Source organism: Cinclus cinclus, chromosome 8, assembly GCF_963662255.1.
Source record: "Cinclus cinclus chromosome 8, bCinCin1.1, whole genome shotgun sequence".
Taxonomy (NCBI): Eukaryota; Metazoa; Chordata; class Aves; order Passeriformes; family Cinclidae; genus Cinclus; species Cinclus cinclus.
Window position 1 is genome coordinate 16,118,718 of NC_085053.1, and position 125,053 is coordinate 16,243,770.

Consider the following 125,053-nt stretch of genomic DNA (forward strand, 5'->3'; position numbering starts at 1 on the left):
CGATGGCTGCAGCTTTGAGTTCATTAATTCAGTCAGGAGAAGGCACTGAAGATCCAAAGCCAATAATTAAACCAGAGATAGCCATCATAGCTGTTAATTTAAGCAATTACTGCAATATATTGTGGTTTCTATTTCTGTCTGTACTTTGCTGTGTTCTTTACAGACAGCATTCACATATATAAATACACCCCTCCTTCCATATGGACTGCTTTGCATGATGTTTGCTCGTATTTACACCCATTGTTACACACTGCAGTGAGGCACTCTTGACAAAGCCAGCCCGTTAAGTGCACAAGTCTCTAGCATTCCTTCTCCTCTTGCCAATTCTCCAAGTCATACAACATTTTTAAAGTTATTAAATTCTAAATAAAGGAGACTAAGGATTCCAAATTCTATTCTGCGCTAAAAACAGCAATCAATAATTGTCAAGACTATAATAGTGCCTTTAGGCCCTCTAGGCCATTATTCTCTATACTAGCTTTTCTCTTTTTTTGGTAAAGAGTTTATAATATTTTCCAGTAACTGCTGCATCAAACTCAGAGTGCTGGTAGAGTTAGAACATTCAAATTATCATACCAAATTAGGTATGTTTCTCTTTCAAAACAAAACAAGATTTTTTGTTATTAATACTGAAACTATGTTTGAAGTAACACATGCATGTTTACAACACAGTAGTGAATAATTTCTTAAAACATCAGAGGAATGCAATACCTGTATACTTGAACTATAACCACAATTCCCTTGAATCACCATTTTAATCTATTTTGTTCCCAGACTTTATTTTTTTTTTCAATAGGAAGATTACTCTCTGTGCAATTATTTTGACAGTCATATTTATTACAAAAGGTTAATGTCTGTGTGTAGCAAATGTGAGAATGGATTCAGGATCAGCCTTGTTAAGTGTGCAGAAAATGGGCAGAGAATGTTTATCACAGTATTTTCCATTTTTATGAGGATGCAGTTGGTTATTATGGCAAGGTGAAAGGTCTCAAAGCCTTCATTTTTAGGCCACAGGTGTTCTTTGTAGAGGTTTTTTTTAATAAAGAGTATTATTAGTCCTTTAAATTAGCTCTTATTGAAAGTTACCACATCTGTGTTATGTGGTAATGAAGCTGGGGGAGGAGGTCATAGCAGGGGACTTGTGCTTGAAGAAAACATCTGGGTATTGCTTTGACATTCACTAGCAACTTCTTTTATTTTATTAAAAAGTAAGGAAATTATACTGAAATCAATTTCAAGATGCAAACAATAAATAAAATGAAAATACAGGATCTGAAAAAAAAAATTGGTTGGAACAAAAACCACCTCTCCCTTCTCTTTCTCCCCTCTCATGAATTCCAGCTGCTGAGATTAATTACATGGGCAAATGGCAGCATTGGTTAAAAAAACTGTTTGACCAATACCCACCACACACACTACAGCTGTTAATTTCAGAGGAGGAGCTACTGTCATTTTAAATAAAGCTTTTTGTTGCATTCCAACATTTTTTGGCTGTCATTCTATTTACTACATCATTTCAGAGACAGGTACAGTGACCTTATGAAGTCTTCTATATAGGTTTTTTTTCCTTCACTTCCCCAGCTGATAAAAGCAGACAGATTTTGTTTCCTGAGCACAATTACACCTATCACTTCCATTCACAGAAGCATGGAAAAGTCTATTTTCAATAAAAGGGGGATTTAAAAGCCATCAAAATCCTTAGGTTGAAGTTGCTGAATAATTACATAATGGATCTTAATTGTTAAGGCTGATAACTACATATGTAGGAACTACTGCATTAAGAAACTTGGCAGGGTCCGGTGATGTTCAGCTCCATAGCACACGCAGCCAGGGATGTTTATAGGGCAGTGGTTATAGTGTGCCTCAGAAACCCTAAAAAACAGCATACCAATGCTAACTGTTCTTTTTTCTTGTTCTAAGTCTTTACTTACAAATGCAAATGACATTTCTAGTCTACTCAAGTTCTTACACCACTCTCAGCACTGCAGTAACTGAGGGTGTTCTGTACCACAGCAATTGCTTCCTCATTTGTTTCCTCAGGCAGGGAAGCACAAAGGTATCAATCCACTGTTTTAATGTCAGTTTTCTGTTCTTACAAACCTTGGCTTTAATATTAAGAATTTTCCATTGACACCGTCAGCACAGTGTATATCCCCTGCAAACTTAAAAACATATCTGGTCACAAAGCCCATGCAAGTTATAAGTGCATCTAAATATATTTGGTTATAGCTGTATGAAATTATTACAGACGAGCAATACCCCAGCTTGTCTCTCCCCTCCAAAACCACAATAGCTGCCAACAAAGTTCATAATAATGTATAACAACATGCTCCAGAAAAAAAGCATTCCATGAGAATGTGACATGCAAATATTAAGACAGGACACCAGGCTTCTTTTCTTTCCCGTTCCCAATGGGTGTTTTATTTTATAGCATTTGCATTAGGTAATCAACTGAAACACTTAAACAACAGAAAGCTGGCAGCACAGTGAGGGAAAATGGAGATACTTTCTCAAACAGCTGTGACAGAATTGTTTCAAGTTGGAATAGTATTGCACAAATGAATCAATTTACGGAGGGTGAGTGGGAGCAAGCATCTTCAACATGGATTGTGAGGAAAAAAGGCACTATTTAGCTGTGTGTGTGTTTAAAAAGAAAAAGGTGATGAAGCACAATCCATGTTTTTCAAAATTACATTCAGTACTGCTTTAGAAATGCTCACAAACCTGTCTGTTTTGCAGAAGCTACGGATGTAAGTATCAGACAGTACAAGTGTACGAACATTTATAATTATGCTCCAGGAAAGTCTCAGGAAGAGGCTCTTTCTATAAATACTGCTGCAAAGGTTACACAGTTGCATAGGCTTACAATAAAGGAAGCATCCATCCAACTAAGCAGCCTTAAGATTTCCTTAAGTTTAATCTCTAGTAGTCATATAATATGCTCTAATTTTGAAGAGCTAGATTGGCAGTGCACTTGAGTCAGGCTTTTCCATTGACTGCTTAAGCAGCACAATTCAGACAGTATCATCTACACACCTTTTTGTCACATACACCTTTAAGCATACACATACATGTTAAGCCAGGTAAGCTTAATGGAAAAAAATATCAGAATTGTAAAGAAAAATAACTGATTTTTTCCCAATATAAGATAGATTTACTCTGAGATCATCAATAAGCAAAAGTTTATTCCTGTAATGCAAAAATAGCTAGGGTATATTCAGAAAAACTAAATACCCAGAAAAGGCATTTCAAATGACCAGGATGGGCTGGTTCTCCACTCCTACATTGTATAGCTATAAATTTTAATGTGTGTTTGAAAATGAAGCCATGATCAGCATACCAATAAAAGAAAGACTGCTAGAAAATGCACCCAGAACAAGCAGGAATGTGCACAAAGGACATTCTGCACCCTAGCCTTGGGTCTGCTTATAGATGCACTAAAAAAATAAAAGTGAAATTCTTGTTGTGTGGCTACAGAATTATTAAGGGAAGGAGGTAAAACCACTGCTGCTCTCCCACCAGCACTGCCCAGAGAATCACAAGTGCCCTGGGCATGCTGTGGGTATGGCTGTGGAGTCACCAGCACAGCAGGACCTCGTGCCTTGTGCTGACATCAAGCGTTTCAACAGGGCTAGAGTTTTGCACAAAATCTGGGCATACTTTAATACAGAACAGTGTAACAAAATCCATTCTCAACTATATGTAGATACACGAGCATTTCAGCACCTTTCAAATGAACTTAGCCCTGCAAAAAGCCAATCTCACTTCTCTACAGAGAGTACAATGACTTCAGTTAAAAGATCTGTGCTCAGGAGGCTGCATAGTAGCTTACTGATCCTACAACCTGCAAAAACAAAAATTCATATATTGCTGCTTCCCTCTATGAGTTTTTAAGGGAAAATAAATGAGATAAATCATATATATATATACCATAAAATATTTTTAATGGCAACAACTTGGATTGTTTCTGTTTACAAAGAGAAGATGAATAGAACAGATTAATAAAAATCTGTAAAGCTCCTTTTCCTAAACTGTCTTTTAGGAAATCCAAGTTGATAGTTCTAAATTCAAATTATTCTAAGTTCACAGTTGACATTAATGGATGCACTACATATAAAAGTAGACATTTCCTTTTGTGTTTTACAGCTGATCACATTTTCTGAGTACATCTGGAATGAGTACCCCTTCAATTGCTGCTAGCATTTCTAAAAAAATATTCCTAAAATTCTTGTTTGTCTCAACCTTGACAGTTCACAGCAAAGAACAGGAAGTGATATCTGATTAAATAAAATGTGTTATCTTTCATGAACTATGAAAAATATATTGCTCTTTTAATAGTAAAAAAAATTGCATTGTTCTATTGGCTTTGTTATTGGAGACTCTTAATTAAGAAATCCTAAATCCTGGAAGGAAAAAAAAGAAACATAACTTTCAGAACTGCTTAAAGAATAGAAGAAGTTTCTGTAGACCCTACTGAAATCAGTAGAAGTTTTGTCTATTGTTTTCTTGTCAATAGAGAAGCATTTGTCTACATACCTATTTCATTACTTAGATGAATATTTTGCATTTTCACTTAGCAAGCTCTTCAGCTCTTAGAGGTGCTCTGCTGAAAATTCTGAAGGAGATTGAAAAAGGTAAATGAAATTATTATGAAGGAGAACAACATAGTAAAAAAAATCTAACAAAACTATCACTGAGTAGAAATATTTCCCAGGATTAAAATATTTATTTTTTTTAAAAAAAGCATCTGCTTTTCAGTGAAAACTTTCAGATCTCCATTAACTACTTTTTGTGTATGACTCCTCAGTTCCTTTTTAGCTAGGAAACATGTCTTCATGTGTGACCTCATACATCCTATATCCAAACATGTTGGTATTATTATTGATGTCAACAGATGACAACTATAACAGGAAGTCTTATGCATGGTTCATGCTATATAAATGGCAACTTATGAGAAGGAACTTCCCTGATTATTTGGGAAGAACAAATAGAGATCTATTTTTAAAATCAGAAGGGAAAAATCTAAGAAAACAAAGAAACTGCAAGATGTACTTGATACTTGTCTCTCGTTATCCTCTCTTGTAATTGAGCTGTTGCTTTTGGCTGCAGACATCCAGTTCACAGACCATTTTCCATTTCCTTTGTTTTCATTACAAGAACAAGCTGGTTAAAAAAACTCCACTCAGTAATTTTAAACTAAACCTTCAGCATCATACCTTAAGAATTTAAAACCTTTCCCACCATTCTTTTCTTTGTCTCCTCGGTGCCTTCCCAATCAAATCCTGTGAAAAGCACTTTTAAGAAAAGGCAGGTGGAAGTTGGGTAAATACATGTATCTTCAAGAAAATTCAATATCAAAAATTCTTGCAGTGCTCCATGGCCATTTGCTATAATGCAGTGGCCCCAAACATCTGTTCTTAAATTTCAATTTACTTCATCTGCCAGGTGTTTCACATTGTTAATAATGGCAACTCACAAATTTATAACAGTCACATAAGGCAGTTACATAAATATAATTATGTCAATGAAGTTCACTGCATCTTTCCCAACCAGACTGCAAATGACATTTTTTTCTTGTTCTTTTACCCTAATAAAAGGATGAAGACTACATTTCTGTAAGGAGAATCCCTGGAAAACATTCTGGTATTGAAGTGAGAGAGGTCACTGAAGTGCATTTCAGCAATGTCCAACAGTTAACTCAACCAGGAAGTAGATGTGATGTTTTTCACTTCACACATAACAGAACCGGTGCAAAAAAACCCCACTTTAAACTAGTTACTTTAAACCTTTTGGTCCAAATACATAAAATAAGCAGTATTTACAGCATTTTACTCCTTTTTTAAATGCAATGCTTTAAAACACGTTATAAAGCACCTCAGTAAAAATATTCTACAGATAAAAGAATTGAAGTAGTAGGAAAACCCTAGCCATACCACAGCTCACTAGTAGAGTCATAATATGGATTCACCAATACCTCAGTTTACAATTATTACAAAGAATCCATGGAGAAACTTACTTAAGAATTTACAGTTTTTATACCACTGTGTAAGGATCAACTAGAACTCTAGACAATACCAAATTTCTTTGTAGTTTTCCCAACCTCAGTCAGTGGTGGTGGTGATTAAAAAAAATTAAAATAAAAACCCCACTGCTCTGTTTCTTTAACTTTTTACAATATTAATGTGAAAATGACATTTTAACACTAATGAGTAGTTGTAATTTTTTAATAAAACCACATATATAAATATGGGCAATTCCAGCAGCAGCAGCATTTCTCAGCAGAACATGATTAACCATCCCAATTAATATCATGTGACATGATTCACAAAAACAAAGCACAGATGTCAACCAGTTATTAGGACTATTCATATCGTACACAACCAAAATTTCCACGTTGAAAGCTGGGGGAAATGATTTCCTCTTCACAGAAGTATAAATGAAAATAAATTACTCTGAAAATTAAAAAGAGCATCAACAGAAGTGGTTTTTTTATTATTGTTTATATTTTCAAATAGAACTGCCGTGGATTAATTGCTCTGAATTACAGTGTAGATTTCTTCAGGTTAAGGATATTGACTCCCACTGAAAGTGTTAGATAAAAGAAATGAAGCCTTTGCTTCTGGATTACCGACAAAGCTATATCCAAAGCCCTGGAGGTGATCCACAACCCACTTTCCTCATATAAAGAAACGTCTTGGAGGTCTACAAGCAATCTAGTTTCCATGGCTGAGGACTAAGATGATGATGTGACCCAAGATTTAGGTCCATAAATCTAACGGTATAGCATTCTTAGTTTGATTTAGGGTAAATCTTTTCATAGAAAAAGTTTTGAGCCAGAATATACAATTCTCCATCTTTTTCCCGAACTGCATGTGCTCTGACAAACTGAAATTGCTCCAGTGCAAATTCATAGAACTCATTCTCCATTTTCCAGATTTCAGACTGCTGTAGCTTGGCAATGGTTTCTTTTGTGGGAAGTTTTTTCTCAGTTGTTTTCCTAAGATGAGACTTCTTTCCTAAATGCAAAATGAAAACAATAACTTCACTTTCAAGTTCATGCACTCAAAAAATGTTTACAGTCCTTTGTTATTTACAGAATTTTTACACTCTCAGTGTGCTGATAAACTGCATTAGAAGGAGCAGGCTTTAATCCAAAATTTATTAACATAACATGCAGAGTTAGAAAACTACAGCCTTTCTAACTAAATGCTTATGAATTTTGCAGCCATTCTTTCAATTCTTCCTGTTTGCTCTAATAAAACCAGGGAATGAACATTCATTTAAGAAATAAGATTACTCCACATAATCTACCTGGGCCAAAATTGGTCTTTCCAAATTAATTATTTAGATGTTAATCTGGTATCAAAGTTAAGAATTTTAGAAATTGCAGAGAGATTTCTTTCATAGAATCAAAGAAACATTTAGGTTGGAAAAGACATTTAAGGTCATCTACTCCAACCATAAACCTAACCCTGCCAAGTGCCAGTTAGCCATGTCCCTGAGTGCCACACTTACATGTTTTTTAAATACCTCCACCACTTCTACACATCTTTTAAATACCTCCAGGGAGGGTTATATTCAACCCAGACTACCAAACCCCCCCCCACCCCATTCTGGTGTAGATCTCTGTTTCTCTCCATAAAAGAGAAAAAAACCCCTTGTTTTCGTGTGATTTCAACTATCTATTTCTAATAAAAATATAATCTCTACTAATAGCATTTAAACCATTATTCTCCCATCTAAATAGGATACCATAGTCTTATCATAAATTATACATAAGACACATCCCTGTTGCTCAGAGTTTCTAAGACAAAGATGACCAAAATGATGACTGGATTTTCCCCAAGGAGTGCTGTTGCTTTGTAATTAACTTGTTAATACTACATATCTAGGCTCAGTATATCAGATCATTTTCTCCTCTATTTGCAGATAGAAGCCCAGCTAAGTTAAATCTTTTCTTCATCATAAATTGCATGGCCAGCTCCTAGAAACTGAGATACTTGTTGTAGCTAGAAGCACAGGAAGATAAACATCTACTTGGGTCTCTGCATCCCTCAGGCTTTACTGCTCAGCCAACCCGGGTGCATTGAGCACAGTTAATTCCAGCAGGCCTTCTGAGGAAATGGAAATACGCCACATCAGCCACTTTACAAAACTGAAGCCACTGCAAAACCTTACAAAAATATTCTGTTACAAACACATAACAATGTTACATGCAATATACCTACACACCTGCCTTTAGCCCAGCCTTAAATATTTACAAGTTGTGTAAGACAGGAGGATACTTGGACTACCTACCCCTGAAAGGAGAGAGAGAGAGAGAGAACGAGAGAGAGAGAGAGAACGAGAGAGAGAGAGAGAACGAGAGAGAGAGAGAGAACGAGAGAGAGAGAGAGAACGAGAGAGAGAGAGAGAACGAGAGAGAGAGAGAGAACGAGAGAGAGAGAGAGAACGAGAGAGAGAGAGAGAACGAGAGAGAGAGAGAACGAGAGAGAGAGAGAGAACGAGAGAGAGAGAGAACGAGAGAGAGAGAGAGAACGAGAGAGAGAGAGAACGAGAGAGAGAGAGAGAACGAGAGAGAGAGAGAGAACGAGAGAGAGAGAGAACGAGAGAGAGAGAGAGAACGAGAGAGAGAGAGAGAACGAGAGAGAGAGAGAGAACGAGAGAGAGAGAGAGAACGAGAGACAGAGAGAGAACGAGAGACAGAGAGAACGAGAGACAGAGAGAACGAGAGACAGAGAGAACGAGAGACAGAGAGAACGAGAGACAGAGAGAACGAGAGACAGAGAGAACGAGAGACAGAGAGAACGAGACAGAGAAAAAGAGACAGAGAAAAAGAGACAGAGAAAAAGAGACAGAGAAAAAGAGAAAAAGAGACAGAGAAAAAGAGACAGAGAAAGAGAAAGAACTACAAATCAAAAAGGAATTTGTTTCTTCTATAGGAGCATCATTCATCTGAGAAACAAACCTGGCAGACTCAAAACTGTTCATCTAGGTCTAAAGAATTCACACTAAAAAAAGCAGTAAGTGGATGAAAAAAGTCCATGGAAATCAAGTATTTAAATACCTGTCCGGTACAGTTCTGTGGCACCCCTGAAGAACCGGGGCAAAGCTGCCTCCAATAACATGATGAAGTCTTCAAGCTCTTCAGTAACTCCCACTAGGAAGTATTCATTAATCAGATTGTATTTGGCTTGTTCCAAAGCCCATCTGCTTCCCACATTCCTAAAATGACAGAGAACAATTACAGCAAGTTCTGATGTCAGCCAACAACCCTTGGTTCCTAGATGGTGATTACTTCACAACAGGACGTTTGTACAGAAAAGGCAAGACTTATTCCAAGTTATAACTGTTCCTAACTTCACCTCCCTTTGCCATTTCTCTCATCTGTGTCCTTACCTAAAGATGTGACTCCTCTACTTATAAGAGTCTCAACAAAAATACCTGGTGTGTGTATATGCTTAATGCCTCAATTCAAGCAATTTTTTGAAGATTGACATTGTCTCAATATTAAAACTCTGTCTCCACTTTCACATTAGATACCAGAAATCTGGCAAGAACACACCTTCCCTTTTCCACCTTCTTTCTTTCTCTGCTTCTCCACATGGCCAGAGAGAAGATAGGTCTGAACAACATGCACTGAAAGAGGAGCTCCCAAGTATTTGCTTGTGTTTGAATGAACAATACCTTTGACAAATAATTGCCCTTGATATCACTCAATCTTTCAAATAATCTGTGGGGTTTTCTGGGTTTTTTTCGGCTAAAGAGTTTTTAAAAGTCTTCGCCGTTATTTTAAAATATGTTGCATAGACAGATGGACAGTTTTTGCTTTTGTTTCAGTTTCTGCTAAGTAGCATTGACTACTGGATATCTGGTAAAGGTTTAAAAAGATAAATTTATCCTGATGTCAATTATTGTGTACTCCCAGGAACTTTAGGAGCTTGAACTAAAATATCTCCATTCCAAAAGAAGGATACCATAGTCTGACATAAGAGAAAAATGTCAAGACTCTAAATCTGCAAAAACTATTTTTTTAAATTGAAAACACATGTTCTCCCTCACAGCACTGCTGATACAGTATTGTAACATACTGTTAGTTTAAAGAACTGCAAAACTATTTCAGCAAATCCATCTTCAACAGAAAACACATTACTCAATAATCCACTTCTTCACTCTGCCCAGTCCCTCACACTCTTATCAACTGGGCTACATAATGAAATTTGTTCAAGTTTAGATTTCAGCACTGATGCATTTGATGAACTAGCTACATTTAACTTCCTACCAGCATTCTGAGCTGTGGCCACAGAAGAATGGAATTTGAAGCCAAAGTTTCTCTGGAGCACAGTCGGAACCCCCAGCTGCCACACATTCATCAAAGGTCTGGAACAAAGACAAAATTGAGCTGAGCTTTAAAATCTCATATATGTATCAAACATTTCAAACTGGTTACTTGCTAAATGTAGTGGGGACAGAAGAACACATATATGATGTTCTAGGGAAAAAAAAAAAAATCAAGCCTTGCTTTCACAGTATTATTAGGATGATCTATTGTCTCAACTAAATAGTACTTGCACAGCCTTTTATGGTTACAACTAATGAACAACTGAGCTTACCTAATATACTGATATACCTCTGATATAACTTGAACAAAGGCTATTTGTCAAAACCAGCAAAAATAGTCAATAAGTGTTGGCATAATTGCTTTCTACTATAAAAAAGTCACTAAAGATACAGCATCAAATGCCATCAGGAGTTGTGTGATCCTGCAACAGCTGGATTCTTGTAACACAGTACATTTTGTGGTTTTGATTAAACAAGGTTCTGTTACATTTTAATTATGACAAATAACTGCCATTTCAGAGGCTAATATTATTTTGACAATCAGAAGAAATGAAAAGTTGTTCAGGGCCTAACAGAATATTCCATACAATATTGCTCTCTATGAGCATACACGGCTGTAGCAACAGAGTTTCAACTGCAGTAACAGAGCCACAATAGGAAACTCCATTAGCACTGGAAAGAATCTGTAAATGCTTCTCTGTGTCACCATAAAGGAAGTATTTACGATATTTCTAATCAAGATATAAGGCCTGTATCTAGGATATATTAAAAAAATAATAGATCACAGGCAATTTTTAGATTGCTTCTTCAGTATAATTACAAGTTTCCATTCAAAGCAACTATGTAAAAACACTTTTGGTATAATTATTTGGGGTTAAGAACAAGGACAACATAATTTGCTTCTATTTTGAGGTGAAGTTTATGAGATAATCTAAAAAAATTATTGACACTATGCCAAAGCAGGGAGTGAACTGTGGTGCCTCGGTTCATGTTGAATTCTGAGTTTAGAATAGCTTGTACATGTCACACATCATAGATAAAATGCAGTTTAAGTAGGAAAACAAGACATTGGTATGCTTTCCCTAGCATATTTCCCTAGGGAAATTCTGCACTGATCTATTGTTAAATACATCTCTTAATTATGAATGTTTATACTAAAAATGAACTGGCATCTGTGCAAAGAAAGATTTCTTTGCTTATACCTGCAGGTTATTTTACAGTTAATAACCAAAAGGAAGCAAGCCGTTTTCTAAGTAAGCTGAAATAGGACAGACTTCCTTCCACACTTCCTCTTATGCACCTACCTTGGCTGCTCCATCCAGAGATTTTATTATAAGAAAACCCTGCCCCTACAGACTCTGCATTTGGAGCCAAGCTATGACTGGAAGCACAGGGATACAGAAAACAGCCTAGTTAAGAATTCTTCTATATAATTGCCATGGTATGGACTAGGAGGGGACAAGAGTATAAAGTACACTGAGATTCGTTTCCACTAATAAAGGAACAATTGGTTCCACTAGAAGTAATTTCTGACCTTCCTTACTTTTCATTTGAAGAGCTTTTCATGAATCTACTATAACACATACTAGAATAAAGACACTGCAATTGGCTCAGCCCGTTTCTGAGCTTACTGAATTTTCTAACTAATGTATGCAAAACTTGCATCATTTATACATGGACATTTCCCCAGGGACACTTTGGAAAAGTAGTACTACCTGATTTAAATGAAAGAAGCCAGAAGCTTGATACAGTAAATCAATTTCACTTCAAATGAACTTGAAATGCTTACAGAACATGTTAAATCTGTATAACAACTAAGTCTCTCAGACCTAAAGAAAGTGGTATCATAGTGACAAAATGCAAAAAGCACCTTCAACACAAAAACTTAAAATTGATAATGCAATGCAATGTACTGCAAGCATTATAAACAGGAATGCATTCAACCTTTTTCCCAGCAAATCAAAGCTTACACTGCAATCCTACCAAGCAGCAACAGTAAGGATTTTTGGCATGTTTCCCAGTGACTATGTAACCAGGCTGTTTGGATTATAATTCAAAATTAAAATAAATACTGTTAAATTTCACTCTTCTTCCTAAGTTTTATGTCCTAAAAACAGCTCAGACTTGGTGGCATGCTCAGCTTTCCAAGTGACTGATCTCCAACAGGAAAGAGGATGGCTACAGGCTACAAAAATGAGATCCTCTCTCTCTTTCATATCACCTGTTCATCTGTTTAGCCAGTTCTATAAAGACAATTTTTAAGCTTAATTTCAACTTATTCTTGAAGCTCTCCTCTTCCTATGCTGCTGTGCTGCAGGATACATGGACAAACTGAAATGCAGTAGCTGAAGATGGCGCTAAACCCTAAATAACAGAGGAGCAGATAGTTCCCAACTAGAAAGAAAAAAGGAATGGTTTGCTCTCAATATTTAAAAAGCTATTTGGATTGAGACAGCACACAAAATGATTACTCATATTTATTAGTTGTTATGGTGTTTATAGACTAAGCTGTATTTAGTGTGACTTCTGGTTATTTTTTCAATGTCTCTTGGTACACACACAACACTACACTAAATTGTCAATGTTACAGAAAAACATCATCAGCTTAAGAAAATATCAGCACTGAAACTGTATAAAGTGTTTGGCTCTGTAAAATACAAAAAATTCATTACATTTTATAGGATTCCACAGTTCTAGCTACAGTTTTGCAAACCCTACTCATATTTAATACCCTGCTTTTCTTCCCAATATAAGAAAAATCCAAACCAACATGCCTGAAAAAATGTCATACTACAAACCATGACAGTGGATGTATAGATTATTTCTGGAACAAATCCATTATGGAGCCTGAACGATGCTGCCATCCTGAAACTCTCTTAGTAGTCAGTGTTAGAATGTACTAACCTGAACTTGTCTACAGCCACCTAAGATACAAGTACAGAAATTTATGTACTGTGCTCCACAGTTTCCAAAGATATTGCAATTTTTAAAAAATATTTTTGCATTTTAAAATATAGAATAATATATTAATTATATGAAAATAAATAATAAAGCCAAAGCATCACCGGTTCTGAAAAACAGTTTTTACTGAAAAAATGTGTTTCAGTCCTCAAGAAAAAGAGATATAGCCTTCTTACAAGGAGGATAAGCCTCATCTTATAATTCTGGATACCTAATAACAATTTAAAAAATATTTTACTTAATTTTTTTAACAAATTGCAACATGCATTGGATTTATAAGGGTACAAAGAACCTACTAATGTCATGCTCCACTCCAGTATGGACAGGAAATGGAGAATATAACTTACAAATCCACCATTATCACCAAGGCTGATAAAAGAATGATTTAGCATTCATCAGGGCATTTAAAAATTGGTTTCACATTAATTTTAGTAAGTCCAGCATATACTACTGGGAGTACTTTACCTTTTTATCCCCCTGTTTTCGCCTCCGTAGCCCTGGTCTGTAATCATCTCCAAAGCGCAGAAAGTAATAATAAGAAACTAGGCGTTCTATAGGATCTCTTATGACATTTATGTAAATTGGTTTCTTTTTAACACCAAATCTGAAGTAAAAGAGGAAAAAAACATCTCTCAAAGGATAAATCAAAGCTTCGCAACTAATATGCAAAAGCTGCCTTTATTGCTACAACTGAAATCTATACACAGAATACATGATACTGAGACGAAGCATAATGATCAATTCTTTTCATCCTCATATCCAGAGCATTACATGGATGTGAAAGTAAGTTCAATTTCAGTTTGCCTAAGATTATCATTTAAAGTTTTTATTATTAAAGAAACAAATAAAACAGATGTATTGTCACACAAATAGATAATAAAAATGTTTACACAACCATCCTGACTCTAGAAATGCCTTGACTAGTTTAGCAGCCACATACATGTTTATAGTAAGTACAAGGAAGTTTGATACTGAGTTCCTGCCCTTGTGAACAGGGCTTTGCAATGCTATGAATGATTTTCCTGGCAGGTCTCCAGTTGTCAGAGACATTAACATCAGGAAGACAGAGCTCAGAGCCCTTCCATTGCCTGGGTTGAATGCATACAGCTATGCTTACTAAATATAAGCCTAAGATAGTATCTGTAACCATATTAACTTCTCTATCTAAATATATTAAATTTTGCCTTAGATATTTACCCTAAGCAATTTTTGATGTACTCCAGTACAAAAAGAATACTGATGAAATGAGGTGGTAAGCTCATACAACACAGGAGAAAAATTTAAACCACCAAACTGTTTTGTGCAAATGCTACATCTCAGTGATCTATGCTCAAGTCATCTTTTACAATACATTTCTCAGCTTTTTCTTTTCCATTTGAGACATGCTGTGGCAAATAATTGTGGTATCCAAATATTAAGGAGTTTTTATCACAATGGAAATTGCAAGTGTGTGAAGTACCCTGAATTAAAGCTAGAAACTGGGAAAAAAAAGTTCTCTTCTGTTCTTATGCGAACTGGGAAAGCGTTCTGCATCGAAAAAGGGCCATTCATGCCTCCTAGCTTGGCTAAAACAGAGCACTCATAGTTTTAAGTTGCAGTACTATGATTTTTAAAGGGGCAAATTTTACTAGCAGATACTGTGCATATGAGGAACATTAAGTTGAAAAGCTGAAGAACAGAAATGTAGCAAAAGCAACAGAAAGGAAGAAGTTATAAAAAACCACAATTAACAGACATTGCCTTTTGCCAAAAAACAAGCACTACAGACAGAGAAATTGTTAACGACTACAGAAAGAGCAATTGATTGTCCAATGCTGCCAGTGGAGTACCAATGAGTGAGACTGGAGCACTCAAAGGCAGAATTGCTGACATGTGTCTTTGTGCCAGCTCTGACTTCCCAAAGTCTGCTAAGTAGAGGGTATGAGTGTTTCCACCATCCTGATGCAAAGTCCAGGCTTTGAACTGCACCCTCTTTAAGGTCCACTGAAGTGCATGAGACATGCACATGTGCCCTTCCACAGACTACTGCAAATGCTGAGGAAGCTGTAACAAACCATTTCCACACAGCAGCAGACTCAATTGATGAACAGCACAGATCAGTGGATTAAATGAACACGTCCAAGTCCTTAGTGCTGGATTGTACAATTGCCTGTATTTAACACACGAGCTTGCAGAACTAGTTTCAGTTACAGCAACATAAACCTATGAGTAACATAAGTTACTACTGCAAGTTCAATAATAATAATGAATTGGCAATTGCATTGGCAAAGAACTTTTTTTACCCCCTAACTAGTTGCCAGAGAAAATAGGGAAAAAGAGTGGATAAAAAACTTCAAAAGACAAAAAGAGTAGGGAAAAATTTTTAACTTCTTACCATAATTTCTACATGGATGGATTACAATAACCTGTCCTCAATACAGTGAGTTACTGATGGAATCCAGTACTTTAGTTTTCAGCATATTTTAAGAGGTACTTCTGATATTTGACAGTGGACCTAAGTCTGATGTCCATGTATAAGGAAGCATTGACTCTTCTGAAATATTTTACACTTCTTAACTACAAGAATGTTCATTACGAGAACATACCTCACAGCCTTAAACGTGTGGGCCTTGCCAAGCACAACCAGCGTATTCAAGATATTATTTTAATAATGAAAACCCAAAGTATGAGAAAGTAAGCTGTTGTGGGGGGGGGAAAAAAAAAAAAAAAAATCACTCAGGTGAAAAGATAGACAACAAAGACAAGGATAACACAGTCCTGGAGGGAAGATGCAGATGAAAGAAACCTGTAAAATTGCTTAGATGCTTTCTAGATGTAAAATATTTTAGTTTTAGGAGTTCCAGTATCTGAAAATGTTTTCAGTTTATGAACTGATGTATAAAATAACATTCAGCTTTGCTGCTCTAGAAAGTGGTTATTCAGTTCAAGCGTTTATTACTGTTGAAGCATTTAAATTTAATTGGCAGAAAGGAAAGAAATTAATTTCTATATATTTTATTTGATTGACTGATTTGCTTAACTTCTTTTGCATGTTACTTTTCGTAAACTTGGTGCCACTGGTCATTTTTAACTACTCCTGTAGCTTTCAGCATTTTCTGATAATGGACTGTATTGGGAATCTGCATAGGTCTCACTTCCCTGTCTCATTCTTTGTAAGAAAAGTTCAAATTAAAAATCAGTGTACATGACAGAATGAGTAATTAAAAGGAATGACTAAACAAAAGGAATTACTACATATAAAAAAGGATTTAAATAAATACTTTAATGCACAGAAACATAAAAACACTGAGAAGTGACCATCAGCAAGAGGTAAAAGTAGCAGATTTTGTGGACTGCACTCTAATTTGTGCAGTCAAATGTAGTGAGTTCTGAAAACTCCATTTTCAATTTTAAATAATTTTCCACATGCTCCAAGTGCAATATGAAGCACTGCCTAGTAAGCATCTTAAGCAAAACTGACTTGTCAGTTCAAGGAGAGGTTTCATAAGACTGAGCTACTGAGGATCACAGCTTTAGATCCAGAAGCAAAAATAAGACAAGAAAAGAAACATATGAAAGTGGGAATAAAGATATGATCCTGAACCTTTGAAATCAGTGGGAGGATTTTTATGATATTTTTATTTAGTTTAATTTTCAAAGAAACAGCATTTAACTCCACAAGAATGATTTCAATGCTTTTTCTCCACAAGAATGATTTCAGTGCTTTTTCTAGTAAGTTAAACTATAATAGACCAACAAACTACTTCAAAATATAACTTTTCATATTCCAATGAAGTGTAAGGGGATACTAAGGAAGAGAAGAATTACACAGCTTAAGAGCAGGTGGTGTTACTCTTTGTATGAAGCGTTTTTGAGAACAGGTATGTTCAACTTCCCCAGATAGGAAGCCAATCCTAAAACAGAACTGCCAGTATTTCAGGGAAAAGCCATGATTTTCAGCAAAACAAAGCTTGGCATTAAGACAAGGAATACTAATCCTAGTACACAGACGTTGGGTTTTTTTTTTAATTAATGAGACTTGGCTACATTTTCTCATGCAAGAGGAGAAATCGGCGGAGCTCGTCCCCAAATCCCGGCCATCTGGGAACGCCAGCGAGCGGCATCTCCGCGAGCTGCAGTTCCCGGGCCCGAGCGCTAGAGGGCGCTGCAGCCCGGCCGGAGCCCCCGCGCTCCGCAGGCACCGCACCGGAACGTACTTGGCGAAGTCCAGGTACGAGATATGGCCATGGTAAAACCCCGGCTTCATCTCCTTCCAGGAGGTCACATTCTTCACAAATCGGACCTGCGAAAGTGGGCAATGAAAAGTATTTCTGTACGTTACATTTCCCCATACCCGGTGTTTCCCGGCTTTTAATCTCGCAATGCATTAGATAAAAAAAGTCTATTTTGAGTATTATTGAAAAATTTGTGGCACCTAAAATAGACTTTTCTGCAGCATACACATGGACTGATTTTAAATGATCGGAAACTACACAAAAGCAGAATACAGCAATCAGAAGGACAGTTCAATGAAAGCTACCGCAAAAAAATATTAGCAAGACATATATTTACATGTTTGTCAGTGCATTTTATTTGTAATTGGAAAGGAATGCAGAATTCTTTCAGTAGAAATGCAAGTATATATTTGACAGAATTGTCTGATCTGCATTCAGTCCCTCAAATAAAAGTGTACCAGATTTACAGCATGTTCTTAGACCTATTTTAGTGGGACATAAGAAACTAATCTGATGGTTTATTTGCTCCACCATCCCAAAATGCAATGCACAAGTAATCCAGAAATATTATAAATGCATGCAATGTAAATCAGATCTACAGTTTGCTATTTTGAATAGTCATCTTAAGCCTAACATTTCAGTGAAACTTTCATGCTACAGCATGAAGTAGCCCTTAAATGAGGGCTGATACTGGCAGACTCCACAAAAATAGGAATAGCTTTACATTTCAAAGAACAAAATAAGACACATGCCCCAAACCAGAGTGTGTGATCAAATTAAGTGGGACATGCAAATTCTGATAGAGCTTGGCTTTACTATATGAACAGAATATTTTAACATCAAAGCTTGTAACTGGAAGTTATTCCAAAACTAGTGAATTGGATAATAAAGAGAAGATGATAAATTTGTACTGCCTGAGTGGTCTGACAAAGATAGGCCATTTCTGAGGCTGTGAATTAAAAGACTGTTCTCTGCACATCTGCAGTATCTTTTCTGTTATACAGAGACACAGATAACCACAAAGATTCCAAGGTGAGACAAAAGAGACAAAAAAAGAAGAAAGTTTGAGAGCTCAAGACAACTCACTAACATTCTGTAAGGCCAAGTGGATTGAGAGTGTCCTGAAGCATAGTATTTACTATTTATTATAACCTACCAGCAGAAGATTTTAAGAGGCGAGACTGGCCTGCTGCTGTTTCTTCAATTGTGCAAAACTCACGGCCTACGATTTAAGAGGTTGGTAGCCTATACTTATTTCTTTAAGGACTGGCTCTTGGACTCTCAGATAACAGAAGTTTATATTAATGTTGCCTGTTACTAGAAAGTAAGTTTTTCAGCATACAAATTTCAGTCTGTGGTATTACAAAATTTAAAGCATATATTGCACATGAAAATGGTGGCAAACCTAGCTGAAAAGCACTGCACAATGTAACACAATCGTGTTTCATAAACTGCTTTCTGTCTGGTTTTGTCCATAGCACAAACTGTTAATATGGGACTTTGAATCCAGTAGAACTACCTTTACTGCTACTGAAATAAACCACACTTTCACTGACTGTATCTTTCCAAGATCAATGACAAGTTATTTTCGGTGGAGAACCTCAGCTATAAATATTTCTTTACCTGGCAAAGATACTTCCTAAATACAAAATATATATCACCTTTCCTTCCTTTACCCACAAACCCCAAAATGTCATGGTTGGTTGATATAACTCCACAAATAAACTGGTTATGCTATTTAGGCTGTGCAGTGTAGCCCACATATTAAAGTACACATTTATGTTTCCATGAATGAGCTTTTTGAAATCTTACATCATCTAGATTTCAGTTTCTAATACACTAGGACAAGACATAAGGCAATGTTAAGTACAAAATCACAAGTTTTTTTGTTTTAGAACCCCATGACAGCATCTGGCATCAAACTGTAGATGTTTCAGTAACAGTTACAAAAAATCCTGTATTACCTTTGTCTTACAGTGTCATTGTCTGCCATGAAAATAATTTTTATGAACGCAAGGTGTATAGTCTAGCCTCTAACACCATCCAAGCTAAGAGAAGGCTAGAAAGGTTTTAAGACAGATGTAAATGTCACAGGTGTGCTACAAGATGGACCTGCAACATGCTGAGCCCCTGAGAACTATAGTTTTTAACACCTATAACTAGCCTGCAGGCAAGAGTTTTTTTTTTTTCCTCCCACAGTTTGCAGCATTCCAAAAGCCAGAGTTGTTCCAGGTCACAGAAAGCCTAATGAGTCTGGATTCACACATTTTAGGTCAGAGATGAATATCGCTCACTGCTTCATACTGTTAAATATGATCAATTTTACCTTTCTTTTCAGGGTTTAGCAGATACTGGGGCTTTCAAGAGACAGAGTAAGCTTTTATATCTGAGCCCAATTGAATAAAATTTGAGGTGACTTTAAAAGTTCAGATAGACGTGCATGGAATTCCTGTGAAGTTGTTTCATGGTGCTTTTATATAATCACCTACAAAGTTGCTTCACAGCCTTTAGTAAGTGGGAAATCAGCTGAGGTTCATTGAATTAAAAAGCCCGATCAAACACACTCTAGGGGCATAAGATGTCCTGAAATGTAAGTTAAATACATTCAGTTTTTAGGACAGTAGGAATTTAAAACAAGTCCCAGTGAGCCAAAAGGAGGAAAAACCCAGTCAGAATACCTGGTGTGAGAAAAAGCCATGTGTGCAAACTAAAGTGATGCTGTAAGTTCTTATCTCTGTCCATTAACTGCAACCATCAGTCCCTTTTCTCTACAGTGTGACCACACACTCTCATGAACTCATGCACACTCAGACACACACGAGAGGGTGTCTGAGAGGGTGTGCATGTGACTGTGCTTGTGCCTCTGAGTGTGCCTGAGTGTGTGCAAGAACATGTCTGAGTAAGCTCTGAATCAGAGCATCAGGAATGCTGGAAACAGGCAAGCAGCATGCCTTTGGCTGCATGCCATGGACAACCACAAGCAAGCTCAAGGCAAGGACAGTTGAGAAAAGCAATTTTGTGAGATGGTGGAAAGAGTTCACCAGTTCAACCACAATACAGCCAGGATACCTGCCTTGCACTGATAGTTCTTTCTCAGGGATAAAGATACAACTGGCACACATGCAGCACTTGTACTCAGTAGACCATCTAACTCCAAAAGAAAAATTCTTAAATGTTCATAAAGTGGAAGTACTGTCACGTGCTTAACGGAGTTGCTGCAGCCTTTTCACTTGTTCCACTTCTGACAGCCTCTGAAACCTGCACTAGCAGAGGAAATAAGTACCACTAAAGCCACTATAACTGCTCTGTCCTGAGAGACCAACTGCTTTAGAATCCACTTGGAAGCAAGATAATATATTTTCATGCTTCTCTTTTGAGAAAAATTGAGAGAGAAACTGAAGGAGAAAAAAACCTTAGAAAAAGAAAACAGCAAGCTGAGAGATTGAAAGGCTGGATATCTGCAGCATTCGTAACAGTATAGAGAATGCTATTCTGTTCACAGCCACTTTAAAATAATGTATCAAGAACACATACTATAATGCAGAACAGTCATTTAATTTTAGATGTTTTAGATTACACCTTCACCATGTAACAAAACCAATAAAGTTTGTGTGGCTGATATGCCATCCTGATAGCCTTAACAGGCATTCCTGTATGGACAGTGTGTCACTGCTGAAACATGCAAGCAGCAAATAAAACTCAACCAAACAACTACTCAGACTTCATTAAGAAAAGCAAGTGTTTCTACTACAGACCACACAGGTCAGAAATGCAATACTGGCAACATGACACCCAGCTTACTGCAAAGAAAAGGCCCAACCTGGGGAAAAAGGGGCAGCTCCCAGGATCCTGCTGCCAGAGATCCTGCAAAGGAAAGGAGGACTGCTGGGACAAGTTACACCTGAAACTAAAATGGTTGTTAGGAACACTTACCAGATTATCTCAAATCAGATACGGACTAGGAGTGGATTTTAAATATCATTCCTTTCATACTGCATTCAAGAAGTAAAGGTTTCACATATGGGCAGAGAACTTAAAATCTGTTACAGAATTACAGTAGTTTGGAAAAAATACAGCAGAAAAACTGCACAAAAGAACACTCACTGATTTACAAATTTACAAGCCCAAAGCAATCTTCATCTTACTTAGGGAGATTAGCTTTAACAAACAGTATCGATAACAGAACTACTTTGTCTCTATATGTTTATAGATTTTACTACTGTAACATACACACCTAATGCACCCAAATGAGCTACACTGGTGAAGGTGGCATATGAATATGTCATGCTAATGCAAGCCCACACAGAGGAAACGACAGCTATCACTCAGCACCCTGCCACCTCTAGAATCATGCACTATTACTTATAATGGCAAGCTGTTATCTCCACATATTAAAGACTAAAAATTATTTCTGCATCTTTGAACAACTGTGCAATATATGAAGTTCTTCACTATCATCATCTCCTAGTTAACAGCCACCAAAGAAGAGTATCAAGTGTCTAATTAAATGACATCATTTACCACCTTGGACAAGAGCATAGTATCAAATGAAGGTAGGACTGACAGGATTGTGTACATGCTCAGCACAGACAGATTTTAATTTTTCAATAGCTTATTACTAGAGGGAAGATGAAGAGTTTCTCTTCTATAAAACTAAGCCAACAAAGAACAAATTTTATTTGAACTAAGTTCAAACAGAAGTAGAAATTTAAGGTAGCCTGTGTTTAATTTACACCTATTCAATTACTAGCTCTCCTATCCTTCAAGACAGACCTCCATTTCAAGAGACACCTTAACAGAGAATTTAGTGGGAAGTGTAGCACTAGGTATGACTGACTTGAGCATGATTTTTAATTAACAAATACATGTTTATTAAATCTTTTGAAGTATCACTCCACTCTTAGTGCACAGGTCTTTAGTACTTGTTCTATGCAGTGGACAGGACCATAGTGATGGCTACCAGACTTTACAATAGCAGTAATCATGTATGACAGCATCACCTTCATATGTAGGAAACAATTTTAGAAGAGGAAATACCCAACAGTAACACAATCCCATTATCACAAAACAGATTCTGGTATCACCCAAGTCCATTATTGCCTTGCACAGAGATCCCTACCTCAACCTTTCTCCCACATAGAGGACTGGAAGTGGAGGGCCTTGAGCATCTGCTTCCCCCAGCCCCAGTGCAGCTGGCTGAGCTGCTTGGGCCCGAAGACAGGCACTTAGAGGAGCTGGAAGGCTCAGTGCTGACATGCTGCAATGCAGAGCAGCTCCTGCCTCTGCTGCATATCAACTTAAGTGATCAGCATACAACGGGCAGTAGAGAGTCTGGAAACACTCGTTTTACAGGCAGGCATGCATGATGACAGTGATGGTTCAGATCTCTAACCTGGATTCTCTGCAAATTCACTCATGACAGCCAAGGAAATATTAAAGAAAGTAAACCAATAAACCTAATTCCTCACCCCAGCCTAACAAAATCACAGCACTGAACCCTCATCATATTTTTAAAATACCCTTTTTTAAATACAGTAGACATGATAATTTCTAGTCTGGTACTACAGTGATTTTAGCAAGAACTTTTAAAGGAAGCAAAGTGACTCATCCTTTACAGTGCAAGCTATTTACAAGCACTTTTCTGTATGTTTTTTATCACCTGTGAGACCTGACCAGCCCCAGCACCAAAGACACAAGTCTAGCCCTGACAGCATGGCACAGTGCCTGCACTACTCAGAGCAAATTGCCTAAGACTGCATTCACTGCAGATGGAGATGACAGGCAAGTTGTATTACACAGCCAAAACAGTTACAGCAACAAAAGTCATTTCTACCCCAGTCATGCCCCCTTTTAGCTTTGTTTTTGTCCAATAAACAGACACTTACCACCTCTAGTAGCCAAGCAAAAACCTAAACCTATTAAGAAATAATATTAATTCTCTACAAAGAAAATATGAAAACATTAGATTTCATTTCTATTGGAAAATGTGACAGAAAAGCCAAATACATCAGATCACCCAAATCTGCAATAGCACACTTTTTTCCTGCGCTTTTCCCTTGTTTCATAAAGGCATCCCAAATTCAGCAGCTTACCTGATCTTGCAGAGACATAACAGGATTATTTTTGGTTGTATTGATATGTAGAACATGGTATTTGTTCTTTGCACAGAGATCATAGGCAATATTTGTGAAGGATGTGCTGGCAGTCTTGGGTACTCTGTTGTAAATAATCACCACATCATCTTCTTCATCCAGTGTCACATCTTGTCGGGGACCATCTACTGTATGACGCTGCTCTATTTCTCTGACTTCATGCCTTGCAATAGCCCTTTCTGTTATGGAAGAAAAATATAAAATTTCAATCTAAGTGTCACCCATTCTGAAGTTCAAAGCTTCAAACACAATTTGGTGAAAAGCAGTAACTCCTTAGTAATAAATAAAACACTTGCTGTACTATGTATTTGATATACCTGAACAAAATTTCATCAATAAAAATGATTGGAAGACAGTCCAACACAGAACACAAAGCCTAGAAAACAATATACTTAGGGAACATAGACCATACTCTGTGACTCACACGGATGTCACTGCTTAGAGTCATTATTTCTAAAGGAAAATCTATAATGCACTATGAAAATGGTGACATCCTTGAAATATCCCACAATTTCAACAATACCCCTAATTAAAATTACAATGGAAGAAATAAACAATTTGAAGAATATGAGTCTTCCAGAAACAGCAGATAATACTAACACCAGAGACCACAGACTATGCAGAAACACTGTCATTCAGATGAAACCACTGGGTTTTTATTTCAATTGATACAAGCCCCAAGAGTAAAGCATTACAATAAATGGGGTTGCAAAAATTCAATTAGCTTTATTAATTTGAAGTTTGACAAGAAGAGAAGCAAGAGGTGCTTACAAAACATGTAACATTAAGGTGAGTGATCTCTGAAAACTGAAATCCATCAAATCCATCAAAAAGAAAGAAACATGGAAAGGCAAGCTATGAACAACACATTTTAGCAGAGTACTTAGCAAATAATCCAAAATTCTTTCCTTTTGTACAAAGGGCAATACTCAGAGTAATCGAACATTGCTTCAAGTGCTAAAAGCTTATTTGGAAAATAAGACTCACAGTACTACAGCTTTTGCTTTTTTATGCTGTGGAAGATCAATACCCTGTGCTGATTGAGACTGTTGTTTTTCTGTTCCAGGTAAGTACGTACTTATACAATATGTAATACAGATGTCATTTTCCTCATTCATTTATGGTGATACTGCCTTTAATAAATGTATTCTATGAAATCTGCATTTGTCAACAGTGTAAGATGAAGTGATCACAACAATGACCTGTAATTCTCTGTATTATGTTCTTTTACAGGGTATAGCTCTTTATGAATTACTTGCTTTAAACAGCAGCAGCAGCTCTTGACCTTTACTTCCCTTGATTCTTTAGCCCAACTCCTTCTATTCTCTTTCACCAAATCTCTTTAATTATAACATAAAATCACTTTCAAAGCAGAATCATCAAGCTGTGAATAGCCTACCCTGTAATTCTACGTAAATTGTCTTAAACCACAAACTTCCATCTGTCTGAAATGCTTCAATGCTTAAACTCACTCACTCTCTCATATGCTCATATCTCACACCCCATAACTAAGTTACCTCAGTATGAAAATGTTTGTAGGAAATGCTTATTGAGTATATCTCAATTTTCCAGATGACATCTGTTGCTCCCCACTACATCAGTCACAGTTTTTGCTCCTTCCTTTCTCATTTGCTACCTCTCCCATCAATGCTGGCAAACATCCTATTTTGGAAAGAGATGAGGCAACAGACTCAGGTTTCATCTCTCTGAAGATGGCTACAACAAAATGTGGCTGGCAACTCTCCCCTCCCTGCCAGTAATAGATTAGAGGAAGCATTTGGTGGGGAACACAGTTAACCATGTGGCTGCCCAAGGCTACGTGGATACTGAATACCACCTAGAGAGGCTGAAATGAAAGCAATTTAATTGGCATTTTCTACACCACAGTAGTAGAGCTAAGCTAGATTTCAATCATAGCTGCACAGAACCCCAGGGCTGATAAAGGCTGTCTGGCACAGAGCTTCCTCTTTCACATGGAACAGAAACATTTGTGAGGATGAGACATGATTTGCAAGAGGATTGACGAGAAGTATTCCTCTAATGAGGCATTTTAAACCTTGATGATTCAAGAATGAGTGTGATAAGGGCACTTAAAAGACCCTGCAGAAGATACAAAAGCTGCGTGATTGGATGCAATTAGCAGAAAAGCTATTGCATCCAACCACCTTCAGCTTCCCGTGGTGAGGGGGAAAGCAAGAACTCAGGTAAGGAGCAGAAGTTTCACAAGTCTGAAGTACACAGACAGTCCTATTATGAAAAAAAAAAGAGGCTTTAAATTTCAAACTAAAACAAAAGCTGATCTTTGAGATGAAGCACTAAAATCACCTATTTGAAATAACTGCAACAGTTAAAAAAACAAAAGCTGAAGTCGAGTGAAGGATATAAATTGCTAAAGTGCAAGGGAGGTTGAAGTGAGAAGCAAAGGAAGCACCTGGAAGTGTCTAACCTGGTGAGCCATCCTAAGGGCCTATTTCATTCTAGTCTAAGAATAATACAGTAACAAAAATTGCAAATTTTGTAAAAGTGAACATTTTTTCCTAGTCACAAACAGTTGGCAGTTTTTCCTGTGAAGTCTGGAACCTGTTCTGTTACTTACTGAAAGGTCAGTTTAACTCTTAAAATTATGGATACCGATTTTATTTATTGATAAGGTTGGTTGGTTAGCTAATTATTTGGAGAGGGGAAGAGGTCCAGTAATGGTAACATGCAACTGAGAATAGTCTTTGGGTTACCTATGTAATCAAAACTTGGAGAATTTGAGGAGCTAATGGGCATTTGATTAGCTACTTCATTTGCTCTTCCATAAAATGTAAATAATTGTAGAAGCCCTGTAATGGCTGAAAAATGGTTTATACATTCATGTTTTTAGAAATATGGTAGAAAATGCAACATATGCTTTAAAGAAATTTGACATGTGAAAGACAGGGAGGAATATTTACTAAATATATTATGTTTCCCAAAAATCTCCTTAGGTGACAGCCCTTCAAACATAAACTTTGATTACAAGAACCTATCTAAATAAGGCTGGACTGATTTGATTGAAAACAATTTTTAAAAAATTTAAAAATCAGGATAGGTGATTTCTTTCCTCTCAGAGATCCAGTGAACATAGTCCTATAGTCTCATTGCTTTCACTGTGTTCTAGTCAAACTTCCTGTTGTAGGAAAAACACCTATGCAAAATTATTAAGAACCAAATGCTTAAATAGGGTTAATTTTCACATTACATAACTACACCCACTTAAAAAGATATGCAGCATTTAAATAAGTGACACCTTTGAAGACAAGACAGGTTTTCATAAAACTGTAATACAGGATAATTCTAAGGCATAAGATATTCTGCCTCTCACTTTTTTTATTATTGCTTGTATAATTTCACTGTAATACACAATATATTTGCTATACCCTTGGGATAAACTCTTCTGTAATCTGCAGTTGTCCTGCAAGCAAACTTTCATCAACTGCAAGGACAGTTTGCACATAGGCAGTACCAATATGATCAGTGTAATAACATTTGCTGAACTGATCGTTGACCAGCAGATTAATTACTTACAGAAAGTCCTTAGCTGGCTGAAGTAGCTGCTTTGTGAGCAGTAGAAAAAGTTTGTTTTCTCACCTATTTGTCTACATGTTCTTCCAAATCCACCTTCATCCTATTTCTGTAACTCAGCCTCTTGGCATGACTTACATTTCTTGAGCCATCTTCTTGTAGCAGTAAACCACAAAATATCATCGCTGGCAACAAATTAGTTTGCCAGTCACATACTACCACAAAATAACATAATGGGCAAGTTATGTCTTCTCCTTCAGCAGAAGCACTAATAGCAACATTTCATCTGTACACCATCACTTCAAGGTCACTGCCTTTTCAAATCAAAGCAGTTTCTCAGCAACCTCAAAAGTTACTAAGAAACACTTGGAGAGAAATGGACAGGCCAAGGATCTCAACTAATAAAATCACCTGTGAAAAAGCAGTGGACCCATACAAACATCCAAAAAAATTGAAAACCCAGCTGAATCATATTTACATAATTACAGAAACAAATCACCCAAATGAAAAATATTAAAAAAGTTATAGAAACAAATGACTGGGATCATAAACAGTTATTAGTCTACATTCCTTGTACACTCAAACAGATGAATGTCTTAGGTAAAACAAGCTTATTAACATTTACTTCAAATCCAAGTGTTAACTGCATAAGTGCATACAAAGTCTTCCCAAAGAAAATAGCGTGTCATGGATTTTAACAACTTCAAGATTAACAAAACCAAACATTTCAGATTCCTCACATTTTTCACAGAAGCATAAGAACCTCCTGGGATTTCTGAACAAAGAAATCTATCAAAATCAGAAATTCTTCTTTACTCTCTAACTTAGCACTTACCACTTAATGAAAGACACATTTAGAGCCTTGCTGTTTGTCAAAATCAAGTTCAAATAACTGGAAGAATAATTCAGAGCATACTTCTCTACCTTCCCAAACTATGTTCTTTGGCCTCTACATCTATTTTCCTTCTGTATGTATCTACAGATTTTATTTAGGCTCTCTCTGCAATGTGTTTTATGTGCCTGACATGCTTCATTGTGAAAGCTCCCACTCAGATGAGCAAAGACTCAAAGTCTTCAAATAAATTTTAGCTCAGCAGCCTTCAAATGCTGCCCAACAGAAGAAAAAGATGTGGATTCAAACTTCAGTCACACTGGCTCCACGTGAAGGAACAGTACAGATAGTCTTGATAGCCACCCCCTTGAGCAAACTGTGGATGTTTATCAGCACTGTTGGATGCCACGTTAAAATAACAAGCAGGTTTCTTCCAGTTGGGAACAGCACCAAAGCCAGCAGCCATGGTGTCTCAGCTTGCTTTCCACTCTGCTCCCAGGCCAACTAGGCAAGCACCTGGTATAGCCTGAGCAGCTCTCAGGCTTTTCCCTGCCCAAAAGCTGCATTAAACACGACTGGCCTAAACACTGAAACCGAGCAGGACTGCAAACCTACTCACTATGGACTCCATTCTCCTCTGATGAAGAATGAAAACGGAACACCTTAAAACTGAATCATAATTCTGTAGCAAAGTTAACGTGCTGAATCATTTTCAACACCCACCATATACTCACAGCCTTCATCAGTCACTGAAATGTGGCCTCCTCTGGGAGCTGTTGAGCAGCACTCAAGTTACAAACCAGAGTGAAGCTGTATGCAGCTATCAATACTTCAGGGATGGGGAGAAGAAGAGAGACAATCAATGGTGCTATGACAATTTATGGCTATGCAGGACTTGTGTTACTGTACCAAATGAAATCTGAAGGAAAAATATAGACCGAATTAAAAAAAGTGCCTAAAAGTAAAATTTGTGCAAGGTAGCAGTATTAACATACCAACTTCCTTAAAGACCTTTACAAATAATAACGCTACTCTGCTCTAGCTCTGAGTCCTACTAAGAGCAGAGCCACCGTGGCGTCTGCAGAAACTTCATGAATTCAAGATAAACACGTATTTGTGGGCAAAAATAATAAAAGACATCTAAGAAACAAAACCGCAATTCCATGTAACGTTAGTCAGGCTGGCAGCAAGAACACCGGCAGGAGCAGCAGCCCCCTGCCCTCGGACAGAGGGGAGCTAGATGGTCCCACCGCGCTCCCAGCCCCGCACAAACACTGCCACCAACCACGCCTCAGCTCCAGAAATCCTGGTTAACAAAACCGCTCAGGGAATGACTCTTGTGCAAAGCACTGCTACTGCCTTTTGTCGCAGCCATAGCTCATTCTGGTTAAGAGAGAAACTTGGACCTTTTGCTTTCTTCTTTTCTTAGATATTTATTTGTGTAGTTCAGAAAAAAAACTTTCCAAAGTAAAAATATCTTAACCCTTAGGGTATTTCAGTAATTTGCATTTTAGACAAAAAAGACTGTTGGTGGCATTTGCAAGTCTAGCTGTCTCAGTGAGCCTATGAAATACCTGCTAAACCTTTAATTTAACATTTCCCTTTAAAAAGGTCTTCAAATTCAGCACAGCCTTAGCAGGTATGTGCTGTGAACCCAGTTCTCACCTGTAACAAGCAAAGACGACATGCAAAGCACAAACCAGGATAGAACCAGAGTACAAAGCTTAAAATAATACCAGAAAGGTAATTTAAAGTTCTTTTCAGTCTGGTCAAAACCCCACATTTTCTTTCCCTTCTAAGAATTCAGTTGCCTCAGCAGCAAGGAATTCTATCGACTCATTTTAGAAATTTTATCCCAGCTTGTTTATTTTCAAGTAATGCATGAAAATAAATAGGTATAAAAGGTATTTTGTAATAAACGCCAGTAGTTTAGTGACCAAGTAGAAGTCACTAATATTGCCAAACCATTTTCTTTCTTAGTGGTTAATGCACTTTCAGAACAGAAGGAAAGGATTGTTCTGCACTTCAGAAGTGTCCAGTCACAAGAGAATTGTTTTCAAACTCCAAACTTTGAACTCCAACAAAAGCTCACTGGAACCAGTTAAAAGAAAAAATACTCCCCCTCAGAAATCCCAACACAGACAACCAGGCATGAGATTGTTAACTGGAATCAAATGCAGCAGCTGCCTGAAAATTACAAGTAGCAATTCTGAAAAGTCTGCTACAGTTCCATTGGCATTGGATATCTGTCACTTTATTTCAAGACTGCATTTTTGCCAGGACTTTATTTTGAACATGTAAGCACAAGCATACTGATTAGTGAATAATACAGCTAAGGCTTTGATTTTAAACTAGAAGACAAAAGGTTTACCCTTTACAATGAAATCACTATCCCACATGTACATCCAACCTGGTTTGGAACATCACAGCCTGTGTTTCTTATTTTTCTTCAAATTTTGTTAAGGAAGTGAGAGATTAGGGTCTGACCAAGTACTTGCTTTCTTTATATATATTTCTTTCCTTAAGACTACACTTAACATACAGCCTTATAAATTTTTCTTCCAGCATTTCACTTCACAAAATATCTTAATTAAACACAATGTTGTGGCTCTTTTTGGATTTAAGACCAGGCATACCATGCATATACTATTACATCAACCTGTCTCTTAGCAATATGTAGGACAGGTAAGGGCCTACATTTCAAATTGCCCCAGGAAGGGCAAAACTAGACAAAATCCTATGGGAAGTTAAATTAATTGCATATATAAATCAAAGTTTAGGTACCCTAATAAGCATTGTTATTTCCAGAAATAATACAGCTTCTAGCAAATACTTTGGTAAAACAGCAGCCAATAAAACAGAAAAAAAGGAAGAACTTAATTCCACCAGATATGAAATCTTAAAAAATTTGTACATGGTTTAAAACAAAAGATGCATACTTAAACACCTGCAGCTCTAACTACAGCATCACTGCTATGACTCCTGAACACTGCACATGATACTAACTATAAAGTTAGGTAAAAATCTACACAAGCAAAATCTTTAGGCCCCATGATGTAGTAGTATATTTAAAAATAAGCATATGTCAAACAGCTCCATAAGCTTTCCAACTTCAGACTTAGCTGTTTTGCTTGACCCACCTGTTGAATTCAAGCTGATGAATTAGCATGAGAACAAACACAACATTCACCGTTCATCTTTGTTTTCTCCCAGTCACTCGAAATTTATTGTTTCATTAGGATAAGTAAACAGATAGCTGTAAAGAGAAGGATGCAATCACACAAGGAAAAGGTTTGTGGCTTTCAGAATGCCAAAACTGTCAGTAAACTGTTATGAAGCACTATGACTATGATAAGAGCAAAGAATAAGTTACAAACCAGGGATTTATTCTCTAAATAATAAACTACAGCTGAGTATATAACAGCAGGGTTTGCTCTTATTTATAGTGGCTTAACATCTTAATGCAGGTCTCCAGTGTTAGCGAGAAAAGTTAATGGAACTGTTTTCTACACACATACACTTGTCACAAGCATTCCACAATACAAATATGCATGTCACTCCTTCAAGAAAAATCCAATTCAAACAGTGAAAAAAGCAAGATCAAGATAGTGTCTGACTATTTAGTAAGCCAGCCTGACTAGTGCTTATTTATATATATTTGTTATTTATATTGTTACATGAGCTTTCTGCAGCCATATAACAACTTACTTTTTAAAAATAGTATTGACTAGCAAAAAAGCAAAAAGAAGCACTAAACTATCTGTTAAAATCATTGAAAGACACATGTAAGGACAATGCTGTATTCCAGTAAATCACCATCAGGTTTAATAAAACTAATTGCTAAGATATACTGTCATTTGCAACATATTGCACTTATACCCCTGCTTGTCTTCACACATCTTGGTAAACTAACCTAATCTGGAAAACAAGTTATTGCCATCTGGTCTAACAGCCAAAAAAAGGAAGACAGCAAACAGCACTGCCTTCTGATCAGAATGGCAGCTGACGTGGTTAAGGTACAAGAGCCAAACATTTTACTAGGAATCTTAGGAAGTTAAGAGTACCAAGAACAACCCTACAAGAACTGTGTAGCACTGACAGATAGTGATACTTGCTGAATTGACACTGGTTACGTTTACATTCAGCAATTACAGTGATAAACATGATTTCTAAACTTAATGTTATTAGAGGAATTTCTGTAAAATAAGTTTTGAAAAAAGTTTAAAAAAAAACCAGAAATGAGCCTGCATGCTGCATAAGCCCACGGTTGTTAAGTCACTACAGAATTAATTTTAATTACATTTTAAAAATACTGATTAGATAAGCTCTTGATTGTATTTTTCGTTTTTGTTTTTGGAAACCATTTATCTTGGTCTTAGCTCCATTTAAGAACTTCAACTTAATTCTATACCCTGGTTTCTTTATACAGAAGTCAGAAGTAAGTTTTATTTTTCCCCAAAAAATGTGAATTGTTAATTCATATAGTTGCTAATTCATGCAGCTAAAATATTACCATAGATAAAAGATACTACTTTATCTTTTTTCCAATCTAAGGTTTGCAGCCTGAATACCTCATCTGCAATGGAGATCAAAAATACAGACCACTTAAAAACTACATTTCAGGAGTATCAAAGGCATTTTAAGTAAATATAAGTACAAAAGCCCCCCTATTTTTAACTAAATGCTAGAATTATAACAAACACTAAATTAAAACTTCTTAATTATCTCTTGAAAACTCTACTTGCTGTATCCTTCCCTTCTTCACACCTAAGTCCAAGCTACCCTCAGGCAGAACTAGGAATAAAAACACAGGCAATATCAACCTGGTTCCTTCACAAATAAAATAATCACCTGCTTTAAGGGGAGCCCTTCCCCTTTGACTTTGAGAGGATTCAAAGGAGCAGAGGCCTTGTGGACTGAAGGGGTCCATGGAGGGAACATGAGAAAGAAGTCCTCTCAACATGCATCCTCCTGGCCCTACACTGGAAGGTCAGCTGGACTTTCATAAGAGAAGTCCACATGAAATCCTCAATACCAGTTTGAAACCATGCATTACAGAACATTTGTGACACAACTAGCAGCTAATGCAAACGCTCTACCACCATCTTCATGCTAAAAAACAGTGGCAATCTTATTTCAAATACTGACATATCAACATCAGTACCATAAATCTCTTGGCAGCAGACATTGATTAGCAAAATCAAAATTATACAAGCAAGAGCTTGACCTCATTTCATGTCAGTGTGATATGGAGCTCCTTGGGCTTGGTACAAACAGGAACAGTCCAGGCAAGTGATGTGTACAGTAAGGTGGTTTTGTATAAAAAACCTCCCTCTGGCAGGAGAGCCAGCTGGCTCATTGAAAGCTTCTTGGTGTTAAATCCTGATTTAGATTAGATTAAGCTTTTTAATTAAAAAGAATTCTTTCCCTACATGCATGAGAAATATTCTGGTCTTCTCCCAAATCTTTTTTTTTGGAGAAGGACCATTTGATGAAAATTTGTCCAGAACAAAAGGGCAAACAATTCCTTCAACTGCATCTCAGGTAGCTGTTACAAAAAGCTAAAAAACAATTCCAGCCCCTTGCTCATTACTTTGGTCCCACAGCAGTAAGGGATACAACCAACTTGTATTCATCAATCTCTACCAGTGCTTCCTGACCACAATACAGCATAATTATTCATTATCAGAAGACATACCATCACTGAACTTACTAAAAGTCAGAACTGCAGAATGCTACACTGGGTAAGGCAATGCCACTGAAATAAAAGTCAAAAATAATTCCCTCAGTAAGTCCAGAGAAAGAGAGCAATCTAGAGTCTCTTTTGGTATTTCAAATTCATTAAAATACTAACTTTATGACAAGAAAGTGGATTTAGCTTTACATACTGTTTTGTTAGCAGTCAGAATTGCAGAGCATGCAGAGTTGACTGGTCTTGAGAAACAACCAAACCACCCTAAACCAAACAGTAGGAACACCCACATTTTTGGTCAGATTATTTTTTGCAGACATTAAGACTTTCAGTTGTCGGATCTGATTTTATTTTATACAGCAAAGTAATCTGCTTCCAACAATAGTCAATAGGCTAAAATCTAGCATTAACCCATTTCTAATAAGGCTGAAACCTGCAGAGCTCTATAAGGCAATAAATCCTTCTGCTGCCATTGGGAGTGGAAGTGTTTTGAGCCATCAGTACCAAGGCACTGACGGTATTTTAATTTGATTTTAAAGAAATATTACACAGTCAGAATGGCTATGAATAGCAATGCTAAAACTCTATTTTAAAGAAAAGGTTTGTGGAAACTTCACAGCCTGAGCTCCCAAAGATGCTGTGACATTGAGAAGTCTGTGCCCTCGCTGGAGGTGCAGGTATTGGTCTGAACTCAGCTTTCCCCAGACAAGCTGTACAGCCATAACACTTCCTTTCTATGTCAGTATGAAAACTCCTGAATTAATCTAAAACATTTCCTCTCTGTTCTTCACATCTCCATTCATGAACCCAAATTCTCCTGAGGTGCTTTTGGTTTAAGTCTCCAGTGACCACCAATGGTTTCTGCATACACGATTTAAATTTCCCTTACTGCGGCATTGTTGCCATCCTCAAATTGCATAAGCCTCAATTACTATTTTTGTATATAAGCATAGTAAGGTTCAAAGTTTCATTTTTACACTAACAAGCTGCAATCATGTAAGGATATATATTAATGTAAGTATTAATAAGTGTCGGTAATTCAAATAAAGCATGTATGAAAAGCCACACAAGTCTTCCCCCCTTCTGCTACATGAAATGGAAGTTACTACTTCAGAATTTTAAATCAAAGATATTTTTATCCAAGCTGCTAACAAGAGGAGGGGGGCTACAAAAGCACTACTATAAGCTTCTGTGGGAGGATATACTGATACAGTTTTTGTAAGAAATGCATTCTTTATCTGGGATACGACTGGTGAATTCTGACAGTACATCACCTTCCAGATACATATTAAATAGTGAAGTTGCTCTTCAGACTGAGGGAGCAGAGGGAAACTTCCTTGTCACCAAACAGACTCTCTGGCAACGTTGTTACATAAAGAATAAAATAACAAAATAAAGTTAAAAATAGATAAATGGAAATAAAATGAATTGAACTTTGACTCATGATACTCAGCAAATTTAATTGCAGTTGCTAAAGAGAACTACCCACACGACCAAGAGTGCTCAGAAGATACGAATTGTAGGAACACAATACACAGGTTTGGGCAGAAAAGACAGAGGGAAAGTCAAAAAGCATGAGTCCTCTATAGTATGGCATGGTGCAAAGGAATCTCTGTGATGAGTAAACACTGAAAATGTGCATAATTTCATTCTCCAACTCTTCAGTTACTGTTTTGTATCTACTTCATCGCTTTCATCTTCTTTACCAATTCACAGTTTACCCTTTGAAAGGCAGAAACACTATAGATGTATGTAAGTTGTAAAAAACAACTTCCCTTGCTCATATTAAAATAATTTCTGATGTCTCATTACTTCTACGTTCCTAGAATAAAGTAACTTCTTAGTTCCCAAACAGCCACCTCAAAATATTTTCACACCTCTTCTAACACCTAGCTCATACCAAATTAACTTCTTCTCAGGAAGGCAAGGATATCTTGGGCTGACATCAATATGCAGGATTAAAACTGACTCAGGGTAAAAATTCTCACTACGTTTCATACATCACATTATCAATGAGAAAACAGGCTATTTTTCATCAAAAGGAAATTCTCTATCTAAATTGTTGTAGATCAGGATTTCACACACCTCTGTACACTACTAGCCTATGACCGACCAGATGAGATGATGAGAACTCTCAAGCAAGATATAGGGCTGTACTACAGTACATATGTATCACTATTTTTTCATAAAACTATGTCAAATTACAGAATAAACTCTGTACATGCGGCCTCCCCTCTGTGTGTCCAAATGTGAACATATTACCAAAATAAATAAAAATAAAATGCCCAATAAATAAAAATCCCAGTAACAATGGAATTTGGTTAAAGTAGCAACCATTTACTCCAGAGCCTATGGAAAAGGCCTCTCTCTGTAGTCAATGTCACAAGGCTGCAACTACAACAGGTAGTAGAAATTCCACTTGACTTTACATGAAGCACTTAGAAAGTATCTGGAACTTCGTTAATTATGTATGTCCCATGAACTATTTCAACCTGTTATTCAGCTGAGGTACAATTTCTGCAATATATTGACTTCTAAAAACTGTATTTACAATTGTACAGAGTAAGTTCTACTTCAAAATACAACACTTCCTGTTGAACAAAAAAGCACTGAGCTGCCACAGCTCCGCTCTTGTGCCTTCCAGCTGCTCAGAGGAAGGAAAAAAGTTTGTTTAGGTATTGTGAGGTTCTGTTTTTAAATCATGCTTCTCAACACCGTAGAAGCATAGGAGCAAACCGTAGAAGTTTGCTGCTGCTGCTCTCCGAGGGGGAGAAGGTGGCTGTGCAAGAGCACAGCAGACATCTCCTGACATCAGAGGGACCGCGCTGTGCCCGCACGGGCGCAATTATTGACACAAGCTGAACGGCGCTGTCTGGCCCAGCTGAGCCGTGGGAGTCAGACTGGCTGTCTCTGCACATCTGTTGTGGATATAAGCATTTGAGAACAATCCCTGCTTTGAGACACAAGCATTTGAGAACAAGCCCAGATACTAACTCATCCAGTATATTCATCAAAAAAGCAGTTGAATCCAATGGCTTTCATTTTCTAAAATGATAGAGACACACTCCCCCATGACTACAAACGTGACTAGTTCCAAATTCCCAATTTGAGATGGAATACTCCCAGCTCCGCTGTGAAGGGTCACCCTGTGCAAAGCACACAAGCCACAGGAGGCAAACCATAGAAAATCAGCTTACCCATTGAGAACTGCTCCGAACTGGTAACAACTGAGCTGCAAAAACCCATGGAAATTCACATTCATGCACTAAAACAACTGCAACGAACTTGGTGAAAGGAAATTCGCCATGGATATGAAACTTTTTTTTCAGGAAGTGAGACCTCTTGATAATAATTTTTTAGGCTGTTAAAAAGCTAAACCTCACTAGGCTGAGCACAGTTCTGCCTCTCAGAGGCACTTTCATCCCAATTTGGAAGTCACAGACAGCATCCTGACTCATTTAACACAATACAGCTATCCTTAAATTAGTCCTATAAGTATTAAAATGATTCATCATGTTAACTCTGTTATTCAGATTATCATTACATGTGAAACTAGGAAACTCTCAAGCAGTACAGGTATTTTAAGGTAATTTGATTACAAAGTTTATAAAGAAAAGCAACAATAATTTACTATTTATCACAGAATAATTTGGGTTGGAAGGGGCCTTGAAAGGTCATCTAACCTAACTCCACAGCAATGATTTACAGTCAGTTGTACAAATATGAAGACTGATGTGTTGAAGAGCATGAATAACACAGGTGAGGTTTTTTTTTTAAATGCTGTCTTGTTTTCTCACCATACAGGAACACGTGGCTCCCACTACCAAGTCCTTCTTCCCAGCTGGGAAGGGTGGAGGTTTTCACTGTAAAGCATATGCTGACACACATCTTACAAAAGCTAGAATTTTAACAGTTTTATCAATTTGTCTAAACCACCTGAGTTCTCAGAATTAAAATGGTATCTGTTACAATAAATGCTCTTTAATCTAGCCCTCACTAGCTGAGAAACACACTGCAGAGATCACAAAAGTTTGTGATGAAGAAACATTTCATCAATTTTCCTGCTTCTGTTGCCTACCTTAATCTAAGGATGCATTTTATTTTCTTGTTTAACCTTGGTAGAAGAAAAGTTTGCATAGTTGTACTAAAAAAAAGTCTGTAACTAGAAAGATGAGGTACTATCTTTGCTAATTAGTGGGAATTTTTACATCAAGGAAGCTGTCTTTAAAATGAGTTCTGTATCTTCAAAATTATACAAAGTACTCATTTAAGAAAATAATTAGTATGTACAGCAAACCACTTGAAAGCCTATCTCCTGCTATAGGACATTTCCATTGGGCACCAATCTGGACTGCATTATAAGACACTATTATACATGAACAGATGGAAATCATAAACTGATATTTAGCTACAGATTTCCTGTCAGAAACTTATATAAAAAGAAAAGAAGGAAATATGCTTAACATTTTCCATTAGCCAACATCAAATCACTGAAAAAAACAGATATACGTAACAGCAACCTATTTCAATCCGTATCTTTTCATGTCCCTTACATATCAGATCATCTTATTTAAGCCTATGTTTTTATCCTTAGGCACACAATACAGGATCAAAACCAATAAACTACCCATGAAAGAACACGCACACACACACTTCAGTTGCAGTTAAAAATTCAGACTTCTCAGGTATGAAGTCTTACTTTTGACTGAAAATCAGTAGATGCCATTGGAGTGCTACAGAGCTTCACAGGTTTGTCAGAACTGATTATTGTACCACAGGCCAAAAGCATATTAAACATTCCCATTATAAACTATAATGAACTGTCCTGGCTAGAACAGTAAACATATTGTTTATATTATTCAGATATGAAAGAAACTCAAGTTGCAAAGATTAAGGTTTATAACACCAAACTGGTATGAAAATAAACTGCTCCCTTCAAGGGCAAAGTAATATCAGCTGTTGCAATCAATATGACTATTTTGAAATACTGTATTGCCTTGGACTACACTTCATCAGAACCTTCTGCTTCACTGCCAGGACTAAAAAAGAAAAGTAAATATTAATGCTATTAAAATACAATACAGAGATCATCAATTGCTGAACATGCCATCCAAGAGGAATGGGGAGTATGGGAGGTAAGGTACAGATCTCATCTGGGTCATGGGAGCTGCATTTCACAACTGATAAAACTGATAACTTCAGATACCTGAAAACTAAAATCTCCAAAAATGTTATTTCATAAAACTTCAGAACACATTAAGTACCACATGAATGTTTCCTTTTACATGGAAATCAATAGTAGCACAAATTTTTAGTCTTCACATAGACTGAAGTTGCTATTTTCTTCATGGATTTACCAATGAAAGCTTGTCATATTATTCTTCTACATTTTCAGCTTCTCTAATTTCATTTTTCTTTCTGCACAAATACAAGCAAAGGAACATACAGACTTCCTTCCTTTCAATGGTCTTAAAAGACAAATCAACCTTCAAGATCACTGATGACCTCCAAAAGGATTGGAGTATTGGAGGGCCTTACTACTAACTACTCCAGGCTAACAACACTTAGGGCTTCAGGCATAACCAAGACAACATACTTAATTCCCCACGTCATGAGGTCAAACTGCATTAAACACAGGGAGGAAGGAAAAGAATTGGAAAGAAAAAGTAATGTATAAGTTGGCTACCAATTAGAGTATATTTTATTATTCCACACTTCACTAGAGAGCCAACACCAAATGTAGAATTTCTTATTTGTACATAAATTCACATACAGTTGCATAAAAGTTAAACAAGTCTGTGCTATTATTTATTGAGAGCTGGGAATAGTCTACACGAAGTAAACCTGGCAGCTCACAGCTATCACAAACTCACCCTTGGGAAGGGCACCAGAATTCTGCAATATTTGTCTGGACATAGCTAATAAGCCTAGTCATTCATAATTAACAATGTTCTCCTTTTATTTTTGCATTATGCAGCTGAGTAAGAAGTTGTCTCCAAACTGGAGAGGAGTCTGAAAGTTTATTGAAAACCACCATTAAAACACAACCACAGTTTTAGCAAGTGAAGTTAAAAAAAAAATAACCATTAAAAAATCCACTAAAAAGGATGGGAAACCATCTTAGGGTTTTAGAAGAAAAATATACCCCTGTATACTACAATGAAAGAACACCAGGCATGATGTTCAAGAACCACCATCTTTATGTTTAACCAGATGCACTGGAGGCAAAGTAGTGCTATTTCCAAACAAAAAAAAAAAAAAAAACAAAAAAAACCCCACACCAGCAGTTTCAAAAGCTTTTAGAAGTTCTTTTAGGTAGCTTTTAATAGACTTAAACAGGAACACGCTGAGGCCAGAAGGCAGTGAGCAGCCTGAGCATCCCATCTTCCAACCATTAGGCTTATGCAATGTACTATCTCAGCCTTTTTCCTATGGCTGCTTTACCACAGAATAAACACAAATACTTGTTTATAAAGCCGCAGGAATTTGAGGGGAATGGACAAGTGGCTTTCTCTATCAGAAGAATGATAGTCTTGATCTATCTTTTTATATGTAAGGCAGTTGAGATAACATTAGGTCTTGTCCTAATGGATTTTGTTTTAGTATCTTCCAGCTCAGAGGTAATATAACATGACATACAAAAGGCTTGTGAACAGGCTGAGAACACTGGGGACATCACTTCAGCTCCCCTTAAACTCCCTCCAAGCACAAACTTCTGCTCTACAAAACATACGTATTATTATAAAATTACTCAAGGTATTTGCCCGTTTATTAGAGACTGAATAGGAACCAAGAATACAGAGCTGCTGGTCTACTCAGATAAACTTTACTAGAATGCAGCAAATATATCCAAGTGAGGAACCAGAGGATCTTTCAATACACTTGGTATTTGTGCCGGCAGACACAAGTAACAGTAACCAAGTTTTTCGATTGCAGACCTGTAAACTAAAGGAGAAGAATATACAATCCAATTCCTTTCTTCTCAAAGCTCTGCCACTGGGAAAGCAGAGCACTTACTTCTCATAGGGGAAGAAGGACCTAGTACTCAATTGTAGTACACCCTACAATAAATCCCAAACAAAAAAAAAAACCCACCCAAAGTAACTCCCTGGCACCAACATCAAAAACTGCTGATCAGTACATGACTACGCCAAGTACTTTGTAATGAAGTTCACAGTTGTGAGCTTTCAGCTACAATGGCTGTAACTTGTGTTCTGTTCACAGCTACCAGTGTCTTCTCAAACGCACCTTGTCACCTCTCACTGCATTTTAAGCACCAAGCCTGCAGCTGTTGAGTTCCCAGTGTCAAATCTCTCCGGTACTTCCTAAACCCTCTGAAGCTCCTACTCCTCTGTCTTAAATACACCCAACTGTTAGGATGCCCACATACAAGTTGCTGTTGCCTAGTTTCCATTAACAACTAAAAATAAAGTAACAGGAATAAAGCTAAACACTTAGGGATAGAAACGCTATTACTCTGTTCTAAGAAAATCCACATTTATCAATTCATGGAGAAGCAGTCAGATTAAGACAATGCCAGTTGAAAGACAGCTCCCCCAGGTCAATCACACCTATAGAAAAAAAACAAATTATGATTTTTGTTTCAGTTTAAAGAGGAGTTTTATTCTACTTCGCATGTTACAAATTTTATCCCTTAGCTAAAATTTGCTACCTCAACCTTTATTTCTTAAAGGTTATTCTGGTTTAAAACCCAGCAGGAAAGTCAAACCCCTTCAAGCTGTCTCCTACCCCCTGCCTCCAAGAGTGGAGGAAACACTGGAAGAGATTATACAATAGAATCACAATTTACTGAAAAAAAATCAAAATAACCACAACAATACTAATAAAAAGCGTGCAACTGAGTGTTTTACCCCCAAGAGGGGATTCACCACAGAGAACCAAAAACGCTTCCCGAAGACATCACGCAGTGTGGTTTCCCCAAAGGGCAAAAGGCAACTGGCTCCGCGCTGGTCCTGCGGTACACGGGAATACAAAGGCTTAACTTCCCCCAGCCCAAAGCAGCGGGAAAACAGGGACAAGGCAGGACCTGCAGGGAGCTGACAGTGCTCCGAAACAAGTCACTTGAGGCTTCTGGGCTCGCTTGGCGGCAGAGGGACGGAACCTTGGGCGTCCCGGCCGCGGCTCCAGCAGCTGCAGCCGCGCTGGGCTCCGCGCCGCTCTCTCCCTCTCCTCTCCCTGGGAGCCACCTCTTGGGCTCGCCGGCGCTGCCTTTCGACACCAAACCACAAAACCTGCAAAAGCTCAGAGGAGCAGGAAAAGGAGCCGCGAGTTGCGGAGAGGGGCTTGGTCCGCCAGGCTGACCCAGAGGAGCTCAGCCCTCCCTCGGGCCCGACTCGCCGTTCCCAGCTGCCTCCTGCCGACCGCGGCGCTGCGGAATCGAACAGCGCTCGAACTGCAGCCCTTCTCTCTATAATCACAATAATGTTACACAAGGGATCACCTCTGGTAATCCACACACGCTTCCTAAAGAAAACATCACTTTCATCCTGAAGAAGCTGTGAACACTAGACAAACAAAACACTTGGAAGTATTTATTCTTAACATCTCTTAGGTATGTCAAGGTGCAGAGATAATCACTACGCTGTGGCAAATGAAAGGATTTGGGTTTGTTTCAGTTGCATTTGTTTTCTGCTCCATGCTGTATTTTTAGAGATTCGTCTCTCAATCCAAGTTAGTCATACGCATTTTATACCTATATTTTGCTACAGAAAAAGAATGAAAAATTATTTTACAGAATAAAACATTGGTATAGCACCATGAAGATGACTAATATACAGACTAGGTGCTTGAAACAGCTTCTACTTTATCATCATACCCATATTTAACTACTCCATAAAATTAAAGCAACCCTGATTGACAAAAAAATACAAAAATGTCAAAAAATCTTTTCAAGTTCCAGACATATTCTGCTGCTTGTACTGGTGGTCTATAATCATGCAACACAGATATAGCATACTTATGCAAATGAAACTTATGCTAAGGGATCAATTTCTCCATCCTTGAAGTGCAGAGACCCAGCAGAAAATCTTGTAGCGCCAGAATCAGACCTTGCTTTGAGTGAAAAAATGTTGTCAGTAAAAAAAAAAAATCAAATGTGCTCATATATATTCGAAAGAATGTGCTCAAGACACTAGAATTCTTATTTCAAAGTCAAAATAATAATTCTGTCTCTCACAAGGGGAGCCATTGTCAATACCTATTTTGGAAGAACTATTATATATCAGCTTGCAATGCTCTTCCTGGCACTGAATGAATGCAAAGGCTCACCATAGTGAACTTTTAATTCATGTCTTTTCAGAAAGAATCTGGACAATTAAAACATTGCTGTTCCTTCTTAATATGAAGTATGCCATCATATTCTCATTGTATAGCCTCAGCTAATATGTACATTTTGTACACCAGTCAAACTCTCTGTAAAGTCTAACCCAGTTAATATCTTTATGAAGCTGTTCATTAAACTTGTGCTTTACCACCACAATGTCTGCTTCCTTCAAAGTATTTATAGTAGAGGTGATAACAGATGTCTCCTACTTTTGTTTAGCTTTCCTGAAATTCCAGATGCCAGTGCAGTATTTGTCAACTCCTTTGGCCTCTCAATTACTGTAGAGAAGAGCTCAGATAGACAGAGCAGAGCCTGAAAAGTGCCATCCTTAATAGGAATCAGGAATGAGGCATGGGCCATGTGTCTGCTCCTCCTCAGCCCTCCTCCCACCTTAGTCTCTTGCTACAAACCTATCTCCATCAGTGGCTTAAGCCAGTATGGTAAACCACAAACAGGTGACAGAGGTTTCAATGAAGACACAGAAAAGAGCAGAAGGATATCAAGGACTGCTGCACATTTTCAATGGCTGTATCAAAACACAGCAAAATTCACCTCCCAGGGACAAAGGTTGATTCGTAGTTTGATCCTCTTACGATTTTTGCTTCATCTGGAAAGCAATGCTAGACATTCTGGGAGAAAGGCATTTTGTTCAAATTCTCTGATGCTATGAAAATGTCAGTCATTTCAACTAAGAAGTAAAGGTTGGCGTGGTAAAAGTCAGACCACTATTTGTTTTTCATAAAGGCAACTGAAAGAAAAATTGGTATTTTCTCAGTAAATTCATGGGCTTTAATCAAACAATTCACAGGAATAAAGTCACTATATCTACATGAATATTACAAAGAGAAAGGAAGTTATCATTGTTTTATTACTACTAGTATCAGTTCCTTTTCTTCCCTTGCTGTTGTCCTACAGCTCTACACACAGACATGCTATTTATCCAAAAGAAAATTAATTGTGCAAAGTTACTGCAGAATAAAGGGTGCAGTCCAATGGTCTGTGTTTTAACACTAATAACAGATGGCTTACCTTTTGAGAAGCTGACAGAAAACTGGTTTGTACTTGCATGAACCAAGTTCAGGGACAGAATTGCTTCATACAGCCTGCATATGATTTTTATGACAATTGACCACTGGGAGACAGGTAAGAGCACTGCATTATCTAAGCCCTGATGCTAACACCACAGGAATGGCACTGAAATTTCAAAGCAGGCCCAGCAGTACCATTATGGGCCCAAAGACACTGTCATAGAAGCAGGAAACCGATCCTTCGGGGTTTTTTTTAAGTCTTTCTTCTTTTTCCCATAGTCTCACCTCTCTTTTCCATTCTACTTCCCTGTGCTCTGCCACATCATCTTTAGGCCAAAACATTCTGTGGGAGCCTATACACATTTGTCTTATGACAAAATCTCCTGATTCCAGCTAACTTTCGGGTTGTCAACTAATAGAACAATGAAATACACAACACTCTTGGATACAAAGAGAAAAACCTAACCAAAACACAAAAACCCTGAACTATCATTAAAAAAACCCCACCAAAATTACATAGCCAATACAGGTTGCCTGTGACTGACATTTTTTTTAATTAAGAGTATCACAAATTATTTTCTTATGCCTCCTTTCATAATTTTTATACAAAATGCCATTACAGGGAATAGAGGCTGCAAATAAATGAGGTCTGGCATCACTTTGTCTAAAAATAACTACTTCTACCTCTATAAGTACTTCTTATTCTCTCAGCTTTAAACTGACTCTCCATTTAACAATGGAGAGAGGAAACAAACAAAAACAACTTGCTTCCTTTAGGATGCAAGTTCAAAAATCTTCACTGATCTTTATAAGCACCTGTTACTTTTTGGTTCCAAAGAACAAATGGTACCAAACCAGCAGAAGAGAATTGTGACTCCATGAAGAGCTAAAAATGGAAAGTGATCCTCTAAATTAAAGAAGTTTAGAAAGATTAGGGACAGTTCATGTAAGATTTATGTCTAGAGAGCTAGCAATAGGAATGAGTTATAAAACACCAATCTATAAAACATCATAAAAGAACATTTAATATAGAACTTTAAGTAGGGATAGTTAACATCAGTTTTCACCATGACAGCAGCTTGTAGCTTAAACTAGTTGTTAAATTCATGTTACAGACATGCACACAGTAAAAATTTAAGTCCTGCCCTATTCCAAATGTTAATAACAAGTACTTGATTAACATTATGTAAATGTATTCCTATTTTGATCATGACCAAGCAGAAAATGTTCATTAAGATGCAAACACAATATGCTGAGAAATTGTCAGTCCACCTCTTTTGCAAATTATTCATTAGGAGTCAGGCACTACATTAACACAAATTTCTATTACAATAAATACACATAAATCTGAAGCTTAATGTGGAGTGAAATGATGGCAGCACTCACATTTTGAGTGTTTTTAAATGTGTAACTTTAGTACACTGTTACATGAAGTTTCATGACTAGTGATGGCCTGATTTGTATTTTTTGAAAAAGCATATTTAATAAGACAAAACTTTCTGGCTGTTCCCCACTAACACCATTAACTTAGTCAAAAGTTTGTAAAACATTCTGCCAGTGTTTACTCTACACCAGAAAACAGGAATCAAAATTAGTGAATATGCTTATAAAGATTAAATAGACAATGTGCTTTTTCACAGCTTTAAATGAACATTAAAATAAGAATGCCAGTTGCAGAAAAATAAGTACAGGTTCTTATTTGAAGTTTGTTCTTGTAAAAATCTTCCCAGATGTGATCAGAGAAGCCATTTTCAACAAAGGAACCTACACAAACACTTTTTAAAGCAGCTCCACAAGGATGGCACTAAGTTTTCATGGCTGGCCAACATAAAGCAGTGGTTCCTTCCCTGCTCCTTCCTCCAGCTACCCTCCCAGAGTCCACAACTGGGGGATTAATTAGAGGGAATGTACTTGGTTAGAACTTCACTCTCTGCAAAACAAATCTGAGTTTCTGATAGCTCAGAGGTCTTAATTAGGCCTTTCACCACCTTCATAGCCTTCCTTTGGCCTCTTTATTAAAACATCTTGCTTATATTGTGGCACCTAACTGTGTTACTAAAAACATCTTTCCAAGTCTACAGTGATTCTTTCCCCCCCCTTTTGGAGTACCACAAAGGGCTGTAATGTTTCAACAGAAACATGTTTTAAACTCATGTTTTAAACTCCCTGGTCTTGTTTTTCCTCTTTCACTTCTGTGAATTACATCACACTTTAATTATCAAACTGAGAAATTAGTGCAACTAACTACTTGCTAAATTAATATTGTTCTCAAAGCCTGAATTCCTAGCAAGGAGAGCGTTTTTAGTGTTGAACAGAGACTTTTTCACATAGAACTACTGAGAAAGGAGAACATTGCTGATACCAAGAAAGTGTCATTGCATTTATGTATAGCTTTTTGGATTCTAAGCTGGTACACTCCTAAAAGCAAGTATTTTCTGTATGAAAGAATTTTAAAAGTAAAGAGAAAGAAATATTTCTGAATAGTACCTAACTAGTATACACTGATCCTTAATGTAATCACTGTAACATGACTACCTAGATTGTTTTAGTCCGTTGTGGTGCTTTCTAGTATCTTTGAAACTTCTGGAATGGCCACAATGACCACATCTACCATGAGACCTGCATGCCTCCAGACTTTATGTATTTAAACTCCCAAAACCCCTACGAGACTGGAAAATTTATCTATTTTATAAACAAGAAAGTATAGCACAAAGAAGCCATTTGCCCATGCATGCACACTCGCAACCCCCAGCCAGAATTTAAAGCCAGACTGCATAAATGCTGGGCTCAAACCTCAATCATAGGATCAGTATCACAGTCCTCTGTAGCCCTGACACAAAAGAGCTGCTGATATTTCAAAAAGGGTGTCCTGAAATCTTATGCAAGTTTGTTTCTCAGAAGAAAGACTTAATCTCCACACCAGAATGCACATTTTATTTTCTACTACTTCACCAGAATGTTTTGTCAAATAGCTATATAGGATTTATTTTGCTGCAGCATCACCTTATGTCCTACTCTGCTACTAATGCCGCTGTCTAAAAGGCATTAAATTACATGTTTGGGCACTTGACACTGAGGTAGCTGTATTAAAAGGACATTCTGTGTTAGGTTTGAATCTTGCATACTGCAGAGGGTCAAGATAGCAATGAACTATCTACTCAGTGTACATAATGCAATCACATTATTGCATTAAGTACAATAACTTATCAAAATCTGTTTAGTCACCAGTGTCCTTTGAATATCACAATAGACACACAACTATCAGGAAAACAAAAATCAGCTGTTAAAAGTTTACCTTTCCTTACTCATTTCTCTGGTGTGTATCAAATAACACAAAATTATATACTTGGAGGTAAAAAACCCAGGTGAGCAGGTATCCAGTCCCTGCAGTATCAGGTCTGTCAAGAAATGACACTTTCCAAACTAATTACAGTTTAAGAGAATTGTGTTTGGTTAAACTTAACTGCAGTAATTTGGCCCCTTGAGAAGGACAGCTGGTTTTCAGAGTATATTAGCATGGGACCAAGCTGCCAGTACCTGTATAAAGGCACAAAGGTTGTTGTTTATCTGTTCATGAAGAGTACTCCACCAAGCACACATTTTATTCAACAAAATTTTAAACTTTAATTATCAGACTTATCTTACCTAGATATCTTATAGTTTGCCCTGAGAGTAAGGCCCAAGATATCAGTGATACCGTTCTATGCAGCAATTCGACATTATCCATTTATCTCAATTATGTGATAATTCATCCTTGTATCTTAATTCCACCAACATGGTTTCCATGTAGAAAAATGGAGTAGCAGACTACATCAAATACACAGTTGTGTCTATACACATACCAAATTCACTTACTTTGAGGTATCTTTCTGAGTGCCCCTTGAGACTTCCAAGCTCTGTGTGATGCTTGTTGCTCTTCATTAGTCATGATTTAATAGAGTAGGTGAAAGAAGCTCTGGCAGATCCATTCAAGATACATGTTTCCCCTCCCCTCAAATACAAGTACAAACTATATAAGGACTTTTGTAGGTATTTTTAATTAGGAAGTATATGACTGTTAGAGATGAACATTCTCTTTAACAGTAAATTTATTTGGCCTTTTAAAATAAGCTTTATCTCCCTGAAAGAAGTCCTTCTCAGGTGAAAGTCATGCTAAAATTGCAAAGGAGAATGTCAGCAGTGTTAGCCTCAAAAACAGATGCAGTGCTAAGAACCTGGTCATATTACTCAGCCTGCTTTGTGGACAGCAGCTAGTTTTGAAGAGGCAGGTTTGCTGGCCTTTATAAGCATCCATTTTGTTAGACTTAAGCTCATTATTGCTTGGGTTTTCTACTTTGATAGTCGATGTTAAAACTGATCTTAAAAACACTGCAGTCACTCATCTGTGCTTTTGGAGATGAAAACAATCCTTTGCATCTTGCAGTTTTCATGACTGTTCTATCACATACATTGTGATTTTTCTTCTCAGGGGCATTGAATAAAATCATATTCTAAACATTATCTAATTTTTTTAAAAATACACTCGCATGCCATTGTACATTCCCTCTTCACAGAATTAAAAACTAAGAGCTTTAATAAAAATTTGAAAACATGTCAAATACTGATCACACTATCATGAATCAGTAGGTTTCTCTTGCTGATTAGACTAAGAAACCATCAATCTGTAATCTCATTTATCCAATGAATTACACAATACTAACTAATCAGACTTCCATAAAATAAAATCATAGAAGTTTAGGTTCTGGAAATACCTAGTCTCTCTCAAACTATGTATTTAATCACTCAAGATATTCCAGGGTCTAACAAGAGGAAGATAACCCCCTCCTGTTCCCACAGCTTCCACATTTACTACAATGCCTTAGAAGCTGTCTAACCCTTCAGGCTTCTCAAACAGCTCTAAGAACTAGATAATCTAAATCACTGTTTTGAAACTACATATTCCCAAAGTAGATTTTTATCCTAATACGTCATATTTAGAGGAATGTACCAGTTTATGACCAGTTTCTCTATTTTCTGTTTTTTCTACAATCCTGATAAGAAACATTTATAAGTAGGAATTAACAAGCCTACAGCAGACCAAATCAATGAGATTGAGGACTATCATTTATCTGCCTGAGAATCACCTTCCATACCTGGCAGTCTGCACATAATTACTCAATTGTTGTTTAAAACAAATACAGCATTACTGGAATGAATGCCTTTAATCAGGCAGCCTCTGCCTATACAAATCAGTCCCAGTTGATATCTAAGTATTATAGACAAATTATTTACATTAATTTTTTATTGAGAATTTAATGGTATTATAATGCACCATACCAACAAATCAGCACAACTAATATAGTTAGAAATACCACTATAAACTCTGCTGAACTCCTCTGGCAGGAAAAAGAAGCTGAGCTGGTAATGTCAATGTAAAAACCAAGCCTTATATCACCACTACTCTCATGAGAAAACATTGTTATGGCTAGTTTACTATACATTTCAAGGAACAGAAAATACCCCAAGGAAAACAGCAAGTGCTTTAGTGCAGCCCTACTGATGCACTGAAGAGCCTGTCAATATATTCTGAAATTTCATTAAAGTTTACAGTAAAACAAAAGGTCTCTTCTCATCTCATCTCCTTTTGTGCAAGAGCTACCTAATTTAACTTTATAATCCAAAACTCTATTAAGAATTTAAGTGCTACTCCACAGCAAATATGATCTGAATGTTTTTATTAGTATCTTCTTCCCCCACATCAATAGAAACAAACATATTTCCATTTATATTCTATAATAAATTTCTTAAACTTTTTTCACTTTTTCTAGGCAAATCAGTTGTGAATGTGTCAGCAGGAAAAGCTGACAGGAAACAATGAGAGAAAGCTGCAATCGGGGTCAGGAGTAAGAGGCCACTCATCAATTTGTAGCAAACATCCAGAGTGTCTCTTTCATAGATACGTTAAAATCCAATCAACTTGGCAGTGGCCAAGCAGTTCCTTACCCAGGCATTTCTTGTTCACCAGTAGAATGATATTTACAGCCATAAACTGGAGTTGCTTCTTTCTTCCTTGTTTTCCATTAGGTTTTAGGGTTTTTTTTCTCCAAAAAATAGTTATTCTGTTTCCTGTATTATTTCTTACCAATAGATGCATCAGAGATATTTCTGTGTTACAAGATGGGATGGGGAATTTCTTCCAAAATACTTTCTCTGGAGACTGAGGAAACCAGTTCATATGATTTTAAAAACAAGAGTCAGAAATGTGACATCTAAAGGAAATGCAGAGAAATAATCATAAAAACGTAGCAAGCTTCAGCCAAGGGAAGGTAAAGGTCAGGCACATTCCCATTACCAACATACTAAAGGGCAAGATTAAACCAAAAGCACTGTTCCACAAATGCAGACATTATTTGCATCAGATTTTCAGAATGTCTATATCTTCATTCTTGTAACCAAATCTTGAGGACGATTCTTTGCTATCATTACCCTAAATAGACAAAAACTGAGTAGCATTTGACTGCAAGTATGGAGTTAAGTAAAGCACACATTAAAATATCTTCAGAATAGCTAGGGCCAGTAATAACAAAATACATTTACTATCCAGATGAACATACAGCACTCTGCAGCATCCTTTTACAGGTCAATGGGTTTTCTATAGAGCCAGTGTGGAGAAATATTTCTAAAGTACTTCCTCAAATACGCTTGTCTAAATCTGTATGTCCAAGTGCACAAGTAAGCTGTCAGGCCATAAATAAAGCAGACTATTTGGTAAACTATTTATTTATTTCCTCAGACACTGTCTATACTGTTGCATTTCCCTTTAACGTGCTACAGCTGTAAAGGTATTTCAGGTTATGTATGTAAGGAAGTACTACTCAAAAGTATCAACAGTTAAATTGGCTGTTTCCTTCCACTGGCAGTCACTGCATTCATGATCGTACAAAATTTTGAAGCCTGAGAAAAGACTGATACCCAATTTGAGGGTCTTGGCAGTGGGGTGGGGAGACTGTGTGTGGTGGTGAAAGCAAGTGTGCATAAAGAATCCATGAATATAATTTTAAGTAATACAAGCAGCATCAGATACAATCCCTATGCTTTCTATTTTTACTGCTGTTAAACTAAAGGCTCTTTTATTAGTAAGTGCAGAACTTCAAATGTGGCTTAAAAAACAGTATGATTCTAATAATAAGTAATTACAAGAGACTACCAGCTGCATGATGAAAAAAAAAACAACTAAGGAAATTTTGTTCAAGCTAGAAAAACATAAGATGGAAGAAATCTCAATAAGCAAGGAGGCTAAAAAAATTATGAATCCACAGAGACAGTTCAGGTCCATGTATCAAGACTTAGAAACAGTAAGATTCAGGCTCTCATGACTTGAGTAGGCTGCTAGTGTGTCCAGATATATTTCAATATATGCTCCAAAAGGTCAGTCTTGGGTATATGAAATGTTAGATAATCAAATACAAAACTATTCCAAGAGAAAACTTGTAAATAATGCAAAATAGAGTGTATGTTAATCTAGCAAGCCCGATTACAAGCAGTTTCACTTGAGAATGCTGATTAGAGCAAAATGTCAGGCATAAAGTACATTAAGAAAACGTATGCTATAGTAATCAAGTCTAAAGATGACAAAGACAGGTGCCTGCAGTTTTGTTCAAACCCTTAAAGAAAAGCTTCAATCACTTGGCCAGCTGGTGATAAATATATTTTCCTGGCTACCCAGGCTATCCAAAGAACAAGCAGTAAATCTCTCACAACTCAGACTGCAGCAGACCTTCCCAACTTAGGCCTCCAATTAAGCAGCCCAACTAATTCCTAAAACCACTGCACCTTTTCCCCAAAACCATCCCTTGTACTTAGTGAAACTGAAGGGCATGTCAGTCAGCTTTTCAGCTCCCCGTCTTTTTTAGATACTGGGAAGAGAAAGAATATTCATCCAAGAGCTGGACAAGAAAGCTTTAGTTAAGCATCTCTACTGACTATGGAAAATCCCACAAATAACATTGAAGTGAAAACATTGTAGATCAATTAAGGGTTTTTCCTGAGTCCTGAACTGCAATCTTCCAGCTTTCATGTGGTCTTGAATCCAGTGACTAACAACATGCTAACTTCAGACAAAGGATAGTTAGAAATAAACATCAATCCTTGGTACTTTTCTATCCCCTCTACCTACCACTCTTTACTCCTCACTAGAACTCCTATACCCTGCACAGCTTCTATCATGCTCTTCTTTAGTTCAATTCTACAGGGTGGTAAAGGAGAATCCAATCTTACAGAACATACATGCTTAAAATACTTTCAGGGTATATTTTTTTATCTTCTTCCCACTACCCCTACTGTAAGATCAACTTTGTAATTTCCTGTTTCAATGTCCAGCAGCAATACTTCAGCAGCCAGCTCCTATGTACAAGAATCTATTTTCAGAGAAATAAAGGACTGAAACAGAAAAAAAACAACCACCAATATACAGATATTTATGCAATATTCACTTCCTCCACAGCTCTTTTAGTCCTTATACCTCTGAGTAGCAGTTTTGGTACATGGTAAAAAAGTCTGATTCACTTTACCTCTGTATCCCACAAAGATTACACAGACTTGGAACAAGCACCAAGGCAAAGAGAAGTGAGGTCTAAGTCAGCACTGCTGCCAGAAATAATGAATGTCAAAGAACATCCCTAAGACATCTAGAACATTGAGGAATGAATAAATAATAGGTCTGGATTTTAGGTTGCTTTTCATTCTCAAACCCTCTTCTCCCTCACCGTAATATTAAATGTAACTTACTGGATACCTGGAAACAGAATACAGCGAAGTTAAGATGTACCTAACAAAACTAATTAAAAACAAGCCAAACCAAACCAAACCCAACAACTGCTTCCATAATGCACCCCCCCCCCCAAAAAAAAAGGCAAAACAAAAAAAAAAACCTTAAGCCATAATTTAAAACTACATTCTTCTGCATCTCAATGTAGTAGGTCTCAACTTTCAGGAAAAACCTTACCAAAACCGAATATTATTTCATTACATAAGCGGCAAACATTTTAATGGAAATGTAAGCAAATTTCATTTCTGTATTTCAATATGTTTGTAGCATTACTTCCTAAAATTAGAAAACTAAACTAGTAACATATAGTTAAAGGAATTTTGCAAGCTATACTTCCAGAAAAAAAAGCTCTGCTCAGTCTTCCAGAAAGAAAGGAGAGCCCAGTTATACAATACATTTACCACTATGCCCCAGGAGTTTACTTCTTGGACCTCTGTATCTAAATGAGATAAACATGTAATCCTGTACTAGTTGGCTGCTAATAGCTGAGTTTCCAATTCAGCAAGATAATTAAGTGCATGAGTATTTCCACTTGTACAAGACTAGTCACATTTTAAATTATTTGTTACTGGAAATCTTAAATTTCTGAGGTTTCTTTTTCACTATTTGCAGGGGTATGACTCTCGTTAAATCTTGTATGATGGAGATGTTCACATATCCTGTGCATCAAATAATGCTAGTAACAAAAAAACGTGTTAGGACCTTTTTAGGAAAAAAGGATTTGCTTGCAAGATTAGTATCATTTTGTCCATCACTAACAAAACAGATACTGATGTTTGATGTGTTTGCTCAAAACAAAGAAAACCACCAATTTGTTATAAATATTGCTTACGTAAAGAGCAAGGCCAAAATTCATAAATATAACACTCAGAAGAGCTATGCCATTGTCTGTTAAACATGTCAGTCAGCACCTGCTAACTCAATGAAGAGAAAATTGGACTTGAAAAATAATGTAACTTAACTCCTTTCTAATGAAGAAAATAATCAGACTATACCTGCCTAACCCTAATCTGCAGCCAGTTATTCCTATAGAAACGTCACTGGGTTGTTTTCCTTGGGTCCTAGACTCATTCACCTAAAAAAACCTAGTTTTTACTGTTGAGCTCTATTAGTGGTTACTCACTTCTCTTCTGGAAAAATCATCTTTAAGGTTTACAAACAGCCTTAAGCAAAGTCAGGTGAGTTAGATCTCATCAGTCTTTATCAGATGATTAAACTATGAGCCTAAAACAGATGAGGAATCATGTACATAATCCTCTTCTGTCAAAGCAAAACAGCAAGGGTAGCAACCCCCAGCTGGGCAGCAGCAGCCTCCTCTTTAAGCCCAGCTAGACCCAGAGTGGGACCCCTGTCCTAGTCCTTCTCCATTAGCTACATGAGCACCCAAACAGGGTTTAGTTTTACAGTTCAAAAAGGTCCTGGCTAGGAGTCTCAGACTGAAAGTCAAAGGGCATGAAGAGAAGTAATGTGTGTCCTTGCTTAGGGAAGACTGCATCTTTTCAGCACTCATCCACCCATTCTGAGCACAGCTATTGATCTCATGTATTTCCTCACTGCGCAGGGCAGAGCTTGAATTCCCCACTTGCTTAAACAGAGCAGTAAAGCTACGACTGTCTTGTGATTTATTCCATATTCAGCAGATTTTGTATTCTGCTTTTAATGGTAGAGCTTCTCAGTGACACCTACTGACATATACAAAGTCCTAGAATCTTACCCTGTGTGAAAACTGAAAATTTAAAATAGCAATATAGTTCAAAGTAAAGAGCATCTGGTTAATTTATAATGCACTTGTGATACCTACACATCTATTACTTCCTCTCCTCCACCTCCATATGATTACACCTCACTGAAATAGCAAAAACACTTTCGTGACAGGGTTCTAGCTCTTCAGGCTAGTTGCCCACATAAGAACATCTATTCCTGCTACACTAACTGCAGCTAGAATGTATGCCCTGTCCTATACAAACACACTATGAAATCCTAAATACATTACAGTGTGTAGGAATCAGTATTTTAGCCAGTAATAGCTCTTAAGAAATAGGGAGTATCTCATACACAACTAAGAAAATTACACTGAGATTTAAACTACACTTAGATAATCTACCTGACAAGTACCTTTTTGTCATACTACTAATCCCAAGATTTAAGCTATTTTCTTGTGTTTATTCTGTATTAAAATAGGAAATTGTTTTTCCACCACACACCAACAGTAACTTTCAGATCTCAAGCTCCTTTTGTCACTTTTTTTTTTTGTTCAACGCTTTCCTACACACTTGCTACTGTAAAGGAATGTTAGTAATGTTGAATAATCTGAGTAATACCAATGGAAAAAAAATTACATCAAGGAATTTTTCCATATTCTTCTGATTACTCTCACATGGAGTAACCTCCTACAGCAGGCAGTACTCCCCACCTGGAATGCTATGTTCAACTCTGGTATCCCCAGCACAGGAGGGGCATCAGTCTCTGTTGCAGCAAATCCAGAGGAGGCTACCAAAACGATGAGAGGGATGGAGCACCTCTGCCATGAGGAAAGGTGGAAAATTGGGATTGTTCAGCCTGGAGAAGAAAAGGCTTCAGGGTGACCTAATTATGGCTGTCCAGCACCTGAAGGGGGCCTACAGGAAAGATGGACAGAGCCTTTGCACAAGGACACGTAGTGACAGGACAAAGGGGAATGGCTGAAACAGAGTAAGTTTAGATATTAGGAAGAAATTTTTTCATGTGAGGGCAATAAGGCATTAGAAAAGGCTGCCCAGAGAAGAGGTGGATACTTTGTCCCTGGAAGTGCTCAAGGCCAGGCTGGGTGGGGCTCTGAGCTACATGGTCCAGTGGAAAGTGTCCCTGCCCATGGCAGGAGGGTTGGAATTGGATGATCTTTGAGGTCCCTTCCAATGCAAACCATTCTCTGATTCTGTGATTCTATAATTCTGTGACATCTCGGACAATAGATAATCCTTTAACTTAAAACATCAGAAACCAATCTAATCTCCATGAAAATACCTGCACAATGTGAAAAGGTCATTAGGGAAATGTGTCCTGAACTGAATTAAGTATAAAAAATATTTCTCACAATTTCTGAAGTCAAAAGCCACCCAAAACTAACTGAACACATCACAGTAAACAAGAAACTCTCTTTCATATTCACCCAAAATCCCATTTACTAAATTGCATCAAGGGAGCAAATATAATCATGGTGAATTGATTATGCAATTATGATATGATTATGCTGCGTTTTCCCTCTTGGTACAATTTGGTAAATGTATGTTTATGCAAATGTTAAGCAATACTCTGCAGGTAATGCAAGTTACACTTATATTTTAGTGGGAATATCACCAAAAAAAGCAGGAGTCATGAGTGCATATTAATGCCTTACTATAGAAGATTATTTCAAATATACATGACTGTGAGAGTCAAGACACTGTCTAGATCATTACTATGACATCTTATAAATTAAGCCCAAACATACTGTATAAGCTATGTATTTTATTAGCCAGAAATGTAATGACAAAGTAAGGCCACAAAAGTGGACATGAGAAGATGATTTGGATTGGTTTTTTTTAGTAGTAATAAATACACAATTTGTTTCTAATAAGTTGGTCCAGTGTACATGCCTATTTTCCTCATTTCTTTGCTTCTAAAACCACATATTTGTAGAGTCTTACACCAGAAATTAAAGACAGATGACATCAAGTCAGACATGACAGAAGAGCAAGAAATCTGAAAAGCATACTTAATATTTTCAATTTCTACTCTGAAAGGAAGGGGAAATAATCCAGCAGATAATTTTCAGGGTAACTATTTCGCAATTTCCTCCTTTCCTATTCATATTAATAGGAATTTGTTCTTTGCTCAAGTACTTCTTTCCCCTACCAATTAAACCACATTCTAGACTAGCGAAGGAAGACTTAAACATTCCTCAGACAAACTGTCCATCTTCACCCCTTTCTCCTGTTTCTTCCTTGGACAGTCTTTATTTAAACTGATACAACATAATACCAGATCTATGAATCCTTGTGTTTTTAATGAACGGGATTCTATGTCACAGCACAACGTGTTCTTAAGTGATCCCAACACTACATGTAGAGCAATTAGTTTCAATGGTTTAACTAATATCACAGAATCACAGACAGACCTGGGTTGGAAGGAACCTTAAACAATTATTTAGGTACTACCCCTAGCCATGGACAGCTTCCACTACACCACGCTACTCAAAGCTCCATCTAATGTGGTTTCCAAGCAGTGGAAATTTTGAGTCTTTGCCCACAAAGTTGAAAGCTTCATTCAATGTTTTCCAGCAAGATGTAAACTCACATAGCATAAAGTTATGGTCAAGCTAGTGCATTATTTAGATGGCCAGCACCACTAGAAAACACACAAAGCAAAAAGTTGATCTTGATTGATCCAGGCCATTGTTAGAAATTTATCACAGTATTAAATATTTAATTATTCAAGCTTAGCTACAAGAAGCCCCAGGCTAATCTTGCCAAGATCAAATTGCTATTTAAAATCAGCATTAGATAATATAAGCATTCTAAGATATTTCAAAGTATCCCATTCAGACTTCCAAATTCCAAAACAGAACTGGCAAGATTGTACCGATTATACCACACAATAATGAAGCAGTTAACCTACATCTATATAAAGGATTCCTTTTAGCAAAAAGCCAAAGAATTACACCATTTGTTTTTCCAGCCAGCTTACATCAACATGTAGCATTCACTATTTAAGTCTGTGTTTTAGTAATTTATTTTTCAATGGTTCAACCTAACCTTGACTTGCTTTAAGACTAATGAATCAGATTATCACCAGATTTCTGCTCAGGACTTAAGCCTGATGGACTTCACAGAAAGAATTCTTGTAAATATAAAAGTTCCACATAAAAAAATTTCTCTTCCTAGTAGTAATGTACCAAGCACTGTGACCTCACTGTATAAAGTGGTCGTTGGCAGAACTACATCAATACCAGCAACCTGATGTGTGAATATCAGCTCCAAATAAGATTTTAAGTTGCAATTACTTAGATAACCAATGAATATGTTTGCATTGCAATTTAAAACTACAGAAGATAAAGTTTTGTATTCTATATATCTTCCCATTTATACTGTAGAAGATACGTCTGGAACCTGGACATCCTGTATTTTTAAAGCTCTAATAAACCAATATATAGCTTGAATTTAAATATTTTTCCAGACTTAACTAATGCTGACTAAAAAAGATATAAATTCTAAATTGTAAAATGATTCCTTGTGCTAAATAACACCCTGAATGAGGATGTGGAAGGTATAAGAGTTGTTCTCATTTACATTCTCTCCCAGGAAAAATCACTTTTTGGAATGTTTGAAAGCACTGGTAATTGAACACTGGCGTTCTTAAACAGTTGTATTTTCATAATTACAAAAACCCAACCACCCCCTCCCTCCCCCTTAAAAAAAAAGACCCCACAAGGAGAGTTGAAGTGTATAGAAGTCTTAGAGGTACGAAGAAATACATAAAGACTCACTTTGCCAAGGGAGACAATCTGATATGCTGGAGTAGCAGATTATAGAGAAACCCCTCAGCAAAGGGAAAATGCTGCATATACAGAACCTCAGGGATGGGAGGTTCAACCCAACACAATAATGCAGGCCTATCTATGCTTTCAGTACCTAAATCCAATGTTAACAGTTTTGTCAATGACAATAACTTCACTTAGCAACCCCTCTCACTTCCATATTAGCCTGGGTAAGATAGGATTTGTCTCCTACCAATCAATGTTCTACCATTTAACAGAGACCTTTAAATTCTGTGTTTAAAGGTTACTTTCAATTGATGTTTATCAATTATACAATCTTTGATAAAACAAAAGATAATATATTCTCAAAAGACTTTTGATCTGCAAAATAGAGCCTGGGAAACCAGTAATGAAAAGTCCATTTTGAAATCTACCAAAACTGAAAACAAAGAACAGGAAAAAATATGCTCTTTTATGCAAGTATCTGCAGAATTGTGATGAATGATGGAACCTGCACAATCTAAAACTCTGCATTACTCAGAAAACCTGCAACTTTGCTGTGATGTGGTCTTATGTATATGATAGGAATTGAGGAATTCACCTGGACTTTGAGGTAAAGGAAAATTGAAGTGAAAGATCATATTTTCCAGTGTACTGCTTCTGAAAAATGGTATTTAAGAATTCTGCTTCAGTGACATTTATGTTCAGCCTGTGATACATTTGTAGCACTTAAGGAACCAGAATAAAAATGTTTCATTGGGTGGCATCATCTACAAATTCGATTTCCAAATCTGATGCCTGCGACAAGACTTCACTGACAGAATATTTGGTTATTTCAATAATAAAAAAATTGTAACCATAAACCTATTTGTCAGGAAATACAGCTCCATTTTTATATATGTCACCAAAAGCAATGTCACTTAAAAAGCCAACTTAGAACTTCTGGGGCAATCTTCACCTACTATATATTAAACAAAGAGGGTGCCCTCATCTCTAACACAAAGCACTGGACTTAAGAACAAAGTTAAGTGGCACCATCCACAAACATTTTTCAAGTCATGGAAAGCAGAAGAAAAATCTGTTGCTAGGCTTTGCTAGAATTTTAATGATTTTCCTGTTTTTTTCATTAAGAGTGTTTTATTTTTGAATTCATATTGCATTTGAAAATTCCTGACCGGTGAAATCTAGTCAGCCGCTTTACCTGCCCATTCCGTGAGACTCTGAAGTCCTTCTCTACCACCATCCCTAAATCCCCTCAAATAAGCAGTCAGTATGGGTGCCAATCCAAAGCCCGATGACTGTGTACTCTGCTGTTCCTTCAGCTGGGACTCTGCTTCTGCTCCAGCCTAAAGTTCATGTCAAACCTTGACGAGTACCCTTGACATTCCTTAAAACACTCTGAGGAGTGCAAATGGCTCCATGAGCTGCTGCAAAGTCCCTTCTACCATCTGTGCCAAGCAGCTCTACCTTTGGCAGATTGGAAGGTCAGCCCAAGAGGCAAAGAATCAGTTAAACCAAGATAGCAAAATCCATCTGGGAATATGAATCAGAGCTCTTTTATGAAGGAGAGGCACTGGATTTCTAAACACTTAGCTTCCATCCACTGTGCTAACATTGACTGCCAACCACCACCAGCTCAGCTCTCACGTGGATTTATAACAGCACATTTGGAAAGGCTAAGTCGTATCACCAGGGGATTAAATTTTCTTGAATTAGTATTCCAGAAATACAGTGATCAAACTCCATTACTGCCACTGAGATACATTAATACAGAGAAGCCAGAGCAGAAAAAAAAAGAATAGTTCTATTATTATACAGGCTGTCCTGGTAGAAAAGGTTTGAACTATTCAAACCAATGTAATAGCAACCAGTTACAGTAATAGGTTTACCGAAAGTTCAATTACATTTGTAAGAGTTTTCATGAATTAAAAGTGTTACTTTTTAATTGGGAGGGTGGCAGTCTATGTGGTGTTCTATAGCATCATTATTATCCTCCCTTTTTAAGCAACAGGGCTTTTATCTAGTTTTAAATTATAAAACAGGTAACCTAAACATTTTTTGATTAAATTGGAAACCAGCCAAAAAATGACTGGAACTATTTGCTTCAGTAGGGTAAAAAAAGCTTCTCTGCTGGGTAGCCTGGATGAAGGAAAATGACTTGCAGACAGATTTGCTTAATCCACATTTTATTTATCTCTATGTCTGGATACTCAAAATAGGGTAAATAGTAACTAATCTCATAAAATTTCTGTTCGGGTATCAATCCAAAAATCTGAATTAAATGGGAGTTAAGCACAAAAAAAATGCACCAGTGCAATCCTGTAGTTATACAGAACTCGCCATAGTTAGGATATTGGTTGACTCACTTTCAGTACCTTTATTATCTGTGATCAAGAGTCACTCTTCCTATTTTGTGAAATAAACAATTAGCATCAGAGAGAAGAATAATTAAATTTCCACTTGACACGACCAAAACAGAGTGGCACTAAAGCTGAAAAGTTGAATAGCCAAATTTTTCCAGTCATCAGCATCAGAGTCTTTTCACAGAAAGAGTCTGGTTATGAGTATTCATACTAAATTCCAATCAGCAAAAGCCACAGGTCAAAGCCCTCATCATCCTTCACCCACAAAATTACAGACAGAAATTCTCCCATTTTCCATTTAAAACTCATCTTTGTCAAGGCTGCATTATTTCTTAGTTTGCTATTCCCATCTGCAATATGTCAGACATCTCAATTAGACATCACAAAAACACTCTACTCCCATCAGTGTGTTTTGTAGGCAGAAGTGGGGGAAAAAGTGACACTCTTGAGTCCCAAGTGGATATAAACATAAATAGCACCTCCCTGTAGATCTATATGTGGATCCCAAAGCATCCCAGGAGTCAGGTTCCCAGACTCTGAACTTTTGCTGTGCATGACTGCTGTCTTTATGAAAAGAAGTCTTTGGCTCAGTGACGGTTGTCATGGAGACAAGCAACTTTGATTTTTAGATCTTTAGTATATGTGATATTTCAGCCATATGTTGCATGCATTTAAGTTCTCTACCTATTCCTACTCCTTAAAACTGTGAGAAGAGAAACTGAATGATTTCAACATTAAAGTAAAATGCAAGCCGTGTACTTCTCATTGTGGAGAAACATGATTGCAATCTAGAATAACCACAAATTTAAGATACTGTAAGCATACTTGGTCAATGCTTTTTCCTCCAGCCCAAACAGTTCCATTTATGGCAAGATTTCACCTGAAAAATTAAGGCTCTGTTCTTCTGATAAAGCCATGACACGGGCTTAATCTTGTTCATTAACATAGCGAACTGCTTGCTGTGCATTAGTCCTGCATCAGCAATGAGAGACATTCCAAGCCCAAGCACACCAGGCGTACTGCTGGGCAGATGTCAGATACACATGCTCTTGTAAAAACACCTCAACACCCAGTGACATAGGACTGAGCTCTGGACTCCAGAAAAACAAAAAAACCCAAAGATTGCAAAATACTGCTTAACTTTAACAGAACCATTACGTAAATAAAGCAGTGCAGCTGCTCTCACATTTGGCATTATAACTGTGATTGTCTGTGTTCCCCTATTTTCAACTTGACAAAAAAATGAACACAAGTATAAGCTGCTCTACTTCTCCATCATTCAACAAATCTACACAGGCAACCAGAGGGACAAAGCATATCCACTCTTATCTCTCAGGGTGCTCAATACAGAGTCACAACTTCAGCCCAAGCAAAGAGCACTCCAGCACTATTTCTTGATAAAAAAGAGAGCACTTTATAACAAGTTGGTAATCACTTTTTCAGCTGCATCCAAGCTCTTGACTTCAAAGCCAGGAACACAGATACTCACCAATAATTCTAGAAGTCCGCATCTGAAGCAACAAAAGACAGCAACTTGTTTTGCCATGGGACCAGTTCTTAAGATTTAAGAGCTCACTTCTCAAACATAAAATATAAATATAGTTATAAATATTAGTGCAAAGCAGCTACTACAATACATAACTTGTCTTCAGTGTAAAGATACTACCACAAGAGTTTCCAATCACTAGTGTTAGACAATACCAGCTATGGAACAGATATACAAGTATACAAAGTACTCCATCTACAGTTTAACCACATCACAAAAAGAAATCAAAACACTGAGGCACAAAAGTAACTTGCCCTCCTCTCAAGAAGAAATTGCATTTCAAATATTTAACGCAGTCAAGCATCAGAAGTATGACCGGTCAATTATAAAATCTAGAAAGCCTGAGTACTTTCTTGAGAAAAATTAAGGGAAATAGTTTTCCTTACGCCAATATGAAGAAAAAAGGCAAAACCTGAGAGATAAAAGCGTGAGCTGCTTTCTATTTCACTGTACAATTGCAAGAAATAAAGAAACATGTTATCTTAATATGTTATTTATTCCACCAGGACACTAAGAATGTAATTCATCACCCATCCTAAAATGTGTTCTATCACCTTTCATAGTGTTGTAACACTGGGAATTATGCAGCGTTTCAAATAAATACATTCACACACATTTAAACACACTCCAAATGCCACTCAGACCTTTAAAATTATGATGTTTTTTTCCTGACTTGCTTTCTATAAAGAAATCCTTCTGAATCCCTAAGTATCACGTGGACAAACCTGAAAACAGCTCAAAAATAAAAGCAGCACAGCTGAACAAATATGGTTCCATGCCAGTGAAACTGGAAGTTTGGACTGGAACTAGAAACACCGTGTTTAACATATTTGATAGATGGTAGATGCTAGATTTTCCTACCAGTAAAATGATTTATTAAAAAACTGCAAGAATCAACTCTTCAGAGTTTGAGAGTTTTAGCTACACTATTATCCCCATACTATAAAAGCTCTGTACCTTGGTTACAAATTAAGTTGCTACTATCTAGCAATAAATTGAAGGCAAATATTTGTTGGCATTTGTAGTTTGGAGATAATATGATAAATTCCCCGCTTTCAACTTCATATAATGCTGCTGTTACTGGAGTTCTATCTGCTATTAGATTTCAGTAAAATTGGGAAATGTCAGAACATGGCATCTTACTAACACAACCAGCCACTTCAGCTGCATCTGCAGCTGCATAAGCAATCACAAACAGCATTCACTGATGGGTCAGGAGGGCAAAACAGAGGAAAAACGATGAAGTGCATGGCAGGGAGGAGGCTGCTACTGAAACTCTTCATACAATTTTTGTCTACATTTTAAAGTGCTTGGTGGAAAACTAAGAGGGCACAGAAGTGCCATAAAACGATGCAAGAATCAGAAAGGTACCTTACAATGAGAGGCTTAGGGAATTCAACGTGTTCTGTTTTTCAGAGAGGTTGAGAAGAGAGATGATTACAGGGTGTAAGTACCTTCACAGGGGAAAAATACTGCAGGGTGGTGAAGATGGAGTATAGAGAACACAGTAAGATCCAGTAGCTGTAACATGAGACCAACCATATCCAGATTTTAAGAAACTGGGGGTTTATTTCAAAATACTGAAAGGTTCCAAATGAACAAGGAAAATGCTCCCTTTTTTGATGACATTTTCAAAGCAAGACTACATGCCTTCCTGGAAGAAATGGATTGACAAAACCTTTCCTAGATCTGGCTTGAAATTTAAGTGACTAATGATAAACAAGTGTCTTTAATCGCCTTCTGAAGAGGTAAAAGCTATAAATCTACACAATACTGAAAAGTTTTCAGGCATACCCTGAAAAGGATGAATGGAGATGCAGTACTTGAGGGAAGTGCCCTGGTGCATACATTACCTAAAGGGTAAGGGTAAGGTAAAGGTACCTTTAGTGGTTCAGACCAAGATTCTAATACCCTGTTTCTCGTAAAGACCAATGGACGTCTGGAGAAGACAAAAACAGGTCAAGCACAAGGTTATATGCTCCTGATATACTTAACATCACCCACCTACTTGCATCTTCGTAGATTAATGAATTTTCAGATGAATGATTTTTCTACTCCTAGTTCTTCTAAGCATTTCAGTGAGCATTTCATGCTGTGGCATTGTGTTCTACAGTTCACCAAAGTTTGTTTCAGCATTTCTGATGCTATCAAGCAATAGCTAATTTTTTATTGTTTCGTACTGTTTGTATAATAGGGATTCCTTGCTTACTTTATCCATATTTACAGACTCCTACCATTCCTTTTTTGACATGTTTTCCCAAGTCTGGTGAGCCTTGGTCTACTTAATCATTCCCCATATAGAGAGATGTTTCATTTATTTATTCTCAGCAGTCACAGATCTTTTCCAAGTCTGCTATAACCTTTTCCATGATGAAGGGCAAGAAAGGCCAACATAGCAGAACTGCTGCATCCAACAGAAAGCGAAATATTCTCATGTGGGTCATAGTTTGTTTTTAACATTAATTTTTGACCACTGTTGAGAACTGATCAGCAGTTTCCATAGAGATAATTTCTGTAACTCCAAGAACACCTGCCTCAGTGAAGACAGCCAATTCAGAATATATGCAAACTTGGGATTGTTTTTCTCTTAATACATTTAGATATGACAACTTTCACCTGCCATTATCCAATCACCTGGTATTATGAGATTTTTCCCCTGAAAAGCTCATTATCATCCAACAATGCACAGCAGTCTCTAAACAAACAGGAAAGTACATATCAAGTCCAAACTATGAATTAATGTTCAGTAAAATATACAAGTAACAATTCTAATCACAGTCTTCAAAAGATTCAGATTTTCTTCCTAGGTAATTAACCTAGAAAGACTTCTAAAGAAACATTACAAATCTCATTTAGCTACCATTCAGCCCTGTCTAAAGCATTAGAAGGAGCAGAAAACAGATGGAAATGAGGAAGTACCTGCAGAGGTCACACTATGTGGTTATTTTTCAAAATCCCACACAGCCCTAACACTCAATGACTTAAACTCTGCTATTCAAAATACATTAAAACTACTCCCAAACAATAGCCCTTTTTGCTTATTTTTAAAACAGACTTTCAAATTTAGGTTTAAATGCATATATACACTTGAATAAAATGCAAAAGCTTCCTGGGGTGTCACTGTATCCAGTGTGATTATAGTAGAAACTTAAGAAATCTAATTGCAGAAAGATACTCCACATAATCAGTTACACTGTTAACAACTGTCTACTCCTCACAAGACATCAAATCCCCCAGATTTAAAACAACCCTACCAAATGGCTTTATTGAAGATTGCTCAAGCAACTGGGATTTTTTACTTGAAACTATAACCAGAAAAACTTTTACAATGTGATGTTACAATGTTGGGACCCTACAGTTTCAGTCAGCAAGGCAGCAACACTGTCCTTCCCCAGTGAAAGTGCTGTGAAACCATACAATAACAATTTCTTCTGGGATGAACACAGCATCAGCACAGGGGCAATGGGAAAGGGGAGGAATACCAAATTCACAGTTCAGTTCCCATCTCATTTCAGTAAATCTGTGCCTAACTTGCTTTTATAATATGTATGCAACAATACATCTGTTTAGTGTTTTATGTTCTCCTGATAACACCGCTTTGTGCAAGAATTTATGATACATGGGAGTGCATCATCCTGAACTCATTTTGTTCCCAACCATTTGTGAAATTATTAACCAACTGGTTTTTGTGTGCACTGGATAAGAACAACCATTTTGCACATTTAAAGTTTTCAGAACTTCCAACAGTTTTTTGTAATGGGTTTTCTGTTTATTTGATTGGAGCCCCATTTTCCTGGCATAAGTTTCACTACAGTAGAATTTAAAAACATGGTTCATGCAGACACAACTGCAATTGTATTATTTGTTGATTTAATGTTCAATTTATATTATGTAGTTTCCAAAAAAGAAAAATCTGTTCAGAGACTATAACTTTAACAGGCTCTAAATTACTTGGACCTCGTAAGCTCATATTCTTCCCTAAAGCCAAGCTTGCACAGACTCTTGGCATCTTTCAGTTGTCTGTCCTCACCCCACAGGTTGTTATGTCTAAAAATACAGTAATTGCATTACTGTATACACAGTACTGTACATTTGAGTGCCCAGGCTAAATTAGCTTAAGATGGTATTCGTAACTGAAACTCATTTCCTCTGAGGGATTACAAACACTTTACCATGTTCTGAAGCAACAGGTTTATGACAGTAGAAGTAAAAGGATAAGTGAGACTGGAAAGCATCAAAAATTCTACACTGTTATTCTGACCTTCTGTACTTCCTTTGTTTTCAGAACCAGAGTGAAAAAAAAACCACCCCCAGCCTTTGTGTATGTTTTCTTATGAAATTTTTCACCCTCTTTCTCTGAGAGAAAAATTCTCATTAACTGTAAGTTCTGACCCTGTCAAACTTACAACGTTTTCAGAGTAGCAGTAAGGCTTTGCAACAACCCCAACATAGTTATTATGTGGAATAATTAATACATAGCCTTTAATTTCATCACCTGGCAAAGGGAGCAGGCGAGAAAGAGAAATTGTCTCTTACTCTAAGTTTCTTCTATTTATCATTATTGATAAACCTAAACTTGCACTAACAAGTGTGTTTATTAGTTGGCCTGTGAAAAGTGGAGCACCAGACCAAAAAGAAACCACAAAAATTTGTATTCATTCATAGAGGATTATTCCGTATCTTTCATCTCCCATCACTTGATTTTGAAGCAAGTTGGCAGTCTGATTCTATGAAACATGTCTACAAAGGTCTGCTATCTATGCACACAGATATTAGTGAAGTATTCCATTTGTAGTATCTCATAAGGGGTATTTAGTAAAGTCCCTCCCTGACTGGTCCACAAACTCCAGTAACAGAAATACTACAGCAAGTTTTCCACTTAAACATAATGCCATATATTGTTGTTAAAAAAGGAACACTCTTAAAATATGATCAATTTCAGTTCTGTGGTTCCAGATCAATATAGGAAGTCTTCAACAAAGAAATAAGACTCCTCGAAAGACTACATTTCATATTTGCAGACACAGGGTGGGATAAAAAAATATGGAAAAAAATCAATATATGAGAGGTTGTTTTCAAGAAGGTTATGAAGTGTTATCATCTTACAAGCAATTTTACATGCCTTTTCTGTTACCAGCCTCATTTACTCTATGCTGTGCTCCTAAGCTGATTTTATTTTACTTACTGCTGAGTAAGTGGCATTCAAGCTGCTCACAGGAAAAAGCCATGGAAGTGTCAAAAGCAGGTTAAATTCCTGAAAAAGCCAGTGAGCTCCTGAGACTGACAGACTATGGCTTATTTAAGGAGTAGAATAATAAGCATAACATATTAATCTATATACACATTAAACATCAGAAAGTCTTTAACAGCATGACTTTATTATGAGGTACTGCACAGAAATTATACACTGTCTCCAAAACAGTCATCAGTCTTCTCAACATATGCTCTCCTCTGAAATGTTAGTTTAATAAGCTTACTTCCAATTAATGTAAAAAGCACCTAACTCTATAAAGGTTTCATTTCATTGCATACTGAACATAATTTATTAAATAATTAACAATCCATATGGACTAATAACTAAAAATGTCATTAAATCATTTAAGCCCAACTTACAAAGATTCTCTCAGCGCAAGGATGGCTGCAGGACTTCAAGGGAAGGAATTTCTCCTTATTTCATGTGAAGTACAATGGAACAAATGACACAGAAAGAAGACCTGTAAACCTATTTGTAGTCACTTCAGGACAACACACATCACGAACAGACTCATGCTTAAACCTACATAATAAATGCAGCACTTCAGAAACACGAGCAAGCTGTGGATCAAATAGCTGGTCAGAAAGAGGCTCAGAGAAGCCAAGTTCATGCCCCCAGAGAGGCTGCAGTGGGCCTGAGTAAGCATCCTGGCTCATTCAAACCTAATTCATGTAGCTTCAACAGGGTAAAGGAGACTAAGCAGTTCCCTGTCAGGTGACATAAGGATACCAATATAGTTTACTCTCCATGACAACATTTATCAAATTTTGTGAATAAATACCAAGTCTAAACTCAAATATAACTACAGTAGCTTTTTGTACACATGCAAGTTTGTAATGTCACATACCTGCAATACACTTGCAAAGGAACGTGAATCTAACAGACTGTACTGTTTCTGTAGTTGGAAGGTTCTTTTTGGGTATTTTAAAAATACAAAGACTTTGTCATTTCCACATACATAAGCTGATCAGCTACATCCTTGTGACTGCACAGAGAGGGGAGTAGAGGCAGAGGAGCTACTGAAGGCTTCCATGCTTGAAGGCTTATAGTGACCCACACCATTAACAGTAACCTCCTGCCATCACATCATCACTTGTATTGCTGTGAATCATCCCAAGACCCTACAGCCCTAACCTTCATCCTGCTTCACACACAGACTATTTAAAACATGGAAAAATTACTCTGCCCAACAGACTCTGTTTAATTCGATTGTTACTCCACATTAAAAACTGCCCTTTATAGTCTGTAAAAGTTGTTCTGTTCAGTCAGTGGTTTACAAATTAATTTGTAAAGTGGCAAAAAACCTCAAAGTTGTTCTTCATTCTAGCATTGTAGCTAAGGCTGACAAAGCATAAAAAGGAAAATCTCCACAGAACATACAAACTAGGAAAGTTCTGTGCACTGTGTCGATCCAATGGTTTTAGACCACTCAAGGCAAGAAATCTAAGTTTTTATTAGAAAAATGTCACTTCAGCAGTTGGCATTAGTAAATGTTCTTCTTGGATGTCCATGTTAAACTCAGAAATAAGACCGACCCCCCCCAAAAAAACCCCACAACTCCAAATACAAACACCAAACCCAACAGTCATTTCTACGCCAACACAACATTCAGCTCTTTATTAACCAATCATAAAGACAGTGTCACCACATAGCTTTATTCCAACATGTATAAAATAAAACCTGCTAGTCATGAGATTGCCATCAGAACCAGTAATATATGCATTTACCACATAAAATTCTCAAGTACAAATTACACTGACATTTTCTGGCCATAATAATCCCTTTATTTAAAATAAACAAACAAACAAAAACAACCAAAAATCCCCACCAAAGTGCTGTAAAATACTGGAAGTAAAAAAATAAAGTACTGGAATGGCCTGCCCAGGGAGGTGGTAAACCCACCACCCCTGGATGTGTTTAAAAAAAAATACTGGATGTGGCACTCGGTGCCATGGTTTAGTTGAGGTGTTAGACCATGGGTTGGACTCCATGATCTTGGAGGTCTCTTCCAACCCAGTGACTCTGTGATTCTATTTCGCCTAAAATAACCCTTCAGATCAAACAAACCTACCTTGAAATCAAATTCAAAATGCTAAGAATCCTGTTAATATTTTAACTACTACCTGATACAAAATGCGAGTCTGATTCTAGTTTGGAAACACAACTACTTCATGTAAACAAGCATCCTATGACAAATACTGGAGGTTGCAGTGACAGAATGCTTAGTGAGGACTGAAGTGCAATTTAGGATGACTGATTTAGATCAGGCTATCTTTTATTAAAAAAAAAAAAAATTAAAAAAATCAAAGCCTAATTGACTTCTACATTTATAAGATCACCATTGCTGTCAAGCAGCAGTGTGCAATAAAGCAATAGCACTAAGATGTGTAATGATTGCAATAAGCTTAGTCATAGTTTGGAAAAGAGCAAACTTGCTTGTTTACTAAATAAACTGTTAGACAAAAACAGCCACACTTACCAAGGATGCTTTTGGCAAGTAATTCATATGCTCTTTGGCACTCACAATTCTTGGATGACAGACCTCCTAAAAAACTTTACATACACACTTCTCAAGGATCATTGCGATACTTTTAGCTAACTTTGACCACGCATTTAGATCAAACAGGAAGCAGTGATAAACTTAAGAAAATAATTATCCTCAAAATATCCTCAAATTTTACCTACAAATTGCCCCAAAACCAAGATGCTTTGCTCTGAAACCAAAGCACACACTCAAAACCTCTATGAGGTTCTCCCTAGCATGAAGAAAACTCATTAGCAAACACCACATTCTATCCTGGACAGAATGCAGTTGCTTAAAATCAAATCGCCACACACATTACATACCACAGGAAAATTATGAAGGATGCAACTGAAAATGCACAATAGAACAAGATTAGTCAAGTTTGAAATCAATGCATTTTGATCCGTAAACACCATAGGTTGTTCCTCAAATTCATTGTAACAAGGTTTTGTCCAAATGAAAAAGAACAATCTCTTCATATGGTTTTATGTCTCTACTTAGTTTAACAGTTATCCACCAGTACAACTTTAAACTACCTGGTAGTCCTGCCTGATCCATATTTGTAAGGCCTAGGCTGTTTTCTACAAAGAAGCTAATTTAAGTCCCTATTGAAATGTGGAACCTGTTACAACAAGGCTGAAGGATTTTAAGACAATTTGCAGAGTTTTAAACACGAAATTCTATCAAGGCCAGAAAACTTATCCAAATCAACTCCTGGTTGAGAGTATGTTCTTATACATTTTTTCTGTATAGTAATTATCTCTAGTGTGGCATCTCATGTTTATATTCACATGCAAATACTTAATACATATTAAGTAAAAGGTGTAGGACAACCATTTTATTTCATATTCCTGATGCCATACAAATACTTGATAGATTTTGTTGTTTAAGTCTTATATTGTCAGACATTCAGCAGGTTCTCTACTTAAAAATACATAGTAGGTGTTTTTATTTCTACATTGTTTTAAGATATATAATAAGAAGTCTAGAAAGTTTACCATTTTTCTAGATTTACTATCGAAAACTAAAATTTCTATCTCACTTAACATTTAAAACCTTCCCTCATCATTTCCATCAAAACAACTATCTTGTATGAATATTTTATAGTACCAGTTTAACAAATTACATATCATTACTTACTGCAAAACAATACGTGCTTTCAACTGCAACCTTGACACAAGCTTCCATCCCTAAAGTGTGCACATATTTAAAATGTCCCCATAATCACCACTAATGGTCCTTAGTGATTCCATTTATAAGGGCTTTTTATTGTGGATTAAAACAAGGAAAAATCCTCAGACATCTTTCAATACCTTAATTGTTCCTTCACACATTTTTTTTAAACCTGATATGCGAATAATTTATCATCTATTTATTTTTCTTAATTCTCATATTAAGATTGCCTTGCCATCTGCACTATACAATCACACTTAAGTAGGCACATAAAAATCAGCAGAAACAATGGTTTGGGTTGCTCCAGCAACCACAAGTGTTTAGAAAAATGCCCCCACAAGCATGTCAGCGAGACCATATTTTTCAGAGTATGGTTTGGAAAGCACAGACAGGAAAACCAGAAGAGAATACATTTAAATCTTTTGCTGTTTGATTTGTCATTTCTTTGTGCTAAACCAATACTTCAGTTCTATGCTGCTTTTTCATATCAGAAAGAAGGGTTTAATGGCATTGTAGAGGGTAAACTACAAAGCAACAGGAGTAAGAAGCAAGTACATTTTCTGGGTGTTAAACTAGTGAAGCCAGCCTTGAAAATAAGCATATTCCCCAATACTCACTGTTTTTTTTGTTGGGATTAGAAAGACTGTGGGTAGCTCACAAATGCACAAGGTGCACTGATGTTCACATACACATCCTTTCTTCTTCTCCTGCCCTCTCTAGAAGGTAATGTTTACATTCTCCTCTACATCTGCCCTTAGGCCAAATTCAAATATCACACCTAAGGAATAACCACAAAGCCTGACTAGTATCCTCTCACATTTTTTTTTCTGGGCTGGACAAAGAGATGGCTGTCCTTTCCTGTCCAGAAGCAAACACGTGCCATCTCTGCAGCTCAAGGCCCAAAGCATTAAACTCAACTGAAATCAAGAGTGCTTTAACTTCATGCTCCAAGCTCTGATTCCTGCTGGTGGAGGAGCTCTGGTTACCACCCTTGCTATCACAGCAGTGATACTCTCCTACCAGAGCGCCAGGCACACTGCTGAGAGAACATTTCACACATCCTCTGCTAACTTCAACAGCTCTTCTCCAGCCTTCTTCTGCCCATCTATGGCCAGTAGAAATTTTACTTCATCAACCATGCCAAAATCCTTCCTTAAAATGCAAAATTTTTTAATAAAAGCAGCTCTGACTGAATTCTGTGTAGATGCTTTTACATAACCTTAACTGCTTTGGCCATTGAATAGTTTCAAAGATAAACTTCAAGACTGTACCAGACATGACAGGTCATAAACACTGCTGTGTTTAATTGTAAGCTTCGACAGATATTTCTGGTCATTCAGCCTGTGCTTTTGGCTCAGAATGTATGTTTGTAGGGCAGTTCAAGGACTGGAATAAATATTAATAGCCCACCAGAAAGTAAGGCATTCTAGTACTTTTATCCAAAAACACCTAGACTACTGCATACACATTCAACACAAAAAATAAGCCCTTGTTTACAGGTATAAATAAAGCAGTATGCCAGAAATTTATAGGGTGTTTTTTATAGCTTGATCAAACAAAAATATTAAATACGCTCCCGTTTAAGTTAACTTTAAACCTAAAGGGGCTCTGAGAAAACACTAGAGCAAGTTTTGCCCTCACTCAAACTGACAGCAGCAGTGCAATTTAGCATATTGGATAACAATGCGGACAGCAAAGGGAGAGACACTCAGTATTTTTAAAAAAATATTTATTTTGGTAAAAATAGAAAGACAGTAAATTTACACAACATCCCAATTCCTCCTAAACGCTTATACACCAAAAGGTCATTTTTATGACAGGAAGTCTTCAAATAGAAAATATACATCTACTCCTGAAATGCTATCTTTCTAAGTGAAATGGAGCTCAAAAATACACTCTGTCCCATCCCACTGTACACAGTCTGAAGTCACCAAATTGGACAGCAAGATCTAATCACTTCATCATAAAACAGCAAACTATTTATTAGGGACTTATCTTCAAAAGCTTGCCTTGTAAACAGAATCAACAAACTTAATACAAAATTGCTACTCTTACTAAAAGATCTATTAAAACAGTCTAGATTATTCTCAGGTACAGAGGATGGCTTTGTAAGGGTTTTTTGTTTGGTTTAAATTAAAAAAATTAAAAAAGGGGGGTGGGGGAAGAGGGGCAAACTCTAAGACATTCAATATTCCCAATGGCACTAATTTGATTAAAGGAAAACATTTTAGTACTATGGCCATCTCAGTTCATAGGATAATGTATCAAGTAGTTTTATTGTAGGTATTTTGCCAGGAAAATGTCTTTTAACACTTTTTAACAATGCACACTGCTGAAGGCTTACTGACACATAACACGCTGAAAAACCTTGGCTCTTAAGGTCTCACTGCGAAGTACAGCTGAAATAAGATTCTACCAGTGAAACATTTCACTCAACATCAGCATACAAAAAACCTGACATTATAGCTTTGTTTCAAAAAATTTCCGATCCTCATACAAGCTGTTTTCTACACCACATGCACAATCACAAATTCAGAATGTGACCACTCTTAAGGTCAAGAGTATTTTGGTCAGGAGACAGAATATACAGTTTTTGTCCTTCAGCTTGGGAATAAAACTCTGAGATACTGGTTTTACTGCAGTCAATGGAAGGACAAGGCTGGACTCCACTTCTGTAACTATTAATCCCCTTTTCTTGAAAGAATAAAAACTTCTAAATGACACTGTCAAAAAAATCTCCTCAATTAACATCTGTCATGCAAATGCTGAAGGAGCCAAAATCCTAGTACTTTGTTTCATCATGAAGGCAATTGTTTGTCTATTTAACGTTTCAGAATAAGACTGCATCATTTTCACATCCTATCTTTTGACTTTTAATCTAAATTTCTAAATCCTTCTTAGAATTAGTGAAATCCTTTGCTTAGAATGGATAATCAATATCAGCTGTAATACAATCAATTGTTGATTAAGACTTGGTATATTAAAACCAACTGCAAATCCCATGTTTTGCAAAAAGAGACTTCTCATTCCTCCCAAGCCTTCCGCAGACTTCTTGTAAAGAAATTGAAATATTTCAATGAAAATACAGATATGCTATTCATGGAATCGTCCTGAATATGTTCAATAACAATACATCCAGAAAAAAAGATAACAGAAATATTGAAAGAGGAAAGATATACAGGGAAAAGATTCAAGGGGAAAAAATAATTAAACTGAATTTCCTCCTTCACTTTGCAGAAAGTGAGATGCATAACCATAATCTCTGTCCAACTGAAAAGGGTGCAAAAAGACAAGCAATGTAAAATGAAATGGTACTGCCTTTCAATCTGCTGTCCAAGAAAGATCAGTCCTATATTACAACATCAGAAAATATAAACAATGAGGGTGAGGAATATATACAAAGGTCTTATTTATACTTCACAGGATTATATATATATAAATTTATATACTCTACTCTCTCACCTATATATTTTTACATATATTAGGAAAAAAGAAGAAAATAAGATCATCTGAGAGAAAAGCCACTACAGAAGTAAATAGAGAATATATGCATTTTAATTTAAGGAACCTAAGAACCCATCCCTACACTCTTTACAGTTTTACAGCAATTATGCACAAGGTTTGCATAAACACTTGAAAATCATCAAAAGCTGTTTTATCAAAACAGCACTTAAGTTTTACATATGTTTCAACACAAATTAGTATTCAGAATTAAACAGCAAGCTGATAAAAAAAAAGGATAAAAAGGATGTCAGCTGTCATTTTAAACTCTAACTAGATGCAGAAAGTGGACATGAAGAAGGAAGGCAAAGACTAGGCCAAAGCAATAGAAAGGTTCTTTGCAAATACTTCTTGTAATTCAATTAGCTTTTTAATTCTTTCACTGCCTGAGACTTCTAACTACTCATGATGAATTGTATCAGTAAAAGAAAGCTTGAATAATAATTATTTTAGCAGTAATGTTATTGAAACCATGATGACAAAAGGATATTGCAAAGTAAGAACAGCAATCATATGCTGAATACTAGAGACAATAAAAAGACACATGGATGCAGCTGGGTTCTCTGCAGACACAGCTGCAAAGAATACCTGTATGGTAAAAGCATTCACAGCCACAAAGAGCTGAACTGTAGCAATGAAATAATCCCTTGGTAACACACAGACACTCAATAGGAAGCCAGTCCCTGACACTCAGGGACATCCTACAGTACCACTGAGGTCCTGATTGTCAGAATATTCCCAACACAGAACCACATAAAACAGGAATGTTTCTGTGAGTATCAATACATGGTATCTTTAGGGAAGTGTCTGGCTGTAGTAATTGTGTCGAGATGGACACGACTGGCACCACCACCAATCCTTTATTAAAAGCTTTTCATGCCTTCTCTCAGGCAACTCTGAGTCCTTTTCTTATAGACAGCTCCACACAGCACAGACTCCCTTCCTCATTAGCTGCTTCACACAGTTCTGAATCCTTCTCTTACAGGCAGCTCCACACAGCAGACTCCCTCCCACTGCAAGTTTCCCTCTTCCATCTGCATGGCTGCCTAACCCAAACCTGTCCCTTACCTGGCCACCTAACCCGATCTGTCTCTCACACAACACATTCTTACCTCATCTGCCCCTTGCACAACTGCACGTCCCTCACCTCCTGACAGCACAGCCATCAGACTCCATCCTGAACTGCAGCAGACTCCAATTCCAGCTACAACTCCAACTGGAACTGTCTCTTGACTAGCTGACCCACTCTTTTACAACCCCCATGCTCATTGGGCAGGCAAGGCTGTTTCCACTCCTCAGCAATCAGTACAGCTGTAATTCATTGGGAAAGACTGCCTTCTGCACTATTCTTACAAACTATTCTACTACACCTGGGCATACCAACTTTAATCTGCATTAGCAGTTATTCTGATAGAGGCAATTACTGATAGGAATGCCAAATGGAGGGACTTGAGTTCTCCAGAAATTGAAAAGGTTGGTAGCGAGGAGCTGGGGGGTGAATAAAGAACCAGCTACACCAATTCCAGCAAGGAAAGAAGTTTGCTTTTCTCTCCTAAGTGGGTGAAGACTTCTCTGAATGCCACCATTCTCAAGATGCTGGGCTTTGAACATAACAATTTCACAGAGCCACAGGTTTTCAGGGGAGTGGGCGAATCTAACACAATGGGTGGGCTTGAGCACCACATGAAGCAGAGGGTTTGAAAAAGATACTGCCTGTCCCCCAGACTGCAGCTAAGAGCCTGTACATATGTATGAAAGGCTGCAGCCAGCTGGCCAAATTTCAGATGCCTCTCTCAACACTGGAGTCCTTTCGCTCAGTCTTTTATCTTTTATTTCCAGTTGAAAAAATAATGCAAATACACGTACTAGTTCAGCTATTTTTCTACAGCATGGAACTCTCATTATGCTTGCCAGGCTAGTATTTCAGATATATAAACAGATTTCAAGCAAAGCTCTTACCACTATTTTAATACTGCTTTGACAAGGTTTAAATACACTTCAGATGAGTGACAAAAACTACAGATTGCACACAGTTACACAAAAAGACTGTCTTTTGATCCATTGAAGTGATAATACATGGAGGATTCCATATGCAAAAGCCATCTATTTCCCAAGGAGAACCAAGAATTTGAGGGAAGGTGCTCATTATTAGATGAGAAGACGCTGTCTGGCCACAGTAAGTCTAGCTGTAAGTGACTCATGGCTGCCAGTCAGTAGATATGGAAATTACTTCTTCATGAACCGCTCAAATGTCCCTAACTTCAATAGCCAGGGCAATACAAAGCTATGTAAAGAAAAAAAAAATCCAGCTTCAAAATATGTCAGCGTCCTGAAATACAGAAGAAAATAAAAATTTCTACGATTTATTTCACTTCATACATACGTAGAACTAATGCTGGCCAGGGGTTCAAGCACAGAAGCACAAACAGGACAGGATGGCTGTGGAATGTGTCTCAGGCTGCTTTATTATTATTTTTCCCCCCCAAACATCAGTCTCATTACACGGCTGGGACTGGAAGCAGGAAGATGCCACCACCTCATGTCCTTGGCAGCAGCTGCAGAACATGATGTTACAATGCAATTTGAAAGTTTTTTGACCAATCACAAAAAAGCAAAAGCATATTGACAGTAGCTCCATCCAACCATTGTAAGTACATGCACCTTTGGTTAAAACAATGCTTGCTTATTTCAAATACAATACCTACTTGTAAGCCTTAAAATACAATGCACAGAGCTCCATTATTAAGCTTAGACCTTCCTAACATCTAGCTAGATACACTTTTCTGCAGCTCAGAGAGTTATTCTAGCCAAGTGCTAATACACAGACCATTGTTCTATTTGTCCTTGTTTTCTACACCTCACGTAACTTTTCTGCTGACAAACCTTATGGTTTCCACTTAGCTCTAATTGCAGTTCTGCTGTCTCTGAGGCCTGCTTTCTTGCAGCTTTCCCAAAAACCTCTAATTTAAGGATTTCCACAAAGAAGCACAGAATGGCTTGGGTTGGAAGGGACTTTGAAGATCATTTAGTTCCAACATCCCCACCATGGGCAGGGACACCTTTCACTTGAGCAGGCTGCTCAGAGAGGTGTAGAACCTGTCCATAAATACTCCAAGGGATGGGGCATCTTCAACTTCCCCTGGCAACCATGATAAGCTGGAAAGCAGTGGTTTCATCTCTGACAATAAATCCAAGGTTTACATAGTTTAACAAGGTCTCTTTTGGATAGGCAGTATATATATACTAGCTTCTAGTGAGTGCTAAAGAAAAAAAGACATAGGAACTTCCAATCATTGGATCTCAGAGGTATATTGCAGAAGTGAAAATTTTACTTACTTTTGCCATGCTCAGAGTAGAAAATACACAAGAAAAACAAAGTGAGCATGCCATGGCATGCCATTATACCATAATGCTGCTGTTTTAGTTGCTTTAGTGCAGAGTAAATAAAGGCATTAAATGTAGTTTTTCCTGATTTCCAATACTGTCACCACTTTCCCTTTTAGAGTGCTAAGCATAGCAAGAAAACCCGCTAGGTATTTCATTATTGAAATAACCCAATTATCTATCTTCCTAAGTAAAAACAACCAATGATATGGAAGAACAGGATGCAGAACTCCTTTGAACATTTTCTCCAGAAGTTGTCAGCCTTGAACTCACAGTTAAACTTTCTCACAGCTGTCATTACCAATTTTTAATATTGCATTAATTCACAATGAAGAAGAACGCGATACTCACATTCTTTTGACAGTCCCACAAGCCTTTTCTGTCCTAGAGAAGTGACTGTAAACGTCTCTTTTCCAGGATTTCCAGAGAGAATGGTACTGTAGTTCTACATGCTCTTCAACTTAAATTTGTGCCTTACTAAGTAACATAGATATGTACTGGCCCAAAACTGGCCTTTTTCAATGGAGAATCCAGAAAGATACAAATGCCTTACCTGGTGATTGTTTCATCCACTGCCCATTGCTGGAGGGTCTGGGAGTGACTTGGAGGTGTTTATGTTTTCTCAAGTCCAGTTAATCTCACAGAACTGCCCTCAAAATATCTCTAACAAAAATATCCCTGTCAGATAACTCTTCAGCACAGCATCTGCACAGCTCTCAGCACATCACCAGTTTTCCAAGTTATTTCACTACAAGTGCAATGCCTGCAAAGTAGGTCCAACAATACTGCAGTTTCTCACACGCATCCTTTTAGAAGGGGAAAGGTATTTTAGAAAGTTATGAGACTCATTTCCACTGTCAGAATCAGCAGTTGGGGTACCAGCAAAAGGGGGTGAGATCAAGGCACAGACTCCATTAGCAAGTCTGAGCTGCCTTGGTATGTGCTTGGGAATGTGCATGGCTCTGTACTAGTCAAAGTTCAGACATTACCAACCTCACAGAAAATAAAACACCAACAGCTGCAACATTTATTCAAAAAGTCATACAGAAATAAAAACACAAACAACAACATAAATAAGAAGTAGAACAAAATTCATACAATTGCTCAATATCACAATTTTCAATGGGAAGTACAATTGTCGTATGGGAGTAGTTTAAAATTTATTCTGAAACCTTCTGGGACAACTGGAGGCATGGTGAAAAGGGAATGGTAAGAGGGAACCAAGTGAAAAAGTATGATAAAACCAGCAAGTGGAATAAAGTTCTACTGGATGGAGATATACTAAGGAAGCAGCACTACAATTCTTATTTCAGGAAACCCAGTATACAATAAAACAGTTTCGGAAGGAATGCCTTGGACTACACAGCAGCAAATAATAATTACTGGGTAACAGGGCAATATTTAGAAAAAAATCTAGGAAATTATTTGCATTGCTGTGTGTGGCCAGACCTGCCAACAATCACAAACTCCTCTTTATAAATGTTTTATGTCCTTCTTTATAAATGCTCAATTACAAAAATAACAATATGCTAAGGAACCATGAGTGCTATATTAGAACACACAACTCAGTAAGTTTTCTGAGGGATTTTCCAACAACATGCAACAGGAAAGCCTGCCAACAGATTTTTTATTTCTAAATAAAGGAAACATGAAATGCCTATCATTTCATCATCCCAAAAAAGCATAAAATCTTGCATGACCATAAAGCATAGGACTTAATAATTGGGAAGTTAGATCATTTAACTTCAAGGGAACAGTGTTTTTTTTAGCACACACTGCTTAGAAAGATATTACTCCAGCAAGGGTCACATATGCTATGAAACCACCTTAATTTTTTTTTTTTAATCTGCCAATAAATCATCTATTAAATTTTCTTCCTACATTAATGAAAAGAGCCTTAGCCTTTCAAATTATTTATTAAAAAAAATGAAAAAGTGACATATTAAGAACTTCTTTTAAAATACAGACTTCTATACACTGAATTCAAGACACTAAGTTTACAGATATGAGCCATTATTTTGTTTATCACTTCACAGAAGAAATAATCCCAGATGACCGCTAAGAAGTTTTCCAACTTGATCTGAAGGAGGTTCAATCCTTGCTTTCCCTGTTATGGTGTATTGTGTTTCTCAGACAAAGACTTCCTCCAAATGCAATATGTAAACATCACTGATATACTAGCAAGTAGCATTATTATTTTATTTCCCCCCCACCAAAAAGCAATCCTTTTCCATCTCCTATCCTCACCTTCTCTCATCAATCCTACGGACTTCAACCCTCAAACAAGAAACTGTCATCTCCCACTTCGCTGGCCTAACCTGAAGTGCTTCTAGTGCTTGGTGTTGTAAAACACTATTATTTTAACAGATGAACTAGAACATATGTGAACTTCCTACTTCCTACCAATAAGTCACAAAATCATGGGGAAGGAAGAGAAGATAGGGATGGATTACATCCAGCTGGATCTTTTTTTTTGATCCAACTCATAACAAATACTAATGGCAATGCAGGAGATGGCATGGTACATGTTAAACATGTTAAATGCTAGGTCAATTTATACCAAAGGCAGAGTTGCACTCAGTAGGCTTCCAAAACAGTCAGACATTGTTCCTGTTCCAGGAACAACAGTGAAACCTCAACATTTGCCCTTCATGAGCAATACTCTCTATTAGGGCCGTCCACTCCTAGAGCTAGCAGACATACACCTACACCAGGCTTAAATAAAAACATTAAAGTTCTCACTGACAATTAGGGGCAGCTTAGTCTGGAGAGCATGCTAATTTATCATGTAAACCTGAAAATAATACGAAAGATTAATACCTGTAGGTAGAAATCTCACAAAAAAATATTTCAAACTGTTCAAACGCTGCTCGTGATCTCACCACTACAAACTACTTGTAAAGAGCTGCAAATAAGTTAAAATTAATATTTTTATTTACTTTTCTTTAATTAGGAAGTTATTTTTCATATGAGAAAGCCTACAGGTTTACAAATAGCCTTTTAAAGAATCATAGCAATTTTGTCACAAAAAGCAGCAGCAGCAGCATTAGTGATGGTCATTTGCTTATATGCCCTATTCTTCTCAACTAAGAAGTCTGCCATGGTGACCAAGTTTACCCATATAAAGTCTTACAGGAAAAAAAAGAGGTTCCCATTCTTTTTTTTCACCCAGAAACATGCTCCAATTTCACCTTACAGGCAAGATATTTTAAGTTATTAAACTGAAATTAGAGCCTGCAACTGTTCACTACAGAATATGGAGTTGCTCATATGTGAAGGATTTGGATAAAACCCTTTCTGTCGGAGAGTACAGTTGAACATTTTTAGAACTGCTAATAAGACTGCACAATTATTTTGCTATCAAATCTCAAGTCATTTGGTTATCCTAGCCAATGCCTAACTCTTACAAGAACTTTCCAAGATGACAGCTTATCATATGATATATCAATGCAAACACATGGCATAGCTCAAAACCCAGTCCCCAAACGCTGTGCAAGGAGACTTCTGACATAAAGCACCCTGTGAAACACAACTGAAAGACCGAAAGAGCTACTTTGTCCTTACCCTCAAATAACAGTATCACTTCACACACACCCACACCATTCTTTTAGGAGGAAGGGAGAAAAATTAGCCTTCAAGTGCAGTAAGTCAATTAATTACTTTGATCTGGAGAAAAACATTTTCTATAATGCAGCTCAGTAGAAATCTAACCAATCATGATAGTAGAAAAACAGCCATGTGGAAATCTTAATATTTGCTAGTCATAAAATACATACCAAACATGTGATAAGAGAGACATTCAGACAGCTAGAAGCTTTTTAACAGAGCGTACTCTCGCACTAAAAACTGGAATCCGAGTTGAAAGCTGCTACAGAAAGTTCTTTTCCCCTTCCTTCCACGGGTTTTGGAGAGCCACCAGTAAGCTGCACACAAAGCAAATTCTCCCATTTCACATTTAAGAAACTTCACAATAGTTTTCCCTTCTCCTTAAGAAATAAAATCAGCAGAAGATAGTAATTAGATTCAAAGCACCATGAATATTTTAATTCTCTAAATATCTAAGTTAAACATGTCCATTGCATATATATTAAGGAGGAAGAAGTTTTACCAGCAAAATTCTTTATTCTCACATGCATTATGTTATTCTTTTCATGCCAGGAGGTAGATTTCCCTAAAGTAACACACACTGTGAGCAACAGAAGCACTGAAGCTGTGGCTGTGAACCACTTTAAAGCAGATGTATACAAAATACCACTGAACCTTCAGCACTATGGCAACACTTGCTTGCTTTCTCTTCCAATTTCATTCATTTTCTTCTTCAAATGTTTGTTTACAGTTATTGAGACCCTGCAAAAAAAATGCCTCAATTATAATTAGAAAGAAATTTCAGTTAAGAAGTATGCAGAGTAAGGGCCTCCCTCAACTCAAGCAAACCACTGCAATTTCCAGGGCCCTAATCACTAATATGCAGTTCAGAGAGAGCCACGTGGAAAAGAAATGCTGTGAAGGAAAATCCCAATGGCATTCATACAGCTCAACATTAAGTTATGAGGACTCTTAAAAACTCATTGTTAAACTTCCCATGTCACTCAAATCCACTTCTACTGTTAACACCAGAAGGAACACGATGTGCACTTTTCTTCCGACAAACTTACATTTACACTATTAACTATTGTTAATAATCTAAATATCTTAGTATAGTCAAATAATAGGAGAAAGCAAATCCACAATGTTTGCAAACCAGTTCCTTATCTTGTATACACCAGAAGTCTCAGTGCTCTGTTTTCATAACTCCTAGGCACCACAAACTAGGTTGAGAATGGTATTTTTTCACATCCTGGAGACCCTCAATTAACCAATGTAAAATCTTCACAAGTCCTGCAGCCTTATGTACAACAGACAAAGTAGTAAGGAAGTTACCGGCCAGGGAGATATTACTCTTAAAATATCCTTTTAAGGCAGGAAAAGTAGAAGAAATTTTACACAAGAGATTTTTAGTTCATCGCTGTTCACTGAAGCACAGTCTAGGAAAGTGACAGTCTAGGAAATCACTAACTACACTCAGCAAATGCAGAAAATAACATCCTACGTTAAATGAGAGTTAAACAATTTACCCAGTTATTATTAAGAGCAGCGCCTTTAGCTTTCCTTTCTTTACGCCGTGCTTTCCATTACAGTGTCAAGCGTAAGTAAAACGTCTGAATTAGAAATCGGATGTGAAGATGGTAATTCGCTGCAGCAGCAGCAGAACCAGCCTCGGTTTGGGCAGCAGGGCTGCCGCTCTCCTCCCTCGCCAGGTGCCTGAGGAGCACAGGCAGGCCGGCCGCTGCCCACGGCCGTGAGTACCGCGGCTCTGCTGACAAAACCCGTCCAGACACTACGGACACATTCGCCTACCCAGCACTGACCTCTCACGGGTCTGTCGGTCTCGCAGAACAAACAGACGAACTCAGAGGCCGAGGGTGCCGCGGACAGCCCCTTCCGCAGAGCGGCCGGCCCGCACCGATCAGGTCCCGTGGCTCTGGGGCACGGCAGCGCCCGGAGCTCCCCCGGCCCGGCCGTGCCCCCTCAGCCCCGGCGCTGCCGCCCCCGGCCCGGCCCGGCCGCGCCCGCCGCCGCTCACCCAGCTTGCCGCGGGACTCCTCCAGCTTCTGGATCTGGTTCTCCAGGAACAGCACGGCAACCCCGAAGACCAGCACCGCCAGCAGCTGCAACTTGGGCGGCAGCATAATCCTGAGCAGCCCCATGAGCAGCAGCAGCAGCAGCGCCGCCCGCCCGGGATCACGACATAACGCGGAGCCCGGCCCGCGGGGACCGGCGGGAGCCGCGGGGACGGCGCGGGCGATAGGGACGGAGGGAGCGCGGCCGGGGGCGCGGACAGGGCCCGGCGCCGCCGCTCTCACATCGCCGCGCGCACGGCCCGCAGAGCGCCCGCCCCGCCCGCGCGGCCCGGCCCCCGCCCCGCCGCGCCCCGCCCGCCCTCCCTGCGTGCGCTGCTCGGCAACCGAACGCCCGGCCGCGCGCCCGTCCCCGCCTCCGTCTCCGCAGCCGCCGCCGGGCCCCGCGGCGGGCCCCGCCCCTCCTCCACCATTGGGCGGCGCTGCCGCGGCCTCGCCCGTCTCACAGTCCGATTGGCCCGGGGAGGAAATCGCTCCGCCTGCCCTGCCGCTCTGAGCCGCCGGAGCGGGGCGATGTCCCGCCTACAAGCGTCCGTTCCCGCTTGGAAGGCGCCGCTTGTAGTCCCGCCCACCCGCCCAACCTCGTTGGGCTGAGGCACGCTGCCCGCGGGGATAGCACAGCACTATTGGTTGGACCGGCTGTCAGTCTCCGGGCCGGGGCCGATGTGCCGCTTTCAGCGGCTCCGAGAAAGGGGAAAGGGCTTTAGTCGGGGTTGTTTCCGTAATGCCCGACCAGCTGTTGGGGAACGACAGTTCCTACAGCGTCGCTGCGAAGCGCTGCTCTGAACAGACTCAAGTATCTTTGCTATAGAATTCTGTAAGACATTCTGGGTTAGCAGTTTCTGCTTGTGGTGCCGGGGTCTGGGAGCAAGTCCGTGCTCTCCCGCATCAGGCGGTGTGTCGGGCACCCGCGATGGGTGAGGTCCTTCCGCGGCTCCCGGCGGCGCTGGCACGGGCGCTCCGGAACCAAGATGGCGGCGGCGGCCGAGCTGGGGGCGCTGGGGTGGCGCTGGTTCTGCTGGCTCCTGGGGCTGCAGGCGGTGAGAACCGGTTCCGGCGCGTTCGCTCTCGGGGCTGAGCACGGCTGCAGTTCCTGGGAGAAGAGCGGGTGTGAGGGCGGGGGAGGCGGTGTGAGACGTGGCGTGAGACGTATCCTGGTGCGGGAGGCGCGGGCGCCTCCTCCCGCTCCTGCAGCCGTGGCCGCTTCTTTCGCTTTCCATGTCGGAGACTGCTCTCTGCTTCTGACTTCTTCCTAAAACAGATTGTATTGGTGCTGCCTTTTTTTAATACAGTAAATTCTTTGGTGTGAAAACAAAGCAACTCTGTGACGTATATTTGGAGCCAAAGCTTTGAAAGAGAAAAAAGCTTTGAAAGAGAAAATGCTGTTTAAATGAGGCGCATCACTTGCTGAGTATCTGAAATTATCCTTCTGAAGTGTGAGGGTTTTTTTCTACTCCCAATCAGAGACAATTATTATGGTTAGTACATTCATTGTTTCAGGAAAATATGATAGTTAAGATACTGAAAATTGAGTAAAAATATGAGGGAGAGAGACTTTCTCCTATTTACTTTTCCTTTACCTCTCCATAGTTTTATTCTTAAGGTGTTTGGAGCTTGTTGTGCAACGAAAACCGCTTGAGTGAAAATTATCATGTAGTGGAGCCTGATGCCTTAAGTTTTAGCTTTCATATTTTCCAGATTCTGTATTGTATTAGTATATAACTCTGAGCTTCATATAAAGTATTAGCAAGTTCTCTTCACAGTTTTGTTAGACTAAACAATCCTTTTCCAGTCCGAAAGCCAAGGATACCGTTGCAGCTTCAGGCCCCGAAAGTGTAAACAACAGAGAATTGAGGGGAGCAATATGGGAGGATGGGATTTCATAACCTGGAGCTTAATTGGACAGTTAACCCCAATATGTAAATGGACCAAAACTCATAAAAGTGTGAAAACGTGTGATCTGTCATCTTGAGTGTAGCCATGGCCAGACTCTTGTACTGCCCAGTGTGTATCCTTTGAAGGCCTTTTTAATAAATACCTACTTTATTTCTTTAACAATTTCTAGCCTCTGTTCTAGGTAACCTCTCAAGGCATTAGGCCTTTACTTATTTTCATACACTGTTAGTGTTTTGGTTGGTTCTTTCTCACACACACGCACCCCCCAAAAAAATCCCTCAGGAGAGTATCAGCCTTATGTCTGTGGACTGTTTAGGGATCTGCTGGGTAAAGGTGTGAGGAGAAAGGCTGCTGGAAGCAAAGTGACAAGGCCAGGTAGCCCTGTTACTGCTCCAAGGGGAACAGATTCAGAAGTGACAGCAGAGTGAAAAGATGTCAGTAAAGCATCAGTCAGTGGTGGATGGCAAGCAGCAAGGTGCAAGAAAATTGTTTTAGTTACCACTATCATTAATTTAATAAGCGAGCAGTAATTAAAAGGTAGCTTCGGTAGTATTTGGAATGCTCCTTAGGGGCTTTTTATACTACTATGTTGTATACTATATTGGTGTATTTCTTATTGCTAGTATCCCTCAGAAAAGATAAATGCTAAATACTTGGAAAACTAAATACCTTAGTAAAAATTCTAAAAAGAGGCTAGATTATTCCAGTAGAACAAGGTCCATTTTTGCTTGCCTGTTGTCATACAGTGCCTTGTAGAAGAAGAAAAATAGCTTTCTGCCTGATAGAATAGTGATTTCAGAATAGCTTTTTTTGTGTATTCTCTGTTCATGCTTTAACTCTACTTTTTCTATTTATCTGTATCTGCTAAAAAAAAATGAGGTAACATATTTTCTACCAATTATCAATCCATAATATTTTCTGTCTGTCACAAAAATAACATGTCTTTTCTTCAACTGTAGGTTGGCCACTTAGGTAGAGACAAAACCCATTTCTTCTGCTTATCTTGGGTGTGCTGCATGAATTAGATAGCATGTGAATGTGAGAAGTCTGTTTTGCTGAACGACAAACTTAGTTTTTCTTCTGTACTTTTCTGTTTGGCCCAGCATAATTCTTCTGAGTCTTGGCTGTTATCCAGCTGAGTTTGCTGGTGCCCTGTCATTCCTCTCTGCACAGTGGTGCTGATTGTTTTGTTGATGCTTTGGATGTAGTAGGTTTTGGCTGGAGTCTTTTACCCAGACTGAAAAGCATCTGGGAAAGCCACCTTCTATCTCTCCATTCTTAATTTCCTCTCTCATTTTTTCCTCTCTAAAGCAAGCAGCTGGAAGGGAAGGTTTTAAACCAAGGTGTGAGAAATCCATGTATAGAAAAGTGGGAATGTAAATTTGCTATAAGAAAGACATTGAGGTGCTGGAGTGAGCCCAGGGGACAGTGGAGCAGGAGAAGGGTCTGGAGCACAGGTTCTGTGAGGAGCAGCTGGGGGAGCTCAGCCTGGAGAAAAGGAGGTTCAGGGGGGAACTCATCAATCTCTGCAAGTGCCTGAAAGGAGGGTATAGCTGGGGGGGGTTGGCCTCTTCTCCCACATAGCAAGTAATGGGATGAGAGAAGATGGCTTCAGCTTGCACAAGGGGAGGTTTGGATAGGATATTAGGAATAATTTCTTCCCTGAAAAGGTGGCCAGGCACTGGAATGGGCTGCCCAGGGAAGTGGTGGAATCACCAACACTTCCATCCTGTGAAGTGTTCAAAAGGCATGTGGATGTGGCACTTGGGGCAAGGTTTGGAGCTGAACACTGTGGTGCTGGGTTAATGCTTGGACTCAGTGATGATCTTAGAGGTCTTTTCCAACCCTAGTGATTCTATGAGAATGAAGCCCAAATAATATAATTTAAGTGTTGTGATTGGTTGTGTTATTTTTGTTACCCATAAAAAGCAGAACTGGTGTTTTACCTAGAAGCCATGTAATTGAATGGCCTGTTGTAAAGTATTGCTGATAAATCAGAATTGCAGGTTTTTATCTGCACTTCCACTTAATAGTATATGCAATTTTTCTGTAGCATTAATGCAAACATGAAATTAAAATCCTACCTGTATGTCTTGTTGAGCAGTTTGGTTAATTTTATTACTTCCTGGTTTTGTTTTTCCTGAGCTTAGCTGTTGCATTACTTTCCAGAAGTGTTTTCAGTGATCTGAAACTTGCTGAAATTCTTTTTGAAGAGGAGCCTTTGGAAAGCTATAACCATGTGCATTTCAGCTGATTAATTGCCTTTGGGTTTTCTTCTTAAGTTGAAGTCACCAATAGATAGGAAAGCAGTAGAGCTATCAGAAGCGTATATGAATTAATTTTGGCAGGTCTGATACCTTGAAATGTACATACTGTGAGTGTCTGGAATTCCCTGTTTGTTTAAGACCCTTTTTCTCAGTAGGGTGGTATTTGAACCCTTGGGCTGATCATTTAGGCACCTCTGTGAAACAGTCACAAGAGACTAATGCCTTCTTTCTAATCATTAAAGCATTTAAAGCCATCTTTAAAAAAATAAATTAATACTAAGTGTATCATTGTATTGACTTTCAGGTAAGTGTTTATGGAGCACAGTTGTCATCAGAAGCTTGCAGAGAGCTGGGCTTCTCCAGTAACTTGCTGTGCAGTTCTTGCAACCTTCTTGGGCAGTTCAATCTGAATCAGTTGGATCCATTCTGCAGGGAGTGCTGCCAAGAAGAAGCTCAGCTGGAAACTAGAAAGGTGAGTTTTGGACCAAATCCCGTTTGGAATAATTTAACATGTCATGTTTATGAAACTCTTCTTTTAAAAATACATGAGAATCTGGATTATCATTTCAAGAGGAAAATGCAGCATTTATTCCTAGCCCAATATACATCTACAGGGTCTAGATCTGCAGACTTGCTATAGTGCTGTAAAATAATGTCCCTGTACCAACAGGGGAATCTTTGGTTCTTTGGCAGCCCTTCTCTGGTGTGACGTGACCATATTTGGGGACTACATCAAGCTTCTTTTAAAAGGAAGATACATGGGATTGGAAGAGGGTAGAAGAAGAGGATAAGGAGGGTTGTGTTTGATGACAGCTCCTGCTTGGTCAGTGACCTGTAGCATAATGGCCAGGATAGCTTAGTTCAGTCCTGGGCAACAGAAGGCTGGTGCAGCTTCCAGGTGAGTTCCTGGAGTGGCACAAACCTAATAGAAGCAGAACTGCTCAACTCCATCCTGCAGCAGTGAGAACAGCTGGATATTTTGGGAATGATCTCTCTCAGCCCTCATGCTGTGCTTTGATCACTTCAAGGTGAAACCTTTCCTTTATCTATAGTAAATAAATATCTGTGTTCCTTGAGGTATGTTACCAATGAAGAACTTTTGGAGTTCGTGAAGAGAATACATGTTTTCTAATATGTGATCATTTAAGAGTGTTCTAGAATATAGTGAAGACAAATCAATCATCAAGAAAATAGAGGTTTCAAGGAGGAGAGGTGCTGAAATTATTTTTAATGGCTAGGAGATAGTGAAATAACTGACCTAATGAAATTAATGAGGAAATCTAGCAGGTTTGTCCTGTCAGTTACATTCAGCCTAATATTTAAAAAAGAAAGTCTGCCTTTAATTTTTAATAAAACCACTGATTACAGTGTTAGGTACACTATGTTAAGTATCAAGAATCATATGTTTGAGATTGGCAGAGAATTCATAGTTAAATTAATAGTTTTCTTCTATTGACAGACTTTAAGTTGTAAATTTTATGCATTAACAAAGTAATATTTCAGTACAATCCTTATGGGGCTTGATGTGTAAGGCTTTTTTCTTTCCTAGATATAGGAACCTTATAAAGGAAAGTTTGTCTCTGGGGAAAGATCCAGTTCTTTTACATGTGTATACATATTTCTGTATAAATATGTACATATCTATACATAGGCATATACAGAACCTGAAGTTTCAGAATACAGTCTGACAAAATGTGCTAACACAGACTGGCAGAATAGAAAGGGTCTCCAGCGTGCTCAGTCAGTTGTGCTGGCAGCAGCAGCAAGGCTTCCTGTCCTTGTGTAAAGAGAGGATGCTTTAATTTGCTCAGGTAACATTTTTAGAGTTTTGCCTCTGTGCATAACATGTAGCACTAGAACTTACGGAGCAGGACAGTTTCTGTTGTCATTAGATGGGAAAATAAGGTAGAGGAGCTATGCTGCATTTCTGTGAATGTAACTTCTGAGAAAAATGTCTTAACAATTTATCAGTAACATACTGAAGGATGTAAGTTAGTTTGTACTGTAAGCATTGCATTAATAAAATGCTTCTAATTAAACTAATAGATAGTGTTCTGAATTTCCTGAATCTGATCTAGATTTCTTTGTGTGGATTATTATACTTTCTGTGTAAGGATAAGAAAATGCCATTTTGTGGTCAGGACTTGGCACTGTAAGTATTACTAATCTGAAAACTTATTTTATTTTGGTCATGATCAGTGAAGTAAAATAAATTGCACAGAGCTGGATAGGGTCTCAAGGATGTTTGACAAATTTCTTCATAGTGGACCAGATTTCCTTGTATATTCACAGGAAGCAAGAAATTGTATGTTATAAGTTGTTGGTTTTTTAATCTATTTGTGTTTTACCCAGTTTTATATTCTGCTTGGGCTTTGTAGTAAATATGAACAATGTAGATTTTAATTATTAGTTTATATTTTCTTATTTCTGTAACATTTCTGAAGAAATGCAATACAAATTATATTTGTAATTTGGAGCTAATATGGTAAGCATCAGATTGAAGTATAGGAGTGATTATGATAGTATTTTCATACATTTTTTATATCTGAGTTTGAATGCAGGCTTTCTATATTGTGTACAAAAATAGAACTACTGAATTGTTCTAACATTATGATTATATGGTTTATTATAGCATCATTTATAATTTTCTTATGAATGCTGTTTCAGACAGTGGAAATTTTTTGTGCTGTTACTGCTGTTTAGAAATGTATATTTCAGATTTTGTGATTGTTTGGAGGTTTTTCTTTTTTTATAAACTCATACCCAGTAACTTCTCTTGAGGACTAGCCAGTGGAAAATTAGTGTTTGGAGACTTAATATAATCTTAACAGATTGTATTCAGAATAATCACATTTTGAATTGACTTGTGTTTTAACATAGTGTTGGTTGTAACAGATGTCTGTAATTGAGCTTGAGATTTTACTGTTACCTAAAAATTAACAATATAATTTTTAGTAGCTTCTTGCTAAACAAGAATTTTCATGCTAGATATGCAGACTATGAAAACTGAATGCTGCTTTTTGCTATAGTTTTTCCTTTCTCCTGTATTTTTCCCCTGTTACCACAGAAATCTTCTTTCTAAGGAAAATTGATAGTAAAGAGTGAATGAATATTGAAAGTTCTTAAAGGCTTTTTTTCCCCTACCCTCTTGTTTGTAGAATTTTTCATCTTGCTTTGAAAACCTGCATCTCAGTGTAAGATGCTTGAGTTTCTGATTAGCAGCCTGGCATGTTGCTGAGCTTCAGAGCAGTGATGTTCTGGGTTTTGCAAAAGCTGTGACTCCATGCTTGAACATCCTCCAAGTACAGGAATCCTTCTTCCCTGAGCCATGGTCCCAGTTCATGACGTAGCTCGCTCGTTACCTGGGCAGGTCACTTCCCATGAAGTGACACAGCACGTTGGTTGTCTGTGCTACAAGCAGACTTGCCAACTACTGGAGTTCCAGGACATGTTTCAGAGTTTTAATTTTACTCTCTTTGCAGTTATGTGGCAAATACTAGAAACAGGAAAAGCAGGAGTTAGTTTACTGCATGACTTGGACCTGAGTTCTAAACCAGAATATAAAATTAAAGGTAATAGCACATCTATCTGAGAATTTTTACATAATTGGTGCTTTTCACAAATCATCTGTGAAATACCCTCAGGCCTAAAAATATTTCATACTGCATAGTATCAGTGCAACCCCAAATGAGCTGTTTACAGGTTTGAACTGTTTCATAGCCTTGAAAGAAGTGTATGTATTAATCCTGCTCTCATTACTGGTCGAGTAGTTTGTGAATTGACACTGTGGAAAATAGCTGTGAAATATTCTTGCTCTGAACTTCTGCTGACACCTCTCCAGTGAAATATTTTAATTATTTCATAATTGGACTGTGGGAAAAATGAAAAAATGTTTTAGTTATTTTCTCCTCCTCTAGAGATTTTGTATGCAGTCTCACACTAATTCAGAAGCCAGCTAAAACAGTATTGCTTTAGACAGCTTCAAGTTTTAAGCCTCAGTCTGTCAGATGCAGAGTACTGCTGGTGTGTAAAATACAGAAGGATGAAATGGAGGTGAAGCTAACTGTGCGTGAAATTGTAGTAGCAGGAGAGATTGTCCATATTTTGCAGTAGCTGAAAATATCTGCACTCCATCTGCAGCTTCACTTAGGCTGTGTGATGATTTCAGACATAGCTATAAGCATATTCCATTAATTGTATATTATAATCTTAGATTTATCTTAACAATACATGCATGTCAAAATCCAAATTGATTTTAAAAATCGAGTCTGTGATAAAATTTCAGTACATTAAATTTCACAGTTGCACTGTGCAGGATTGCTACAACCCATAAAAGTTATCAATATATCTAAATGGAGCTTTGAAAAATATATTTTGCTCACTAATAATGTGTTGAACTTCAGCATTTTAAATTTCTACTGTCAAGTATTTGTCGTATTGTAATGTTAGTGTTTGGTGTCTTAGAAAACATGACACCAGATTAATGACTAGGTGCTTCTGCTTCTTCTGTTAAATAAAACCAAACAAAAAATTTGAAAGCTTTCTTAAAACACCACCCTTTTACACGTGCAGAATTCTTAAATGTGCTCTTATGAATTTTAAGGAGATATTCTTGTTCAGACTTACTTTTTAAAACTCAAAAGATAGTTTACAAAACTCAGAATAATTGCTGGAAGTAGAATAACATGAAGTGCTTTTAATGCTTCAGGCTACTCCTATGTGACCCAATTTACATTCATTTTTCAGGTTTGTTTTTTTTCTTTTCATTACTCTAATTAAAGTGCTACACTCGAGTTGCTGTTGACTGACTTCTTGTTCTGCCAGAGGCTCTTAACATGAATATTTCCACTGTCATTGGAACTTCTGGTTTTCAAGTCAATGGTTAAAAGCAGAGAACTACTTAGAATTCTTTGACATCTCAGAGATGTAAACTAAGTGTAAGTCATATCAATGCTTACAGAAATTAATTAGAATTCTAGCTTACTTCTTCTAGCTGTTTCTCAAAACCCACATATCTTTATTTTTCAGTCTTTTGATGTGTCCTGTAGTGTCTTGAATACTTTGGAAAAATCAAATTGTGCTTTTACCTAACTGTATTCCTTATTTCTAATATGGTACTCGAAAATGGTTCAAATTCATTGGTTTTCTAGCAAGTGTGACTTCAAAAATAGTATGATTCAGTGACAACATATTTTATTTGACATTCAAGTAAATATTCAGAACTTTGTAATTAAGAGTAATATGTCATATGATCTCCTTTCAAAGTTTGCTTTTAACTAAGTGTTCCATATAGTTCCTACAGGAATGATTTTATGGGCTATATTGATAGGGAAGTTAAGGGATCTGATATGATACTGTTCTCTCTGATGGAGAAAGTCTCTCAGCAATGCTATTGCTTCAAAATACTATTCACAACTATTCCTTATATTAAAAGTGTGCTGCAGTGGATATCCTTCTCAAGAACTTAACCCTGTACCCTCTTTCCCTTCTTTCTGTACATGATGCTATTGGCAATGAAAATTAATGTAGACAAGAAGTAGTCCTAGATAAGGAAGGTGCAGCTAACTAGTCAATGCCTAAAACAGAAATGTACTGCCTTTTGTTTGGCTTAGATTCACCAAGTGTTCATCTGTCAGATAAACTAAGATCAAATACATTATCTGTCTGTAATAGGGTAAGCCTTACCCATGGAAGAGCTCTGTCTGATCCTATCAGTGGAAAAAAAAAAGGTTAGGGAAACTGTAAGTGCAAATTTGCTAAATATGAGTTTCAGTCATTGATGTGCATCTGTGCTGGTCAATGGAATAGCTTTAGCTAATTAAGGCTGACCTTCTAAATAAAGTACTGACATTTGACTCTACATTTGTAGAAGAAACTTCAAAATGTAAAAGTCTCAAAACTAATGAAGTGTGCAAGATCAAATAATTATCTCATGAGATCTGTTCTCACTGTTTTCTTTGAAACTTTAAGATGCTTTATTTTTTAACAAAATCACAGACTGGAGAATAAAAGACATGTTCAGAGATTCTACTTCTAGAGGTAAGTAGGTGCTTAGATAGAATCAGATGGTATAGTCCAGAATTGAAACATGCCCTGTTAACTTCCTATCTGTACTCTTTCACTTGCATAATTCTGCCTAGGTCCAAGTGAGAGCCTGTACATAGCAGCCCTTTTCCTGCCACCCTTGTCTACTCACTGCTCTCCACCTCTACTCAAACTGGGTACTCACACCACCTAATTCAAGCAACAGCTCCAGAGGTCTAAAGTTGGTGGTTGATCAGCTTCTTCATTTTCTCTGTCACCCTTGTGCCAGATCTCTTGCTCACATGAATTTATAGCAAATATTGCAGTGACCAAAGTTGATAAAAATAGGCTGCCAGGAGCAGAAGCTGGTTTGGAACTTTTCGATGGTTATTGGATTTAAACAGCACAAATGTTTATAGAATCCTGCAAGGTATGATTTAAACCAGAAGTAGTGATGGATAACACGTTTTCTGTGTGCTGAAGAATTTAATAGTAATGCACATTTGTATGCACAGAATAAAAAGTTTCCTTTGAGTCTCCTACTCAAAGCAGACCTCAAAGTTCTGAGGATCTCCAAAAATGCAGATTATACAGTCTTCCTTAGTAAATTATTTCAGTGCTTAAACACCATCATTGTGACTTTTCGTCACCCTTATACTCAGTCAGAATTCCCTTCCCCACAAATAAATGAGGCTTAGATTCTGCTCAGCTTTGTTCAGAGTAACTTGCCTGTAATACATACCCACTAATCACAGGAGTAGTGCTGATTCACATAACGGGTTTTTGACTGTTAGATTGTGTTTCCACACTCTTATTTAGAGTTGGGTATCTCCCTTCACAGGATAATGAGCTGTCAGTGGTAGAAGCTGCTTTGTTGCTAAACTTACTGATGACATCAGTTCAGAACGATGTGTGTGTGTGTGTAGCAATGACTTTCTTGGCTTTCTGTATTACAGAGCAGTAATTCATGATGTTCCTGGCAGTGAGGCTTTCTGACTGCTCCCTGTTAACCCACAGATTCTTAGTCATGTTATGCCTCCAGGAAAAGGAAAGACAAGAGTGGTTTTGAAAGCCTTGAGCTGTGCATATAACTGCATTCTCTCCCACAGAAAATATTTTATAGTTTGTAGCTCAGTGTTTTTCTTTTAAAGTTTTCTAGTTTAGAAGACTACTTTTCTAGTAGAAATCACGAATGAACTGATAGTTAGAAGAATTGAGGAAAAAAGCAAAAGAAACTTTCAACAAAATCTCTTTTGGTTGTAAATTTCTCAGAAGAACAAATATTAATTAACCTGTTTTGCTTTCTGGGTATGTGGATGGAACACAGTAAAAATTAAGTTGCATGCTTTCATAAAGTAGATCCTTTACTGTTTTTTCAATAGTACCATTTTGCATACAACAAGGAACTTGGGCCATTAAGAATAGTAACATCCATATTTTTCCTGAAATTTTTTGAAGTTGATAGGAGATAAGGAGCTGTCTTCTGCAGCTTATATCATAATATGAAATTTAAAATGCAGTGAATTTCATAAAAACACTCTTTACATTGGGAAGAGAGTTGTTACTAAAGATTTAGTGGAAGATAATCTTGTACCTGAGGCAAGTGAAAATTCTAGAGGTTTAGCTGCAGTTATAAGTTTGCTTTTCTGCTTGTTCTCAGAACTTAACTATATTTTTGAAACTATTTGATATTTGGAGAGGACAGTATGCTCATATCTGAGAGAATCCAGGAATCATAAAGTAGCTACTGATTTTTGTGGCTCTGCCTTAACAGCCTGTTTCATTCCATGTTTTAAGATATGCTGGTACTGTCAGCTTATTACAAACAGCTGTACAAATCCAGCCTGAATGACACTGTGTAACCTGTGTCAGGCAGGGTCACCCTGAATCAATAGTTAAAGAAAGCAGTGTGCAAAATATAAGTGTCATAGAAGTAAAATTAGGTATAATTTGCTGTATTTTATTAAGCTTTTCTGTCACTTTTGATCTAACAATTTTATTGCAACCAAGGAGCAATCTCTGTTCAATACCACTTCTTGCAGTTCAGTTTGGTCTGAATTCCTATTTGGTTATAAACATTAATGGCTGAGTAGCAGGTCACTTTCCTTCTGGAGTCTTCACCATGAGTAACTGTGATAACAATACCATATCAATATATAAATGAAGCCCTGCTGGAACTGTGTCTTACAGAAGTTGCTTCAGTTCTCTTCCTAATAGCAGGTGAAATGTCTTCTTTCATGTAAGTTAAAGTTACATATTTTTACAATGCATATTTTTAGCTAGCACAGTTCTTATGCAAAAAAAAGTGTTATTCCACTGTAATTAGTGCTCTCCTTCATAATTAAAGCAGACACGACCAATACTGTGGTTTGTCTCTTTTCACTTGTGAAGAGCCATCCTGATTGCATCAATATGAGCTGCTTCAAGAGTTTCAGGTGCTTTCCAAAAACCTTTGAATAAAACTGAACTCAAGCTGGTGCTTTGGAAAAGATGAGGGAAAAGTTCAGATATCGTCACAGTAACCTTAGAAAAAGTTCTGTAAGAATGTTGTAAAAAAAAGATAAGTTCTTTGTATAGATGCAGACATGAATCAGCACTTGTTCTGGATGTTAACATGGAGACCAGTAATAGTTTAGAAAGTCTATTTCATTGCTTCTAGTACTAAACTCACTTTCATGAGCACTAAAACAAGTGAAGCATTACTTTAAAATGAACTGACTCATGAGTTAAGCATTGTGTAATGAACTGACTCGAGATGTTTGTGTGCCTCCATGCTGAATGATACATGTCATTTTTATTAATACTTGAACAGAGGGACTGCCTTCACAAGGAAGTTTGGAGAACATCTGCTCTGGACACAATGAGATGGTAGACATTAACAACTAGGCTTTTGTGGTGGGCTAAGTGATGCAAATAAACCTGGGTTTTTTGCAAAAGACACCTTTGTTTAGAGTTATAAATGAAGCCAGTTGATTCTTCTTTTTTTTCTGGTCTAGCCATTGAGAAAGCAGCTGTTTGTCCCAGCATGAATCTAAACCTTTTTGTACCAGAACAGTTGGGTTTCAATTATGGCAGAATTACAAACTCAAAATTTAGACATCAATGATTGAGCTGTTTTCTTTGTTAAATTTCTATCAGATATTGGCCAGGAGTTACAGACTGGGAGTAGTGAGTAGTTACAAAATGTCTTACATATTTTAGATTCCTACTGTGATCTTGTGCCATAAAAATTCTTATTTGGAAGGAAAAAAAATGATTAAGAATAATTTGCAGTAATGAGAGTTCAAAAATGCTCATTTTACTGTTGTTCTAAATTTGAGTGTACTTAGCTAATGATAGACTTACATAAAACTTAATTAACTAGATAGAAAGCTGTTTATTCCTTTGTCTATTTCTTTATACTGACTTTTTGATAGAAAAAATGCAGATAACTTTCAGTATCAGATAATCAGTATAAATATTCAGTGGGTTAGTGAGTTTGCAAAGGAATACCTAAATCTAGGATTGCTGATAAAACTGTTGAGTATTTTTTTAAATGACAAAGAGACAAGGTAAGTGAAGTTTGTGAACCCCTGTGCCATGTTTTCTACATCTTTGTAATTACTTCATGTTTTAATTCCAGAGGAATTTTAATTATGCAAGCTAGAATCTGAGCTGTTTATCACTGCCTTTTTTAATGAAAACGTTGATTTGGGTGGTGAAAAAGCTTTTAAAAATCTGGTATTTATGGTCTCTTGGATATTGTTTCCTAGTATTTCTGCATTTTAACTGTCAAATCTTAGGTTTTTTATGTAATTACAATGTTTAGTTGAAAATGTATCTGTAGGTAAGCAAATTCCTGAAATGCTGTTCTGAACAGGTAATGCAGTGTAACATTCTCTTTTCAGTTTCCCATGGAAGTAATGATTATTGATTGCTTCACGCCAAGAGAGAAGTTGTAATTTCAGATCAGAGCATTTCTTAGGTTCTAATTCATAGTTTTTAAGCAAATACTGAGCTGGCCCTGAATCAGAATTTGAATATTCAGAGATAAACATATATTTCTGGCTGTCTATAAAGCCTCCATACAGTAGGTGATGGAATGTTAATAAAATTGTCTTTGAGATTTCTGTCATATTGTGTGTGGTTTGCTTTTTCAGAGTGGTCTATGAAGGTTAGTTTTAATTACTTGTGTTCACGGTTCATATTTTAATTGAAGTGTGAATTTATGTAATTTCAGTAAAGTTATATTTTTCTATACCCAGACTTGCATGTTTGTTATGAAAACACTGTCTGAAAGAACATGAAAGCAGGGGTTTTAATTGTCTATGGAAGGTAAAGAATTATATTAAAAATTTTAACTTAAGATCATTCTGTCTGCTTAGCTATAAACTGTGGGGTTTAAGGCTTAGAAGGATGTGGTTTGGTATACAGTATTACATATATAGTAATTATACTATGTATAATATTAAAAGGCCTAACTTTGGAGTATGAAGTTCTATTTTAGTAGCTGGAAAATCTGTTGTTAATTTATTTAGGATTCGGCAAACTATAGAATCATTTGCATGTTGCAAAAAAAAAAAATATCACAGAATAGTCTAAAAATATGACAGTATGCAAGATAATTAGGTGGAGGGTTTTTAAATTTAGATATTATATAAAATTGAAATTAACTTGTATTTTAAGAAGACAATCTGAATATCTTGCCTGGCTGACAGAAGTGATTGACATCTAAGTGCAAGTATCCAAGTTAGCCCAGCCTGTACATCCTACTTCACCTAAGGCCTGTTAATGTCATCTGTCCTCTTTCTGTAAATACAATGAACTAAAATCAACCAATAGCCCAGGTAGGAATTTTAAAGTCACTGCCTTATCTTTATTATAAGTATTTCACTGCCCAAGTTAGGTTTGAAGTGGAAACTAAAATTTCATTTAATGAGATTTTGTTAGTATCTTTGGGAAGGAAGAAACAGCTTTCCTATTACTAATCCATAATTCCCATTCTAACATGTCCAGTTGCTTTTTTTTTAAATGAAACTTTGCTTACACCAACAGTATATCTCAAATGATCTTTTTTTTGTTTGTTTTTCAATTTTTAGTATAATGAATGAAAATTATCGTGTATCTTGAGGGAACGGTCAGTTGTTGCATAATCAGAGACAGGTCTGGAGCTATGATTCTGTATAGGATCTTATTTGTAATTAGCATCAACAGAGTAGCATATTGTCTCCTCAGAGAAAAACAGTTCAACAGATAAGACACTATAAATAAACTAGTAATTTAGATTACTTTTCTCATTAATGGCTTCTGTTTATTATTACAGCTTTATGCAGGAGCTGTCCTAGAAGTATGTGGATGAAAATTGGGAAGGTTCCCTCAAGTCCAGGGTAAGTAAAGCCACTACTATTCCTTCAAATACGAAATACTGTCGCAGCTGAATGACAAAAGATACTTTTAAGTACATTAAAAGTAGTCATAAATTCAGTATATTATATCAGAAATGTTGCATTGACCTGAGGCTCGTAAACTGGTCTCCAGTAATTGATAGATGAAATTATATTGTGGACTTATGGAACAACTTTATTTTCACAGATCCTGTCATATAATTGTTTTATCAGTAGATAATGACAGTCAGCTAACAGGAATGGAATGCAGTAGTGTTAAAGGAAAATTGGTACCATCAGTGTCTGGTGGAAGGAAGCTGCAGGAAAAGAATCTGAGAAATTTCAAACTGGATTTTCTTATAAATTAGGGAAGATCTTAGGTGTACTATAGTTGTTTTGGGGTTTTTTCCTGTATTGAGGAACTTAATAACAAACTCCCTAATACTGTACTTTGGACATAGTTGGACATAAGTACTAATCTAGCTTTAGAATTTAAAATTGCACAAACAGCAGGTCTCCATCTGCTGTGAGAAGTATTAATACCTCCCTGTTTGAAGGCTGGCTGACAAACAGTGGGGGGAAAAAAAAGGTTTTAAATCAGGTTACAATCTACATAAATTGTCCTGCGTTGTATCCTTTCCTGCCACCACTGCCCTCAGAGTTGAGTTGAATGACTACAAGGCCAGAGCAAAGCTCTTTACTCTTTTCCACTGTATAAAATGTCAAAATGAGAATTCTTTAAATGACTTGTCCTACTTGAGGGGCTTGAGGAGATTAACTTTGTTAGCACAGGAGTCTGTATTATCTCCGTGACTGTTCAAATTTAGCAAACATAAAAACATTCCCAACTGTTGCTGCCCATTCCCTCAGCTGCTTTATGGTTCTGGATTTCTAACAGTTAAGTGCTCATCTAAGCCATAGGTTTGAAGGAAAAATTAACCTCTTAGCCTGACTCCATGCTGCATTGTGTCCTCAGTTATCTTCATGTGTAGGCCCTTGAAGGGAATGGCCCTCTGTTTCTGCTGTCTGCACACTTTGAAGCATGTTCCAAAGACTTGGAATGGTGTTGCAATGGTGCAAAAGGAAAAACTTGAAAATTGTGACTAGGTTTTCTTTTTCCTTTCAATTCTTGGTTATCTAAACCTCCTCAAATATTTACATTCCATTGATCATATATCTTACTTTTTTAAAGCGGCTGGATACATTTCACTGTTTTTTAAAAAAGGATCTCTATTTTGACCACCAGTTTTAATTTGGTACAGTAAGAGTTAAGAAAAGACTGAATAATGCACTTAATTTTCTCTTTTGTCATCACCAGTTTCTGCAGCTACTCAATCTAAATGTAACCAAATTTACAGCTAGGGTATTAGAAGAGGTTGGAAGATGGGATATGTATTAGAAGCATTCTTAGAAATTTTTAAAAGCAGTAGAATATATTCTTTCAGCCTATATTTTTCTTCACACTAATATTAATCTCAGAATACTTAGATTTGCTCCTTTATTTTAACTCCTAACAGAAACAGTATTTAATGTCTCTGTCTTAAGACATTTATATTCAAGAAGTGTTTTTATTTCAGCTTTTCACTTGGACATTTGCTGTGGAAGTTAGGTTGCCTGAAGGTCATGCTGCTGCTTTTGAAACATTGTCTTTGTAGGCTTCATTGAACTGTGTAGCCTCACTGACAATGTCTCATCACAAATAACTTCCATAGCTTCTGTGAGGGTTTTGATAGAGTTTTTTTAGATGAGTTTGGTTTTTCTCCCTGGAGTATACACAAAATGGCCTTGTTAATTGCAGGACTATGTATATATTAGAATTAGTGTGTGTTACTCCTGTATGTAACTGTGAACTCTTGACCTTTAAGTACCTATGTAAATTGTTTTGTAACTTGGCTTAGTCCCACAGACTTGATGTGTCACAGGCTATATCTGGATTATGTTTTATTTGGCTAAAGGATGTACGGTGTTGTTTTTTTATTGTGGTTGGATTTTTTTATATATAAGATACACATATTAAAATAGTTAAGGATTGAAATCAGTTGAATTAATAAAGGTTTGTAAAAGCTACACAGTTGGAAGAAGCTGTGAGTTGTTCAGTCCTTCTCTATCAAAATTTTCTTTAAAATTATTGGTTATATAATCTTTAGCTATAAACAGTTGCTCAATATGCCTGAAATGTGAGAATCGTTACATTTAGAATATATTTGGATATACTGGCAAAGCAAAGGAGTAAGAAGTGATGACAAAAACCTAGTCCTCAGCAAGAGGATGGAAAAGTCTGGTCTTCAGCAAGATTATCTCAGTCTTGAACTGGATGTTACTGTTTGTGTCATACCAAACTGGCTGTTTAGTGTCACACCAAACTACTAAATTTGACTTTTGTGAATGTGGCCAAGGATGCCTGTTAGGTTTTGCAGATACAGTTTCTTGTGAGAAGTCTGATTACAGACCACATTTCTGTATGCCCCTTTTAAATTCAGTACTGAAATATTCCTACTGATAAGTTTCCCTTAAAAATGAATTGCTTTATTATAAATGCTGTACTCCAAAATTAATTCCTATATATTACATACATTTTGAAATTGTTCTGTATAAAACTGTTCTTAAATATTTGTCATTTAAAAGCACTCCATCAAAGTAGAATATTAAAAACCTAAGTGACAAGATTCATAGATGAAGCAATATCTTAACATACCAGGTAACACAGTGACAGTTTTTGGCTGACATCCCTAAAACTGAGTCTCTGCAATAGAATAATGAATTAGGTGGGTCAGTGATTAATCTAGCATATTTGTTTTAAGTTGGCTTTTCAGTGGCAGCTGTGTTCTGTTCTCCATGAGATAGATCAGTGTTTAGACTCCTACATTCTTTCCAGTTTGTTTAAAAAACTGAATTAGACTGGGTTTTTTTCACTGAACATTCCTTTCATATTTCTCTCCATTATTTTTTTCTTCAATAAAATAATTTTCACCTCACCTTGTGAGTTAAGAAATGGATGTGCTCCCAGCACAATTGTTCTATAGACAAGGTCCTTGAACTCATGCAGTGTTCAGCTGCATTAAATCCTCTGACTTCAGAGTCAACCAGCACTGTTATATCACCCAAGTTCTCCAAGTGTTAAGGGGATTCTTTTAACTACTAAAATGTAATTCCTTATGGGATCATATTGTATGAGGTAAAATCACTCATTTCCTAGTTATTTTAATCTGTAATTCATAAATACTGACAAAAAAGTTAGAAAATTATATTAGCCTTAAATCTTGCACAGAGGAAAGCATTACTAAAACTCTCGCTAGGAAATACAAATATTGTAGTGGGAGACATGCATTGCTTTATCATAATTTTTTGTGAACGGATGACACACAAAATAAAAAAAATACTTGCCTTCAGATTCAGAAATGTCTCTTGCCCAACTGCTTAGACAAAATACCCTGTCTTTGGGATTTTTTGAAGTTTCTTCAGGCTTGATTGGAGCTCTGTCTTGGATTAATTTCTGAAAGCATGTGGTGCTTTTTATAAAATCATGAACAGCTGCATTGTAACTTGATTAAGAGAGTACAAATAGTAGTTACTGATGTGCCATATGAATTCTTAAATTTTTATCTCAAACTGAAGTCCCCAAAAGGTACAGAGCTATAGTTGTTAAAATGTAAATAAGTGCTTGTTGTGTGCTGTAGTTCAGTCTTTTTGCTCAGCTTTCATGGTAACTTTTGAAGACTCATACCATCTTTAAAATTGCAGAGCGTGTATTTGCCCCCAAAACAAATGCTTGAGGGAAGGCTTCAATGCTTGTGTCTTGCCCAGTGATTTACATATTCACATTTCTAGCAAATATTGCCAGTGGTCTTAGCAATGTTCTGCTATTGGTGGCGTTACTAAATGTGAACTTTGTCATCTTCATAAAATGTCCCTCTCTTACTCTACCTTTTGTTTTGGATTCTTTTCTTTTTCATGGATTTAACATTTGATAATTGGCAATGCCTTAATAAAATGTTTTTTTAATTCAAGTTCTTTTCAGGTACAAAATGGTCAAGTCTGTATGATCAAGTTCTTTGTGCCTTTTTTTTGTGTAGAATTTTGCAATATTATGTACAAACTTGTGTCTCCAGTAAAATTTCTTGTTTTCAAAAGCTTGTGTCTGATAATTCATGGCCAAACAAGCAGATTACCCTTTAGGTTATCTGAAGTAATGTTACACTTGCTTTCTGTTTATTGAAGTTAACTCAGAATAAAACGAGTTTTGTTCTGTGTTTGTTCTGCTTGGGGAGATGTTTCATGTCCACTTTGAGTCAGGAAGTTCTCTTATGCTGTGTCCTCAGAACAGTGCAGGTGCTTGTGTGCATACACACACACTTGCCCTTTCTACCACAGTGATTCTTATATTCCCTCAGTCTCCACTTAGGGCTCTGGGATTTAATTCCAACAAACTAGTTTTCACAGACTTTCTTATTACACCTCTATGTTCTGTATGGAAACAAATGGACATTATAACAACAGCAGTGAGTTCTCCATTCTGTGTTAATAGGTAAGGGCTGCTTTTAGGTCTTTAAAAGCACTGTTTAGTGGGGGCCAAGCTTTAAAATGCTCGTACACACTTGATCCTTCTCTGACCTTGTAGTTGTAGTTGATTGTGGGGCACTCCTGTCTGCTCTTCAGAAACACCTCAGGAGTGCCTTCCAACAGAAGTGCTTCAGCACTGCTCATGGCTTATCAGAGTATAAGGTGAAGTGATTTTGAAAAGCTGTCTGGAGAGCAGTTCTGACTTCTGGTCCAGTGTTTAATGCACAAGAACCTGGTGTCATGGCACTGAGCTCAGGGTTCATCTTACACAAGTTATGGTGGAAAATGCCTCTCCTGCTCACCCACAGATAGGTTAGAGAAAGGTTTGTTCCTCTGTGGTGTAAAATTTCTAAAGCTGCTACAGAGGGAAGAAAATGGGGAGATGGCTTGGATAGGATTTAGTATTAAACACCAGACTACTAAATAACGGTGTAGAGATGATGTGCAAGTACCATTTAGATATAGAACAATGTTGGTGTCAGGGTGTAGAGGGGAAATTGTTGAGTAATGAGGGTGGAGCATATGCACCACATCCCATGATAAGCAAGCAGTCATATATGTCCCTAAATGTGCACTGTAGCTGCATCTGACTTCCTAACCCCATCATTTCAAAAGCTGCTATTTCAACTCAAGGAATGATTTTATGGAAAGAAAAAAAAAATAGTTTGATGGGATAATCTGTGTTTTTAATGCATGTCAGTATTTGAGTTTTTCATTTTAGCTTCCAAAATTCAGAATATACAAATTAAGTTATTTGTACATTGAGTGTTTTTCTTTGTTGCATTGCAAATTCAAGTGAGTGATGCAGAAAGTCGCTGTGATCAGCATTAGAAATAAATATGCCATAGCAGAAACTAATTCTGTTCCAGCTGTCTAAAATTTCAGGAAAAATGTTCTGTAGTGCTTCAGCTTTCAGAAGATTTAGACATTTGACATTGATACAAGTGTGTAATAGCTACTTTTAACGTGGCAGAATGTAATGCTGCCTATAGAATACTTTCTTCTTCCACTTAATGCTGTTCCCACTTTGTGAGCTTGTTCAGTCCAACACTGCAGCCAGAGAACAGCCTCTCCTGTACACATAAGCTTTCATCTGTCACTCAAGTAACAAATCCTCACGCCTGTTACAAGCTTAAAGTGCTGTAACCTGAGGTCCCTCCCAAAGGCAATTTTTTATTACAGTCAAGTTCCAGAGTTCAGATTTGCTTCAGAAACTTTATCTATTTTACTATGCTTGCTTACCATTTTGCAATTAGTTACCCACTGTACTGATGGCTTCTTACAACCTTCTTTTCATATAAAGCCCTAGAGACTGATTTCAGCTTTAGCTTTAAGGTGAAGAAAAATGTGGAAAAATTCCTCCAGAAACATTTCAACAGTATGTGGACTTAACAAAGAATAAGAAATGCCTTTGCTGCTTTTTTGTACATTACTTTTGATGACAGCCAAGACAACACAAGGGCATGGGAAACACTGAAGTTGAAAATACTCTTTTGAGTCTTTGAGTTTAAATCAGAATCAAACTGCAGTATGTGAGCAAGTACTGGTTATTTTGTGCTATTTGATATTGTTATACACAGTGTACAATATGACATTAGTGCATAGCCCTGCAGAAGGAATAAAGACAAGTCTCATTTTCTTCAGGGTCCTGCTACATCTGGCAGCTCCATGGGCCGTTGGAATTTTTTTACCTTGTTTATATTGTGTAGTAGTTGGTGCAGCAAGCAGTGTATATGATTTTTATCTGTACTGGGAGCTTGGTGAAAGGGGGAAGAAAATAAGAGCCACTCTGTATAACCATGCTGAGAAAGTGTTAAGGTAACTGTCTGCAATAACGTAAAGTTAGGTATAAAGATGCCAGAGGGTATCTCTGCAATTACTGAGGAAAGCACTACACTTTGTCAAGCACTGTGAAACATTAGTCCTGAGGTTGCACTCATCTCCATGCACCAGCTGGATGCACTGCAATTTGTGAGAGATTCATTGTTGTCTAACCTTGAAAAAGCAGCTTTAACATGCAGCTGGCACTCTTGTAGGAGTCAGTCTGTACTGACAGGGTTCATCCTTTGGGAGATGCTACTGACGTACCACAGGAGCATCCTGAATCCACTTAATGTCAATATAGATGCTAAATTCAACTTTTAGCACAACCTGACTGTGAAAAGGAGGAATGAGGACTGTTATTTTCTAAATAAATTTAAAATATTTCTAGAACTCAGACATTCGTTAGGGTGAAGTGCTGGGAAGTAGGGGATTATGTTCACACTTTGTCCCGGTATACTTCATCTTGTCTGTTGAGAGCTGAGGCTGATGCCAGGCCCGGGTTGTGCTGTGAGGACACAGGGCCTGTGCTGCTGTTAATGCCCGCTGGCCCTGCTGCAAGCGAGGACTGGTGCAGCAGCAGCAGCAGCCCAGACCTGGCCTTGTCTCCCTGTAGCTGCCTGGCAGCCCCTGGAGCCTTGACACCGACTGCCTTCAGGAGCGTCAAGAGAAGGGGAAATACGAGCTTCTCTTCTGTTTGCTGGCTTTGTTTTCTTGCTGGTTTGCAACACGTAATCTCAGAGATCTCTGAGAGACCAGACCGACCATCTTGGTCACCAGAACACCAGCTCTCCCCGCAGCTTCCTGTGCGCCCTGTCCCCCGCAGAGCTGCAGCGTGTGTGGAGTGTGCTGATGAGATGGGTGGCACAGTCAGCCTCAGCCAGATCCTCAGCCAGATTTTGATCGCTCCAATGCTTTTCCTCACATTTGTGTAGCAGCAGCATATGGGCCAGTCTGCTGAAGGCTGGCAGTGGTGCGTGCAGATAAACTGCCTTACGCGGTTGCACTGGTGCTCAGGGGAAATCCAAGCACGTAGAATTCTTGTTTGGATTACTGGGAAAAATAGGTGTTCCTTTGGCATAATCAGTTTAGTACTGTTAATTTTTGAAGGTACTAAGATTTTAATATTAAATTATCTTCTAAAGCATAACTTAAAAAAATAATTCAGGGAATACTAATTTGACATAAATCTACTCTATGCAAGTAGAGAAGAATTTGATTTTGTTTCTTTTCTCCAAACTGTAGCTTTTGTCAGGAGTGATAAGCCAAAACTCTTCAGGGGACTGCAAATCAAGGTAAGTAGTAGCATAACTTGTTTTGTTTGCAATGTTAAGAAGAATTAAGTTTGGTGGAGACAATCCTGTTGATTGTTCCCTATTTGCTGATTGAGTAATCCTTTAGTAGAGGACATATATTTGCATTGCCAGTGTGAATCATTGCAAGTTCATGCTAGTAATATAGATTTGTTTGCTGATCAGTAACTGGTACTGATTCTTTGGTGGTGGTGAGGTTTCGGTTTATTTTGTTGTTGGTTGGTTTTAATCCAAGAAAAAGTTACTAATATAGCAGATGGGAAAATAATCTGAGGCATATTTATATTCTGTTCTTACTTTATAGATCTCTTTGATTTACTCAATCTATTCTGTCAGTTTCTTTTTCCCCTGTTTTGTTCTCCCCTGGTTTTCTTGTGGAGCTACCATTTCCATGCATTCAGTGATTCTTGGATTTTTCTTCTCCCTCTCAGAATTCCCTTGCTGTGTTCTATTGTGCTGGTTTTTCTCTATATACTTCAGACATCCAGCTTTATAGAAATGCATATACTGAATGGTCTTTCTTACGACTTGCATATATGCAAAGTTGCACAAACTGCACTGCCTTAAGATGCAATAATTCTTTGGTTTCAAGATCTAATCTAAGACTTCACCTTCCTCTTAAAATCCTGTGTGAACTTCAAGTGCACTTGGAAGATACACATCTTGATTCTCACATCTTGTGCTCCCATCTTATTGCCCAAATGGCACCATCTGGAATCACTTCATAGCTATGCATGGCTGCAATAAGTGATTTGTCTTCTCAACAGCAGATTCTATGTAAAACAGATTTCCTCTGTCTGTCTCACGCATTCATGTCTCCATGTCCTCCAGTTTCTTTCAAAAGCTTTCTTTCCTTTTGTATGTCTGTTTCTTTTTTATATAACTTTGTAATTTATTGAACATCAAAGCAGTCTAGACTACAACTGGTATCAAGTACTACCAGAAAAAAAAAAAGTGTGCAAATGAATCTGTTTTTTTCACAAGACTTTTGGAAAACTCAATAGGGGTGCCACTAGCTTCATTAAGTAAAACTGACTAAGTTAGCTCAGCTGAGCAAAGTGGAATACTCCTGGGGAAATCTTTCCATAAACTTAAATGGTCAGAGCTTTCTGATACTGTTAAAAGCTTTTATTTGCATTACTTCTTTTGGGACTTAGTGAGTTTGAGAAGCACTGAGCAATTATGTTACCAGCAAGCACCACAGACGCAGATACAACACAGCAAGAAAGTGTGTGATTGCATTAGAAATTGATAATAGAACTTTGACCTGTTGAAGTGACCCAGAATTTCTAAAATGGTAAAAAGGCTATTGATCATATAAGAAAAACCATTCATTATCAAAAATCTAGTTTTGGTAACTTAAAACAGTTGGAGTAAATACCTCCTTCAAAGCCAGGCCAGTGGCACTGCCCTCTGCACATGCATTAACTGCTGTGGTGCACCACGGAGAACAAGGAGATGTTTCTGACACCTACCCCTCTTCATTTGACTTGTTCCTCCACTTTCCTCTCTCTGACATTAAATGCAAGTCAGAAGTCTGACCTGATTTAGATCACTTGAGAGCAGGGGCAGTGTTAGTATGGAGAATGCATTTGCCAGCCAAGATAACTGACTTTTCTTCTTCCCCCCCCCCCAGTATGTGCGTGGCTCTGACCCTGTTCTAAAGCTGCTGGACGACAGTGGGAACATTGCAGAAGAACTGAGCATCCTCAAGTGGAATACAGATAGTGTGGAAGAATTTCTAAGTGAAAAATTAGAACGTGTATAAATCATTGCTTTCTGTCCTCTTTCCTTTTCATATTTTGTCATGGTAATCTTCTCGGACAAAGTGCACTACAGCTGAAGAAACATTCCAGCATCTGTATTTCTTTCAAAATATCTGTTGTGCTGTACTAAACATCTTGTAATTAGAAGGGAAGCTTCAGCACGCATCTGACAAGCTGACAAAAAATAGCTTGTCTTAACATTATTTCAGTTCTTAATGCATTTATCACTAAGAACACTTTGTTTCAAAGTTAATTATGCAAATCTCAGTTTGTTATAATCAGGTCTGTTTTTACAAATGCTCTTAAAACTGAACAGCTTCAAATAATAGAAATTATTACCGTGCTTTCTGTCTGCTGCTCTTTCTTAAGGAAGTTAGAACCAAATGCAATCTATCTCCCAAAGAAACTTGGCTACTAATGCCCTCTGTTATTTGTATTTGAACTCTCCTTTTATAGAAGCCTTGTTTACAGTGAGTACCTAATTCACAGGTTTGAAAGCTGATGGAGGAGCTCATGCTCTGATACTGTGAAACATTTAGTAAGTACACTTTAGTGAAGACTACATAGAAAACCTCTGAGGTGTATGAAGTCAGATGTCAGGTGTGCTTTACATCAAGTGTTTTGCTTCAGAAAACATGAGCTATAACTCTTGAAAAAGCTTTCCTTCCAACTTTCAAAAGTTTATTGGAAGTTTGTTTATGAAATTAATTTAGAAACTGTTCTTTTAAAATGTATATTTTTCTTTCTCAGTTGAAATTTATGTGAACAAGGAATATAGACAGTATGTATGGTAATGAGTCAAATCCATTAAGACTTGTTGGGTTTTTTGCACTTAGAGTCAATAAATGTGATAATCAAAAATTATGAGTTTGTTTTTTGGTTTTTTTTACATCTAATTAGCAAATATGTGTTCCCTGATTTGGGTTGGATGGGTATTATGCTACGACCTGAAGTGGTATACACTTTTTGTCTTCATATATAATTTTATATCTCAAAAAAATTCTCAATTTACAGACTTTATTCCCAGGTTTTGAGAAGAAATCATCAACTTTATAGCAGAACAATAAACCTAGGACTGAGACCATACTGAACTATCAGAAGTAATGCACTAAGGTGATTCTTCAGGCATAGCCTTTGGAGTTTTTATTCCCAAAATATTCTTACAAACTCATAGAGAGCGTGTGCAGCTGACTCCTATTCTTGTGAATACGCTCCTGGTCTTCCAGATGACTCAGTGTGAGACAGTTACAACAGTGGTCAGCACTGTTTTGGAGAAACATGATCTGTACATAAAAAAGCACAAATCTTTGCAGCTTATGCTGACTTACCAGAATCAAACATGGATTTGTTCTTGGGACATGTGATGTGTTAAGTCAGCAGATGAGCTACAGCCAAAACAACCCTGTATTCTGGTGGTAAAAATATGCTGCCATCCTCTGGTCTTTTAATATACTGACTATATTCAATACTTGCCATTCCTGTGCTTGCCAGCAAGGAATTTCAGTTTCTGTACCACAGAATGACTTACTACATTGCTCTGGCAGAATATTCTAACCTTGTTCTCTCCAGCTTTAGGTACTCATTACCATTGATCAGTGAGATTGTTTGCTTCATTTGATATCTATCAAATACTTCCCTTTGCTTTCCTCATTTCTTTCCACTCCCACCTTAACATGACAGCCAGTGGTTTTCTGACCTTCAGCCTCCCTTGTATTTCCATGTCTTCCTACTGCCAACCCAGTACTTCACTACACAGATTTTGTCTTCCTACACCAGATCCTTCACGGCTGATCTTGTCTTTCAGAGAAGCAAGGAACTCACTCTTGTACCAGGAGATGACTTTTCCAGGGCAGAGAAGGATGACAGGCCAAAAAATTTCTTCTCCAGTGTAACCAAGTTTTACAACAGAGTCCCAGTGCTGTTTCTGCAATTTCTGACCTTTCCCAGTACTGGTTCTCAAGTATTTCTATTAAGGACACTGGAAATAAGCTTTTCTCCCAGTTTCCTCCTAGATTTCTGATTTGCTGATTCCTGTTCCACATACTAATCTGGCCTTGAATTCATATTCCCATAGTTCAAAAGCATGCACAAGGCACATTCCTGTAATTCCCTATATATAGGGATATGTTCAGAGTTCTCCCTGATTCTGTTACTGGACTGCTGAGCCCTAATCCTACTCAATCTGCAGCTTTTAGCAATAGCTAATTACCTACACTTCCTGACCTGTTGGCTGTGGTCCATGCTGTTCTAAAGTGTGGAATTCATACTGTCCTGCCTTTATTCTTTCTCATTCTGTCCTTTAGATGATACTCAGGTTCTTGGCTCTACAGACGTGTTAGGAACATTTAATATTCTGGCATAAATGAGCTGGGCTTTGTGCTAAAAGAGGCAATTAGAGTGGGGAATAATTTCTTTTGGAAATTCTTGAGTTTCTATTTATTGGTGAGAGGTTGTTTTCTCCAGTCTGCAGCTGTGAAAATTCATAGAGCTCAAAAGGTTATTTTCGTTTGTGGCAATTAACCACACAGAATACAAGGTTGAAAGCTCCAGTTTAAAAAGGAAGTGATTCATTTTTACTTATAGCCATGATAAGTACCCAGTACTTCATGAAAGGCATTCACTCAGACTTATGTAAGAATTATTTAATCTTATATAATGCTCTTGTTGTGCCAAATCTTGAGAGTTAATGAAAGGACAAATAAAAGCAGCAAGCATGCATGACTGAGTTGGAACATGAACTGTCCATCTACTACTCTTGTCTTTTAAGGAAAAAAAGCAATCTTTTTGCAGGAGAGAATATCTGTGCTTTTAAGGAAAAAGTGTGTTGTACACTCCATTTTACACATATATATGATATGTAGAGGAACTTGAAGCATAGTGTGCAAGCCATTTGGAAGGGTTTCCTGGGTACCTGTTTAGTCATAGATTCCTGTAACGTGAACCTGAATATCATGATTGCAGCAAGCAAAAATCTGTTTCAGACCTAAGGGAAACCTTCCAGCAGACATTGAAATCATGGGAAGGAAGCAAGTATTCCACTCTGTATTTGTTACATTTTTTCAGCATACAGATAGAACAAGAACAGATAGTCAACTTAATGAAAAGCACATGCAAAAAAACTGTTCAGCAACCTGAGCACCTATTGAGAATGTCTCTGGTTTTGAACTGAAGCTTTCAGAAGGAGAATATATCTTCACCCAGAGAGATTAGAAATCACATGTCATGAAAAAAAGAAAAGAAAAAACAAAAATTATTTAGGTGTCATTCTACTTAATTAGCATGGATGCCAGATTGCAAGAGCTGCAGTAGAATTTCTCTACGTTCTACACATGAGGGCAAGCAGGCTCAGATCTAACAAGATGATTTTCAAGAGTGCCTTGCAAGGAACACTGGCATTTGCTGGTTCTTGGATTGTGTAAGGAAGGTCAGACAAAGCATTACATTTTCTGTGCTAGAGATGCTTTGGTCACTTAAAGTAAATGGACTTGGAAATTTGTCAAGTGTGCCTGAGAAGGGTCCATGAAATGCTAAAACACAAGAGTATTTATATAAAAAACAGCTAAAGAAAACTTCCTGAACTTGTGTGATTTTCCTTAAGTTGTTAACTATTAATGCCCAAAACAATTACTTTGAAACAGATTTGCTGTGATATCTTAAGAGGAAGAGCCCAAGGGAGAAGATAGCCAAGGAGATGCAGAACAGCCAGCCTGCTGGTATGTTACTGAACAAAAGTCTAAGCAGAAGGTAGTGGAGAATATCCTCAGTAATTTTTATCACTGGTCATGAAGGATGGATAGAAGGCAGTCCATTATGAAATTACTCACTAGTGAGCTCAGACAGGAGACAGACTACAGAAGTAATCAGAGTATTCTAGTATTTATTGATTTAAACTGGAACCATAGCACCAGGTAGACACAGACTGTCTCAAAGAGTACCTGGTCATCTGCTATGTTCTGAAATAGGCTGCCTTCATTTTCAGGAATGCCCATCAGCTTTGCTCTCCAAGAACTAATGTATCTAAGAACATGTTTCAGTTCCCCCTGTAGAGTGAAAGCCTGACATCAGCACCTGTCCACCAACATGCAAGTTAAAGTGTCTAAACTCTGAGACATGGAAGAGTTCTCTCAGCACTTCCCACTACTAAGGCAACTGTGATCAAAAAGAGTTGACCATTATTTATTCTTGCATCAAGCCAGCACTGCTTCTGAGCCCTAGTCCATTTTGTCTGTTCTCTGGCTGCGTTGTCAAGCTGTCATGGTTTAACCCCAGCTGGCAGCTAAAGTACCACATGGCCTCCTGTTCACTCCCTTTCCACAGTGGGATGGGGAAATCAGGAAAGGGACTCTGAATACTCTCTCGACAATGATGTTTTGAGGGTGGATTTAACTAGGTTAGTTAGGCACCTTTCTGTCTCCCCCCCCTTAAAAATTAACGTGAGACTTGTACAGCAGACTAAAGCATTCCTCATCTTAAATATGGGAGTAAAATTTCCACTTTTTCTGCTGCAGAATGTATGTAATTTCAAGGCAGGATGTCTGTCAAACCTATCTCTTGGCTACTGTTCCTGACTAGGAAATTCCATGGGCAAACACAGATGTTTGGTGCAGGAGGATAAACAGAGACCAGGATCATTAGATAATTTCCCCCTGCATTCACTGACCTGGTTTCTCAGTGTTACTCTAGATTTTAGGCCACCTGGCCCAGTTTTTAGAAAGCACTGATCTTTGATAAGGAAAGATCTTGATGACAGACACATCTTCAAGCAACAAGTTTAGGTGGCTCATGGTGAAACACCTCAGAGCCTCTGTACTTGATGCACAAAACCTGTGGAGTTTCCAATCATCTTGTGATTTCCAATAATGCCAGGTTGGTTTTTTCCCCTCTTGGGTCTGACAGCAGAGCTATAATAAGATGACAAACCACAGCTTCCCTCCACTCTCAGCAGTAAGGAAACACCCGCATCCCTGCTGCAACAACCATGCTCAGCCAGGTGTGCCCCAGCTGAAGCAGCTGTGTCTCCAGAGTGGAGTCTTGCTAATGCTTTATTAGATTATCTGTATCAGTCACACAGTATCAAGTGTTATGACCTGTCACATCCGAACTCCAGGGCCCCCATGCCACACGCCTTCCTGGGAGCCTGGCCAGGCTTTCCTCACACAGGACACTTGGCCTCCCTGTGGAGGGGCACCACATGCAGCAAGACCCAAGGGCATCAGCCAAGACCACCTTTCCAAAAAGTTGCTGAAGGGACTGTGACAAAAAAAGGTCCACAACCTGAGTTTCCTGGTTGCATGGAGTAGTCAGAAGTGTCACTGGCCATGGGACAGCCCCCATGAGCCCCCCAGCTCAGCCTGGACCTCTGACCCCAGAGCAGCAGCTCCCTCTGGAGCTGGTACTGGTTCTCCTGTCACACCAGAGGTGACAGCCCACCAGAACAGCAAACGCAGAGAAACTGAACCAAAACTGAGCTTTTACTTCCTAATCCTGGTGGCAAAGATCAGGTTTCCTGAAGAAAAGCATGGCAGCTGTCACCAGCCCTCAAAACAGATTTGCCAGGCCAAGAAATAAGCCTTACAGATCATTTCTGCATCACTGGAACAAAAGGCAGATCCTGCCTGATGGCACTGCACTTACTGCTGTCAAACAAACTGAGGGACGTGTGACAGCCACCCGAGGAGGTGCGTGTAGGTGTGAAGGGAGAGCACAGCTGTTCTCCACGCTCTGCTGCCCAGAGACATCCTGGCACTGACCACTGCTAAGAGGGACCAGTCTCCACTGCAGCAGAGGGTGGGAACCAGTGTCAGGATTGCACTGAAGTGTTTTCCTAAGGGGATCTGAGAGACACAGCTGTGTCATGAAGTGGGTGTAGGAGTGGGCTTTCCTTAACTTTGTATCTTTTAAATAAAATAAGGTGAATTTCCTTGTCGTAGGTTCACACCTGTGCACAGGTCCAGCTGTATCCAGCTGTAGCCTCCCTGGCTCACCCTTTTCCTAGTTTGCTGACAGATTCTTCACCATTAAACTATTTTATTGTCATTTATCATTGTAATAGCTAGGGATTGCCATTAATTATTTTTGTGTATGTGAAACACAGCCCTGGGCCAAACATGAGCAAAGCTGCTGTTCACCATTCATGCAGGTACAAGCATTGGCAGGTCATAGAATTTAGTAATACTAGGAGTATTTGTTACCCTATTTCTCACCTTTTCTGGGACTGTGCCCCAGCCATGTCCTGCTCAGGATGAGAATTTGATCACAAGGAGCAGAGCACAGGCAGCCAGCTGCTGCTTGTCTCATTCAGGCAGTGCAGGGGCTCTGCTCTCAGATTTTCCAAGCCCAAGTGTGTTTGGTTTTAAGATACACATAGTCATAGCTCCCTTCCTTTTCTGCATAATTATTTCATTTAAAATGTAAGGGATTCAACAAGGAATACCATTTACACACTAAATCTGTATTCGGTAAGAAATTTTACCCTAGTTTTATTTTGCAATTTTGGTTACAAAATCAGAGGGACAGCATCGGAGGGACTCCATCATCAATTCGCCCCATGTTGAGCACTAAGTCAAAACCTGGACTAGAGAAAAGTCGTGAAAACCATGAAAATCACACGTGTGTGACAGATACCATGTCTGCCCCACAGCAGCACCATTACAGACATCTTCCGTGGGTTATTGTAATGGCAGTGTTGTATAAACTGCATTGAAACAGCCCCTGAAAAACTCTGGATGAACTTCTGTGGTAAAGAGTTTTCATGCAACCTAAATTTCATCATCTGAGTAAGAATTGCTGTCATTAGCAGATAGATTCTACGTGTAGAAAGGCCCTTCAGTGAAGGATCCGAGTGACAAGTGAGTGACAAGTTCCTTATTGCCAACCTCCTCTTGTTCAGGCACTGAGCAACACCAAGAAGTCCCACCCCAAGGGACAAGGCTCCATGTGGCATGGGGGCACAGTGTGAAGATGGAGGCAGTTTCAGTGGGTTTCTAGTGCATTAGTTGTGCTAATCATCTTTGAGGGGAAGGGAGGCTCTTTGCCTATGTGCAGAAAGCCAAGGCCTGTGAGACTAGCAGAAGTTGTGATTTTTCTTAAAGCAGCATCATTACAAAAATTACTTAAAAACTCGGGTAAAAACCTTCAGCTAAGCTCAGAATGCTGTGAGACTTGCGAAGGGTTTTCATTGCTTTGGTGTCTCTGACCTCCAGGTCTACACAAGCGCCACACAGAGCAAAAGAGCTGGTGCTGAAATCCAACATTATAGGATAGCACATTCCAGGTGTTTTCCTAGGAAACACCTCCCACTTCCATTTCAAAATAAAAGGATCTGGACCACCTACTAAGAACACAGTGACACAAACCAATGCACAGTAAGGACAAGTGTGAGGTTCACATCAAAAGCACACGAAACACTAATGCAGACAATCAAACTCCCTTCCCAACTCCACAGTCCAAGAGTCCCTTCCCTAAGCACAGCCATTTGACAAAGAATCTTGCCTGATCCCTTCAGATATACGTTTAAGGAAGGACACAATTGCTCAGGATCCTACTGTGAGGCTTAAAACATATATTTAGCATATTTGTTACTGATATTGGATGACAAACAGCTACAGTAAGTGCCACTGGACTTGGTAGCAGGGCCAGAGTGGCTAAAATAACACTGTCCTCCACTTATTTTTCCCCAGATGGTTACTGTTGCAAGGCAGCTAGCATTTAATACCACCTTACAAACATACATAAACTGGAGGTGCAACCATTGCACTCACAAAGGCACATTTAAAAGGTCTGCTGGACTCAGACTGGTAATGCTGTTGCTTGCAAGTGCAAAAAAGAGACATCAGCATTCTTTAAACTACAGCAAATAACGTTTAGCTTCAAAATGTACAGGATTTTGCATAAGCTGAGAGCAGTTCAGTGGAGTACAGACACTAATGCCACTGCTCCAGTCCTCTGCAGCCAGAAAAGCAATAGGGCTACAAAAGGGGCTGTTGGGTCAGAAAGTGTCTGGCAGTGTGTGTCTAGGGAATTCCTATACACAGTGATCAAAGTCACTGTGAGAATTAAATCAAGTTGCCTGCACACCTGCTCAAAAGTCATTTGGCACCAAACCTTGAATAGTTCTCCAGCCAACCGTACAATACTTACACCAAGAACTCACACCCAACCAGCCTCCCCTCATCTCTAAACAGTTTATGCCAAATTTAGCTGAACACTATCCTTAGGCATGTCTTTAAAGTATATAATTTTTAAAAAAGGAGAGAAAAAAGATGCGTGATCTACACTTTTTTTTACAGGCTTAATATAATCATTGGAAAGCTTTAGGTCCTCCCCTTGTTACCAGTGATTTCTCCAAACCTCTCAGCATATTAGTGAACACATGCTACCTAATGGCCCCAGCTGGGATTGCAACTGGAACCACAGGGCTCCTGCTGCACAGTGACAGCTGGAGTTTGGATTTTGTTTTTTTTAATCAGTAATTTCCCACCATCCATAGCGCTACAACCTCTTACCTTCTTGCTCCTGATTATTGGCAGGGTTTGAGCCTGTCTGGGAAGCTGGAGGAAAGAAGACTGCTCATCTAAGAAAAGGTCTCCAGTGGCACACGTGGGCAGGGAAACTCCAGGCTCCAGGCTGTGGTGGAGAGCAGTGCAGCAGCTCTGAGGGAGCAGGACTGGCCCGAGGTCAGCCAAGTGTGACTTGCAAAAGTCTTAGGGCAACTTCACCTGACACACTACAGTCACTGTATCCTGCTTTGAAGTGAAATACTCTTGCCTCCTTAAGTACCTTAATAATAAAATCTAAAGATCTAAAAAAAGCTAGAAAGCTTTGAATTTACAAAGGAAAGAAAATCCTTATTGACACCAGCAGTGTCTATTAGCAGATTCTATTAGCACAAGGCAAAAATATGTCTGATCTGATCAGGCTGGATTCTGTCTACTGTATTCCCTTGAGTGGCTGCCAGACCTTCTCACAACTGGTGCTAAACAAAACAACAGAGCAAAATGAAAGTTTGGGAAAATTAAAAAGTAACATCAATGTCTCTTTTCATTCCAACAAGTGAGAAAGAATTCTAACTAAAGTAATTTTTTCTTCTTGCTATTAATACAAAATGTGAGCAGAGTCCTTGAGAGGTCATGTCCAAACCATCCTTTACAGAAGGCTATGATTAAGGCACAAGCCATCAGGAAACAGCAGCCTCAATAACCACATCACTAAGATGATGTGGATGAATCATCCCCCATTTCTGCTGCACATTCTCCCAGGTAAACACAATGACACTCACCTTTGTAAGGCAAGTTTATGATCAACAATATGGAGGCATTAAACTTAAAATAATGAACTGTTTCTCTGCACAGAGAACAGGATTAGAAGCCAATAAATTCTCCCAGATGTTCAATATTCTCAGTGGAGAAATATCAACACTTTTCCCATTGGAAGGCATATAAAAGTTGATGCAGGGAAACATGAAATTAAGCCTCAATGACATGTGCCCTTCTCTTTTTCAAAGATGCATAAAACATAACTCCCAAAAATCTCCAAAAAGTGGATTTGAACATTTTTAAGGCTTCTGACATACAAAACCTCCCTGTTTTTGTGAGACTCCTAATGTATACAAATATCACTGTTCAGTGTCTAAAATTAAAAACAATTTAATTCAGAAGTAAAACTGGAAGATTTCTTGTTTCAAATGTTTCTCTGTATGAAGAAACAATTTCCTCCCTCATTACTCCATTTCCAATGTTTTGCTTCTGTCTATAACTGTGTAAAGATATTTTAAAGCTTTAATTAATTTTGCAATTCCAAATATCTTTCCTTAATTACTCATATCAAACATCTATTTCATGCTTTTAAAAAAATATAAAACAATTCTGGGCTGACAGGAAGACAAAGTTCAGATTATTAATTGCATGTAAGCCCCCCATGCTAATGTATTTCCTGTCATTTACTTGTAGCAGGAAACTATTTTAAAAAAGGCATAACATTCAAACAGTAGTTCAGTGTTTGCCTTCATGGTACATTTTCTTGCTGTTTCCTCAGCTAAGCTACAGAATTCATCAAGTTTCCCAGCTTGGAGGGGTTTCTCACCCCCAGATGCCACCCTGAATGCTCCATGTCACGGCTCAATGGTAAGGGTAGCAGCACAGAAGACAACTGAGGCTGTCTGTCAGCTTGACTGATGTTCTTTGCATCCTCCCCAAGCACAAATCCACATGGCCAAACTAACAAGCTTGCAGTGTACTGCCTTGTACTTCCATTAATAGCTGTGTGATTAATTGATTACAGCCCATTATATTAGAACAAACACAGCCAGGAATTCTGCTCAAAGAAAATGAATCACGATTGGGCTGCAGGCCAAGTTTAGCAAGGATTTTCAGCAGTTCATAAATTCTTAAGGTGAATGAAATGGAAGAAAAAAACTAAAACAGTTTCAAAGCAAGGCTGAGATACAGGGATTCAACACCAGCCTCACAGGTCTCAGCACTGTGAGCCTAAATAAATACATACCTTTGGCAGGCCATGGAAAATAAGACAGCCTAATTCTGCAGTCCTTGTTTAGACAGCACTTGCAGCCACAGTGCCAGAAGCAGTGACTAATTTCCCATCACCTCTTACAAGGTACAAACTCTCACGGGAGTTCTTGTTACACAAAATTCCAGAACTTTATTTATGGCTCATGGGGCTTGATAGCCCTATTCCCTTTCCCAGAAGCATTTATTTCAGACCAGATGAATACCTGACCCACTAAAAGATCAGTTTTGAATTGGGATAGGGGAAGGCACAAACACAACTACTGATAAGACATTCAAACACAAAATCCTTTTGCTCTAAGTCTCATATGGAGTTGCATGGTTAGGTGGAGAAACTCCACAAAGAGAGATTAAAAGGTAGCATGTTGCACTGAAGATTTTCACACAGACTTACTACCTTCCATTGACAATTTCAATCTACATTTTCGGGGAACTGAAAACCTATGCTCAAGTTTTTTGTACTGAATAGAAATGGGAATATGTCTGCTCATTCTAAGTGGAAGCATAAAAATTACTTGCAGAACTCCTGCCAGAAATTTGAGTCAGAGAAGTAATATGAAGTCTTTTGAATAAAGAACATTCGCTTCATAAGCCTTTCACCTTTGTGGATTGTCACAAGTGCCTTTCTGTCTACAACACTGAAATGGTGAATTCTTGGGCCTTCTAAAATGCAAGAAGGAAGAAGTAGCCTATTGCTGTTCCCCTACAACTTCACAGGACTGTAGTACCTGGCTAAAGCCCAGACCAAAGATTTCACAAGGTCAGTTTTTAAGCCCTCCCAGCTTTCAAGGCAGGATGAGGCACAGTTCAGCTATTCCAGTCAATACTGATGGTATTATGTGGACACCAGCACCAACATTTTTTTACAGTGAATAGCACCTGTGATTCTGAAATCCCAAACAAGGTGTGTACACAGTACAGACATAGCCAGCATAAGTCCTGACAAGTTTTATATTTGTTCTATTTTCTGAGTTGCAATACATCCTTGGTATATTGGAACAATCAGAAAGCCCATGTCAGCTTCTTGCAAAATCTGAAGCACCCACATCCTTACTGTACAAAATACAAGACAAGCCAATCCTGCCCAATTTGCTTTTTAAAGTCATCACATATAAATCCCTGGCTATGATGTTACATGCATGAGTAAAGAGATATTATCAGTAGGCTACCAGGCTTGTCAGCCCTCACCAAAGCTGACAGGAGCCCTTTAATCTACAACAAAGGAGGCCTGAAATACGTTTTTCCTCTATGTTTGACCTACAGACCTTTATATATATAGGAGACTATATCCTGCACCAGTGGAGCATTTTGTACACACTACAAGAAATGTATCAGTCCTGTATCTCTGATTGATGTATGTGCCCTCTATATAAAAAATCTCAATCAGATTGTACTCAGGCTTTCTTCCAATACTGGGCTCTTTAGGAATCAGAAATTTCTGCCTGCTGGAGCTACTTATTTACTCCTAAATATCTGAGTTCATTTTTGGGGGGAAGTATTCTGAAAGCCTTGATGGCCAATTTCATAGCAAGAGTCAGCCTTGGGAATAAGCTAAAAAAAGAAGGCAAACAAAATATAAATTCAAGGCATCTCTATATTCAGTACTACCAGATACAAAGAAAATCAGGAGAACTATTTTAAGACAAATGAGATGGTGTGGTCAGACTAATTCCTAGTAACTGAGACATTGGCTACCACTGATCTAAAAGCATGCCCCTAATTTAGCTCTGTTCAATATATTATATCTTAAATGTATTTTTCAGTGATTACTGGCATTATGCTATATAGGTTCTACTCAAAGGAGAGTTCTTGTCATATAAAACCTCAAATTTTAGCATGGTATCTTAGTACTGGAATATATAATGACCCCTGAAGAAAACTAAACCCTCACAAAGCAACCCATATCCCCAGTGGGTTCTGCTGGGGTACCTTCATAGTGCTTTGTATTTAATAGCACTGGTACTTGTTGGAGTCAGCACAAATTCTCAAATGCCTGTGCTTGAAAAGAACATCATTATGACTTTGTGGCATTGTCAAGTCAAAAACCCAGACACAGAGACTGCTGACAGCAGAAACTTGTCACAGAAACCAAGCAATAAAGATCATAATTTTCTGACAAAAGTAGCTACATATGTTGTACTTCTTATGTTTATTTTGTGGCATGACTGATTGAGACCATAGTAAAAAGCATTGTCATGGAATATTAAAACGATAATTGATCTTTAAAGTGGCTCTATGTATGCACTGGTGCTGGTATTAAAGATGAGCAAAAACCATTTGTCAAACTTCCAGACTGAACTTTGATGAAGCTGCTTGGTAGAAAGCATTCTTTTAGGAGAAGACTGGAAAGCCCAGATATAATATATGAAACCCCACACTTTGCAGAGATAGACTGGAGTTGCTTGTAGTACACTGAGGTTTTGTATTGCTAGATATTTTGAACCACTATAGAGAAAACCAACTAATTTTCTAGGTACTATTGCACCGAGGCTCCTAGAATATACCTCAGGTAACTCTTGCACAATTCTTCAAGGACTGAATTCAGATCCAAAAGACCATAATTCAGTGCTGATAATCAAATGAATTGATTTATATTTAATCTCATTTAATCTAATGATTTACAATTAATTCCCAGATTAAACTCTAAATGTGTTGTTGATATCAAAACCAAAACAGTTTTAATGTTACCTTTTTCCCTGGGCCAGATTTAAAAGTGAAACTTCATGGATGTTTCTTCTACTGAGAACAATACAGCAAAATGCAATTATGTAGATGCCTTTTGTGGCCAAACTTAGAACTCAATTGCACAGCTACCTACATGAAAAGAAAAAACCAGGCTACAACAACCATATGTAAATATTTAATCTAGATCACTTTTATGATTTATTCTGCCAATGTTTTGTTCCAGAATAGACCTATAACTTTTCATTGGTTACGTACTGTAAGCCCCATGCTAAGCATATGCACCAACTCCAATTATTTACATGGCTTTGTTAAAATACCTTTAGGTTTCACATTTCTGTTGGACATGGACTTGCTGGTCATTGCCTAACAGCTTGTTAGCAATTCTCTCAAATTCATTTCAGCAGAACACCTACATTTATTAAACCTCCTATTTTTCAGTCTTCATATGCCTGCTTTGGTCTACTGCTACAGCATCTGCATTGTTACAAGAAAAACACTCTCCTTAAAGTGTTCCTTGAAGATATGGGATATCCTCACAACTCGAATATATGGGCTTAAGTCTATCCTTTCCTACAATTTCCATAATGTTCAGTAAATTGGTACCTGCACTGGTGACACTGTGGCAGCACAGTAATTCCTGTACTGTGTATGAGATCCAGAGATGCCAGCTCCAATCCCAGCAGCAACAGCATTGTACTAACACACTGCTGTTTGTGAGCTAATTATGCTTGCATTTCAGAAGGCTAATTAGTTTGGGCAGAGCTCTATGCTAAGTTCAGTATCTCTGCACGGTCACACACTCCACAGATATTTTTTTCCATCCTCCACCTTCCCACACACATTTGTCTCAATTAGACACTACATACTGATGGGTTTACCTGTGGTCAAAATTTCCATATGGTAGAGAATTTTGCTCCAAGATATGCTACTACTCTAGAAAGAAACAGAAGTAACAAAAATTATAAAAATCTCACTGTTTGCAAGAAAGCATTAAAAACTAGCAGTTATGGCAGAAACTGTTCAAAACTAGTATGTAGTTTTCTAAAACTGTTAATTTACTGGACCTATATTATCCCATCTGCCACAAAAACTGATAAGCTGTGATGAAGACTCTCTCAGGTTTGTTACAGAATGTAAATGTGGTGACTATTTTACTTGAAATTGTACAAAATCTTAGCATTAGTTAGAATGAAGTAAAGTGCCAGTGAATACAAGGAAAAAATAGCCATGGAAGTATTTATCCCCTGACTGCACACATCCTTAGGTAATCATTCTGAATGTACTTATCTTGCCAAAACATTTATTAAATGCAAGGTAATGCATATTCTATGTATTTTTCTGTGTCTGAAATCTGATTTCATACATGTCTGTAACTTTCAAATAGAACTTTTTTGGCCTTGTTCACTTTTTCTCCTTTCTTTTAACCAATAAAGCTTGTTCTAAGAAAACAGGGAATTTAACCAAAGAAATGAGAGACCCAAAGCCAAAATCAGTTACTTTCATATTTGTTGCAAAAATCATTGAGTCGGCAAACAAAACCAAAAACTTTCAGTCAATTTCTGCTTGAAAGTTGCTAACAAAGTGATGCGAAGGGATGAGTTTTGGGACTACCTGCAGTAAAGCTCTAGTCAGTGTAACACAAGTGCAAACAAGCACTGTTCTACCAGCTCCCCTTCTCAGGGCTGCAAAAGAGAATCTCAAAATAGGTAGGTTTAAGAAAACAGTAACAAGTTTCTTTACTTAAATGACTTTTGGGCTGAAATTAAACAAAAAGAGGGAGAATTGAGAATACAGATTTTCAGCTTTTTTAGATGGAGAGTCAACTTCAATTTCTCTCACATGCAGCTTAGGCTGTTGACATATAACAAAAAGTAATTTTGACTGCTGCCAAATGTTGCCTTCACATAGCTGTACTACTCACATTTCACTAAATCTCCATTGTAATTTAAAATGCTACTCTGTAACATTTTATTGCACCTAAATACAAACTAAATAGTCCAGTATAGCAAAGAGTCATTTTTTTAAAGTATCTTGAATATTATATAAATTAAGTGAAATGAACAACATTGATTTTAATTCAAACACATTTGATAGCAATTCACATTAGAGAGGACTGCAGAAGATTCTCACTGTGGTTAAATGGTTCAGTCTTTCTGCTTCTAAACTGTAGGGTATTATCTTCCTATTAATTTCATTTAAAGCATCATGAATGATTCACGGGCATTTCTAACTTCATCAGTAACTATTATTATTGTTCTCTCTAATATTTGCATTTAATAGGCAGAATAAATTTAGAATTTTTTATGGTAGTTACTCCAAGAAGGTTGCAACTGATGAACCAATGGAATATATTCGTTTTAATGTAACTCCTGCACTCCAAAAATGAAACACTGTTTTTGGAGTAAAATTCAAAATAAAAATAATCACTTTTTCATTAAATTGACATAACATCTAAATTAATATAGTTTTATCCATCCCACTGAAGTAATTTCTGCTGCTGAATATTTCATCACTACATGCTTATAATGACAATGTTAAAAATTTGTTAAGGAAATGTCATTGCAAACAAAATTGCTGCTCAGAAGCAGTTAGCTAAGCACAGGTACCAGTGTTCCCTCAGAGCTAAAGTGGACTTCTAGTAACGCTGCATCATCTGCAAGATTTCCTTCTTGATGGACAGAGTTTCCTTCTACAAGTCAAACCCAATTAACTAAATGTACTGAAACTAAAAGAAAGGAAGATTCCCCTCAACTACACTTTTTAAATCTTTTTACAGCCTTAAAAACCTGCTACTTATGAAATGTGGAAGGGTGCAGTGTTTAGGAAATTTTTTTTATTATTTACAAATAATGCTGCCTTTGATAAAAGCCATTTTTAGATTCAAAACATTTTTTCCTTCCTGCATTGAAAGGAGATTCTCTTGCAAAGAAAAATGCCTACCACTAATTGAATCCAATTAGAACGTGACAATAAACTTGCATAAGAAGTGGGGATGCAGAA

At 37.7% G+C, this 125,053-nt stretch overlaps 2 protein-coding genes across 2 annotated transcripts; one reads left to right on the forward strand and one right to left on the reverse strand.

The window, feature by feature from the left end:
• Positions 1-6,280: 6,280 nt before the first annotated feature.
• HS2ST1 (heparan sulfate 2-O-sulfotransferase 1) lies at positions 6,281-84,004 on the reverse strand. Its single transcript, XM_062497431.1, has 7 exons — positions 83,781-84,004; positions 23,609-23,847; positions 17,499-17,584; positions 13,768-13,906; positions 10,283-10,380; positions 9,068-9,225; positions 6,281-7,016 (listed from the first exon to the last, which is right to left on the reverse strand). Exons 1-7 carry the CDS (start codon positions 83,902-83,904, stop codon positions 6,790-6,792), a joined length of 1,071 nt encoding a protein of 356 aa, XP_062353415.1. The 5' UTR covers positions 83,905-84,004; the 3' UTR covers positions 6,281-6,789.
• Positions 84,005-84,696: 692 nt separating this feature from the next.
• Positions 84,697-109,700, forward strand: SELENOF (selenoprotein F). Its single transcript, XM_062497367.1, has 5 exons — positions 84,697-84,875; positions 88,303-88,470; positions 99,325-99,388; positions 107,012-107,061; positions 108,716-109,700. Exons 1-5 carry the CDS (start codon positions 84,807-84,809, stop codon positions 108,845-108,847), a joined length of 483 nt encoding a protein of 160 aa, XP_062353351.1. The 5' UTR covers positions 84,697-84,806; the 3' UTR covers positions 108,848-109,700.
• Positions 109,701-125,053: the final 15,353 nt, after the last annotated feature.

What these genes read in the sequence shown, in the direction of transcription:
- HS2ST1 (XM_062497431.1), bottom strand. Translation starts at nt 83,904, where the DNA reads ATGGGGCTGCTCAGGATTATGCTGCCGCCCAAGTTGCAGCTGCTGGCG. An exon ending in TTATGTCTCTGCAAGATCAG is followed by an intron (nt 17,585 to 23,608) that starts GTAAGCTGCTGA and finishes CCACTTTCGCAG; the next exon opens with GTCCGATTTGTGAAGAATGT. An exon ending in CACAGAACTGTACCGGACAG is followed by an intron (nt 7,017 to 9,067) that starts GTATTTAAATAC and finishes TTTTGCATTTAG; the next exon opens with GAAAGAAGTCTCATCTTAGG.